At 39.7% G+C, this 144,179-nt stretch overlaps 3 protein-coding genes and 1 long non-coding RNA gene across 7 annotated transcripts; 1 reads left to right on the forward strand and 3 right to left on the reverse strand.

Annotated features, from left to right (window-relative positions):
* Positions 1 to 1,036: 1,036 nt before the first annotated feature.
* whrnb (whirlin b) lies at positions 1,037 to 93,052 on the reverse strand. 3 transcript variants are annotated; one of them, XM_042421335.1, is made up of 12 exons: positions 91,762 to 93,052; positions 45,542 to 45,718; positions 39,564 to 39,689; positions 27,315 to 27,589; positions 25,751 to 25,787; positions 16,067 to 16,252; positions 14,917 to 15,108; positions 11,054 to 11,128; positions 9,343 to 10,042; positions 7,603 to 7,778; positions 4,067 to 4,195; positions 1,037 to 1,438 (listed from the first exon to the last, which is right to left on the reverse strand). In XM_042421335.1, exons 1-12 carry the CDS (start codon positions 92,473 to 92,475, stop codon positions 1,262 to 1,264), a joined length of 2,964 nt encoding a protein of 987 aa, XP_042277269.1. In that variant the 5' UTR covers positions 92,476 to 93,052; the 3' UTR covers positions 1,037 to 1,261. The 3 variants fall into 3 exon arrangements, with proteins under 3 accessions (XP_042277269.1, XP_042277268.1, XP_042277270.1); XM_042421334.1 differs by having other exon boundaries at positions 4,067 to 4,198; XM_042421336.1 differs by lacking the exon at positions 91,762 to 93,052 and adding an exon at positions 49,891 to 50,480 and having other exon boundaries at positions 4,067 to 4,198.
* Positions 93,053 to 104,318: 11,266 nt separating this feature from the next.
* Positions 104,319 to 124,923, reverse strand: noxa1 (NADPH oxidase activator 1). 2 transcript variants are annotated; one of them, XM_042420190.1, is made up of 17 exons: positions 124,869 to 124,923; positions 123,640 to 123,844; positions 120,951 to 121,125; positions 120,134 to 120,216; positions 119,113 to 119,221; positions 116,803 to 116,937; positions 115,906 to 116,013; positions 114,868 to 114,927; positions 114,741 to 114,778; positions 114,478 to 114,616; positions 113,600 to 113,668; positions 113,162 to 113,249; positions 110,019 to 110,128; positions 108,178 to 108,338; positions 107,682 to 107,790; positions 106,438 to 106,561; positions 104,319 to 106,264 (listed from the first exon to the last, which is right to left on the reverse strand). In XM_042420190.1, exons 3-17 carry the CDS (start codon positions 121,122 to 121,124, stop codon positions 106,158 to 106,160), a joined length of 1,614 nt encoding a protein of 537 aa, XP_042276124.1. In that variant the 5' UTR covers position 121,125; positions 123,640 to 123,844; positions 124,869 to 124,923; the 3' UTR covers positions 104,319 to 106,157. The 2 variants fall into 2 exon arrangements, with proteins under 2 accessions (XP_042276124.1, XP_042276125.1); XM_042420191.1 differs by lacking the exon at positions 124,869 to 124,923 and having other exon boundaries at positions 110,019 to 110,125; positions 123,640 to 123,741.
* A 476-nt stretch (positions 124,924 to 125,399) lies between these two features.
* LOC121904621 lies at positions 125,400 to 126,121 on the reverse strand. Its single transcript, XR_006098263.1, has 2 exons — positions 125,848 to 126,121; positions 125,400 to 125,671 (listed from the first exon to the last, which is right to left on the reverse strand). It is a non-coding gene; the product is annotated as an uncharacterized LOC121904621 (long non-coding RNA).
* Positions 126,122 to 126,611: 490 nt separating this feature from the next.
* Positions 126,612 to 137,618, forward strand: dpp7 (dipeptidyl-peptidase 7). The gene is made up of 13 exons (XM_042422457.1): positions 126,612 to 126,782; positions 127,363 to 127,486; positions 127,581 to 127,720; positions 128,492 to 128,655; positions 129,168 to 129,303; positions 129,664 to 129,745; positions 130,008 to 130,174; positions 131,349 to 131,409; positions 131,926 to 132,044; positions 134,791 to 134,947; positions 136,539 to 136,603; positions 136,690 to 136,760; positions 136,855 to 137,618. Exons 1-13 carry the CDS (start codon positions 126,696 to 126,698, stop codon positions 136,952 to 136,954), a joined length of 1,473 nt encoding a protein of 490 aa, XP_042278391.1. The 5' UTR covers positions 126,612 to 126,695; the 3' UTR covers positions 136,955 to 137,618.
* The last annotated feature ends 6,561 nt before the right edge of the window (positions 137,619 to 144,179 follow it).

A 144,179-nucleotide genomic window follows, 5' to 3' on the forward strand; every position in this document is an offset into this window, starting at 1 on the left:
GAATCTGATGGTTTGAGTTCCAAAATGACAGAAAGGTGATTAGTGAGTTGTCGATATAAGTTTCAGAGGCTTCAATTCAGTAGAATCTATTCATAAATTCTTTGAAGGCAAATTAATGAGACATAGCCTTCTGTATTTTGTCAGCTCATTTTGCCATGATATTGTTGAGATGGGAATTATGGGTTTTAATTCATGATATATTGGTCTAATTATGCCAAACATGAGTCAAATGATATTTGCAAAAATGTCTTTGTATTTCTTTTAACTTCAATTGGTGGAGCCACCTCATCCAGTTTTCAGTCAGTCAGCTGTAGTTTGGATTTCACTCTGTTTTAATGAAACCTCACATGTGCAGACATCCACAGGTATCTTGCCTAATCAGCACTAGACCAAAGCCCAGTAAAAGATGAGCAAACTAACACTCTCACTAACACAGTCTCATACTCTCAGTAAAGACTGAAAGAAAACATACTTTTGGTAAATTTTTACCCAGGTTTGCTTGTTAGCCTGGCTAATGTTTTGAACTCAAATTAGCCATTTATCTAGCTAAGCTAGTTAGTAAGTCTGCAGAACTTTCAATGACGTCATGAATGAATTTTACAAAGTTTTTATTTTCACTTCCTTTTCTTTTCTTTCTTTCTTTTTTATTTTTTTATTTTTTTTAACTTTTGTTAGGTTAGCCAGTTTTCTCTGCTTGTTAACTCATTTAATGGAATATTGCAGTTTATTACAACTTTGGTTTTATTTTCATAGATTTCGCCATTGTTTCTGTCAGTTATGTTAACATTGTACACACCAAATTAATTGCTGAAAAGAAGTCAAGAGTGCAGCCAGATTATCTATAGCACATGTTTGGAGGTAAAAGTGAAATTAAATCACGTTTGTTAACCTGTGGGGTTGTGTTAAACCTTATGCTTGTGTTTCTTATCCTATTTGATGTGGCAAACCCTTGGATCAGTACTAACAGGTACTAATACCATGACATTCAGGTTGTGAATACTAATGAAATTGAAATTAAAGTCATTCACAAATGCTATTTGACTCAGGTATGACTTTTATGGCAAATATTAATATAAGACCCCTTTCTCAAATGACATTGTGCAAAACTCTGAAGAGTGCAATCAACAAATACCAAACACATCTTTCCACTTATCCTTTCCCTGAAATTGAAATGAGGGCCATGATTAGATGACAATATCATATGGAGTTCATTCGGTTCCCTTAGGTGTCTCCTTCAGCCAAGCTGCTTAAAGTCCTCATACTAGAGTCCCGGTTCAACCACCAGGAAGTCAATGTGGTCCTTTTCTTTGGTCTTGAAGGCCTCTGCGATGATCCGGGCTGCTTCCTTGTGCTCCCGACCTCTCAGGGAAATGCCGTTGACCTCCAAGATGACCTGACCCACCTTCAGCTGGCCACAGTTATGAGCTGAGCCTCCTTTCTGTCAACAGAGATGGTGATCTGAGTAATTTGGACAGCTGAAGCTTTATATTAGCTTTAGATAATCTTTTAAATACATTTTTCTACAGAAGGAGGACTGTGGATATTTGTTAATATTTGCTGATTAGCATTAAACACAAAATACAGCTGGGAGGAATAGTCAGGAGATTAGGATTCATCCTCTGAATGAGTGATGGTTGACTGAACATAGGCTGAGTGATTTTGATAATGTAAGACTTGGTTGTATGTTTGGGAAACTATTTCTGCCATGAACTGACTAAATTACAGCAAACTCTGTAGCCTGACCTGCTAGATTCAGCTGCAATTTTTGTGTAGTGAGACCAATACTTTTGATAGTAAGAGCCTGATTTAAAGCAGCACTAATATTTCTATATTATCAGTGGATCAAATGACTGTGTAATGTGAAAGATGTCCCTTGTAGTGGTCAACCAATCACCTCTACAGAGGTTTTTAGCCTCTTTTAGCTCATTGTTTTAGTTTTACTGCCTGCAAAGTTCTGCTCTCATTAACCTAAATTTCAGTGGAAAAGCTCTGATTACCCAATATACACTGCCTGCCCAGCACCAACTGGGACAGCCAAAGTTAATGATTACCTGGTGAAGAGAGAATACCAGCTAACAGCTAAACAGGCAGATTTTTTTCTCAAGAGCTGGTGGAGAACAAAACAGAGCTAAAAGTGAATATTGGACTTAAATTGATCATCATATGGACACAAACTCAAGTCTGACCAAATGCTTATGACGTTGTCCAGCAGACAATGTTGCAAAGTATCTGCTGAATGTGTAAATAGGCAGCTGTTTGCTGTTTTAGCTTGTTCCACTGCACCCAAGTGGTGAAAAAAAAAATCCAATTGATATAGTTTTAAAATAAAAATTTTAGTAAAGTCACTGTTCTTCCTACCTCCCACTTGAATAGAACATTTTAGTTTTGCATTCATGTATTTTGGATGTGCATGCTTGTGTGTGTGTGTGTGTGTGCGCACTGTTACACGACCATTTCCTCTTCCTCCACTAGGCAGCCCAACAGAGCCACAGGGTTAATCCATCCTTCCATTCATTGATCCTTCTTCCACTCAGGACAAACAGGATGACTGCCAAAATTGCCCGATTAAATTTAATCCTAGAGCCTAAACATGTTTATTTGCTGTGACATTCAATTACAAAGTAGCAGCTGAAAACATCACTGCAGGGTATATAGGCCAATAATAATGAATTTTGATTCTGCAGACTGGCCAAGAAACTCTCAGTGGGGTAATGAATCAGACACACTCTCCGCTGCATCCACAACCATCACTGATATGCCTGTTAGCAAGCATTAACATCCAGCTGCTCAAATACAGCAGCTCCTGGTGGTCCACAGTAAAAGACTGAGATCATAATATGTGGCTCCCTGCTTTAAAGCATGAAACACATTCAAGGGTTTCAGGCACCTCAATCAGAGACATCAGTGTTTTCAGTTCAGTTACAAATGTTCAGTTACGGTAACACATTTCTGACATATTTCAGGAAAAGGAATTAAAGCTGCAAGCAGTGTTGAATGGGTCGTTGGGGCGTGGTGCAGTCCACGGGCTTCTGTCACGGGCATGTAGATGTCTCCAGACCTGGACTGACAGGTCTGACTTTACAAGCATGTAAAGTTTGGTGTAGACCGGAGCATGTACAATAAAGTTATAGCAATTTCCTCTGTTATGGCGAAACATCAAATCTCAACGGTGTGAGGATGAGAATTTTCTGCAGGGTGAGACATGTCTGTCTTGCTCACATCTGTGTCATCAAAATTATGCAAGTTTTGGGCCCTTTCACTTTAATTTCAATAAATAAATTGAAAACTTTTGATGAGTTTGTGTGTAAAAGAAATTAATTTCCTAATTTTCATCAAGTTTATTTTTAGAATAGCAGATTAGCAAATGAGCATTATTAGATTACAGCTTGTTTACAGGAATGTAATTGGCTAAATGTGTATGTACAAACATGCAATGTCACACTGATTATAGAGGAAGTTGGGTTTGTCAAGCTGCTAAATGACTGTGAGGGTCATCAGCAAACTGACTGACATTCAATGTCATCCACTGTCCTGAGAACCATGGAGACAGGTGAAAGGAGTCATTGTTATGGAAATCACTGCACAGTCACGAAAACTCCTCAAGGATGGCCTGCTCGTGACAGAGGCTGAGAGGAGGGTGGGGGGTGGGGGGTCTGCTGGGGGGACTGAGGCTTTATGTCATTCAGTGATTAGCTGATGTTATCTCCTCTCACCCTCAGCCTGTATAAAACACTATGGAAATGTGCCGCTTTGCTGTCTTCATACTTTGTTGGACTTAACACAACAGAGGGATATATCACCAGGAGGATTGGTACTTGCAGATGGTTTTAGAATGCTGTCTGGGCAAAACAAATGCATGTTCATAATCAGATGCTGAGGGAAGACAGAGTTTCTATTTAAGCAGGAAAGGGAAATGTTAATATACTGGAGTTCTATTTTCTCTGCAAAATATTTTATTCCAGTCACGTACAGTATATTCTCAAAGAATAGACACTGAACATTGGCACAAAATGTAGGCTCCTGACGATCCAAGACCCACTTAAACCCTATTGTATCCCTGTCTCACCTGGATGGTTACTATGCGTGGCAGAGGTTGGCGTGTGTTGGCTCCTCCCTCTATAGCGATACCTAGGGTGTTGGCGTTTTTCATCACTCGCACCAGTGTAGCAGTGGGTGCAGGGACCGGTGAGCCAGTCTGCTAGACAACAGATAGTGACACAAAGTGAAGAAATGTCAGGAGATTGAAAGTTCAGATTGAATTTTATATTGACAGTAGTGCAACCTTTTGTAGATCTAGACCAGACCTGCAAACTTGACATGAAATGATTTGATCCAAATAAATAAATAAAGGGACAATGGTGAAACCCTCTGCAAGGGTTCAGATATAAATATTTAAACAGACTGCCCATGCCTGCCATAGCTATACAGTCTGTGGAAACGTTGGATCAAACGCTTTTTCGAAAGGTTTTTATCATTCAGACAAACTGCAGACATCTGTGAGATCACAAAAAATATCTTTGAAGATACAACCCTCTGCTGGATAACTGGTAAAAATAAAGTTTAGATTTTTCCCTCGAAGATTTGCATCCTGAATGCTATGTTACCAGTTAACATAGGTCACAAATGAGGCTAGGAATTACCACTGCAAGTGTATATTTGGCCATCTCTGTCTGGGCTCTACCTGAGCAAATCACAGTCACATCTGCCCTAAATGCAGGAGCCTGCTTGACATTGTGTTTGGATAAGCAGCTGGTAATGCAATCTGAGGTAAGCCCTTTTGTTTGGCAGCTAAAACTGGCCCAGTATCAGCAGTATTTGAATGTGGTGTGAAGTGAAGTTTGCCACTTTTGTTTTTTGTAAAAAGTAACAGGACAGAGGACCCAAACGCAAATACTAGGTAGAATATTGGGCACTTTGTTTAATTGTTGGTCAGATGAACAGACTTACAGCTGGACAAACAAGCAAACAAACTGAAAGGGTTACAGCAGGAAGGCAGGTCACAGACAGGCATAACCTAGATAGCATATGGAAGTAACTAACTAACTAACTAATTAACTAACTTTTGGTGAGTACATGTTCTAATATCTTGCGCTGACACTAAAATGCACAACTCTTGTCTTATTAATCATAATATATCGACTGCCAAAAACAACCAGCACTTTTACGGATGAGTTCAATGACCTGTTGTCCCAAACTTCAACTTGATTTTATATTGATTTCTGGGGACTTAAATATCCATGTAGATAATAACACTGGGGACTACTGTTATAAAGAGCTAAACAACCTGCTGGAGGCCTTTGGTTTCTCTTAGCATGTAACTGGACAATTTATAACCTGGGCCATACCTTAGGATTAATTACATCTAAAGGAGTAAATGTCCTTTCCATGGCAGCATTTGATGTTGCTTCATCAGACCATTAAAAAGCTCGCCCATACTTTTATTTCCAGTCGGCCAGACTACTGTAACGCGGTGCTCATGGGAAAACCTAAAAGGCATCTCGATTGACTGCAGCCACTCCAGAATGCAGCTGCTAGAGTTTTAACAAGAAAAAGGAAATATGACCATATAACACCTGTGCTGGGCTCATTACACTGGCTTCCAGTAAGTTTTAGAATTGATTTTAAAATTTTAACACTTGTTTTTAAGGCCCTATATGGTCTGGCACCCCAATATCTCTCTGACATGCTTGTAAGCTATGAACCAGCTAGACCCCTCAGGTCATCTGGTTGTTCCCTGGGTCTCCATGAAAACCGGTGAAACTGCTTTTAGCTTTTACACTCCAAGGCGCCGGAACATCCTACTAATCATGTGATGTCATGTCATCCTTTAAAACTAAACTGAAAACATTCCTTTTTAGCTTTAGCTTTAGCTTTTGTAATGGTTTTTAACTCACTATTTATGTGTTTGTGTTAACTTATATCTAATGTTTTATCTACATTCTTGTGTTTTTGTGGCTGTAACTTAGCTCATGCTCTATGATGCACATTGTGCTTCCACCTGGAATGAAATGTGCTATATAAATAAAGTTTTGCTTGCTTGCTCGATGTAGTGACCACAACTTCAAATGCATTCGCCTTTACTTTTAATGATTTCTGGTTATTTTAAAACAGTTCTCTTTGCTTTTCACACCACTATCACACAGAAGGCATGGACTGCTGAGTGCAAATTGTCCCAGAAACAGAAAAAAACAGAAATCTGCTTCTGTGTGGGCTCATTCACTGTAAAAAAAAAAAAAAAAGAAAGAAAAAAAGAAAAAAAAGGAAAGGATGTTAAAACATTTGACTGTATCTATTCAGTCTGAAGTCACGTACCTGCTAGATAAAATGGATGCAAAGGGAGTAGGGTGTGTGTAAATGTAAGGTGGGAGGGACAACAGCAGTTAAACAGGTGGCCTAAAATATTTTCTGGATTTTATTTCAGTGTTGTTTATCATCACTAAATGACTGCATGTGTGAACGTAGAATGTGACGCACTGTGTTTTGTGTTTGAGGATTTTCACCATGATGTGATTTTGCTGATCGTATGAAGACTCTTTTAGATCTTTTAGAGCACAATTTTGTGGTTTTTCAAATGGAGCACAGTTTTGGTGTTTGAGTCATCTCTTCTCAAAACTGGGCTTTTGTTTCTAGCTCCGCATTATGCAAATGGAAAAAAAACTATTTGCCATCACAGTATTATCACTATGATGATATTTTTCCTCAAATTTGAAACATGTAAAGAGAAACAGAGAAATGATTGCGCTCACTCAAAAAAAAACAATGTTGTGGCTTCTTACTTGCTTTGAATTGATTCTGTACAATGTGTTTCTGCATTAAATGTGTCCTGAATATTCAAGCCTTGATGCTTAAACATCTGTGCTGTGCATCTCTTTTACGATGGGCTTTAATTTTTTTTGAGTTTGTACAAATTATTCCTCTTTATTTCTCATTGTATTGCCCTTGCATGCTCTAATTGGATCATGACTATGCAAACTGACCCGACCAAACTGATTTCCATTGAAAGCAAATTAAATCAGCAGCATTTTAAAAAAAATGACACTATTACATTTCATTTTCTTTTCCCACATGTAAGAAAATGAAGGTTTTAATACAGTACTCGGGGGTTAACAAGTTAATTCAGATCTTTAAATATCACACAACTTGGGTTTATTCTTATACATCAAGTGCAGCTCTAATTACAAGTTTATATCATTGTTAAAATCACATCTTCAATTATTAGTCTTCTTGTATGTAAATGAGCTGAGACAGAGTGTACTTCATCTTAATCCTGTTTCTTCATCTGTTGCTTTGATTGGACCGCTGCCAGTGACACAGTGATGCGCTAAATCGTTTGAGACACATAATCTGGCTCTGTATTATTAATTACATTGTTGTATCAGCTGTGCTTCTGTTTGTCTAGAACAAGCTGTGGTGCAAGTTATGTTTGCTGAATTCATTTTATAAAGGAAATGGAAATAATAATAAGAATAAATAGTGATCCAGAGACCTGAAATTATAATCAAATAAACTTATTGGGTTGACACAGTAAGTCACAGGGAGAACTTTGAGCTACACTGTGAATCAAATGACTTGTTAAAGGGAGTGTTTATGTGCAGCCCTCACCTGTCTGGTGGCCCCTGGAGGAGGTGCGTGGGCCCCTTGCTGCTCTGGATGGCCCTGCTGGTTCTTGTTGGGTCGAGGGCTGCCGTCTTTACTGAGGCCTCCCACCTCGGCTATATCCACCCCGCTGTCCTCACTCAGAGTCTGGCCACTGTCTGACAGCTGGGACAGCGTGGCCCCTGCACGGGACGACATATATACTGTAGTTAGTACACAAACAGGTGATACATACTGTACTGTTTAAACAGACCCACATTCCTAATTCCTCCTCTCATTATTATAAGTATATCTTATCATATGTTATTAAGAAGGCTCCCTGTTTCTGTCTCTGCTCCTGTTTGCTGCTTGTTTGTATCAAACTGTTAACCTGATAAATTCACAGTATAGTCATGAGTGTAAGTTTGGTTTCAGAAGTGGGTGGACAAATGAAGTCAGAGGTTCTTTAACTAAAAACAAAGAATGACTAAAAGTATATGAATGTTCTGTATCAAAGCTGTATTTATGCTTTTTTTTTCGTTCCAAATAAGCCTCCCGAGTCTTCATGTATGCTGCTCTTTTTGACTGGAAAAATCAAAGTATCTTTTTCAACCATTTGGTCTCACTTTGTGTTTCTAAACTGTGTCTTTGACTGGAATATTTGTATCTGTTGAGATTATCACTGTTCTCTGTTTTTTTTCCACTTTCTGGATTTACTTTGAAGACTTTTCTAATATTCTGTATCTATTTTTACATTCCCTTTTTATGGATTATCAGTTGCAGTTATTTGTCATTCCAATCTTATCTATTTAGGGATCCTTATCCAGTATCAGAAGCTGCTATCTTGACAGGACACTGATGTGAAAGAAAATCTGTTAAAGATCCCCTCCAGACATATATCAAAACATATAAAAACACTCTGCACAATAATGTGTGTCTGATATGGCTTTTCCACAAAAAAAGTAGATATAACACTTTAAAATCCTTAAAATGACATCTATGCTCTCTGTCATTAAAAATCTATGAATATGCAAATATAATTCATCTCAGAAGTTTAACTGCTCCGACCTCACTGTAGGGTCCGCTCTCAGTGGACCTTACAGAAACTTGAAGCAGTGGAGCTTTCAAGTTTCCACATCATGCTTCCAAACTAGTTGTGATATCATAACTCACGCTTACAGGCCCCTTAAAATCAGATTTTCAATGAGCACAGAGAAATTTTTCCATTTTCAGGAGATTAATGTGAAAAAAGCCTCCAGTCTCAAACTCTGCACACACATCACTGTGCACTGTGAAGCTAAAACATCTAACTGTAGGGAACTGTGGGGGCTTTAAATAAAATAATGGTAGCTTTTAATGTGAAACATCTGCAGGAAGTGTTGAGCTTAATTAACATCGACATCAGACAAAAGAACTTATAGGAATCAATCAGTCAATGAAAATTGTGTTTCTGTGAAAAAAGAGAACTGCAGTAGGAATGATGCTAAATTTACCATGTGAGCAATAGACTCAACACTCAAGAGGCAGAGGAAGGTAATTCCCCCCCGCCTCAATGTTTTTACTCAGCCAAACATACCAGCAGCAAGTCAAAGCTGCCAGAAGGCAAATTTATTTTCTACCACCAGAGAGATTTTGCATGATACAGTCACATTGTTCTGTAACAAATTCTAATCTTGTCATACATTATAATTTGATGTTATATGTTGAGGAATATGTGAAATGTATTTTTGCGAGGGACACCACACACTCATACAGAGAGCTGTGTACCTCTTTGCTGTGGTCTGGTGTCTGCAGACAGCCGGTTCATGTCTGTAATGATGACTCTCTGGATGAGGGCAGGTGAGCAAGGCCGGTCAGGACTGCAGGGTGGAGCAGCAGGTGTGATGAGAGAAGGGCACGGGGAGGGACATGGTGATGGATGAGGTGATGGATGAGGAGAGGGCATGGGTGAGGCAGCAATTGAAGAGGATGCGGATTTCGACAAGATGGAGGATTTCTCATAAGATGATGATCTAGAAGAGAGTTTGACAGACGCCTCTGGCTTAGCGGAGCCGGAGGAGTCCCGGTGGTGCGAGAAGCCTGGGCAGGTGTGGTGACCTGAACTGGGCCGGCTGTGGTGGTGGAGGTGATGAGCAACGTGGGGGTGGCTGTGGGGATCAGAGTCGGAGAGCTGGAGGGAACTGTGGCAGGTATGATGGAGTGAGTTGAGGGAAGTATGGTGGCCAGTGCAGGTGTGGTGGGCTGAGGCCTGGGATGGCTGGTGGATTGCGGGGAGGGATTTGAGTGACTTGTGGAGGCAGTCCTGAAGCAGCCGGGTGGGACCAGTGAAGAGCAGGCTGGAGCTGGGCTGCACCAGTCGGGCTGAAGGCTTCCGATTCAGCTCCTTCTCCCTGGACGGCCTGCTCTGTGCCTGGAGAGGAGTAGACCTGAAGGGTGGAGGAGATTCACCTGCAGCCTGCATTTCATCCTGTCAGTAACAAGAAGATAATCCCACATGAATCCACTTCTATTCTCTGAGCCATAAAGTAAGTGAATTGAAATGTCTGGCACCAGCTCTTGTTTCACAAGACATCTAGTATGTGTATGCATCATTTTCTGTATTCCTATTGTGTAAAGGAATAATTAGTACCAGAAATCATACAAAACATTACATGATGACAATCTTAAGGATTATAACTTTAAAGGAAGGGTTCCCCCAAATTATTAAAAGAGATGGTTTGGTTCCTCCACCAGTTTCATACTCTCGTCCAGAGCCAGTGATTATGACACCTACTGGCCCAGACAGCTATATATATATATATATATATATATATATATATATATATATATATATATATATATATATATTTATATATTTTGACTCCTGATGATTCGGAGACCTTTGACATCTTGTTGACCTCAAGGTCAAATCTTCAAAAACTGCCTGCCAGATTTCTAAGAAATTTGATGTTGTTATTCATGCTCTTCAGAGGATGAACTTTTGATTTTCCCATGAACTTTCATCCAGGGCCTCCCTCAAGCCAAGAAATTTACAATTGCAAATGAGATCTAATAAATTTATGCTTAAATTGCCATGAAATGTACTGAGCAGCGACATGCTCCCGAGGGAATTAAGTCTTGATTTTAATGACTTCATGATCTTTCTTCTTGTGTCATCCTCAGGGCAAGCTTCAGATTTTAGCCCCAGCATGTTTTTTTCATCTAACTCCACACTTACATGTTGCAGAATGTGATGAAGATTGTAGCTTCAATAGAACTCCCAGCGAGCCTTTCAGTCTTTAGTCTTGTTATGTGATCTGTCCTGTGTGTAACACTGTGGTGATTTGTATTGTATCCTGATGCCTGAGATATTGCTAAAAATGGACAAACAGGGAGATCTATCCTCAAGCATTAAAGTGATCTCTGCATATGCATTTTATATACTGTGTGTCTCCGGTTGGTGCAAATCATGCCATATAAAACAAAGAATGACACATACCAGTGCGATGTTTTGTAAGGCATTAGTGATCTCCTCCTGGTCTTTTTCTGCCCAGCTACCAACAGAGCCGTCAGCCTGAAAGAAACAGTATGAAGTATTGTAGTACTACAGGGCTAAAACTGATAAAAACTTGATGGTTTACTATAGCCTACTTAATGCAGATGCCAAATGGATGGGATTTGCCCCATAGGACAACATAATGACTTCAGAAAGTTGAGACAGTTAGAACAAAGTGAGAAACTGTTTGTTTATTGGGTTTTTTTTTGTCTTTTTATTATTTGAGACCCAAGGCTTTATTCATAGCTGCGGAGCCGTAGTTTCAAATAGGAGTTCAGGAAGCCACAGAAGTCCTTTAAGGGGAGCATAAGGAGTACCTTCATTTCATTATAATTTAATCAACAAATCCTCATAATGAACCTACACTCCAGAACAACTCATAGGATAGGATAGTGTTTCCAGAATGACCCATAGGAGCGTTTTCATATATACCGCCTCTATTGGCAGTAATTGTGAAAAATAATGATGTTTTACAGAGACAACGCTGTGGTTAAGGTCTGCTTAGGTTTAGGCACAAAAACCACTTGGTTAGGGTTAAGGAAAGATCATGGTTCGGGTTAAAATGATCACTTGAAACATGGTGTGGGTTAAAGTTACTTCCTTAAAGTTATGCAACCATCATTGTCATGGCAACAGTAAACACCGTGTCAATTGTAGTTATGGTTTTTAAAAAACTGTCGCAGTTGGAAACAGGATGCAAACAGTGGTCTCCTGCAGCAAAGTCCAAAGTCCACTTTTTTCCATCTATCTATCTATCTAGCCATAACACAATACACAATATGAGCCCCCATTACTGTCACATCACACATTTAATAATCAAACAATACTGCAACCCTGCTGATATTGATAAACATTTTAATCCAATTTAATATATGTTTATTTCTTACAATTTATTATGATATATTTAGCTCATATCTGGCTTTATTGTTTTTCTTAATGAGCTACTACAGCCAAAGAAAAATCACCTTCTCTGCTCAGAGATCTTTAGTGTTGCAGAGTGAGCTTGGACTGAGAGAAGGAAGAGACAATTCACACTACAGTGGATGATGATACAGAGTGCAAAGAATCAGACAGAATTCTTATTCTTATTCTTATTATTTATCATGCACACATAAATGGAAGCTTGATTGGCTGATTTTTATTGTAATATTTGCACCCTGAACATCCATATAAATTTGTATCCAGCAGGTTTCTTTGGCCTTCTTTTCATTCTGCTGTCCTTGACATACTACAGTTTTAAGCTTCAGTATAAATAGCTCTATCTCTCTATGCACATCTCCAAATACCCCTCCCCCACTGGCTTGGCATGCTACCACATTTTTAGCTATGTTAATTACAGCTATTGGCTATTCTAAATGACTATCTTGCAGCCAACCTGCATAGAAATATATATTTAATGAGACAATGCTGTGTCATAACATGATGTTGCTACAATGAATCTCATTGAGTAACTAAGTGCCTGTCGATTAAATGCAATTAGAGTTTCATTGGGGGAAGGAAAGGGTGGGGGGTGACACTCACAGTAATGAGAGTGTCAGCATGGGCAATTACACATGTGCATACACATATGGTGTGGTGATCTTTGTGACTGTGAAGGCCATAGTATATGATTCATGTCATTTTCATACTCATCAAACCATTCAGTGACCCCTCGTGTCCTGTGAATTGGGGCATTGTCATCCTGGAAGAGACCACTCCCATCAGGATAGAAATGTTTCATCATAGGATAAAGCTGATCACTCAGAACAACTTTGTATTGACTAGCAGTGACCCTTCCCTCTAAGGGGACAAGTGAACCCAAGCCACGCCAGCAAAATACCCCCCACAGCATAACAGAGCCACCAGATGCCCTCACTGGAGGGGTCAAGCATTCAAGCCTGTACCGCTTTTTCCTTCAATTTGTCACCCGTCTGTAGCTAACCACAACAAGACAAATGCACTGCTCCCGTGGGCACACAGAGTGAGGAGTTTGGTCGGGCAGAGGGCCAGAATGTGCAGCAGATAATCCACGCTTCGCTCAAGCTAAAAGCTAACTGTGTTATAACATTGTGTTGCTCTGTTGGGTCCTCTAGGCCAGACTGTTGGAGGAAGTGGATCAGAGGAAGACTGGAACCTGGCAGAATGAGGCCTCTGTGGATTGATGTTGGCCACAGTGAAACATCAATACTACATAGTTGACAGGCTGGTCTGTGAGAAAGACTGATGCTAGCAAGCTGGGACTGAGGGAGATGGGAACAAATGATATGTGCAGTGACACTCTAACTCACACACACATACAAACAAACACATGTTCAGTGCTCTGTGTGGAAGGCCATTACATGAGTAGAACAGAATCACCATACTCTCATGTCTACACACTCATAGGTTCCCATCATACCTATGTACAGTCCTGTATGCTTTGATCACATGCACAACTACTGAAAATTACGTAGCAGGGGTGGGACAAAAAATGATGAGGCAATATGTTACAATATTTCCTCTTGTGGCATCAAGTATTTTCTATGTTTTTACACAGACAAGCACTCACATTTAATTTCCCTACACTAGTCTGTTTACAGTTTTGGCTGACCAGAGAGTCACCACCTCCTGACTGGTGCTTAAATGTTTAATCATATATGGATTTTACACAATAATTTTCTATAGCAAATTGCTATAGAGATTATTTTTAAATTTAAGAGTTGCTCTCACGTCTCCTCGGAAATTTGAACTCTGCTCTACTCTCTGGGGAAAAGTAGTTTCATTCAGTTTGTTCGACAGCTGTGTTGTGTTGAAAAAAATTCATATTGCACTAAACTGATATCCTGTACATTACTGTCATGCACGTTAACTGACTGTTTTCCATTGAAAATGTATTTTTAACAGCATATTTTCTCTTCAGCTGCAGATCATGTGATATATCATAGATAAATGGTATAAATGTATGTATCACAGGATTGCCTTTGTTGTGATATATGTGCACAAATCAGACACTCAGTGGCATCAGGGACACAGAAAAGGCTCTGATCAGCAAAGCGATTAAAGCTTCAGCAGCATCAAGATGTTTATGCAGATTTTTCTCTAGAAATACACAAAAGGCAGGAAGTGATGTAATAAATGCTTCATATTACATATTAATATCAAATGAAGTATTAGGGACCGACCAGGTGAAAATAAACAACATAGAAAATTATATACAAATATAATACAAGTGAGATTTGTTGATTTAGATGTGTTCCTCATGCCATCAATGTGTCTGTATTTGTGTACATATTTACAATATTCAAATGTTATCACTTTTCTGTATTTGACTGCTCGTCGGAGTATTATCACTGACCTGTTCGGGAGGTTTTTTTCATTGAGTTTGTTTGGTGCTCAGTTCTGATTGTGTATTTTAATAAAGTCTGTTTCAAATGAATAACAGATTGCTTTTTCTCTTGTTTTTTCCAATCACGTCTATCCGCAATCAAAAGGTGTAGTCTGTTTTGTTAATTGCTAATGAAATTAACATTTTGTTCCAGCCAGCTGGCACAGATTGTAAATTATTTTGAGCTTGCAGTGAATCAATATTTCATGTCAGATGATTTGGTAAGCAGCCATGTGACAAGAATGATAATGCTCAGCAAGATGGTTGTTAATGCAAAATATGCAAAAATATCTTTGACAAAGTTAAAAATTCATTCGCCCTGTTGTGGCTTATCCTGTGAAAATGAACACACTGCTCTGTTATCCTTATTTAGCTGATATGAACCTTTAAATAGGGTCAGATTGGGGGATTATTGCACTCAATATTACCACATTTTCACTGTTACAGTAGATGATAGATCTACCTTGGCAGGGGTGGTGTGTCCAGTATCATGGATCACAGGGGCTGCATGAAGGCAGTGGCCCTGTGGATGAAGAACTCCCAGGCCTCCATGCCAGGTCTGGTGGGCCTCCCTTTCGCGGTGCAACACCAGTCCGTCGTACAATTCAAGGTCGTGGGGGGCCACCAGACTCCTCACCTCAGACAGCATGGACAGCTGAAGGCAAGGAGATGACAAAACAATTCTACAATTAAAAAAAGAGCAAAGAATAGCTCCGGTCAGCTGATGCTCTTTTAAAAAAAAATACTATATGTGGGATTTTTATGTGATTGCAGCATCTTTCAAATCATTCCTACACAATAGAAGCCTTCACAATGTAATTAGCAAACATAAAAATTGTGCAGGGCAAGGCAGTGTTTTGGTCTTAAAGTTTTAAAATAGAAAATGTTTTTTTATACTGTCATGAAACTCAAATTCCCAAAACAATGGAGCCTATCACTATATAATTTTCATAAAATACGTGTTTTTAAGACTGAATAGGAAACCAAATGAACACTGTTAACACAAAGAAAAAATTGTTCAAAATGGCCATATCTTTTGAAATCACACTGGCCTCTAAGTGCATTTGTACTTCTTTTCTAACTTTTTGTAGTTAATTCACCTTGATTCTGAGATTGCTCTGCTCTGAACTGAAATGTCTTCATTTTTAGCCATGCTAGTGGCCTCGTCTGTCCACCGCTTCACTCCAGACTGAAATATCTTGCCATGAGATTTTGTACAAACATTTTCAAACTTGTAGTCTTCAGCCCTAACTGACGCTGACTCAAGTGACATCATTTGAGTCGACTTTCACACAGCTCGCTCTGGAGACACAAAAGACCTTATATAACTTTTTTCACACATACGGTGGTGCTCTGCAACACCTGGAAACACGCTGGAATTCACCTTTAAGTTCAGACAAAGCCTTTGCTGTTAAAGTTAAGCTGCAAGCCTTTTTAGAATTTGCCAGGTGACTCCAGTCCATACCTCTGTTTTCTACTACATGATCGCTGAAGTTCTCTGTAAATTCACATATTTTCTGTTAAAAAACTGTGTGCACATATTCCTAGATTCGGTTACATTCAAGTATTTTCTCCTGTGTTCCTGAAAAAACCTTTAGATCTCAGATTGGTACCTTTGCGTGTGTGTTGAAGAGCTCAAACAGAGCCATGGCCAGAGGCTCCACTCCTATGTGTCCCTCCTGGTACTCCTGGAGGTAGTAGGCCATGGTCTGTCTCTCTAGCTCTGTCAGCAGCATGTAGGCCTGCTGCTCCAGAGACACCTGGGCTCCAGGCGGGCCGGCACCCCTGTAAACCGCCGGCTGGATGGTAAGATAGGTCAACGCATGAGGAAAGATGAAGAGAAAAATGAAGGGAGAAAATATGAGGGTCACGTACAGATAGAATAAGATCAGTTATCTAACTCTATGACCCCAGAGTAGCATGCAGACAGAAAGTCTTGTGACGTGTGCAGACCTCCCATTCCCCCTCTCCCATCCTGCACACACATGGCAGTGGCTGAGCTTATCACGCTCAGGGAATAGAGGAACCACTTCAAAGTCTCAGGGAGAGTCAGTCAGAACTTGTTTGCCTTTAGGACTCTATCATCGTTATCTTCATAAGCAGCTCAACTTGGAAACAGGTCCTCTCACTGTTGGTAGATTGACAGAGTTTTAGCAAGGTCCCGTGGCTTTACGCCAATCCTGAAAACCTTTCTATGGAACAAAAAGCAGCCTGCAAGAGCTGCTGGGGGAGATTTCTCCTCCCACAAAGTTTCAGCTGTGAAACAAATAAACTGTTCATTAGATAGCGGATATAAGCCTCCACATGATTCGCTGAGACTTAGCACGGCTCTGTGATGGTGAAGCTCAAGTAAAACACCATATAATAAATGAGACTGCAGAAGGCCATTAACAAGAAAGCTATTCTCTGTGCTTAAGGTTAAATAATATCCATAACTGAAGAATAAAAGGCTTAGAGATATAGCCTGAGAGGGAGAAAGGACAGAAACAGAAAGACGTGGAGACAAAACAGAGATCAAGAGAAGCTCTTACTGTAATTTGTTGGATTGAGAAATCAATACTTTCTAAGAGTTTGCCAATTGAATTTGACCTTGAGCGTCCCTCCGTCAACTTACAGGATTGACTTTAAGCGTACTGACATGATAAAGGAGGAAAGAGATCACTTTAAAGCTCAGAGTTAGAGGATATAAACACTCTCATGTCTCTGACAGAAGCTCACTCTGAGCTATGATTGTATCTGATGTGAGGGGCCCCTAGTTGGGGCCAAAATTGAATGAAGTCAAATCGATCGAGTGAAATCTGATTCCTGAGGACAATGATGAGACAGTGTATCCGAAGGCTTTTCTTTCATTATATAAAACACTAAGCAGTGTGTTGCTTTAACTTTAATGGAATTCTTTGCGGATCAACAAAAATCAAATAGCAGTTGTAGTTAATGTATAAGGGAGAAAATAATCTGTGAAAATTCTCCAATCTCTGGTCTTTTTTTTAATGTAATGTTTCTTTGATGACCTTTATGTGAGCAATCTAATCAGCTGTATCAAGTTAGCCTAACAGATGTTTCATAGCTTCCCAGTGTCTCTACTAATCAATAGAAAAAGGGACAGGCACAGAATACTGGTTGCAACAAGTCCACCTATCTAAAGGACACACTACATCATTTGCGATTGCCTTTAAAATCACAGTGAAAAGGCAGTGAGAGCATCTTTAGCTTTCTGTGATGTACTGTATTTCAGAGTGAAAAGGGATATGTGGGGGCGAGGAGGGATCTGATCAAATCTCGCAAACAAAGTTTTTGGTAACTGGTATCAAAACACATATTTCTGATCCATGATGTCACTCTGCCAGCTACCATGATCCATGAGCGGTGGGAGAACAACACTCGACCCAAACCATATTTGACTGGTTAGATTTATTAGTGCAGTGCCCGTTCAAAATTTCTCAATACCAAGAGAGAACAGTGCCTGTCTCCTAAATGCAGACTGTAGATGCTACAATTTACTGCAGTTAGCTAAAGAAGTAGAAAGCCAAACTGGAGTGACTGTTTCACGCGACACCATACGGCGCACACTGCAGAGGAATGGCATGCAGGGGTATCGTCCACGAAGGAAGCCTCTCCTAAAGCCCAAGCACAAAAAAGCACGCCTAGAATTTGCCAGGGCCCATGCTGAAATAGATGAAGACTACTGGGACTCTATACTCTGGAGTGATGAGACTAGGATCATTGTTTTTGGAACTAATGGCTTCAAAACTATATGGCGTTGCAAAGGTGAGGATTTCAAAGAAAAATGCATGGTGCCTACAGTGAAATATGGTGGTGGCAGAGTCCTTATGTGGGGCTGCATGAGTGCTGCTGCATTTCATTAATGGTATCATGAACTCACAGATGTACTGCTCTATAATGAAAGAGAAGATACTACCATCACTCCGTGCCCTTGGTCGTCGTGCACTTTTCCAACACGACAATGATCCAAAACACACATCTAAAGCTACTGCTGCATTTTTGAAGACGAACAGAGTGAAGGTGATTGAATGGCCAAGTATGTCTCCTGATCTGAACCCAGTTGAACACCTATGGGGAATTCTGAAGAGACAAGTTGAGCATCACTCTCCATCCAGCATCCAAGGGGTTGTTCTTGAAGAATGGAAAAAGATAGATGTTGCAATATGTCGCCAATTTGTTCATTCCATGCCTAGAAGACTTGGTGCTCTCCTTAAAAATCACAGCGGTCATGCAAAATACTAGATGTAGTTTTTGTTGCTGGGTGTATTCATTTTTGCTTTAACTAATTTGAGTAAAAGTGAAGATTTTGTGATCTAAGTTATATTATTAACCTTAATTTCATGTTACAGAGTTAAACAAGTGTTAAATAAAACTCAGCCATGTGAAAATTTTGGAAATTGTTCTTGTGTTCATTGAAATATTGATAAAAATCATACTTTTCAAAGGGGGTGTACTCATTTATGCTGAGCACTGTACATGATTTTCCATGTATTTCGAGGCAGTAAAGGGTTTGCATTTTGAACAGTGATAAAGCAGTGGTCTAAAGAATGAATGGATCAGTCCACTGGGACATCAAACTACATCTGCGCTGAAATAACATTTCCCTAGGTCTGTATTTTTGAGCAGATGAGCCTGCAAACTGGGTCATGGAAATCCAGTCTGAAAAGACTTTATATGAACAAACTAGAGCTTTCCCAAAAAAACAGGAATGTTGTTAAAAGAACTAATATGTACTTTTTGGTTAGTTTGGTTTATCTGTTTTTGTCAGCCCATCCTCACAAGAAAAATGACAGTATAGGTCTAAAATTCAGGTTGCCATTACGACCAACCCTTACGTTCACGCCACCTAGTGGCCGTAGTAATTATGACCCGGGGAAGTGACACAGTTCAGATGACATCAATATAAAGTGTCTTGATAAGATGACTTTGCCTTATTAGCAGGAGGCAGGTTGGGTGGATGGAGACCCATGTTCACTTCCTGTTTCTAACCATGAATGTCACGTTTCCAACCGTGAGTTGGGATGTTTTTTTAAAAAAATGTAATCATGATGACAAAAGTTGCATAACTTTAAGAAAGTATAAGCCACGTTTCAAGTTATCATTTTAACCCAAACCATGATCCTTCCCGAACCCTAACCATTTTTGTGCCTAAACCTAACCAGACCTTAACCACAGCACTGTCATATCATAAAACACGATTATTATTAAACAGTGTTTTGTAATGATTGTGGAAAGCGGCATATCTCGGTCTAGATGGTGTAAACGTAACTATTGGTCATTTTTTGCCGGCTGACTTTTAGACCTATACTGTTGTTTAATTATGAGGATGTGTTGGATTTGTTGTTTTTTGCATTGTCTCATCTGTTTTTTCTGTCCTAACAGTACAATTCTGAGATTATATTTTGCAGTTACCCACTTTTTGTGGTCTTCTTGTTCTTAGTTGAAGGATTAAACAGTCTAATCCAGAAGGTTCAGAAAGTGAGACCCTCCAAACACTCATGAGGTAATCTCTTCATCTAGGTTTTTACTTAAGGGACAAGTGAAACATTGTGAAAAGTGAAACGTTTTTCTTGCTGTAATCATTCCTCCTGTTCATACTGACCATTAGAAGATCTCTTCATAATGCACTGACAATGTAAGTGATGGGGGACAAACCTACAGTCCTCTTTCTGTGCAAAACTTAATTAAAACTTTATCTGAAGTTAATATGAAGCTTCAGCCATCCAAATGTGTCAAATCAAGTAGATATCTTTCAACGTTATAGTCTTTTTAGTGCCAAAGTCCTTCCACCTTCTACTTCCACCGCAGCTCAACAGGGAAACACTGTCCGAGGAAACAGAAAGAATTTGATGCTAAAAAGACTGTAAATGTGGCAGATATCCACTTGATATGACTAACTCAGACTGCTGAAGCCTCATATAAGATTCACATCAACTTTTATATACATTTTTGCACAAACTGATGTGTTTGGCCCCATCACTTACAATGAAAACACATTTGATGGGGATCTTTTAATAGCCAGTATCAACAGGAGGAATGACTACAGGAAAACCTGAGGAAAACCTCTTTCACTGTTCATATGGACACCTGACTGCTGTTTTAAGACACAGTTGAGAAGCTCTGAATCTATCCTTTAAGAGCAAGTATTTTTTAATGTTTTTCTTGCAGTCACAATTCAGAAAGGCTGTCATTTATCGTATTGTTATTTTAGAATATGTGGCATTTGTCACACACAATATATAACAGATGATGAAGAAAAGGGCATGAAAGTTAATTCTTGGCCATGGAAACAATGGTTTGACAAAATAATCTTATCAGATCTACTTACTAGCTTTTTCCACTGCATTTTATGGTCTTAATCAACGGATGGAATTGGCACAGTGCAAACTGAGTGCAGGATAGTAAGTGGACCTAATTAGCCCACACAGTCTAATTCTTTTGTTAAATGAAGAAATGGCTTTGCATTAAAAAGGAATGTCAGCTTCAAAAGTTATAATCAGGTGAATAGTAACAGAGGACCCTGGGACAGAGGGATTATATATCTCATCTGGCCTGGGAAGTCCTCAGGACATCCATATTATCTGAACCTGGAGACATATCATCAGGGAGTGAATACAACACATCTGCTTTCTTATAGTGCAGATGCTCTGCCGCTTGCTCTTGCCTCTGCTTGCATTTTCTGCTGATATTCTTGTTTTTCTTCTGTGATAAAACTATGAGCAGCAGCTCCTGGATACTTATAAATCACTGGGACTGTATTTTTTTTGTGGATATAGTAGGAGATTTGTGATGTGACTGGCTGGCCTGCATTATTATTATTATCCATGCATAGCACCTTTTCAAACTCTGTCCTTAGTAGGACAAAGTCATGAACTGCTGCGAAAGGGAGAGCTAGCAACAATTCTCCCCAATTCTCCAGTGTACAACTGGGGAAAAAGATTTGCTCCACTGTTGCAGGACCCTGGATCTCCATCTGATGATCTAGATGACGTCTCATCTTCACACAGCAGGGTAAGGAGTGAGAGTAAATCACAAAGTAAAAGGCTACAGAGAAAGCTAATGACTGGGTCTCAAACTCTGATTGTGGGTAACTTTTTTCTTCCTAAGAGGACAATAACTAGATAGACCAAGTGATGTTAATGTCCCCAATAGAAAATATTGCTCTGTTTTCATCCGACTCTCTAATGTTTCACAGATTCTTTCAAGATATAATACATTGGCATTTGGAGGCCTATTGCAGCAGCCCACTAATACAGGCTTCCCATGAGATGGGTGAAGCTGAAGCCAGATAACCTCTAGATCACCTGATATTAAATCAGGGCGCAGTTTATTTGCAATATCGTCATCAACATATAAGGCTACACCTGCTCTGATTGGTGATTTACCAATGCAGATTAGGTTGGTTTTGTGTGTGTGTGTGTGTAGGTGTGTGTGTGTGTGTCACTGGCTGTATAAAAATATGGATGACGTGTCACCACTTCCTACTGCAGAGTCTGGAGTTGGGAGTTGGGCGCCGGGACCTCAGCCTTCCCGCTGTCTGACGGAGGTTTTAATCATGACGACATATCCCCTTTTTATATTGTCAAATAACAAATTAAAAACAAACTTCTCCGAAAAATGAGCACTTAGACAACCATCAGGGTGATGAGAACTACCTAAAATGACAGCACCCATCTTTGGGAAAAATGTATTTGATGTGAACTTTGATATTTTAGTTTGGCTCATGTCCCATTAGCTAACATGGAGGGGGTGGGACTTATGACCTATAATGCAGCCAGCCACCAGAGGGCAATCGCGATGAATGGCTTCACTTTTGGGGAGCTGTCATGTCGTCCATCTTTATATACAGTCAATGGTGTGTGTGTGTCTGTGTGTGTGAGGGAGAGAGAGAGAGATAGAAATTGTATAACTAGGAGAAAGTCTCTCAGATGTCCTCTAAATTATGGTGTGTCAGCATACATGTTCTTCTCTTGTACTTCTAACCAATCACATCCCCGGAGCTAAGGCCCTAATTAATATACAGCACACTGCCTTCACTAACAAGCTGCTTTATGATAACCATCCTCATTTGAGTCACTATGATACAAGCACTGAAAACTCCCTCAGCATAAAGCAGCATCCTTTATGCTCTGTCTTTAATTCATTCATGGTTACCCAGCGGCTGTTGAAATGCTTGTTGGACATGCATTAAATCAACATGGCCGCCCATCCGATCTTAAATTACAAAGCTCATTAGTCCTTGGCTGCCTGGAGCACAGAAATTGGACCCATTTCTGAAGGATAGCTGCTTAATTATAGCAGAGCCTTTGATGCAGAGTGTATCAGTTTTCTGCACATAATAGCATGTAGCTCAGCTGTTTACAGTGTCAACTGAAACTGTTTAATAAAAGAAGCAATAGGTTGGGAGGTTGGAGAGTGAGCAATACAGGATAATAATAGTCTTGATTAGTACCATCACTGTTACATCAGTGTTATATATTCACTGACAACATTACAACAAGTCTATCCACTTTGATCTCTGATACACTGCAGCAATCTTATCTATAGATAGATAGATAGATAGATAGATAGATAGATAGATAGATAGATAGATAGATAGGACTTGTTTCCATACAGCCAATCAAATCTTTGCATGTAACATAGTGTTAATCATGGCAGAGCAGACGGTCACACTGAGCCTGATAGCATCCTGCTTAACGACACAAGAGCCACAGACTGAACAACCCACTTTAGCTGCTGAAGTCTAATTCTTACAGGTAAAACAGGAGCTCAGCTGATTAGGTCTAGTTCTAGTTAAAGGACTAATTAATTGAATGAAGAATAGTAAATATGTTGCACAGTATTTTGAGTTAATTCTACAGTATTTTTCCAACACTGAGTTGAATAAGAAGTGAGCGGAGAAATGTTGACTATGACAACAGCATGTTGTGTTTCTCTTGAAGCAAATATATCAAGGAAGTATTGTCAATGGATGCAGTTTGCATCCCTTAAGCCACTATACAAATATTACCCATCATTAGAGAGCGGTGTCGTGAACAAACAGAACCCCCTCCAGAAAGCCAACCAATAGTAAAAGCATGAACCAAACAACAAACAGCCAAAGAAGATTGAGCTCAATCAACCACATGAAATTAATTCACAACAAATAATGCAAATATCTGCACATGGGTAGACTGCAAGCAGCATGGTAACAGTAAAACCTGGCAGCAGTGCCACCAGCAGATCTGTGTCAGCAATAAAACCCTGCAAAAACAAACGACCGATAAATTATATCTGTGGTCAAACAAGTAGCAGCAAAGCTCCTACTTAACGGTTAGCAAGGTCAATAGCCTCATATTGTAGCTTAATAGTGTGCTTAACTGAGCCAATAGACATAAGCAGGCAATATAGCAGCAGCAAATATTTCCCTTGGTGAAGTCAACCAGTTAGTTTCTGGCCCTTCTGGTGGTGAAAGCCTTTTGTAAAGCTACTTAGAAGATCACCCACATGCTGGGTGAGTGAGTTTATCACTGAACTCTCAATTTCTCCTTCCATTTCCACAATTATTATCCACCTTCTATTTGGTGAAATATACTGTTTGCATACTATCTGTGAGTTTCGGGGGAGGATTGATATGCTCCCAATTGCGACTTGAGCAATGCCAATGTCAGATTACCTTTCTAATAACTCTCCTATTTCATTGTAATTTCATTTTCAACATTGAAAAGGTTCAACAGGATATATTTTACAACAGGAAAATTCTGAAAATAACATAAATCATTAACTTTAAAGTTTAAAGTTCAGGACAGGTTAGGGTTAGGCAAGTAGTGGTTATGGTTAGGATAAGTCTCCAGAAAATGTAAGTCAATGTAACGTCCTCTGAAGTGATGGAAATATGACTGTGTGTGTGTGTGTGTGTGTGTGTGTGTGTACTGTAGCTGTGTGTAAGGCTGATGCAATACGCATCTCGACACATTGCCAACAATCTGATACATTAAAGATACATATGAAGCAACTACCAATGTGATACAATTCACCCTATTGCGACGCATTGTAATTCGACACAATTTGATTCAACACAATGCAATTCGACATGATGCAAAAGAATGATGCTATGCAATTCAATATGGTACAGGGAGTTTGATTTTATTTTTACCAATGCAAAGATGTTAGAAATGATGCATCGAGTTCATCCAAAATAGTTCTGTATCCGGTGCACACTTTCTTAATCAGGGCGGGGATTTTTAGTGGCAGATTAATCTACATTAGGTGCTCTAGTGGATATTTCTGGCAGCAGGACAGTGTGCGTGGGAGTAAGTCAAAATAAACTATAGCATGTGTGTTCAAGGTTATGAAGGAAAATGTCACCCAGTGCAACCGTGTGGCTCACTGATGTGTTTTTAAGAGTTTTTGGACAACAACGGAGGTCTATGACAGAGGAATAAAGTACAACAGGCTTTGATACACACACAATTCATTGCTGTTTTGAGCCTGTACATGAGATTTGAATATCACTAGCATCATCCTTTAAATATGCATATTACATTCACATCTTCATTGCCTTATTAACAGCACTAATAAATGTATGACTTAACTGTCATCTCGATTGTGCAAAGAAAATGAAGCCTATCGTTAGTTAGGGCAGAGCACTGAGGTCAAACTTCAATATTAGCTGATTGGTATCAGCTGTTTCATTCATGCTTCACAGTCACTGGCTCATTCAGAGCTAAGTCCAGTCATTTTCACGCAGGTGTACGGAGCGGTCATTATAACCTGACACTTCTTACTATTACTCTGCTGATAATCTCATATGGTTGTTGGCAGCTGACTTCACCATCCCGTTTTCCTCCTTATGTGCTATGTTTCTGACATTATCGATTTAACAAAGATCTAATGTTTGTGTTTTTTAAGGGTTGATACTGTAGTTCTCTCAGCAGAATCCTCATTGAGCCTCAAGAGCAGAGCCTTTTCAACTAAATCTGACTATTTGTGATGAATGCTCAAATCTTGATTTATGTGCCTCTGACTGAAATCAAATCACAAAGAAAATGATCAGTCCATCTTAAGTTTTAACAATTTTAATTTAAATGTAAGTCTCAGCTTAATGTCTTATCATTCTATGCTTGGACACTGTCAGGCATAAAATAGTCAGACTTCTCTGATAAATTATGATTCATATTGTTGTGACGTCATGTAAAATGATGATAAATGATGATAAATGAACCCAGCAGTGTTGTGTATTCCAAATCTTAAAAGGGCTTTACAGTGTGTTATCACATACACAGTGAGCAGTAATACCAAGCTGCCTCTCTTACCTTTCCTAGTACAGGTGTGGCTCTTGCAGAAGATGGTCTGCAACAAATAAAACAAGGCACAGTGTATTTAAGACACACATAATATCTTAATTTGTAATTATTCTACAAACAAGTTGAATTAAGAGCAACATATGAAAGTAAGTATTAGTAGAAATACCCCTACACCTCACTGATTCATATGTATGTAGAACATTAAAAACACAACAACAACATCACAGATGGCGGGGTGGCCGAGCCAAGCCTTAGGCAAGACAGAGGCAACGTGACTTTAATGAAGTGTGGACCTAAGAGCCACCTTGTATGATTTCCAAGGCAGCAGCAGGCAGGGAAATTTATACCTCCACAAATTCTCAATCAGGGCCAGCTCCATTAGAGCTGGGGGACAGATGGATGTGGATGAGAGAGAGAGGGAGAGAGAGGGGGGTGTGGGGGGTGGGGGGGATGTCAATAATATACACTGCTTTGCTGTCAAACACAACCCTCCACTCTGGGGAAAGGTTTTTGCCCTGTACCCCCCAAACAGACCCACAGATAAGATGAGATTTTGCACACTGGGCTACCATGTTTTTTGTTGCTGATTTAGTCCTAAATTAACTAAATAAATAAAAGAATTGGTCACAGTGATTTTTTTCTCACTTTTACATACTAAATTAGGTATTATATCTGATTGTCATGCCAAAGATTTGAATTGGATCCATTTGAGAACCAGAGCAACAAATACTAAAATGACCCTTGCACTGTCTTGTATTCATTTTTGTCTTGTCTTGTTTTATTTTTATGTATGGAAGTGCATAAAAATGACTATTAAAGGAAATCTGAATCTGAATCTGAAAATGATTCAACTAACCTTCAGAAATGGTCGGATTAAAATGAAAGGTCATTCCCACCAGTCTTACGGCTTGATTACACTGGGCATGTCTGCATCCGATGCAGCCACTCTAGTGAATGCATGTGATCCTACCAGAGGCGTTGGGATTCCAGCGAGCACATTAAATTAAATTGCACTGCTAGGCTTCCATAATTACTGCAGTAGCAGTGCAATTAAACTAATTTGTTAACTTGCTCAGATTTCGTTGATTTGGTCATTTTACTACTATGGTTAAGTCAGCTACGTAGATAAATGGTTTCTTTATTTGTCATTTAATTGTGTTTGTTGTTGATATACGATTTGGAATCTGCACAGGATGTTTTATTTTGAAAATTGACTGGATGCTCTATGCTGTTTCTGTGTCGGACTTCCTGCCCAGCTTGATCTGCTCTGTACAGCTTGATGCAGCTTCTGTAAAATTGGATGGGGTGTGTAAGTTTAGCACAGCAGAGCATAGGGCTGCTTCTGGGCCGCACTCACTTTTTACATTTAGATAGTGTGAAATATAAGTTGTTAGGTACAGGGTGTTAAATGGTGGTTTTACCCTATAAAAATAGCTGATACTCTCTAAATACAAAATTTTTAATCAACAACAACAAAAAAAAGTACTTAATGTGGAAACAAAGAGGCACAGGTCAGTTATCAGTTAAAATGATGTGCCTGATTCAATGCTGTTGACAGTTATAATGCACTCACCTTGAATTGCAGGCACTGGCACTGATACTAGGGAGGATGCCGGCATTGACAGCAGGGTTGGTGACTGAACTTGGGTTGACTGTAGCGTTGGTCTCGGCTATGGCCTGACTGCTGATCCATTTGGTCTCATCCACCACTGTGCGTGCATGAGGGAGACGACCCACATCCCTCACCTTCATCAGCAGGTGGTGCCCTGTTTTGAGGATGTGAACCGCCTCATCGTGGGAGATGGTGACAAAGCTCTGCCCATTCACTTCCAGGATCTGGTCACCCACCTGTCAAGGCAATTGAAGGACCAGTTTAAGTAAACAGAATCACTACATTCTCATTATCGCCATGCAGACCAACTGCAGACATAATTTCTTAGAATTCTGGATGACAAACAGAAGCAGGCTAAATATCATCCAAAGTCATGTGCAGCCTACAGTAGGATGACATATGGAGTTATTATTATAACAAAGTTCAGGAACAAGACCACACCGTCCCAGGTCCTTTCTGTGTGGAGTTTGCATGTTCTCCCCGTGTTCGCGTGGGTTTCCGCCGGGTACTCCGGTTTCCTCCCACCATCAAAGACATGCTCGTTAGGGTTAATACTTCCACATAAGTGATTCTTCTCATCCTATTCTAGGAACCACGGGGGGATGACGAAGCAGAAAGCTCATCGAGACATGTCCCCCACCCTGAGTCTCGACCCCCGGGTTCCTAGATGCTCCAGTCTCTTTGTGATTCCATTTGGTCCCCGGTCATCCCAACACCATCACCCCATCATCCCACCATACACGACCCGGACCAACCTTCAGCACCCATTCATCCCCCGGCAATTGACCCCTTGATCCCTCTCCTTTATCCGCATCCAGCCAATCATACTCCTCATCAATCCTGAACCCTCTCGACAATCCAAATAAATCTACTTTTATACTCTTTGTTAGTGAAATGGTGCTAACAGCTAATTTGTGTAAATGGCCCTGACTCGCTGTTTGCTAAGTGTGATGTAGGGTACCCTCTTGCTGGCTGGAAGACCTAGCAAGCCTTAGTGATGGGCTCTAAAACCATGCTCCCCTGGTGGTTTACTGTACCTTCCTTTAAGAAATTGCAGGACATGTCTCACCACCATAACACTGGATCACACCCAAACGATTGTGAATCCCAGACTTTGCACCATTGCACCAGTGCTTAGGATCCATACTAAAAGTGTACGTGCGCAAGAAAGCTGAAAATGGTGTGCACAAAAAAAATATTTAGATTTATAAAACCATGTGTACGCACAAATGCACGTATGTTTCCCCTTTATAAATCACAGTCCACCTGGAAATGTGCGCATGTGGATCAGCCTCATATCCTGAACCTCCACATGCCCACATTCAAACATAAATGGTCGATGCAAATGTATTCATGAATATTGATGTACATGTGTTTCTTTCACTGCACCAATCAGTCTCTCTGTCTTGAGATGCCTGACCAATCAGTGTCGAGAGTCTGCGTTTCGGACCCTCTCGCTCATCCCTTGTACTTAAGCAGCTGCAGATGAAGGACAGTGACAGCCAGGCAGTGAGGTGACTGGAGAAGGCAGAGTGTGTGTGGCAGCTACCGCAGCGTCTCCAGTGACAGCACAATCATGTGTTCACTGCAGCAATTTTACACATATAAACTATATGGAAACTAAAATCATACCTGTTGTTATATGCACAGTATTAGAAGATATTAAAACACTGCTGGTTTGAAGGTTTATGATAATGTCGATCTATAAGTGAAATTTGATACTAAGTGAAATAAAATGTGTTAGAGGATTAGTATACAATCTGGCTTCAATTCACCACCTCACGATCTGTGTTACCAATTTCCCCTGTCTTCTAACAACAGTGCAACGGTGCAACGGTTAAAAATGAGACCCCAGAGATGTATAACCCTGCCATGAGGGAGGACAAAGATGTTACTAGGACAAGGGGAGGACATTTCTCTTTGTTCCGTAATGTTAGAGGTTAAGTTAGGTTTTGCTGACGGCTTCCTGACTCATTTTTAAAAAGACAAGAGAAAAAGAGGGAGCGAGAGAGCGCAAGCGAGCTGATAGCACAAAGCAGAAAGTAAATGAAGAGAGCTAGCGGTAGTAATGAGAAAGCAGGTAAATGAGAGAAATAAAATGTTATTCTCTGATTGTTTCACAGCTGTTACAAATAAACATGCCCACACCCCTACACTCCTCCACATAACCCTACAGAGGTACACCGCAACGCCTGATTTGGTCTGAATATGGCCTTAAGTGCTAAACTAAGAAAACCACATTGTGTCTAAGTGTAAAGTTGACAAGTTGACCAGTCTGAGAAACATGGGTAAGGATAGCTGCTGTGTCTTGTGCTGCAGGACCCAGAGTTAAGGCACAGAGAAGCCAGGTCCAAGTCCTGGCTTTGGCTGCTAAATGTTCCACTATTGAATGACAGTTTTCACTGAAAACAGTTGCCTGCTGTTGCTGGAAACACTTTTGATAAGAACAGTGAGACTGAGACAAAACAGTAAAGTTGTGTGCCAGAAAAGTAAAACGATGAGCTGAAACAGACAAACAAGCTTAGTAGAGCTGAGAGGAACCTCAGTGATAATTCTTTGTGGGTTTGACGCTATGAGCAATTCCTTTCACATTACACAAAGTCATTTGTTTGTTGTTAACCTAAAAATGAAGTAATACTAATTAGTGCTTTAAACTTAGGACTTTAAACAAAACATACTTGTAAATATGCGTGAGTCCCTGGGAAAAGGAGCGGTAGATTTTGCAGACATGTTCCTGGAAATTCCAAAATCCCCAAAGTGAGGCAAAAGTATAAATATAAATCTACCACTACCAGTAAACATGTACAAACACTCAATATCTCTGAGGCTATGTATGCACCTCTATGTGTGCAATGCATCCCAATCCTGATTCCATTTTTTTTTCATTGTTACAACCTTAGGCCAGAGATTTTATACCAAACAAGCAGTGTGAAATCCAAGGTCATCCTTACTTTCCCAACTCGTTGAGTTGTCTGCAGGGTGCCACAGACACAGACACACTCATAAACACTAATGCTGCACTGCAGCTAATTATCCTCCTGTAGACAGCTCGACAATAGGTGAGGTCCTGGCCCTTCTCAACACAGTGTGTCAGAGGAGAGTATCACAGATAAGACAATGTGATCAACAGTATTCATCAGACCACACGAGAGGAAAACCAAAACCAATCAGTGGTCACTGCTGTGTGGTCTTTGTTGTTCAAATGAAGAGGCAAAACACTCATGGCTCTTTCATAATCAGTGTCCCTCTTCCATTTCATTATCCGTAGTATTTAGGTCTTGCTGTTAGAGATTGTGCAACAGTGCTGCTGTTATGAAACCCTGTACTGTGAATGCAATTTTGATTATTCAAGTTTAAGAAAAGGATATTTTAAAGCTATACAGTTTTTGAAAATGTATGGAGGCTAAAACCACTAAAATGAACGATAAAATGAGTCAATCGATCTGATCATCTGTCAGTCTCAGATATCTACTACTATCAACTACTGGCTACATTGTACATGCTACAACATGCCATGTGTTTATATGCACATGAGTGTCCAGGTTATGATTAGAATCTTTAATTATCTAGGTTATGTGTTGCACATGTAAACACCACCAGCTGGTTTCAGAAACCTAGATAAGGCCTTATTCTAGTTTTGAGACTGTAGCTGGAGTACTCCCATAGAAAACAGGATACCGTGGCATGGAAACACCTGATCCAGGTTTCTGAACATTCCCTGCCATATTTGTAGGTGTGTCATCAACTGAAGCACTCACTGAGCACTTTATTAGGAACACTTTTCAATGTAATGCACTCCAGTTCACCACCACCACCCACTACGACCTCAATAACAAAGTTTGTAATGCAGACTTTCTTCTAAGCTTTGCCAGAGCCACAGAAAACATTATATATCTGATTTCACAGGCTGAGAATTACTCTGAATGATGAGTACACTGACCTTTATATGAGAAAGTGGTAGAATGCCCCTTTAATGAGGATGAGAAGCCTCAAGGGGATGGTGCAAGAAAATAATGTTTTTCTGCAAACACACAGTAACAGACTTTTGTTTATAACGGTGGTAAGCTATTACTCTTACGTGAATAGAGGTCACAGCTTACCTAATTTTTATTCATGCATGCATCACTAATGGTCACCTTCATGTTCATCTGATATATAATACTGCGTTAAAGTGAATAATCCTGCCTGCCTGCAGCAATTTAGCCAAATGAGATTCAATCAATATAAAGACGAGAGATAGAGAAGGACACAAGATGATGCAGAAAAACACAAGGGAGTGCTGAAAGCAGCAGAAAAACAGCTTCCACTGTATTACAGCAGGACAAGTAAAGCCAGAAATTACTTATTGACTTCTCTCCTTCACACCTCACCGCACCAACATGATTATGTGAAGCAGATTCAGCCTAAATGAAACTCCACAACTGAACCCTGCGAAGATAAAAGGGCTCTTGATTTACATATTTTGTCCATGATTATTCACACAGTAACAAATAGTAACATGAATACAATTCATTGGCTATAAGGGCTCAATCTACTTCCCCATTGCAGAAATTACCATTTTCTTCTTCTTCTTATTGTTACCAAATATCATCCTGAATGCTCGATTAGATATTATGGCTTTCCAGTAGATTTCTTAAGATATATCTTTGTTCTATTTTTTAATTATAAACTACTAGTTGGACTTCAGCGCTACACCTCGCTATTCCCAGCTCACATCCTGACCAGCGCAAGACGTTATCCTCTCCAAGTCTTCCCACTCTCACCCACTTTCCTGCTGTCATGATTTACAAGTTGTGTTTCATTGATCATTCATGATGAAGTGTGAAATAAAGTGTGTGCGTATGTGTGTGTGTGCAGGGTGCTGGGGGTGCAATGTATTTGTCCTTTTCACAGGGAGAGGGCAAATGGCTATTTTCAGCAGCAGGAGCAGTTTGCCGGGCTGCAGTGGACTCACTGAGTGGCTGTTAATGACAAAGGGACTGTCCAACATGAGCTTTAAAAGCTCAATGGTTTTTAGATAATATATTTTAATGAGTAGGTGATCTCCTAACCTTTCCTCTAGTGCCACCATGAGGTTGACAATTGCTGTTTTGAGTGAAAAGTCTAAACATGACAACATCTAAACATCAGCACGTTACTGTTGTCACATATTAGTAGGGGTGCAACTAACAATTTTTATCATTATGGAATAATCTGTTGATTATTTTCTCGATTAATTAGTCCTTTGGTCTATAAAATGTCAAAAAATGGTGATCGACCACTGTTTCCCAAAGCCCAAGATACAACAGTCAATATAACAGACAAAGATATTCAGTTTACTCTCATAGAGAACTAAAGAAACTGGGAAATATTGACATTTAAAGGGCCAGTGTGTAGAATTTAGTGGCATCTAGCAGAATGGACTCGGAAAGACCAGAAATGGAATATAGTATTCATAAGTATGTTTTAATGAGTGTATAAGAAGTGTTTTTGTTACCTTAGAATGAGCCCTTTATATCTACATAGGGAGCAGGTCCTCTTCCATGGAGCCCACCATGTTGCACTGCCATGTTTCTACTAGGGATGTGCAGAGAGCCCAGTATTTGTATCTGTATTTGTTGAGGCAGAAAAAATTATTTGTATTTGTATTTGAATAAAAGTGGAGAGAGGCTTAAAAATCCTGTTTTTGTTTTTATTACGCTTTTAATTTTAGAAAATCAAAGTGTTACAATAAGCGTTCATGAATAAACGACCTTATGAAGGAGGTCCCCACACTGGCTCTCAAACTGGAGTCTCCCAGATCATTGCGGACTGCACTGACTACTGAGCTAAAACTTCGCCTCATTGCAGACAGACCTCTACCTATTTATACACCCATAAACACAGAGACAGCATGCCATGTAATGTGTAGGGAAGAACTTCAAAGGTGATTCTTGCTTTGCACTTTTCATTCATTGCCTCTTTTTTACAATTGAACTTTGTGGGAAGGGGAACAACAGGTTATGGAGAGTCCCTTGGGAGCTCAGCTTTATCTCTGGGGAACACCCCCAACTCCAGGAGTGATGTCCAAATTAGGAAATGTGCGTCATGTAGCAGGTGGATGTGACTCCCTTTGTTGAGACCTGCTGATAGACGTAACAGCGGAGCAGAGGAGAGAGACTGAGATAGCGATGTAACCGACCTGCATGCTGGTATTTGACATGTTTTTTTTCTTCCCAAAACCCCACTATTTGTGCTTAGCCGAATAACTTATTTGTATTCGGGCACACACTTATTTTCTACAGTAGCCCAGAACAGACAGAACAGGGGGTGAGGGGAGGGGTATTCAGTTGTTTGCAATCTGTAATCTCACTGCTAAATGTCACTAAATCCTTCACACTGGTCTTTTATGAAGCTGGAACCAGAGGATTTGGGCATTTTTTCTATTTTTTTTTTTTTTACTGAAAATCATTAATTGATTACCAAAATAGCTGGAAATTAATTTTAATCTCACATCAGCCTGCCAAAGACACATTCCAATGCATTGGATGTGACAGGCAAATCTGCGGCTTGACCTCTGGCAAGAGAGGAGCTGATACTAATTAAACATCAAGCCACAGCAGAGATGGAGTACACACAAACGGCAGGCAGAACTCACACAATATTGACATAATATTCAGGAGTGTGACGTCAAAAGGCAGCATAAGAGACCAACCGTCAGACAGAGAAACAAGCTGAGTGCACACTACAAGATCATAGCTTGGATTCTTTCTTGAAGAACGTCCCCCTTCCTGTATTAAATATAATATATAGAGTCTAGAGCTATAAAATCTCTTTCATTGAGTAAGACCCCTGGAGGTGATGGTTTCACTATTGAATTTTATAAATGCTTTCTGTCTTGTCTCCATTGTAAGTTAAGTTGTACAATGTCATGATAGAAAATCAGTCAATGTCTTTGACAATGTGTAGCACCACAACATGCCTTCTTCCAAAGCCTGGGAGAGACCACCAGTTAATGAGCAATTTCTGACCTTTAAGTCTCCTAAACAACAATTAAGTGTTTTGCAAAAGTACTTGCCCTCCATCTGGAGAAAGTTTTACACCTCTAGTGAAGCTGGACCAGGTGGGATTTGTGGCTGGGTGTCAGTCAGCTGATAACATGAGGAGGCTGCTTCAGGTGATGTTTGGATGTTTGCAATCGCTGGACACTGAGAGAGCCTTTGACAGGACTGAATGGCCATATTTATTTAATATTTTATCAAAATTCAGATTTGGTCCTGTCTGTATGAAATGGTTTAGAGCACTCTATCATGAACAACATTCTTTCTGACCCTTTCCATCTATATCAAGGGACATGGCAGGGGTGCCCAATATCTCCTTCAATATTTATTTTAGCCCTTGAGCCCTTAACCTGTGCTATTAATGAAAATCCAGACATAGTATCTCAATGGGCAGACTTTATCTGATCCACTTACCTCTATACCCAAGGTGTTAGATATAATCAAATAATAATATTAAAAGTGAAGCCATCCTGCTAATGTTTTTATGCGTTCTGTTCATTTAGGTTCTGCCCCTTTCATCTGGAAACCTGAGGGAATGAAATACAGGAACTCAGTATCACTGTCCAAATGTGTACAATTTAGGGTAATAAAATTGAAAATAGTGCACTGAGCATACATCACCCCCTCTAGACTTAAAAAGATGGATCAAACCCTATGCTGGCATGGTTATGGGAAGGTGGACACCCTTGTGCACTCTTAGGATTTTGTCCAGCTGTGAAGGCCCTCTAACATGTAGTTAGAATCACTCTTTCAAAGTGCTTGAACATGGACTTAGCTCTATGTCCAGCTACATGCTTGATGGGCATCCAGCCCGATGGCATACATTCTACATTTGTACAAAAAATTGTTGCGTTAGCATGCCTTGCAACAAAACGCATAATTCTTATGAACTGGAAAGTTAGAAAGGTCAATGTTTTAACTTAATGAATGGTTGGAGGACTTTCTGAACCTTATAGGCATGGAAGAAGCTGCATCACTCATGTTATATCTGGATAGGGGATGGAATGGCATATGAGACACAATAAGGTCATTTTTGGACTCATAATATCTTGCTTTCTTCTCTTTGTAATTTAACAAGGTCATTGTTGGACTCATAATATTCACTCCTGGTCTCAACCAACTTGTCTGTCCCTGTAAAGCGATTTTTGTTTTTTATTGGAGCAAGCATATGTTGATGTAAAATCATTTGCATGCATGTGTTCCTATGGTCACACTATGTGTTAAATAGAATAATTTAACATCGTCAGCATCCCCCTCCCTGCTTCCACTGGCTTGTCTTGTCTGTGCAATAGCCATGTCCTTGTATTGTCATACTGTCTTTCTCGTATGTTTGGCAGTCATGGAAAATCTATAATCAAATCTAAATGGAAAAAGACAGAGAAACAAAAGATTTCATTTCTCATCCATACCAGCTTGTGAAATAGTATTTAACAATACAAACGAACAGAGAATTTAAATTGTTCATCTTTATATTTCTAATCTAGTGTCAAAGCAACCTCTCCAAGGTTCAGAAACAGCCTCTAATTAAATGGATTTAGAGCAGATTTATATCACTTTCTAATGGATATGGCTGAGCGTTTCACTCTCTTAAAGTAATGAATGGGCAAAAGCAACTGTTACTGAGTTGCACAAATATAAATGAGTAATATGACTTTCAGTCTGGCCTCTTCACATAGGGCTGAGGTGATGGATCTTCTAGTTTTCTACTGACATTTTTCACCATTTTCTGACATTTCATAGCCCGAACAACTAATTGATTAATTGAGAAAATAATCAACAGATTGATTGATAATTAAAATAATGGTTAATTGCAGTGCCTTATTATTTTTTCTTGGGTTATTATTAGTCATTATAAACAACCATATAGATACAATGGCTTGAATTTAAGGAATGTGATGTAATAACGCGAACTACATGTTTGCTGTTTGTTTTGGCCTTAATCAGCTGCAAGAAAGCTAAAACTAGTATAGTATTTAGCCAGTGTAGCTGAAGACCTCCGTTGTTGTTCAGAAACTCTTAAAAACACGTTAATGAGCACTGAGTGACATGTTTCATCATTATGAAGATAACAGTAGTTTGTTTAGAAACAGCTCTAAAGACTGATGACAGCAATCATTTACATCTTCTGAAGGTAGTTCAGTTCAGCTACATTTAGAGTCCATTGCTAGCTTGTTGTGATACATGTCACAACCTCGTGACTTCGTACTACATTGTAAATTTCTCAAAGAACTTCAATAGTTAGCAAAGTTGACATTTTTGCCAAAGTGTGCTGCTAAAGTAAAATTCAACTCATCATCATGTGGGAAGCTTGACTTTGCTTAGTGAAGTTCATGGTAATCTGTTCATTAGCTTTTGATACAGTTATTGTGGTGTGCAAGCAACAATTTCAGCCTGATAGTGGCACTATAAAAAAATGACACCGAACTAGTCGTGTGAAGAATGAAAAGGGAGACGCTGATAAAGAAGTTCACACCCTGCCTTCTCTCTCACCTCTGCACACCTGGCCAGGTTGGTTGAGTTGGTATTATATGTTTGGGAAGTTACTGATTCTACAGACACTGTTAGATGATCCAAAACGCTCTTAGTTAAAAGCATATTGAGAACTTAAGGCCTTGCCTGACAAAAGCTTCATTTTTATTAAAATGAAACCATTCATGAATTAATTGTGTTAGTGGGAAAGAGCAGTATCAAAACTAGTTCAAAATAAATGTGTAATCTATGAAAATAATAATATGGTCTAAAAAAAAATTACACATCCTGTAATTAAATGATAGAAAATGACATGAACTGATATATTCTTAACATTAAATTTGCTGGTATGTAGACTTTTTGAATAAAAAAGCATTATTTAACTTTTTCTGAAAATAATTTGTCTTCACACTTATGCATGTTTGACTTATGATGTGATGATCATGTGCTGCAGTGTCTGGTATACAAGGAGAGAGGGACAGGGAAAGGATACACAACCTCTTTCTCCACCTGCAACGGCAGGATCACTCCTTCTTCTACATCCAGACCACCACATGCACGCACACATGCACGCACACACACACACACACACACACACTGTAATGTGTCTACAAACAATGAATGGACTCAGACTAGGAGTGGATAAAAGCACATACTTGAGCTGAAGAAAAAACATCCACTACATCTCTTTGTATATTCACTTCCTCTCTTTCACTTTCCCTGTTTTCTCCCTTTACCTGCTGTCAGCATGTGAAAAGCTGTAGTTTTGCTGCATTACCAGCCAGTCCTCAATGATAAAAAAAAAAAAAACTTCATCTCCCTCTGTCAACAAAACTGAGAAATGTCAGGCTGCATCTTTCAAAGGATGACATTTGAATTTTTAGAATGCCTTTCACACTTAGCTTTTATTTTAACCTCTTTTCTCTCATAGTAGGATTATTTTTTCCAGGTGTCCCAATTAGTTTGGACTAGTAAAGAATCAAACCATAAATTTGAGGTTTTATTTTTATCCTCAAGTAGGACACAGTTTGATATTATCATGAAAGCCATATTGAGGTTTCAGCCACATTGTTTACAGGTAGGAAACACTGGCTTATGTTTTCCTCGCCTCAGGCTGGTTAAAAAATAGCACAGAGTGAGAGTGGCCTGCTTGTTGAGGCAGAAAGCTGACCTGAAAGCACACAGCTGAGATTTAGCATGGCTAATAAAGCAGGCCTGTCATGGAAGTGAAACCAGCTGCCTGACTGAGGCTGTAAGGCAGGTAGCAGATGTTAGCAACGCTAACAGGTTTAGCAGCCTAATAGGGAGCAGGTGGCAGGAATGCTAACAGGTTCATCTGAATCAGGTGTTAGGGATGACAGCTGACACTGTCGGAAATCTTCACATCAACAACACATTGACTAAAACTGAAAGGAACATCCCAAAATTTGTTCTTCCACAAATCAAGTGTGGATTTATCAAAAGTGTTTTCTACATTTCCACTTGGTATGAAAATTAATTCAAAGCTCACCTTATATAGGTAATCTATCACTATCATGTCTGCTTCTGTTTTTGTCAAATCTATGTGATCGTAGTGATGCAGTGCAGAGTTTCCAAATCAGTCTGCGCTGAGAATTGAATTACTACACAGCAGTAATCTAACTTTGACAACAATGAAAGCAGACGCAATGTTCATTGTGATGGATTACTCATTTCAAGTTTCAGTCTCTGTTTCCATATTGTACAGGAATGAATAAAAAAAACAATGTTTGCTTAGAAGGAATGGAAACGATTAAAAACACACTACAGCATGCATGGAAAATAGGTGATATTACTGCATTCAAATGCAAAATGGCAGTATGGCCCTTTAAGCAGTTTCCTTGAAAAGTGAAAAACACCTCAGTTTTTAGCCATGCCATATGGCACTGGCATTGGAAATGTTGGCCCTCCAGTCTGCTAGTTGGCCTCCTTTGGTTCTGGCTGAAATATTTAACTATTGGAAACATAGTGACTAAAAACTAAACAACAAAACTAAAACTAAACTTATACATTCTCCTGAGGATGAATCCTAATACTGTTGGTGATCCTTTGACTTTTTCTTTATTATTATTCTTTATTATTCTTATTCTTTATTTCTTTCATTCTCCTTTATCTCAGCAACTATTGGATGGATTGTCATGAGATTTGGAACAAATATTCATGGTTCAGAGAAAATAAATCCTAATGACTTTGGTGATCCTGGATTTTTCATCTGGCACCACCAGCAGGTCAAAGTTTTCTGCCTTTCCTCTGGTCCCAGCAGGTTGACAGACTGATGTCAGACTGACAGTCACGTTCCTCACAGGATGAAGTGTTATAACTTGATCGTGAATGTGATCACCTGACTTTCCAATTAGTCTGTACGTTGTCTTCAGTGCTAATTAGAAAAAGATAGCATGCCACCACACTAAACAAAGAAACATTATACCTGCCAAACATCAGCATATCAACATTGTCATTGGGAGCAGGTTACCATGCTGCATTAGTATTTCGATTAAAGCACTGCTGTGCCTTAGTACAGCCTCACAGAGCAGCTAGCATGAGACAACAGTGGCAAGAGTGAAACCTAGAATTTTTATAGATAACTTCAGGTAATGAAGCTGGAGCCCTCTGAAAGATCTTAATCTGTATTGAACTGGACAAATTGGACAGATTTTGCAGTGTTACATTAGCAGTACTATCAAGATACATTGAGTCAGGGTACCTTAAGTGCACCGGCATCTGCTGCAGATCCAGGGTCCACTCCAGTGATGTAGATCCCCAGTCCATACTCAGCACCACCCCTGATCATTAGGCCCAGAGAGCGACCATCGTCCATATTCAGGTTGACCTGTAAGAGAGACACACCATTGAGATCCTTCAGTGTTGTTAATTAACCAAAAACATGTTCTTTCTTGCAAGCACCCTTTTGGTTTTTTGATGTCTCAATGTGGACTTGAGTTAAATGGAAGGATGTAGTACAGGATGTGTCACTAACAAGCAATGCTACTGTGGCCATTATTACTATGTTTTGCACTTGGAATATTTAACTTTCATATAAAGTTTGCAGACTTGGGAGTCTGTATTCTGTACTAGAAAACTATGGATTGCTCACTAAAGGATTGGAGTGAATTGCTTGAAAGAGTAAGTATCTTGGGGTCTTTATCACAAGTGAAGGTAAGATGGAACATGAGGTCAAGAGGTGGCGTCAGTAAAAAGGCAGAGATCTCCATTTATCAGTCGAACTATGTTCTAACCTTCAACTATGGTCATGACCTTTGTGTAAAGACTTAAAAAATGAGACTGTGGATTCTATAGGAAAAAATGAGTTTCCTTCACAGGGTGACTGGGTTCATCCTGCAGGATGAGTAGACGTAGATTACAGCTGCTGCTCCTTCACATCAAAATGTTGAGGTGGTTTCAGTATGTGATCAGGTTGCTGTGTGGACATCTCCCTTTAGAGGCTAGTCTAGGCTGCCTTGTTTAGCATGCACAATGCTGCAACTCTGATGAGCAGTGGCAAATGTATGGATAGATGGATATGTTGGGCCTCAAACCATGCGGTCACACAAAGAAGGCCTGGCCACGAGATGCTTTTCCGGCTGAGGACCGAGCCGGACAGAAAGACTTAACACACACCCTGCTCGCTTTCTGAAGCAACCAAGTAAGAGGCTTAAGTCTGGGCAGAGGCAGTGTTATTGTGTGTTAGTTTCAGCATCAGTGCTGTTGTTTAGCTTTTAGCTTTTTAGCTTTATTGCTATTGTTTTGTTGTGTGGATTGACAGACCGCCGAGTCCATTTGCTCTGCTGTACTCTGAGGAGTATTTTAAGTTTGCTGCCTGTTTAGTTGTGTTCACCACGCTAGACTGTTTTGTGTTTGTCCTGCTGTTTGTGTTTGTAACTGTTTGTTTCAGACTGTCGTCCGTATGTGCTCTCTCTGTGGACAAAGGAACCACTTCTCTCACGATCGCTTTCCCTCCTCTTTCCTCCCTCTCTTTCGACACGCACACACACATACACGCACCGACATCTTTTTGCACATCTGATAGTCAGATAACGTGGGACTCTGCCCTCGCTATCCGCCATCAGACACGTGTGTTTTCACGGAATTGGGTGACTGCAAGACGCCATGGTCGGCGTTCGGTTCTTGCCGTGTGGTTCTCACGTGACATGACTTCCTCCCGTAGTCACGGCCGCGTCCCCGACCCATGACGTCATCACGTCACACACACACACACAGACACATGCATTCACCTGCATGTGTTCATCCTGTACATAGCTGTTTGTGTTTGCTTAGGTAGACTTAGATTTTAGAATAGCAGTTTATTGAATGAAGCATTTGTTAAATTTGTTAATTTTGCTAAGTTTAATAAATACTGTTATATCTTAAAGAGAAGTCTTTTGTCATTATTGTGTTTATCATATGGTGAAAAGTGGCTGATTGGAGGAGTCAGAGCTCGAATTCAACCCTTCTTTGTTCACCTTTGAATGTTGATATCTCTCAGATATTAACATTCTAGGTGAACTCTTTTATGAAACTACTTTGTTTTGGTTACTGGTCCCTATTTCCGGGTGGTGCCCCGTAATTGTTAATTCATATTAATAATTCTATTAATTTTTATAATCAATTAATCATCTCTGATAATTATTAATTATTGTTAATAACCAACTGTGCTTCTCACAGATCTGACAGTTTTGTCTCCCCATGTGAGGTTCTTTAACAGTTGCTGCCCGAATTATTGATTGATATTAATAGTCTTTTGATTTAATAATTCATAATAACCAAACGCACTGCTACCCGTCCCAACAGATATGTAGTACCAGTCATGTACTGTGTTATTATAGAACTCTCTAGGAGAATAAATACACAGTGAGAAACTCAGAACGAGCCAGTTTTCACCCAGTAGTCTTGTTTTCCTACAACTGTGATATCAATTGAATGTGCTGATGATACTTTGAGACAAAAATGATACACATTGTCTAGTTGTAGTTACTTGTGGAGATTCTGCACTTCATGCAGACGAATATTTCTCTCAGGAGAAGCTTTGATAGCAGAGCCGCTCTGGAGTGTTGTCTGCCACCAGCAAATTATCAGAGTGCTGCAGCACAGAGTGCACTGACTTTAATGGGAAGGAGAATAAGTGATGTAAATTGGTTATGATTGAAGCCATGGCCATCACACCTCCTACTGCAACACTGTTTTCAAACTGCATTACAGGAGCACAGCTCTGGCCTCAGTTACCAAAACCATGTGCTCCATACATTCACACAGTGCACATTTGACCATGTACCCCTGATTACTACTCACTGAATGAAAGAGTTTAGGAAAATTCTCCTTGTAGTATGTAATGTAAAATTAGTAGACACTAATACAGTGTGTTATTTGGATCTGCATACTGTGTCATTATGTGAATAGATTGTACAATATTTTTCTCATATCATAATCTACATATAATCCTAACTCAATACCCTGCTTCCTGTTTCTGTCCCATCCACCCCAGTAAAACATAACAAAACAATACAAACAAAAACAAACGAATAAACAATATGAAGACCATGAATCGATTAAAAAAAAAAGACCAAATGAATGGAATACTCTCCATGCAGGATCAAACTCTGGCCCCTATACTAAGAAATGATTGCTGTATTATTGTATGTAACTGAGTAATACTTCACTGGAATCATGTTTTATTTGCAGAATTGGAGCTGGATTTAAAACAAGTGCTGGTCCAGTCTTCTGAAACATATACATAGTATAATAAAACTTTGTAAACCTAAAGGTACAATCCAAAAATACGCAAAAAAGTAGAAAACAATGCCCCTGCAAAGCCATTTGTACAAAAGACTACATTTTTTCATAAAGCTGAGGGAAACTGTGGTGTTGGTGATAATGAGCAAAGCCCCTCACATCACACACTGACATTTGATCCACTGATAATAGGCCTATAGAAAATACTGATCATTGCAGCTTTAAGTAAAAGCTAGTCCTAAAGCATTTGTGGCATATTTGTTTCATTTAAACCATGTTTTCACAAGATAAGGTTTAAATCAACTTCTGCCACTTAAGTTACATTAAACTATCATAAAGGGATATCAGTGGGAAGCTGTAAAATTGTGAAATACTACAAAAAGCCTTCTTAGAGATGAGAGGACTGGGATGGTTACCTCTATAATTCTCACCCAAAAGAACTGTTCCAGTAGACATGATTCATAAAACAACGAGCTGGCCTATTGTAGATCAACTGGAATATACCTGGCACCATCACTGACAAAGATATATATGTTCTCCAAATAAGGAGCCAACAAATCATGCCTCCGTACTGTAGTAGTAAAAGCATCTCAGGCCTCTGTCCAGAAACTCCACCACTCTCCTCACCCCTTTAATTAGCTCTCCGACAGGTCATCCAGGCTCATCTAAATATAATCAAATATAAGCAGTTTTCTGAACTCCTTTGCTATAATACAGTAGAGTGTAAATCAGCCGCTGACAAGCTTTTGGAAGGATCACACATCAACTAAGCCACATTCAAATCTGCAGAGCTGCATTCAGAGGCATCTGCATTGGCTGCATGGAGCTGCTTATGCAGCAAGTTTAGTCAGGGAGTTAGCTGCTGTAGGATATTTAGATTCATCCTACAGCGGTTGGAGGACATCGATTTCCAGTCTCCTCTACACCTTTCTCCAAAAAACTGTCTGGCAATTTGGCAATTCAACCCTTGTTTCAGCTGATTATAGCACCACTAGCCTCAGTTGTGGCAGAGGCAGTTGTAGTCTAGCCTCAGTGGAACATTGATTCCATGAGAAGAGTGGACTCAAGAATAGTGTCTAATTGTCTATTTAATTACAGTGAAATCCAGAGTAAACTGAAATCAATCTCTGCTAGACTGATGCAGTCTTCCTGATCCATTTTATGGGTAAAGCTCTGCATGAGCAATGCTGACCCTTATTTATATTAACTAACTTTAAGGTCCAAAAGTTCTTAAACTTCTTAAACTGACTTCAATACTTTCACCGTCACCCTGTAGAAACCAAGTTCATTAAAACACACTAGGAGAAGTGAGAGTCATCTGACATAGACTCCTGATTAATGCTTTTTGTGGTGTTTCTTGGTACCATTTTTGTTCAGTGCAGACCTGGCTGCCAGCAGTGTACAGGCTCCCTGATGTTTCTCTGCTGTATCGTGACAGCCTTGTCAGCTTATGATGTCTATGATTACTTTGTAACTAACATGACACTGTAGTCAAACAACATACAGTATATTCAACTCACCCTTTTATCATGCTGCTCATTCTTTCTGTATTTCAAAGTCCCACCTCTACCCAAGCATCCACCTGTTGGTCCCAGTTGGAATTTTTATTGGCGTTCTCCACTCCCAGCTGTGCTGAGCCTAAAGCATCCTTGTGGGGAGTGAGCCTAAACGGCAAATATCAACACTGTACATATTCTACATTGACATAATAATCCATTCTTAGTGAGTTGGCTGACTGCAACCCTGTCACCTAGAAGTGACTTTGTATACAGTATTATAAATAGTAAATATGTTTTTTAATTAACATAACTAGGAAACACTTTTAACATATCTGGCAAATCACATAATTTTAATACTAAACAAATTACATATTTTGTTTGTTTACCTACAATATCCACTGTTGAAGTACAAAAATAAAGGTTAAGGAAAGACCTGGATCTTAGTTTTGAAGACAGATTGTTTTTGTTAAGAATGTAACTTACAGGCTGCTGACAAATGATTGTTTGCGATGATCATTAAGGTTATAACTACTGTATGCTTGACATCTGACCTGATTTTTTACTCATAAAACTCAACTGTGAACTATGTTGAGTTTCAAAACATCAAAGATCGATGATATTGACGAGTGAACAGGTTAATCTACTGCATTTCTATTACATTTGCATCATAGATAGGAGATTGAATATAAAGATATTTTACATTTACATTGTGTAGGAAGATGGCTTATTTTTGACAAACAATTTATTTCTAACAAATATATCAGTATGTAAAGTTGAATGGTGTTCCGTCAAATCAGAAAACATGAGAACAGATGTATTTTTCATACGATTCAATCTTCTCTGGGCCACAGTCACAGGCCTGTGGTGGATGACTTTGTTGTAAGATGAGTGCATCTTCCAAAATGTCACACCACCAAAGGTCATGATAACCTCCTCAGAGAGCCATATTCCAATCCTAAACTGACTGCTATTAGCCTTGATGCCACTGAGCTAGAGGACAACAACAAAACCCTCACCATCATCCTGGATAATAAATTGTTTTGAGCCTGACAGATGTACGGTGGCCGGCAAGGGCAAACACACTGCAATAACACTGTTGTACAGCCAGCTGTGAGGCAAGTGTGCAGGGATAGTCTAAATGCTAAATGCTGCACATGTGTTGTCAAACTGATGATGTTTTCTTAATCTGCTTTTGTTTTGTCTCCTTGCATGTGTTTTCTTAAGTTGCAGTGCGTTTGCCCTTGTCGGCCACTGTACAGATGCCATCTGAAAAACCTCCAACAGTGTCTTTGCTTTCAGAGAAACTACTTTCTTTTAAAGTCTGCGCTACACTTTTGTCTCTATTCTACAGATGTTTTATTGAGTTTGCATTGTAGAGTTTATTACATCTGCTACACTTGCCTTATTTTTTGGAGTTTTTCCTGTCCTACCACAACCACACACGCACTGTTCTCACCGTCCTCTCCTCCATGCCGTGCCCTTGCCTCTGATTGGCCTCCTGGTTGTCGGGTGGTGGGGAGACGCTCCGGCCCTGAGGGTCCACCCAGCTGTACACGTGATTGGTGATGTATCCTCCAGGGATCCGGCCCATAGAGCACACTGACATGGCCAGCTTCTTGCATCCCTTCAGCACCTACATCAGGACAGGAGGATGAGGATGTGAGTGCTGTGAAAGGGTTGCTTCATACAGTAGACCTCATGACCTCAAACAGCAATGCTTTCGTTATCATATGAAGGAACCAAGCAAAACCAATAAATACATTCTTTAAAAGCATAAAATATGGCTTTGTATATAAAAATCTAAATGATGGCTCTGTGTGCTGCTTTACTTTTTTTTTTTTGTTCTGTGGATGTGCAGAGAACATTTGCCAGATAGATTTGTGCAATACATCTCTTCCTTTTGAAAACATTCTTAGCTTCTTCTTAGCTACACTCTAGCTGATTTAGACAGTAAAATGAGTGTTTATCTTTCACCTATTTGTTTCATGTATATGCTCACTGTGGAGGTCATTGAATTAGACTCTGTGTCTGTTCCTTTTACATTTTTGAATGGGTCATGTTCACACAATAGATGGTTCAAAACTGAAGGACTAGGGCTTTAATATCTCCTCAGTGGAGCAAAGATTCCTAAAATACCACCAAAGATGCATACATGTAAAAGAAGAAGTGAAAGTACACCCTAATTTCTTGTAAGAAAAAATGCATTGCCCTTACTACTAGGACATTTTTAATAGGCTATAATACAGACTTCATGAACCAGCATCTAGTGTAAATTCATTGCACAGAATCTAAAGGTACTTCTGTGCTGGCCTCAGCTATTTGATTCAGACTCGAGATGGTAGTATATATTTCTAGTATGTACAGTATATACATGGAATTTTGATACCATCCAGTTAATCCTATCATCAGACAGACAAGAACATTGATATTGTAGGATTCTGCAAAATCCTGCATTTTTAACATTCAGTCACTATATACTTTAAAATTCTTTCTTCAATATCTGTACATAGCAACAATGGAATAGTTAGAGTTAGGGAAAAAGCATGGTTACGGAAAATAAACTACAATCATATGGCTGGGAAACCCTGGTAGCCCGATGATTAAGGCACATACCACATTACCGCAACATCCGGTTGAATCCGGTCTTGGAGCTTTGTTGCATGTCATAACCCTCTCTCCATACAATGTTAACTGTCAAATACAGGTAAAATTCCCCCAAAAAATCATGAAAAAGGATATGGTAAGGTTAGGTTAGGTTTGGAAAAAATATGACAAGCCATGGACTTTGATCTTCTGCATGAAGATGTGCGACACACCATTCACCACCCAGATTTCCACAGCTTTACTTTCCACCTCACTGTATAAAGGACAGACTTCCTATAGTGGCACTATATATTGCAACCCTATCAGCAGACAAGAACGTTGATATTGGATGACTTTGGATAATGCCCAATACCAACATTATAAGATTCTGCCTTTACACAATATCTGTGCATGACAACTACAGTCTGGTTAAGATTAAGGAAAGATCTTGGTGAAAGCTAATAAACTACGGGTAAGTTGCAATACACGACATTCAGCCACTAGATGTCACACTATAGCACCAACATCTAAGTCAAGTCAAGTATCATATAAGACAGTATAAAAAAAAAAAAAAAGGTTTCACCCATTAACCTAACTAAAAGCTTGTGAAAAAAGATATGTTTTTAGTCTGCTTTTAAAGGAAGACACTGTTGTAACAGACCTGAGTTCATGTGGTAGAGAATTCCAAAGAGTAGGACCATAATGGCTGAAGGCACCATGAGCTGATTTAGTATTTATTCTAGGTATAGTGAGGAGACCTTCATTTGATGATCTCAAGGGTCTATCTGGCGTGTATTCAGAGAGCATGTCAACAACGCAGGTGGGAGCTAGGCCATTCATAGCTTTAAAAACCATAAGAAGTATTTTAAAATCAATTCTTTGCTTTACTGGGAGCCAGTTAAGAGAGATTAAAACAGGAGTGATGTGTCCACACCTTCTGGTTTTGGTTAATACTCTGGCTGCAGCATTCTGGATAAGCTTGAGTTTATTAAGTGTTTGCTTTGGCAGTCCAGCAAAGAGTCCATTACAATAGTCTAGTTGACTGGAAATGAACGCGTGAACCAATTTTTCAGAATCAGACTGTGAAAGGAAAGATCTAACTTTGGATATATTTCTAAGATGATAAAGAGCAGTCTTAGAGGCTGGAAATGTGCCTCTGAGAGTTAAGATCAGCATCCAAGATCACACCCAAGTTTTTGACATGATCACAGGGTTTTACTGATAGGGGAGTTAAAGTTAATCTGGTGCCTCAAAACCTTCAGACCTGCTAAAAGAATCTCTCTTGACTTCAGTTATGGACTGGATGAGATCATTCACTGGGTTAAGGTGGTTGGCAGAAACGGATATGTATAACAGTGTGTCGTCAGCATAGGACTGATATGATATGTTGTATTGTTGAATGATGGACCCCAGTGGGAGCATATACAAATTAAACAGTAGAGGGCCAAGAATTGACCCTTGAGGGACTCCATATGGAACGCTGACTACATCTGATTCAGAGTTACCAACAGCAACAGAAAAAGACCTACCAGTAACGTAAGAGGAAAGCCAGTTCAGAACAGTGCCTCTAAGGCCTAAACAGTGTTCAAGGTGCTTCAGAAGTATCACATGGTCAACCGTATCAAAGGCTGCACTGAGGTCGAGAAGTGCTAAGACAGTAACTTTGTAGTTGTCAGAGCTAATTTTAAGATCATTCACAACTCTGACCAGGGCAGTTTCTGTACTGTGGTTAACTCTAAAACCAGACTGGTAAACGTCAAAGAAATTGTTTTATGACAGATACATGTGTAATTGTTGATATACAACCTTTTCAAGAATTTTCCCCAGGAATGGTAGGTTTGAGGTTGGTCTATAATTCTCTAGGCCAAATGGATCAAGATTGCTCTTCTTTAACAGTGGTGTAACAATAGCATGTTTGAGAGCTGTGGGGAAGATTCCAGAGAGTAGAGAGGTATTAACAATTTCAAGGACATTATTTACCAAACAGCTGAGAACACTTTTAAACAACTTGGTGGGCATTGGGTCAAGAGCACATGTAGCAGAGCTTAACTGTTGTACTTCTTCTTGCAGCTCATAACTTTGAATGGAAGCGAAGTTGGAGAGGGTGATGGCAGAATGGCACTGAGTAGAAGAAGAGAAGTCACTCGCACCAGCAGAGGCCATGATTTTGTTTCGAAGGTTAATAATCTTGGATTTAAAATATGAGGCAAATTCGTTGCATTTTTGTGAAGAGTGGAGTTCAGCAGGTATTGGTCTGAAGGGATTGACCAGTTTATCAATTGTGCTGAACAGAAACTTAGAGTTATTGAGATTTTCACTAATAATTTGAGAAAAGTAATGCTGTCTAGATGTTTTTATTTCTTTCTTTGTTATATTTACTGAGCAGGTCTTTATAGAGAATATAATCAGCCTGTAATTTGGTTTTATGCCATTTGTGCTCAAATTTACAGCAGGTTCTTTTTAGTGCCTACACTCTTTCCACATTCCTCCAAGGTGCTTTAGATTTACCAGAAATTATCTTGGTTTTTACAAGTGCAATATAAAATGTGTGTCACTGAAAGATTAAAATTGTCACACAAAGACAATGAGGACAAATTAAAAACAGAAGTAAAATAAGAATTAAAACCAGAATGTGACCAGGTACTCCTAGCAGAGTTAGTATATCTAGTGATAAACTTATCAGATGTATCTGCACAGATGGAGCGCCTTTTAACTGATTTTAGACCAGGTTCATGTTTGGCTACCCAAGCAACACTGAAAAAAATACAAAAATGATCTGAAATCCCAACATCTAGAGTGCAGTTTAGGGTTATATCAAGGCCTTTGGAAATGACCAGGTCAAGTGTGTGACCCTGATTATGAGTAGGGTCTGGCAGTGTGCTGTGTGAAATCAAACGTTGATAACATGTCAGTAAACTGGTTGGCGAAATGGTCTGTGGTGTTATCAATATGAATGTTGAAATCGCCAGAAATAAGGATTGAGTCAAACTCAATAGTTATTTTGGATAAAAGCTCACCAAATTCAGATATGAAGCCTTATCTATAATCTATAAGGCTTTTTTAAGCCTTGGAGGGCGGTAAACTGTGAGTACTAGACAGGGATTTGCAGATTTCATTACCAGGGCTAAATACTCAAAAGTAGAGTAAGAATGAAATAAGAAACTTTTACATGATAAAATATCTGAAAAAATGGCTGCAACACCACCACCCTTTTTATTTGACCTGGCTAGCTGGGTTAGCATCAGCATTGGTCAAGCTCTGTGGGTCCAGCAGAGAAGCACCCTGGCCGGAGGGACCAAAGCCAGGCGGAGACTGGAGGACCGCCGGAGCTACTGGGGCTCTGGGTGTTGCAGCAGGAGCTCTATCACCGTCCTCCGGTGATGAAGTAGACAGGCAAGGGCGTTTGTCAGAAGGAGAGTCAGCTCTAGAGCTGGAGTTGCTGCACGGAGATCTGCGCCTTTTGGAAATAACGCTAGGTGTAACTTTGCGTTTTCCATCAGCACAGTCCACATTCAGCAGCAGCGAAGGCCAAAGGAGTAAAGAAGTTACACAGCTCCAAATCTGTGGAATCATCCTGGGAGTCATAGAGAGGAAGGGACAGTCTTTTCTTGCCCTTAATTACTGAGGCCCAAGTGGAACAGCCAGGAGATGGGTCAACTGTGTCAGGGCGATTTACATTCACCGGTAAACTGGCGGACTCGGGAAGCTCCAGCGAGACTAGCCGGGAGCCGAGGTCAGTCTGCCACTGGAGAAGGACAGAGATGAGCTGTTCGATGGAGGCCAGTTCACCCTTGATCTCGGAGATAAACGAGGAGGTGACCATGCTTGGAAATACGGTATGTCCTCGGTTTCACCAGAAACCACGCCAGCCAGGAGGTATCCGGTATACAAACCCAGCTAAGCTAGCAGCAGTCGAGGCAGTCCAGTCAACAACATCCAGCTGATAACTTAAAATCCAAGTGTCCGCTGACTAAAAACGTTTACCTCGTTAAAAAATAGTAAAAACACCAGGATCTAAAAGTGTAGCAAATAATTGTGGCTTTAAACACCGGATAAAAAACGTCAATTTATGATGGACCAACACAACACAACACAATGATTGATCAATGAAGCTGAAAAAAAAAGAGAGCCGACAACTCACAAAACTTGTCAAACTGGGCGGAACTGATCAAATATGTAATTGGGACTCACATGCACTTACATGCACATGCAGCTGGCACGGCTACCAAAATAAAGAACAGAGAAGCTCGGATAACAGCATACACAGAAAGGGTGTGACTTCATTCATTGGTAAGGATGCCATTACTCCGTGATATCTCTACATAGCAAATAGTAATATCATTTATTGCAACTTTAAGGTTAGGCAACTAAAACCCTCGGGTATAAGGTCAGGGAAAGATCATGGTTAGAGCTAATGGTAATTTTGTGCAGGGATGCAAACTCTAATCCCCAGCATGACAATTAGATGCACTCCATCCATCACCCCAACCTTACTTTCCACCTCACTACATAAACGCCAATCTACGTCCTGCATGGGAACTGAACATTGGATGTAAATCATTAGCCACAGAATTGACTGATATGAACATATTTCATATACTGGCTGGTCCAGCACCCGCAGTCCACTGCCAGCAGCCTTTTTTCCGGGGGGTTTGACTATTATTTTGTCTTACCTTAATCTAGACCAAACCAAACAGTGACTCTGAGTCGCAATGCCCTCCTCTCTGTTGCATAGATACATTGTGTCTGGTGTTGAATTACTGCACCCTTTCATCATTTCACCTTGAGTGATTTCATACTACTTTCAGCTCTGCTATTTAAACAGCTGAAGCTCCCTTGCCTTGTGCATCTGCTGTCACATCATTTAGATGTTGTATGAGAGAGGGGCAGAATTAGCGGAGGCTTTGAGGCCACTGCACTGACTGTCTCTGTGACTCACACAGGCGCTGGCAGAGACACGGCAAAGACACCAGGAAACAGAGAGACAGAGGGTCAGAGTCAGGCCTTATATGGACGAGATTCATCTCCACTGTACAAATATTCTTTGGTGACCTTTTCCCCATGACATAACATGACTAACACTAAATAAATAGGGAGGGAAAATAAAAACTATGACAACATTTTTTAAATTTCCATCAACCTGTAAAAACTAAATAATAATGTGAAGATGGACAAATGGACATATGAATTCATTACTGTTTTAATGTAGTCTTAATCAATGACCTGCTTCCATCTGTGGAATCATTGCCTGCTCCTAATTATTAAAATAATGTCCTCTGCTACCCAAAAATATCTCTCAGAACTAGCTGCTTGACCTTCACTAATGCTGTTTCAAGCTAATATCTTGTATTTAAGTAATTTTGTATCTCCGCCTGTAATGTCTTGTAGGGAAAAAGTAGCTGATTTATGGACTATATTCATCTACAATCTCATTGAAAATTAGACAGCAAAATACAGCAACTAGCTGGAACAAAGCATGAGAACATGTAGGCCAGAACTCCAACATTTTTCAAATTAGTTCATTTAGTATAGGGACTGTGTTTGTCTGTCTAATTAGAGGCACATCAGACACATTTCAGAACAGTGAGGCTCACAAACAAAGGGTCTGGAGGATGCATCTTTGCACTATTTTTAGTCGGTGTGATGTGCTGAGATTTCCGTTTATCTACATCAACATGAACATGTGGCACTTTTTGAGATGTGAAAAGTGATTACTTTTTGGCTTTTTTCTCACCCTGTTTCTTTCACTGTCCCTTTGTTTCTGTTCTGTCTGTCTGCTCCTTTGTTTCGTTCCTGTTTTGGCTGGTATAATGTGCAATGAGTGATCATGTTAGGGCACACTGTCTCACTGAAGGACACTTCAACAAGAAACATGGCTGGATAGGCTGCTGTAGCAGGGGTCAGAGTTAAGATGGTTCTGCAGCACAATGGTCCCTGTAGTCATCAGGGAAATATGCCCTAATGTGTAGATTTTCTTTCTCATTCTCTGCAACTGTTTGCCTTTGGGGTTTCATTGTCCCAGAAACCAAGAAAATAATCTTGGATAACTCATGCAGCCCAGACAGATTTAAAAGGTGTCTGGAGTCTGCAACTGTCATTTACTGTTTTATGTGATTTATGAAGTCTATCTAATCACTGTTTTTTTTCTGTCTCTCTCTAGTTTTCTCTCTCAGCCATGAAAAACAGATCAAGGTCTAATCTCTGTCAGAATGCCTCTGTCTCCCTGCCCTGATGACAGATCCTGAAACCTGGGACAAGACTTAACACACATCACATCAGATGTCTCAAACATGTTTTCCCAGCAACTTTCTTAAAATTGTGTTCATATAGAGAAACCAAGTGAAACTGAAACTTGTGGGTTCTGTTCTAGAAGTAAGAAAAGCTAAAAAATTACACTGACAATTGCAATAAAATAAATTACTAAAAATCCAGCCCTACAACAAAACCATGCTCAAGGAGTGGGTAGTTCACTCCTTTATGTGGACAGGGATGGTAAATTCTTTAATAACAGTATAATATTGTTGTATATGTAATATTGCCATTGTGGGTTAAACGTCACTAGTTTGACAGACTGAGGCCAGTTAAGTGGCTGTCAACTGCAACATAAGGTTGAGGTTGTCAACAAAGTCAAACAGGACTGCAAGGGCAGTCAAAAATGTCAACAGTGTTGACGTTTCTCAGACAGAAAAGATTAAAAATTTGGAAAGATAACAGTAGAAGAGAGCATGATTCGACATGGATAATGCAGAGATTGGTAACATGACTTAGTTATGCATGTATTACCATGTTTTTTGATGTTAAAAGAATTATTCTCATTGTTAAAATCAAGCAAGGGTCAAATTCAGTGCTGTAGAATACTCGTTTTCAACAATATAGAGATTGTATTCATTGAAACAAACCCTCAGTGAAAGTTAGCATGAAGTTACACATGCTAATGAAACAGCAGCTTGTCCAGATGTGAAGTCAGAACTTCAGCTTTTTGTCAAAAAAGGAAAAATGTTTATATATACACAAACCTTTGGTGTCAAAATCCTGTGCTCTGTACATCCAACCATCCACCACAACCTCCTCCCTACAATTTTTTGTGCAGTATGAGAACATCATACTTCCTGCACTGGAAAAAATGTTGGCAGTGAGTGCAATCTAGGCAATATTATGTTGTTACCTCTAAAATGTATTTGGCAAACAAATTGAGCTCACCCTCCAACTAGAGGACTCAGATTTAACCCCAATCTTGGAGTGCATGTTCCCTGCTCAAGTGTCCTTGAGCAAAACAGTCCCCACTGGCTCAGAGTTGCTGTTCTTTAGATGACCATAACCTGTGACCTGCACGGGAAGATCGAGAGAATGCATTTCCCTCCAGGGATCTGCCTGTCCAACACAAATTATCTAATTACTAAGGCAGAGTATTTTCTGTTTGAAACCCGTCCTCCACTTTCCCCCTTCCACCCAAAGATTCGGTGATGTGAGGATTATGGATGACTGTCCCTGCAGTGTTGATGGATGTTCAGTGTGTGTCTCAGCACTGCGACTGCAATGTGTCATTCCGGCGGTGCTGTGGCCATAAATCAGTGCCTACTGAGCTTCTTTATCACCACCAAAAGTAGCAGACGCACCCAAGGACTGTGTGTGCTGAGTCGATGGGCTGAGATACACACATGTGGACCCACTTGTGAAGACCATCACATATAGATACTTTAAATACTGTGTACTGTGCTCAGAGGTTGCACAGCATGTGTGTCCTGTGTCAGTCATTGCAGGATCTGCAGAGACTTACAGTAACTGAGCACCAGAGCCCCCAGAGTTGTGTTTAATGTTTGATGGATGAGTGAGGTGAGATTTCCACCCAAATTCAATTAGACAGCCTCACCTCCTGTCACCAGCAAACAAGTAAGGAGCAGACTGATGACAGACAGGAGGTCTTCACCTGCGCTGCTGTGATTTATATTTAGCAAAATCAGCAGAGCCTCCTCTTTGGTCTCCTCCAAACTTTTCTGTGGAGCCATTTTCATGGACTGTGTTGAACAAAACTAGAATAAACTTTTATTTGATCCAAGGACTCAGCTAATCCCACTCTCCCTCATGACTGAATGTGTTAGCTGAAATGTCAGTTCAAACATGGCCCAAAATATTTTTCTTTAAATCGAAACTAAATTTTTAAAAATTCAAAAATCTTTCTCATTAGAAATAAAAATGTGATTAATAAGCAATAAAAATAATGTTCCCCAACCACCCTAACATACGTTATTGACCACTACAGCCTGTTTTTCTAAATTAGTCGGGCCTCCTCTCTTCGCCCTCTCATGGCTGGAAAGTAGCATCATCTTGCTACATATCTGTGAACCCGAGCAACAAACTGTAAACAAGTTGTTTACAAGTTGTAAAGATGTGAAATCATCTAGCGCTCAAGGAAATACTTTTTCCACACAAAAATAAACACTTAAAGCTGCACTCATCAATACCTTGTATATACAATAACTCAAGTGATGAAAGATTTGGCTCATAGTGATGGAGCTCCAGAGAATTATCCCCCAGGCCATGTTCCTCTCAGCTCTACTGAGTGTTTTATCCTCTTTTAGCTCTCATCAACCCTGTTTCCATCTACAGCATGCAGCTGATAAACCCACTGTACATTACCTGCCCTGCAACAAATGGAAAACAGTTAGCGACTAGCTGGTGAACATAGTAGAGCATTTAGCAGCTTACCAGTCAGATGTTTTTCTCAGGAGTTGGTGGAGACCAAACAGAGCTAAAAGGAGAGTGATTAGACTTATGTCCATCAGGTGGACAGAAGACTACAGATGAATAATAATGTTGCAGCTAACAAAGTTGTTGTGGTGAATGTGCGACTTGGTGCACATCAGAGCAAGGTGGTAATGTCAGTGTCGTATTTACAGCTTGTAAACTGCCCCCATGTGGCTATACAATTATAGCCTATAGATGCTTTAATTAAGCACCTAAACCCTAGCTAAGCTACACTAGTTAGTTAGCTGCTCTGCTGATGTTGAATTTCATGAATATAGTCATTACTTTTACTATAATTTTTCAGTTTCTGTTAAGCTTGTGTGGCAAAGAATTAACTCAAAATCTAAATGTTCAAAATATAAAATCTGATCAAAATATGAAAAGTGCAATGACTTATTTGTCCTTCAGTTTATCAGTTAGCTAATGTGCATTTGTTTGTTTATGAAATGTTTATGAAACTAAACCAGATGAATAAATGAAGCTGCCATGCTAATGGTGCAATAATGTGACAGGAGCTGATGCACAGCGGAAATATGCATGAGCATGAGCACCTAAACACAGCATTTGTGTCCTCGTCAGGTCTGAGGCTGCACACTGTTCATTAACCCCACTCTAGCTACAATAACCTGCCCTGTGCTGTCTCCTACCCAGACATGATGAATTGGCTCGCTACATTGCTGGCTGAGCCCAAGGCTGAACTTTGTGCAGGCTTTGAGAGGGTAAAATTCACCCTGCCAGCCTTTTTCGAATAACACTAGCTGTCAACGCACTCTCCCAGAAAACAGGTTTCACTTCAGTTTGTCTGAACAGTCTGGCTCAGTCTTGTAAAACAATACTGAAGGAGGTGCAGTCTAATAAACGGAAAAGGATTTGCTCTAAATTGAAATATCCATCTTGTGAAAATGTGACACCTACCATACAAAATAATTAAAAAGGCAACATTTAAATTGAATGTCCTTTTTAAGTGAGCGCTGGAAAGTTCATTGTATGTGTGAAAAGAAACAGCTGGGAAGTGAAATAATTTCCAGCTCCCTTAACAGCCACTGCTGAGGGTCCCTTGAGTTCTGTGTAGCTGCTCAGTGAACAACAGCATGCATAGAGGCTCCTCGTCCCTAACAGGAGTTAGTGGATGTTGCTCAAGTACCAGGGGAGATTATATTGGCTGAATAAATTTGTTTTTTTTTTAAATTTTTATTTTAATTTAGCCATGTTTTCTCAAATTAAAAGACACTGCAGAAAGTAGGGCTTGTGTCCATATAGCGTTTTTTTTCATTTGTCCCCAGTGAGGGGGGAGCGTATGCAGCCGCCTGGAGACGAGCGCTGCACCCGGTGTCTTTTGTCAGAGTGCTCTGAGTTTTTTGTGCGGCTGCTCTGAGCGCTTCTGTTAGAAAATCTCTGAACTTTTCAGGAAGACACTGGCGTTGTCACTGTCCCTCCTTTTCAGGCAACCAATCATATGTTAATTAGATGGGGTGGGACACGTCACCCTGGTAACCAAGACAATGGAGGAGAAGCTTGTTCTGGTTTTGTCTGTGTATCCTGAGCTGAGATATGTCAGACAGAAACTATCATAACAAAGACAGAAAATAGAAAATAAAAAGCAAAGGGATAATGCTAGTCTATCACACAACAGCGGTTAGAGTGGTGTTATGTTGTCATAGAAATTGTCAAGATATTGTTGTCATAGAAACAAAACCCATGTGCAGTATTATTTTTTTCTCACCGCACAGGCGCTTCATCCCAGTGCTCTCCAGCACCCTGCCAGCGCTTTTCTGAGAAAACCACTATATGGATACACGCCCTTAGATTGTTCCTGACTCTCTGTGACACAGAGAGATTCATACTTGCTTTTATTTTCTCTCATCTTGATTATTGCAATGCCTTATTTACTCCTCTTAACTATCAGACAGTGGCTCAGCTCCAGGCTGTGCAAAATGCTGCAGCAAGGCTTGTGAGTGAAGAGAAAGAACCACGCTCTCCTCCTGGCATTCATACGTATGTGTTTTTCAGTATTTCATAATAACTAAGTCTTTTTAACCTCCAACATGGCACACGCATATGTAGACTTCTAATGTGTTACGTGGGCTGTGGCATTAAGTTGACATATTAAGTATGGCATTTTGAAAATTAATTGCTCCAAATGAAAGATGGCAGGTGGGCTGGTGAGTGAATGAATCTTGCAGTGTGTCTGACCTCGAACGTTATCTGACTCAGCTGAAGAGCTGCTGGCACTGACTCTCCCAGGCCTCTTACTGCAATCCCTGTGCTCGGTCCTCAGTGTCTCCCATCCACAGGGAGAAACATTGCAATTCCAGCAGATGGTTCCAGTACACTAAGTAGACTGTTGGCACGCTCCGAGCCTCCAGCCTAAAGACACTGCAGGCCCAGAAACACCATTTCAACAGAGAGTAAAGGACACATTTTTGTTTGAGTTTGTGTGGAGTTTCATGGGAATAAGAGGCATATATTGCACATATATGGGCGATATGTGTTCCCATTATCTTAATTAGTGCTCTACATTTGCAGATTTGCTCATTATAGCACAGTAGGACACTTAGTCCGTCCATACTGTAGGTCTGTCCAACAAATTCCATGAGATTTGCTGTGGAAATTCTTTGCACACAAAGGACAAATCATGTTCATGTTTTCAGTGACCCGGTGACCTTTCCTCTAGTGGCACCAGCAGGCCAAAACGTCCCCTTGTACACAAGAAATACTGTAGAAAAATCAAATGGGTCTGTTGCCATGAAATCTACTGAGCACATTTATGCTCTGCAGAGAATGAAGCCTTTCAAATTTAGACACTACACAAGCTTTCCTCTCCCACCGACTCCCAGCCAAAATGTCAACTTAGCACACAAGTTATCTCGTACAAAGAGACCATAAGCTTGAGTATATTCACGCTGCCAAGGAGATAAATTCTCTTGATTTTAATGACCCAATGATCTTTACTCTAGTACCTACCTCAGAACAAACTACATTTTTAGCCACTGGGATACAACTAGTGAAAGTTGTACTGAGTACAACTATACATAGCAACTTTGTTTTGTTTTTTTTGTCTAAAACTTTCATATTGCAGGATGTAATTGAAATTGTAGCCCCTGAGACAGTGATTCCCAACCAGCTGGCAATGCATCAGTACCAGGCCACATAACTGTTGCCACCAGGCTGTGAGAAAATGATGTGATTCTGCAAAAATGAATAATAACTGAATAATAACTGGACCACTCATATGAACACACTCGTTCTTAAACCGCACATACAGTGAGAACGGTTTAAAAGAATACGAGTCATGAACAGGGCAAAAAAGAACAAAATTTGACCTGAAATCATAACACCTTAATCTGAATGAATTTGGACTTTACATGTATATGACGTCAAATTAACTAGTAAAAAACATATATAAAATATATACTGTATATATTATATATAAAAAGACAATCTTATTAATTTAACTTAATTATCCATCTCAGTTTCATCTTGCACTCTCCAACAAAGTCATGGACATATTCTCTTCTTTTCCATCACTGTACAGTCCTGCTCTGATGACATGTTATCAATATTTTCTAATTGTTTCTGGTCCATATCATTACTGGCACTGCCAAATTTGTTTTTTACTGATTTCTGAAAGCAGGACTTGATGTTCCACGGTGTGAAATTCTTCTTTTTACTCTTTGGTAACATTTTGTGAATGAAACTTGCCCATGACTGGTGGGCCTGGTCGGGGTGTTGATTATGCAAATGATGAAATGTCAAACACACACACCTCCTCATCAACTGGTGACATTCATCAGGCTGAAACAAGCAATTTACAATAAGTTTATGCAGATAAGTTTGTTGTTTCTGACTTCTGACAAAACACAATGCAGAAAGGTTGGGAACCCCTGCTCTAGCGCACACCAGCAAGACCTTTTCTCTTACAGTTTTATTTATTTTCTCTTTGTCTCACTATTGTTGGTGTCCAATTTTTAAATATAATTTGATTCATACATTTCTACATAACCTGTCATTTGTGTAGTTGGGGATCCATAGGAATTTGCTCTTATTGGACATGTCTGCAACAAATATACATCCACTACCTTAACCACAGTGTTGTCAGATATTGTACTGTAGAAATAAGTTATCTGGGTTCTGTTCAGGATATTTTAGTACACCTTCCGCTCTGGAAACTGGGTCTGGTCGGCGCCTTTGCCCTGACTATATCTGTGATGGATGATGCTCGTTCCGCTGCTCTCCCAGATATGTCACCATTACGGTGGCACAACAGCTTTTTGATGGGACATGAAAAGTTCTCCATTCTGTGTGACAGCTCAGTTGGTTCTGTTTGAAGAGGTATGAGGAGGGATGATTGAAAGCTGCTGTGGCAGGTGATCAGTCTCTGAGAGGAAGTAAGTATAGATAGTTTAACTGTTGGCTTTATCGTCTCAGAGCAGGTTGGAAATATAGAAGAATTTGCAGGGATCACATGTACTTCTGTGACTGTTCACAGGTCTGTCTAAGCAGCCCAACATAAGGCTGCTTATCAATAGAAATGGGCTCAGTAGCAGAGACTGAGAGGTTTTAGGTTTGAAAACCACAAAACCAGCTGAGATAATTAAGGTATTGAGTATGAATAACGCTTCCCACTGCATCATACAGTGCTCAGAAGGTAACTTCATGAAATGAGCAAGAACTCTCAAATTACTCCTTAATTAATACAAATCATGTGAACCTTACATTCCATGACTGCTAATAAAATGGTTCATTAGCTGTTTGTCAAGTGTAACTAACCACTGGCTTTAAGTAAAACAAGCATGGTTAAGATTTTGGTTGTAGTTATATGAAAAAAAACTGTCACTAGAAATGAAAACATCTTGGATTTTGTCCAAATTGTAACCTGAATCATGAGATGATTCAGTACATTTACAACCACTAAAGCAATAAGGAAAGTGAAAATGGGTGGAAGTGTTGAAAAATCTCTAACAGTATTATGTTTGTGTAAGTATATGCTGTTAGAGTCTCAATTTTCCAAGAGGTAAAGGTAACCTACATAAGTGAACACAAAATGTTACGAGGAGCGGAGCAGGTGGACCCAAAATATTAATAATTATTCGGGAACAGGACTCAGGAGTGCAGGCAAAGCAAGACAGAACAGAACAAAACAGATGATCCAAAAAAAAGACTGAACTCAACAAAAGGACTTAAATATAAACTGAATTAACAAGGGAATAGGGAACAGGTGACAAGATAGGAGAACAGACAAGGAGCTGATTGGCTGTGGGAAACACTGTGAGCAGGGCAGGACTGACAAGTCTGATGAAGGGCAGGTGTGGAAGGAAAAGCTGGCTGGGTAGGAGTACAGGAACACAGAGCACAAAGACATCTAGGGCTATTGCAATAACCGCAATATTACAATACCGGGCTGTAGACAAGCCACCACAGTGGATGGCATGCAACTGCCACAACCATGCTATGTTCACGTTTTTGCTCTTTTTTTTTATGATGCTAGGCCCCTCTTGTTTTTTCATGCAAGTTGCAACATGAGACAATTTTCTCGCATGTTAACTTGTTTAACATATGAAAACAAACTCCATACTTGTGACTCATGACAATCACCGTTATCAATGCGCAGGCAACACAAAGTGTTTACTTTAGCTTTTTCTGAAGCCATATGACCTCCAAGACTGGGACCTTAAACCACCAATTAAATTCTGTTTCCCATCCATTACCTCTGACAGCACATAGTAAAGACAAACACGCCATTAAGGGTGTACCAGCCATTAAAATGTCTCATCTGCCCAATTGCAGCCCTGATAAAATTTTAAGGTATCAGGCTACTCAACAGACTCTGATACAAAGAGACCCAGATAAACTGTATGGAGCAATGGTCTGCAACTAGAGCTTCACTAACAAATGAAAGACAGAAAATGCTGGATGACAAAGAATGACTCCGCAGGCGGGTCCATTCACTTTGTTCACTGTTGTATCACAACAGTGAATTAGAGGTTGAGGCAGAAGTAGCTGCCTTCTATTCTGGGCCCAACGTTTCTGCGGGCTCAGAGCCATCCGCAGCTACGGAGTGGCAAAGATCAGCGCCATAACCGGCAGAGACGAGTGACACTCAAGTGCGATTTGGGCTATATATGCATCCCCACGGTGCTCGAGCTGGGATGGAGTGGGTGGAAGAGGAGCTCTCAGCAGGTCTTGTGTGGGGCAGGGTGGGTGGGTGGATGGAGAGACTGAGGGAGGGAGGGAATTGTTGCTGTGATAAAGGTGGTGGATGGGTTTATTTTTACGCTGCAGAAGAGGTGATGCGCGGGACAAGAGGCCAATGCAGACGTCAATGCTGGTCACTGGGGCTACAGGGCCTCTCTGAGGGCCCCTCATTGTGACTGAATCGCCACTTCAGCCCCTAATCGTTGCATGTACTGCCAGTTTATTCTTTGTCCTGTCTTGAGATGAACGTATGGTCCAAAATAGTCCAAATCATCTTAGTGTCACTTGTATCTCCAGGTTACAATACTTATCTTTGCCTCATGCTAGCTGTGAGAAAAAAGAACAGTCCATAAGTTAAACCAGCGTCTTCTGACTAATGCATTGCATTGCATTCATGTCAGATCAGATTTACTTGAAATATGTTGTCTTTAAATGGTGATTATAAGTAGGACAAGCTTAACTTTCTCTAGGACTGGATTGCCTTCTTACCATCATGAGTTGTGGAACTATGACAGCACAGTCAAAGTCAAGGCTCGATCATTACAGTTTTGCTCGATCGCTTACACACTGTAACTGGGCTTATTAACTAAACATCCCGAACTATGACACCATCTACCAAAAGATAGACCTTTTTCCCAAAACTATAAACACTGTTACCCTGTTTTCACTCGTGCTCATTTAGAAAACACTGGCATTCAACATCTTTAACTCAAGTCATCACAGCTGGAACCCAATTAACACACAATTCCCCGGGTGGAAACACTAAAGGCCAAATTCACAAAAGGATTGCACAGCTTTTGCGACCACTAAACCTGTGCAAATGAGACAAAAAGATCCTGCAAAGGGTGAAATGCACCACAAACTGTGCTGCCAAGTTAATAGTGTCATGGTGAGCCTGTTCCACTTGCATGTATGTAAATAAGGTAATATTCATACATTCGGCGCAAAATTGGCCCCTTTCTGTGCAAATAAGCCTTGTTGCAAAAACCCTCTAATTCACAAAGACCTGTGGTCTGTAGAGTTATTAGCATCTTCAGATAGTTGGTGTTAACTGTGCGCACACTCACTCCTCACTCTCTCTATCTGTCTCTCTCTCTCTTTTCAAATCTTCAAGCTTGTGAGGCTTGAATGATATTGAATGGGTATGAGCTGGTAGGCTTATCTTGGACTTTCAGCTACTTAAAAATAAAAATGACAGCTCTGATGGAGCTCAGGATTCATCCATAAGGGCTGCTTTATTACAAACAATTTCACTGTATAAACCTGGAATCTGTGTAGCTGATCTATCAGCTGATCTGTGCAGATATGTAGCAGAACACAGAACATTAATTACTGTCAGATCCGGTGACACACAGCCAGCTGTGGGCACCAAACAGAACATCAGTACTGATGTTTCTGCAAAATACATTCAGTGACACCTGAACAACATTATTGTAAGATTCAGACATGAATCTAACATGTTTCAGACCTGCCTGAGTCACATGACTGTAACTGGGCAAAGCAGATAACTGTTGTTTTGACGGGCATCCAGGAGAAATCTAGGTTTACTGCATGTCAGTTGTTTTTTTTTTAATTTTATTAATTACTTATTTGTTAGGGAATTTGCACAGGTAAAGTACAATATGAACTAATGTGGGTCCAGCATTATTAGCTAAAGTTGTGGCACTGTGTAGGAGAGGGTCCTACGTAACCTAAAGTTTTACCAAGAGTTGGATTGGAGGATCATGTCATTGCATCTCTGTTCTCTTCAGTGCATAGACTGGTTCAGGACATGATAGCTTGAGGTGGGGGATGGCAGCTAAACTCTGGTAAACAAGAGGAATGCTTCCAAGAGACTGACAGGAGAGAGAGTGTGAGTATGTGACTGATAAGTGACAGTGACTGACAAGCTACACTATGCTATAAGGATAAGAGCTCTCTTCTCCTCTTGGCCAATACGGCACTTCCAAACCGTTGGCTGACTGCCAGTTGTGCTGTGATTTTTACATGCACAATCAAATGAGCTGGATTCTCCAAAAACCTGATCATAATCAGAGTACTAGGTGTATGTAAACACATCTGTGTTGACTGAAAGTGACATCAGTGTAGATGGACACTACAAACTGATTTGTACAAAATTGAATCCTCCCCCCACAATATTCTCTATTTCAGCATGTGTTAAAGTGGAAGATGTGACGTGTGGAAGTGGAGATTTGGAATTTGGAACTTTGATGGAGCTGAGCTGTGTGATAAAAATAATGTAACAAGTAATGTCACTAATTACTTATTACTACATTTTTCAAATTGAACCAACACTGATGGTCAATAGGGGCCCAACCAGATTTTTCACCAAAGCCCCCCAGCAGGTGAATCCAGCCGTGGTCAAAGTTAAAAGAAAATGATCTTAACTTGCAGCAAAGTGATCCAGCCCTCCACTTCTTCAGGTAGACCTAGTGTACAGGCATGAACCACAAACTCACTGCTGTAGTGCAACAATACACAAAGTAAATCAACCTTGACATCATGTTCTCATTTCTTTCTCAAATCTGTCAGCTCAACCCATCTGTTATTGTTTCAGTCAGACCAAAGGCTTTAATCTAATTTAGCTGCTTTTAGTTCTGGTTCAAGTCAAATGTGTTGTATTTATTTGTTAACTGAGGTAAATATACCGTAGTAGATTCATACACAATTACAGTATGCCAGTATAATTGTAAGCTGCTAGTAATCACACGGATGTATTGTGTGCTGTGTTGTTGTGTTTCCAGCACTGCCCTCACTTGTTCTCTCTCTCTCCTCCTCACTCTCTCAGCATCATGAAAGCACTTGTGACTCACGCAATGATGTATCCCATGGTACATTAGCTTCACATAATAAGTTGGTATGTGTGTGTGTGTGTGTGTGTGTGTGCTTGTGTGTGTGTGTACCTATAGCAATATATAGCACTTTAGCAGTATACATGCATGCAGGAAGTGTGTAACTTCCTATTGGCAGATCCAAAGCATGCTTTTCTTTGGTTTTTTGCATCTGCTGAGTTTGTGTGTGTGTGTGTGTGTGTGTGTGTATGTGTGTGTGCAGTTACTGCACCTGATTCCTCTCTCTCTCTCTCTCTCTCTCTCTCTCTCTCTCTCTCTCTCCCTCCCTCTCTCTGTCTCTCAAAAACAAACACACTAATATACAGACATTCCTGTATACATACATGTCAGATGTACTGTACACAAACAAGGATGCATCCAAGTAACTGTATCCACTATCTGCATATAATCTGTGCACATATTGGTTAGTTACATACAGTACAGTGCTATAAAAAATACCAAAGATATGAAGGTTTTCAGGGGCTTTAGAGGATTGTGTTACTTCTGTTTTTCTATTTATCTATCTATTTGTGATGAACATGTTCTACATCATGCTTTGGGCAGTGCAAAGCATAATATGTGATTATGTGGTAGGTGAGTTTCCATCCAACTGTTTTTATGTGCATTTTGAATTTGCGCATTAAAAAAGACCTGAGTGGTAATGGTAAATGGACTGTACTTGTATAGCGCCTTTCTAGTCTTCCGACCACTCAAAGCGCTTTTACACTACGAATCACGTTCACCCATTCACACACATTCATGCATATATCATGCATGGATACCCATCAGAGGAGGTCTAGTCATTCATACACATTCACACACTGATGGCACAGCCATCAGGAGCAATTCGGGGTTAAGTATCTTGCCCAAGGACATATCGCCATGCAGACTAGAGGAGCCAGGAATCAAACCGCCAATCTTCCGATTAGTGGACAACCCGCTCTACCTCCTGAGCCACAGCCGCCCAATGGTGAGCATTTAAAAAAAAATCTCAAAATATTGCAAAGAGTTTTGTGCTTGGCTGAGGTAGCAAAGTTGATGGATGGATAAAAGCAAAATGTAACAAAGTGCAATGGAAACAGACTTAAATTGACAGATATGGCCGATGATTTTTTATACTTTTCTTATTGTCAACAAATCGCATGTGCAGAGCCAAACCAACACTGAATCAATCCTACTAACAAGTATTGTAAGTGCATCAAAAGCCTGATATATCACATTATTCTGTGCTGTTGAACTCTGTTGTAATTAAAAACACATCAATGAGCCACACTGCTGCACTGGGTGACATGTTCCTTTTGGTCACGTTAGGTTGTTTAGAAACGGCTCCAAAGACTAATAACGGTGATCACATTTGCAGTCTCTGGAGAGCACTTCTGTGAAAGTGCAAGTGGCAGTGCAAGTCCTGGTCCATGGCACATAGCACACACACTTACATATACAAATACTATTTATAAAATTAAACAATCACTGGACATGGACACTGGACTGGACAAACGTGCACATTTACTAAATACTCGCATGCACATTTCCTTTTTCTCTCACACATACATACAATATTGTGACAGTTGTTCTGCTCTCTTATCTACTGTAGCTACAGTATGTGTCAGCCTGCTCCTCCACATCAGGGAGCTCATTCCCATTGGCTTCTCCCACACACTGATGCCTGTTATCTACAATATGCGCTTTGAAAAATGGAGAGCAGTATTCAAGGACACTTGACAACAGCAGCATCCAGCAGTGGAGTTTTGATAGGGAAAGCAGCCGAGGGAACTGAGCAGTCAACGAGCTTTGCTCTAATAACAAGCGGTCACATCATGTTGGCCTTATCAAACTGACAGCAAAGGATAACTTCACCTACTGAAATACTTCCACCTCCTCCTAGATCCAGCATTGAGCAATCTGAGGGAGAGTTGCTGTTTTTGGAACTTGTTCAGGGCTTGTAGTGCTAGTGGAGTCATTCGGTTGTGATTACGTAATGTTTTTTCCCCCACACACAAGTAGAATGACGCCATTGTTTAAAAATAAAATCAAACAGTGGCCAAAGTTTGACTTAAAGCATACTGCTCTGACATATCTTATTCAAATCTGCTTGATGCTACAAGCTGGAAACAAAATATGGTATCAGTATAGGCGCAGAATATGCTGTTTCACAAAAGTATAACCTGACTAGGATTTGACACACAAGGCTTGAAGGTTTATAACAATATTGTTAACAAAACATTTTTTTAACCAGGTAAGTCCACAGAGGTTGGAAACCTCTTTTGCAAGGGAGACATGGTCAAGATGGCAGCATGTTGCAGATAAAACAATTCAACAATACTAAAAACAGATAATAACAATAAAGTATAGCTAAGAGCAGGCAAAGAACAGAAGCGATTTTTAATAGCAGTCATCTGTCATTAACATCCCATAAATGAATGCATAAATGTGTTTTAGGATTTTTGCCTGAATTTTATTCCTTTCTTGTAACGAGACTGGCCATGCTAGCAACTCTGTGAGGCCATACATAGACAAAGCAGTGCTCTGAGCTAAATGCTAATGCTACCATGGTTAACATGCTGATTTTTAGTAGGTAGCCTACGTTTACTATGGGTGGAGCAGAATCAGAATATGGTATTTGGAAAAGCACAAATAGTGGGTTTTTATGAATATTTATTTCTTACAAATAGTTTAAGTATTATATGTTTTGGGGAAGAAAAAATAACAACATGTCAAATAAAAGTGTGCAGGTCGGGACTCGTAGCTTAGCGAGGTTACATTGCTGTCTCCACCTCTCTCCTCTGCTCCACTCTATCTATCTCTGTGTCATGTGGGGCTGGGCGATATGACCAAAATCTCATATCCTGATATAGGTCATTTAATATCCTGATAACGATACCTATCCTGATATAGCACACTTTCATGTACCCTGCCCGACCCCTGGTTTTCTGTTCAGTTTTGGTTGAATCCTCTGTTCAGTTCAGTTTGTTCTGTTCTATTCTGTTCAGTCAGCTCAGTTCAGTATTGTTCAGTTTAGCTCTGCCTGCACAGGAGCCTTAATAAAGATATTTTTCTTCAGCCTTGCTTTGCCTGCAGTCCCTGCGTTTGGGTCCATTCCTGCTACTCCCCATGACTGAAGGATCCAACTAGCTATGGACCCAGCAGAGACAGACCTGCCTCCTGTTTTCTGGCCTTTAATCCATCCTAAAGATTCTGGTGGTGAGCTTGGTCTCCTCAAGCTCAGTTCCAGTCCAGATTACTTTTTTGTTATCAGGCATCAAAGACTGCTAGCAATTCAGCTAGCCACAAGTAAGCTAGCCGCAAACTAGTTAACCACCAGCAGGCTAGCCATTTCCTCAGCCCCTGGTTCCCAGTTACCAGACCAAGCCTGCACCCAGGACTGATCATAACCCACTAGCCACCCAGTCAGTACGGCTCAGGTTTGAAAGCCTCCAACCTGCTGGTCCTAAACCGGCTCCAGCCCTTAACCATACCTGGGCAAACACCTGGCTCTGGGAGGTCCTTGTAGTGTCATCCAGATTTCCAGTCTTCATGGCAGACGATGAAACCTCTCCTTGGGTCGCCTTGCCACCATGCTTGTCTTGTCCAGGGCTACTCCTCCACTCCTCAGTGCTGCAGAGCCTTCATTCCCCAGTGCCACTAAAACTCAGTCCCTAGTTCCCAGCTTTCAGCTCAAGCACTAGCCCAAGCAGCCACCCCAGCCTCCTGAGCCCATGCTTATGCAACCCACTGTTCCGGCTGGTATGCAGCAACCTCCTGTCCCAGCTGACCTGCAGCAACCCCCTGTCCCTGCTGGGCTGCAGCAATCATCTGTTCCTGCTGGGCTGAAACAATCTCCTGTTTCTGAGCTGCACCAGCCCCTTGTTTCTGAGTTGCACCAGTCTCCTGTTTCTGAGCTGCAATGGTCCTCTCCCTGCCTGAAGTCATGGAATCCCTGGTGCTTGGGTTTCTGTTTAGCTGTTTCATTTGGCTGCCAAGTTCACCAGATTCCAGCTTTCACAAGGAGGCCAATGCTCCACTTCCTGAATCCCCTGTGGCTCTGTCCTCAGAGTCTTCAGCATCCCCTGTGGCTCTGCCTTCAGAGTCTGTAGCATCCCATGTGGTCCCACCTCCAGAGTCTGCTACACTCTCAGTGGCACAGCTCCCCAGGTCTCCACTGCCCAGTATACCAGCCAACAACCTGCCAGACCTTCAGCAGTCGGCTGTCTTCGTCGACCACCTTCCAGACTTTCCAGACCTTCTAGACCTTCCAGACCTTCTAGACCTTCCAGACCCTCTAGACCTTCCAGATGTTCAGTTGGAAGATCTTCGGTCCACTGACCCACAGCCAGACCTCCTAGACCATCAGTCTGCTGTCTTCACTGACACTCAATCAGACCTCCAGTTGGCTGTATCCACATACCCACAGTCAGACCTCCCAGATCACTAGTAACTATAGTTTGTATGTAGTTGTGTAAAAAATACAATATTTGTTCATGAAATGAACAAATGTACTCTACTACATGTTCATGTAGTAGAGTACATGTATGTAAAATACTCATAGAAAGTAGCATAAAATGGAAATATTCAAGTAAATTACAAGTACTGCAAAATTGTACTTGTGTAAGTTAGCTTCCAGTACTTAACTAAATGTACAATGTTAATTTCCACCACTAGAACCATGAATGAACTGTATGTCAATCTGTCCAACTTAATGGTGGCACCAGAGGAAAATAGAGTGGATTACCAAAGCCAGTAAGGGATTCATTTTATGAGAAACATGAGCGTCTGTACAAAATTCAATCAAAACTAGCAATCCATCACATTTTTATTGAGATATTTCAACCTGGACCAAAGAGGTGGACCGACCACTCGACCAACCTACAGATATTGTCATTCCTTAAACCAAGCATTTAGACTATCCTCTGACACTGAAATATTTGAAAACCAGGGAAATGCAACTGTTTTGGTATTAGCAGGTCTTGATAAGGCAGGAAGACTCTCCACACCTGTTTAACAGTCAGAAAAATCAATGACTGAATTTACAGAGTTAGTTTAACAACACAGAATAATTCATTAATTAAGTAATAATTAACAATCAAATAAGTGATTTAAGTCCTTAAAGGTTGTCCTGGACTTTCCAGGAAATTTCATAATAGACTTGGGTCATACTGACTGCATTACATTAAAAGCCGTAACTTCTACCTTTCCCCCTCCAACCAGTATTTGTTACAAAACGTCCCCACTTCTCTATGTCTCAAGCCCAGCATCCAGGAGATGCCCGCCTATTCGTCAAAGCTGTAGGGAGATATTTAATGAGGATGAAATTCCAGAAACATCTATACCACTATACTGTAATGAGTCAGCAAAGTACAGGTTGAGCGGTATAATCGCCCAGAGCACTTTAGGTGCCCCGATGGCTGGCAAGGGGAGGCTTTGCCAGCCATTGGGGCGCCTAGAATGACGTCTCACTGTGCCATAAGTGTGCACGCCTTTCTTGTAAACATGAGTTGGAGGACACAGATGTGCCGGCAAAATAGCTAGAAAAAGTCAAGGTAGTTTAGTCCCTTATTCAGCTCAATTCAACACAAGCCAAGCACACCACAGTGGAAGTGATCAGTGATCAGAGCGGGCTGTTGCTGCTGGTCCGACTGACTGATATTACTGACTGTTTTTCCTGTTAACGCTTGTTAACGTGAGTTAACATTAACATCTTTTCCCCTCAAACCTTGAGAGACTGTTCTGGTTTCGTTTTGTTGGAGTGATATACATCTGCTTTTGTTTTTTCAAAGAGGACTGGGTATTTTTGTTTTTTATGGACTTTGAAATGAACTCTTAATCACACAGAAACTCACAATTGTATTTTGTTTGGTTTATTGAAAAAAGAAGGTTATGTTATTTTTTTAATGATAACATTTTCTAATAATTGAAAAGCAAAGTTGTGTGTATTTTTTTCAGTATCTATTTTATTTTAAAGTTGTATGAGCCATTTAATTTACATTTAAGGTGTACGTCCTGTGTTGGCTGATTTTCTCTGTTGTGTGACTAAAAGACTTTTGTAAGGATATCTCCTGCCCGGTACCCCATAAAATAAAAATAAAATAATAGTAACACACAAAAGCCATCACGGTACGCCTGCAAGACAACCTGATTACCACAACAAGATTAACATGAAACAACAACAGTCATTAAGCACGGTTACTCTGCTGCATTGTACCTGTGCCAGAGCAGTGCTGCTCTGACAAGCTTTTATTCAAAATGATGACAGCAAATCCCACAAGACCTTGCATGTGCTGCTGGGATGGAGTGATGCAGTCAACATAGCATTAAAGGACAAATTCCCTGTACACTGCATAGGAGAATGTGCATGTTCTCAATTCAATCAATCAATCAATTTTTATTTATATAGCACCAAATCACAACAAAAGTCATCTCAAGGCACTTTTCACATAGAGCAGGTCAAGACCGTACTCTCCTGATGCAAATATGGTGTTTCAAGCTAAATGCATGGCTGCAGTGGGGTGTAAATGCACATAAACAAGAAGAGTTCAACAGAAGAGTATTTTCTTTTGAAAACAAGAAGAAAACTTAAAGGATCCTTGCTGGTAATGTAATCTATGCATGCTGGAGCCTTTCTATGCACCCTGGACTCAAGAAGTGATGGCATATGACTGGGGGTCACTCATTGGGATGGGGAGATGATCAGCTAACCCCCCTGCCGACTCTGCTACCAGGCCAGTCCAGGTTTTCAAATGTAAACATCAGATTAAACATCAAGTAAGACCATCTGTACATCCATCTCAACATCAAAGGAAACAGACCTGGCCACATGGATCTTCTGGGGTTCCTACCCACCCGAATGGCAGCCTTTTCTCCCCGCTGAAGTCGAGAGGAGGTTCCAGGTGCACCGAGCTGGCCAGGCCAGAGCTTAAGAGGAGCTTCTCCTCTTAAGCTCTGGCCAGAGCAATCAACACTGATGGAAAACAATTGGGACACCAAGTGATTGAGCTTGGGACAAATGCTGGCTCATGGCCAGTTGACGCTCCTACAGTGGGTTTTCATCATAACTTACTGGGATATTTTGCAATCTATTCCTCTGTCCTGCGGCACAGGCAAGCCCAGGTACCAGAGCAAATCACTGATCCAGTGGACCGGTCATCTGCCACCCCATTTCGGAGAATAGCAGGTCTCCTCTTCATGCTGATCCTGCTCTCTGGAGATGTTCAGCTAAATCCTGGACCAGTGATTCCTGGAGAGCTGCAGAACTTCAATGCTGATTTGTGCCCGAGTGTGTCTGGGACTCCTCTGGTGCCAGTGATGAATGAGCAGCAACTTTCTGAGTCGGGCTTCTCCCTTAACAGACTAAACTTTGTTAACAGGAGGCATGGTGTCTCAATGAAAAACTTTACGCTACCAGGCTGTGGAAACCTTGATAGGTCCAGTGTCTCTCTTATAAAACCTGCTGTGACACCACTGTGTGTCGAAACCCTGCAGTGAGGAGGCAGAGGTTATTCAAAACCTTCCAAACTGTCAATCATGCAAAAGTCTTATGGGACCCGAAGCTGAAACCGAGGGGGCTATTCGGTGGACATTTTAACATCAGAAGCGTTACTGCAAAGAGCAATTAGCTGACTCATCTTGTGTCTGACTCAAATCTGGACTTTCTCTGTCTGACTGAAACATGGTTGAAACAAACAACTCCTGCGAGTGTGTTCATGGTGCCCGGATTCCAATGTTTCAGAAGAGACAGACGTGATGGAGAGACAACATCAAATGTAAACGTGTGGTTTATAATGCGGGTAACACATTAGAATATGTTGGGATAAAAATAATGTGATCCCAGCAAATGTCTTTTAACATCATAGGTATCTATAGGCCCCCTTCTGCAGATGACACTTTCTATGATCAACTCACAGAAGTCTTGAAAGAGTGCAGTCTCAACAAAGAATTATTACTTATGGGTGATTTTAAGGTGAACTGGGAGGATAAAACTAAGAGGAAAAAACTAAAAATGATCACAGAGAAATTCCAACTAGAACAACTAGTAAAAGGCCTAACTAGGATTGCAAAATGCTCCAGTACACAAATTGATCTGATATTTACTAACAAACCAGAAAGAATAACTAAAAGTTATAATTTAATCACTGGCTCATCAGATCATAACCTAACCCTATGTGCGAGAAAACTGACTAAAAGTAGATTTAAGACCACAGCAACTAAGACAATGGTCCTTCAATGCATACCCAGAGCTAAGCAAGAAGAATTTACCAATGAAATTAAGAGCTTGAACTTGGATGATGTACTGTCCTCTGATGATCTGGACTATGGCTGTGATACTTTTACTCACAGCAACAACTCTGTGAGGGAAAGATTTAATGTGAGGATACAGATAAAATCTAAAAATAAAAACAATTTACTGTGGTTTAATGAAAATTTGTGGAAACTAATGAAATCTAGAGATGCTGCACTAAGGAAGGCAATTAAAACTAGAAGAGACACCGACATGCTGGTTTAAGGAACAAAGTTAAGAGCTAAGAGAAGCTAAATCTTATTTTTATCTCAATATTTTGAATGAGGCAAAAGGCAATAGTAAATTGATCTGGAAAAACATTGATAATCTCACAAGGAGGGACCCAAAATTTTTAGGAGATTTTAAACTCAAAGTACAGGGAAAGTTAATTGAAGATCATTTTACTGTTGCTTCTGTCTTTAATTTTTTTTTCTTGAGTCTGTAAATGAGTTAGGAAAAAAAATTACAAAAAAGAAACTGGATATTGTTCCTATAGATGCTACACGCCAGGTTTTCGAGCTGGTAGGGACTAATGAGTTACAAGTAAACAAATCATCAGCTCCTTAAAAAGCTCCAAAAGTAAAGATGCTTTCCAATTTGACATGTTTGTCAAATCACACAAAGATATTTTAACTCCCCCTATTGCTCATTTAATTAACTTGTCTTTTAATCACAGCTTCTTTCCTGATGACTGGAAATGTGCCATTGTCACGCTTATTTTTAAATCTGGAGACCGCCTTGAAGCCAGTAAACTAAAGACCAATAAGTATACTGCCAGTACTCTCAAAGGTTGCTGAGAAAGTTGTCATTAAACAACTGACAACATTTCTTAATACAAGTAATTTTGGTCTACATTGTATGCAATTTGGCTTTAGAGCAAATCATTCCACCGAAACTGCTACCTTGCACTTAATAGAGCAAATTAAATCAAGACTTGTTAAAGGAGGAGTAGTTGGTGCTGTATTTTTAGATCTGCATAAAGCATTCGATACAGTCAATCATGATGTTTTAATGTCAAAACTCTCTAAATTTAACTTCTCATCTAGAGCACTGGCATGGATGTCATCATATTAATTTAATAGGATTCAATGTGTTAAAGTTGGTGACACACTGTCCAGGTACATGAAGTGCACAATGGGTGTTCCACAAGGGTCAGTGTTAGGTCTCCTATTATTTGGCCAATATATTAATGATCTCCCTCAACAGTGTCATCATGTAGAACTACAAATGTATGCAGATGATACCGTTGTGTACACACTTCCAAAAACAGCTGAGTGAGCTGCTGCTAAGCTAACAAGTGCATTGGAAAGGATCACACACTGGCTTGATCAATCATGTCTGAGTCTAAATGTAAACAAGACAAAAGGTATGTTTTTCTCTATAAGCATGGTACAACCTCCTAACGCTGAAATTTTATCTTGGTGTGACACTGGATCCAAATTTGAACTTTAAGAAATATGTTAAAAAAAACGGTTAAAACCATAAAGTACAACTATGTGTTATGTGTATTTTTTTTGTTTGTTTGTTTGTTTTTTGCTTTGTACTGTTTGTTGTTGTGCTGTTTTGATTGTGGGGGACTACGGATGAGCTAACTCCGGTGCAGTGCATCTTTAATAATTAAAACTGCACACTGTCCCAATCAATAAATCAAATCAAATGCCCGTATCTCAAATTCTGATATAGTATTTACACAGCCCCCTGAGCGTTTATGGATACTTTCCATCACTTTACACCTGTTAGTGCACTCAGACTGGCTTCCCTTCCTCTCTTGTAGATTCTAGGAATGCTCATTTTCTTCTCTGGTGAACATTGTGAACATCAGTGTTGGGCAAGGTACTTGAAAATTGTAATTAATCATTGACTACACATTTCTCATTGTAAAAGTTATTACATTACTTATTACTTAGCGGCAAAAGCTGTCAGCTCCATCAAAGTTTCATTTAAACAGCTCATTCATCCACAGCCACATCCTGCTCTTTTTGTATGTAACACATGTAGAAATATAAAATGAGACGTTTGTAGTTTAACAAGCAGGCAGGATACAGTTTGGAAGAATTTCCTGTGGCTAACATTAGCAAGCCAGCAAAGAACACACAACATGTGAATAAGAGAAAATGGAATTACTGCCAGTCGCATCTCTCCTCCTCTGGGGCAGTCTGTCAGCTGAACAAAGGGACCACACTGATATCAACCCTCCATCAATCCCAGTAAGACAGCAAGCATGCCCACCCCCAAGTGTAAAAGTAAAGGAGCATTACTGGGATTAGTTACTGTAATATAATTACTGAATTTCAAAATGTAAACCCTTACACTACTGTTACTGAAAAAAGTAATTATACTGTATTATAATGTGTTATGAAGAAATGTATTCCTGCCCAATACTGGTGAACACCGACACAACTGCTACTGTTAACATGAAGCAACCATCAAACCACTACCCACTTAAGATATGCAGGTAGTAAAACAAACAAACCCCCCATGCTGAAGATAGCAGGCAGACTGGAGCTGCTTTCACAAGGCTGACAAGTGAATCAGAGTTCAGAGGATGGACAAATGACTGTTTATCAAATAATAATCAGTTAAATAAAAGACTATGATGTAAGTTGATAATTGTTTGTTCCCTAAAGTGACACTAAAATTGTTTTTTTTTTTTTGTTTGTTTTTTTAAACATTAAACCATCTGGTTCATCTATGTTAGTTTGTTGCTGCTGCAGCTTAAAATAACGCTAGCTTGATAGTTGCCATTAGCTTGGTTGCAAACACACTAGCTTATATATTCCCACAGTTATTTGTGAGTCCACACACACTGCCAGTCACACTATGCAAATTTTAGTACTGCTTCATCCACTGTTCATTCCTGCTATGGATGCATGTTGTTTTTGCTCAAATTGAGTCGGCTTAAAGTAGATGTAGTCTTATGCTAATGTCAGCATGTGAACATGCTGAACAAAAAATGCCATCCATAGAGCCATGCAGCTAGTGTGGCTAAAAATTGTCTCCTAGAATCCTAATTTCACACAGAAATAAGTAGACGCAGATCGATGCTCTCTCTGCAGAGCAAACATCACTGGAATGCCCAACGAATATCTATTCCCAATTTAAAATTGATGTGGCAAGGCTGATTTTGTTGAAACACATTCCTCTGCGGAGAGTGTCTGGGTTTAATATTCTGTCAGAGTTTTTTTTAAAAATACAGAACTCTCACCAGGGGGAAGAGAGAAGGCTGAGAGAGAGAGAGACAAAGAAAAAATGGAGTGAGGGAGACAAAAAAAGAGTTAGAGGTATGCAAAACAAATAAAAGGAGTTTACACAAGTGTAGCAAGACAAGTCAAGGTGACAGCTCTTGACAAAGAGAAGCAGAACGTACAGTGAGAGTGACAGATTGGTAAGCAAGCCACGGACAGATCAATGACCAGACTGTCCATAATGCGAGCAACACTGAACACAAAGCAGAAGGCTCCACACTACACTGAGGACTGAAGGTCTCAGTATGCTTCCGCCAAAAGCATACAGAAAGGGAAAAAGTCTTTATACTTGTTCCAAATAGTCTGTTTGCATCGCACTCCCCGATCCCGTCACTTGTCTTTATAGTCTTGACACAATGAATCGTACAGATGAAAGCACACTCTCGGACAAACTCTCTTTGGTTGAACAAATAAAAAGTGACAGACGAAGGTGTGTGAAGAGTTGAAAGAGAGCTTGAGAAAAGTTATGCCTGCTTTCTCATCTACACACAGCTGACTATCACTGTGTAAAGCGGGTGTCATTGCCGCCTGTTTCCGCTGTTGTTTCAGATGCTCGAGCAAGATCTGTTGTGTTATGTTCTCCAGATCATCATGCTGAGTTTTGTTTCTAGAAATTATGATTTTTATCGGCATGTGTCGGCACATTTCAGTAGTAGTTGTAAACAGCTGCCTCTGTGTCTCTCTGCAGCTCTCTGTCCAGTATCATATTGTATTGCAGCTGACAGTGTAACATCACCTAGTGTAGACTATAATATACCCTCCTCTAATATCGCTGTGACTGTCACATGACCGCCTTTCATTAGTCACAGAGCGCTTTGATTTAGAAAGACATTTTTAGCATCTAACTTCATTCCCTTTTTATTTTTGTCACAGTACAGCGCTGCTCTGATGGATCCATATTTTCTAACTGTTTTGGGTCCAGTGCTATTACTAGCACTGCTGAAGTTGTTTGCTGATTTCTGGAAGCAGGACATGAAGTCCTGTGTGTGAAATTCTTTTTTACTCTTTGGGAACGTTTTTTTTGTGAATATAAGTTGAAGAACAGGTCCCTAACATGAAAATTTTAGGTCTGTCAAACATGCTACTGATGAAATCTCACAAACACACACGTCTTCATGAACAGGTCACATTCATCAGGCTGAAACAAGTGATTTACGACAAGTTTGCTCAGTTAAGAGAGTTTGATGAATCCAACTCGGAACATTCCTATGAACAGACCTCAGAAAAAAGTAAGAAAGGTTTAGGATAAATATTAAAATGTCCTGGCATGAGGCTCACTGTGTAAGGACACTGTAGCCTAGAGCAAACATATAACATTATGGATCTAGACGTGTGGTGGAATGTTGGTATGTATAATTGCTATGGGCTGCTTTTATATCGTTTTGTGTATCTATGCGTAATTATTGTGTGCGTGGATTCAGTGTCAGGTTAGATCAGTGCCTTTTGATGTCCGGGCTACAGCTCTGTACCAGTCTGTTCTGTGCTTGCTCCTGCAGACGTTATCTGACAAGACTTCTCCTTCCCTCCTGCCTTCCCCTCACAAAAGTCCAGATGACTCGACATGTACTGTATGATGTCTAAATGGACATCCTCTTTCTCATCAGCAACAGAGCCCCATATCCCACCAACGAAGACCTGACTACACCTCCTGCCAGCCCACATAGAATAATTCTCTGAGAATATATATGCTCTTTATGTTTAAATGTATCTATCAAACTTAACGAAATATACAATGTATGAAAAATCTCTTTGGCTGATCTAATCCAGCGAGTATTATATATCCACCCCACGCCTCCAATCCCAGTCAGGCTCTGAACACTGCTTGAGTTGTTCCAGTTCCCCTGAGTAAAATTTTACATGTAGTTTTGAATCTGAACAAAAGCATATTTATAATAACAAGTATCCACTTGAAAAATTGCAATAGATGTGAATGTGAGTATGACAAGTCTGTCTGTAGCCAATAGCCTTTTTTTGCCTAAAACATCACTGTGACCCTTCTGATGCTGCATAGCGGCACATGAATATAACTGATAGAAGAGGGATTTCATATTTCTGTTTAAACAACCTTGAAGAAATGATAGCAAGAGGAATACTGTATGTTGTGTGGATCATTGTCCTGATCACAGTGAGTTAGGGCTGTAGTCTCCTGGTTGACTGGTCAATTAGTTGGTCTATATGCTCTTGTCCAACCAAATTCTCATTGGTCGAATAATCGTCGTGTTACTTTCATAAGGAGAAAAGTGCTAGCTTAGCTAGCAATAGCTTTCCAGGAGTAATCCATTATTTCCTGCGGGAGGGACAGACAAACAAATTACCTGTGAAAACAGGGGTGAATTCAAAACACCCCTGTTGGGTTAGCCTAATCTGAAGAGAAACAGAGAAATAGAGAATGGAGAAATGCGTGGCATCCAATTTTTAATCCCCCCGCCTTTGCGACTAATCGATTAATTGAAAGTTATGTACGATTTCAGTCGACCATGATTTTATTTGGTTGACTACAGCCCTACGGTGATGAGCAAGCCCAGGTGCCCAGTATGGAAATGGAAAACAGCATACTCAATATGTGAGTTTAGCTCTGTAGTCAGAACAGAAATGGTTCTCGTTTTGGTGCACATTAAAGTAATGCCTCTATTAATACAAGCAGGTCATAGGTCAAACAGCTCCACAAACACTATGTAGATAAAAATGTTTCTCACTTTCAGAAATTTTGCTTTTATCCTTCTTATGTCACTTTGTTACTGTGTTTTCTCTCAGGCATTTATATTAACTTTTTACTCTGTGAGGGTTCTAGATAAAGGTCTTTGCCCTTGTGCCTGCTGGTGTATAAATAGCATCAAGTTTGGAGGTCTGTTTGCTCCTGAGCTGTGGGATTTCAGCACAGGAAGTTTCTTGAATGGGCAGAGGAGGAGGAGGATAAAGAATTATAGCTTTTAGAAAATAGCTTTTCACCAGACCAGGCTTATTTTGCCTATAGTAAAATATTTTCTGTGTGCGTATGTGTGTGCAAATCCACAAAAGAAACACCAACTTCCATAAGAGTTTTGCATATGTGCATGTGCACATTATTTGGGATTAGGAAAAAGCACAAACTCTGATCACATGACAGCTTAGCTTCATTTCTTATCAGTTTGTAAAGAGGAGCTTACAACAGCATTAATCCACTACAGTATAACAGTGAGTGACCTCTGATATAATGAACATTCAAGAGTTTGTGTGATTTGACACTTTGGTCAGATCCACAAGTATCCAGTGTTAATAACTATTATAGTTTTTACCTGTCAGAGGAAATAAAACTTCTCAGCATGTGAAAACAGTTGTATAATGTCTTCTGTGGCTCTGAAGGAGCTTTGGTAAGCCTGAGAAAATATTCTCTGATGATGTCATCAGGGTTATCTCAGCTTGGACTTGGAGACCACAAATTTGAAAGATGTGGGTCTTAATCAGGCAGGGAGGGTCTAATGAAAAGATGCCATCAAGTTGCATTATGGGAAGTGTAGGATCCAGGATTTTCCTAATTCTAACATGCTGATGTTTAGCCAGGTTTACTACATCCACCATCCTGCCGTGATAGCTTGCTAAATGACATTTGCTAATTATTACTAAACACAAAGTAGAGCTGAGGCTGATGAGAATGTCTAAAGTATTGTACAAATTTAAAAAATGACTTGATGATGGAGCTACATGAAAACTTAAAGGTGCTATATGCAACATTTAGTCCCACTAGATGTTGCACTAGAGCACTGCCATCTCAGACCAAAACAAATGGGCGTGTGGGCCAAACCTTCCCCCTCCCGCTTCCCTTCATGTTCCCTTCACGTGTTGTGAAACAGAGAAAGCAGCCCCTGAACACACGAAACTCAGATCAAACTGTCAACTAGGCAGTGCTGATCAAATATGGATCAAGATTCTGTAACTGCAAACATATTTTAATGTACAATTTAGCTGTAATGTGAGAAAGTTTGTGACCTGGCCATCATGTTGAAAATGGATGGGCCAAAACCAAGCCCCACCCAGCTCGCAGTACATCATCCACCACGTCACAACCAGCCAAACAGGACGGGAGGGGGGAAGCGGTCTGTCGGTATCATAAGTCTCTTTATAAACAGCCAACAGCTTCATAGGGAGGGATTCACATGCACTAACATGCATGTGCAGCTGGACCAGCTACCAAAACAAAGAACACACACAGAGGAGTGTGACTTCATTCTCTGCTCAGAATGCCATTACTCCACTATATCTTGACATAGCAAATAGTTGTTTGCTGCTATATTAATGTTCTAAATCTCATATATGGCACCTTTAAGGGATCAGTTAAGGGATAAGTTGTTACAATTCATCCTGTGTTATTGAGACATTTCATCAAAACCACATATGTCAGCGTCCTGGTGGCACTAGTGGAAAAGTCAGATGATAACCAGAGTCGATAAGACTCATCTTCTAGAGAGCATGAATGTCTGTGTAACAATTGTTGGCAATCCATCCAATAGTTGTTGAGATATTTCAGTCTGGACCACAGTTATTACCCACACTCTCACTTGTAAATGTCTATTAGATTTTACAGTTTAACTATGACCTGCAGTAGCCACTGTGGTTTGGTAAGGACAATGTTTTACAATGCACTGGGTGACTGTAATGGACACTTCACTTTATCTTCCAAACAAGTGATTAACTTACTAAAGTTCAAGCGGGTATTTGTTTGCAACCTGTCTAACTGTCTGCTGTTTGTGTTTTTCTAGTGGACTGCATTGTTATCACACCCAAACCAACAAAAAAAACCCAGGTTATAAAAAACTGAATTTCCCTTTCTGTATAATACATTTCTAATCTTATTTGATGAATAACTTTTAACAAAACGTTATCTGTTACTAGCTAAGTAAACTCATTACTTTCCAAAGTATTTCTTCACAACACCATTCTTACAGAATTGCCAGACTAAGTCTACATTAAATACACTTATCTTCACAAATGAGGTCCTTTGTGTATGCAGCTAGCTTGCTGGCCTTTACCACCCTGCTGGTAAACAGCTTTGAAGTCACACTTCAGACGATAGGAAGTGTCTTGGTGCAGCAGGCCTTAAACATTAGCAGCTTCATTAAAAGTTGTAATGAATTACTCAGCTTGTGATGAGAGTGAAGATGTGGACCTAAAGCAAGGGGAGAACTACGGCCTTTAGCAGGAACTGGAAATATTAGCCGTATTCACATGCCTCTGAATATTAATAGAGTCTTCAATGAAAAGTAAATAAGTAAAGTTCATTTATATAGCACGTTTCACTGACACCAGTTGCAAAGTCCTTCATAGTCAAATAAATAAAACAAAGATAAACAATAGACAAAACACACAAGGGGAAACAGACATAAAACACAAGTTAACACATAAAATACCACATGCTACCTAAATGCCTGTCTGATGGGTTTCTAACTGCTTTTTAAGAGTCCACAGAGTCCAGAGACCTCAGACTTACTGGGAGACTATTCCAAAGCTTAGATGTTGCCGACTGGAATGCACAATCTCCACAAGTCTTAAAACATGTCCAAGGGACACTTAGAAGACCCTCGTTAGAGGACCTAAGAGCTCGGCATATGATGTGGGGGTGTAGAAGGTCCATGACATAATGTGGAGCCTGGCCATGTACAGCTCTCTTCTAAAATGAACAGGAGCAGCAATGGTTAAAATAGTTGTAATGTGTGACCACCTGTTAGATTGTGTTAAAAGCCTAGCAGCAGCAGATGTGATTCAGCGTCAAGTCAGCGTCCTAATATAAGCATCAAAACTCATGGATTGGTCAAAAAACGCCACAAGATTATGCAGACTAGACCAAGACGAGGATAAGGCACCATGGTTCTTACTGATCACTGAGTGAAGGTTATCAGGAGCAATAATAACGACTTTTATCTGCATTTAACTGCAGGAAATTATTTGCCGTCCAGTTCTTACTTGAATATAAACAGTTGTTCAATACAGACAGTCTAGCAAGCTCATCAGGTGTAAAGGAAGAGTATAACTGGATGTCATCAGCATACAAATGATTGGAACAGTACACTCATCCTAGTTTACTGCTTATGTCCCAGTTTACTGCTTATGGTTAAGCAGTAGCCTAAACATAAATTCTTTTGGTTGAAACAAAGCTGGACAACATTGTCTTCCTTTGTCAAGGAAGAAGAAAGAGACGGTATTATTGAATGTTGCAAATGGAATTGTGGGCTTCACTGTCTTTCTGAGGCAATTTCAGATACACAACTACGCAATACAATCCTTTACCTTAAAGGAATAGTTTGACATTTAGTGAAATAAGCTTATTTGCTGTCTGTCTGAGTGTGAGTTGTGTGTTAGTACAGAACTATAATCAGGATGTGGTTAGCCTAGCTTAGCATAAAGGCTAGAAGCAGAGGTAACACTTTAGAATACAGCCCGCAATGTACAGTGTAATTACTTCGCAGTTACAGTGTAATCTTTTGTACTAATGGTGTACCGGTACAGTACACACCACTACATATATGTGGGTACAGGGGAACAAGATGTGAAGTGTTGTGGCAGAAAGAGGCAGTCAACAGAGGAATCAGATGGTCGAGGCACAGGTGTCAGATGGGGAATCTCTTTTATTTCACAACGGCTCACCAACAACGTAGACAGAGAAAATTGCAACATTACAGAACGTGACATGCCTTTTGTACTGAAGACAGGCTATGTGTGTGTATGTGTTCATGTTGCATGACAAGTCTTGTCCTGTTTTTGCCAGACTTTTTGGCACCCTCAAATTCTAAAGAAGAATGGTGGGACATTTCTCAATTTACTTAACTTTGGACTTTAACCAAATTTGAGTGGGCGTCTCTATACTATGTGTGTGTGTGTGGTATTCTGCCTCTTTCCCAGTATCTCCAGATGTCTCCTGTTTCGGTTCGGTGGACTGACATGTTTGGCATCGGTACAGGTCACCGCGACCTGGCACTCATTCCAGGTCGCAGTTGCCTGACCCTCATTCCCCTACAGAAGTTATGGAATAAGGGGGGTAACAATATAGGAACTTACAAATTACTTATACTGTAGTTATTTTTTAACTACGAGGTACCTATTCTATTATTACAGTGTATGTACGACCTGCAGAGCAAAATCTGGAAGCTTCAGGGAAGATGTGATGACTTCTGCAGCACATAATAAATGTGATGTGATTTTATTTCAAAATGAACTTATTACCAACAAACAGGCAAAATACAAAGTGTAAATCAAATAAGTGACAAAGATTTGGATAGGAAGAACAATAAAAGCAATGCCATAAAGACCATAATAATGCAAAAGTACTATGTTATTTTTTTATTACAGTTGTGACTTATAACCTTTCATATCAGCATCATCAAAGTTGAATGGGTACACTTCATTCATATCAGATCACAGCAGGGGGCGACAGAGTGTTTTCTATAAAGTAATGGAGAAGACTCTCCGCCCGCCCACCCTACAGGTGTACGCTGATGAGATGAGGGAACACACCCAATCTGTTCCCTGCTAACCTACTTTACAGCAAACATATGGTTAGTAATAATCTGAATATATTTATTGGCACAGAATTGTCTGGTTTGTGGCTCATGTCAAATGTAGCGATAACTGAACAAAAGAAAGATGCTGTTGGACTGTTAGCTTGATAATCATTTGTTAGCTACTGGACTTCACGTCCAAGCTAACGCTGTGCGCCCAGCTGAAAGAGCAAAGTGTTAGCCTGCAGTTTTTACAAGCTAATACTAATGATTGCTCTAATAGCAATGTCATTCAATTCAATGTAATACAGTATAACGCTTGTGGGTTTGTGTCTTACAGAAGCTGAAACATGTTCAGGTGATTTTATTCACATAGCAATCTACACTAAGCTAATTAATTGATTTGATTCATTGATTGGGACAGTGTGCAGTTTTAAACATTAAAGATACACTGCACCAGAGTTAGCTCGAAGCTAATTTGCATCCGTAGTCCCCTACAATCAAAACATACAACAGCACAATAACAAACAAACAAAAAAACAAAAAAAAAAAAAAAAAAAAAAAAAAACACACAGAACACACCATAATTTGCATCCGCAGTCCCCCACAATCAAAACATACAACAGCACAACAACAAACAGTACAAAGCAAAAAACACACAGAACACACCATACAAAATACAAAATATAAAGCTACACACAACAACACATCACATACACCCACAATGTCAATCAGAAACTAACAATGCAAACTAGACTCAGTGGTCACAGAGCTGATTGGTCTTTAGTAATGTTTTTAGTTTGGCCTTGAATGTATTGATTGAACTGCAGTTCTTCATATCATCAGGTAGGACATTCCACTGAGTTGTGGCTTTCACACAGAAAGCTGACTGCCCACATGCAGTGCGACAAAATGGTACAATCTTGTATAGAGGATATTCTGGAGGATCTAATAGAACTTACTGAGCGAGTGTACACAAAGTAACATAGTGGAGGAGACGCCAAACCACTTAACATTTTATAAACTAGGAACAAATTTGAGAATAATCTAAAATTCACAAAGCTCAGTAAATTGTATTTCTCCAGTACCCTATAGTGATGGAAATGCATTGGCTTTTTGTTGAGTTTGTTTGTATAAGGATTCAAGAGGTTTTATGGCTGTTTCTCCAGCCTGCCCCCAACATGTGATGCAATAAGACATGTGGGAAAGAATCATAGCATGCATAAATATCTTGGTTGTGTCCAAAGAGAGACAGTTTCTAATATGTCTAAAATTTGCTAAGTTGTACATATGTACTTACGTATGGTTTTAACTGTTTTTTTAACATGTTTCAATTCAGTTCAAATTTGGATCCAGTGTCACACCAAGATATTTAAAATCAGTAACTATGTCAATTTTTTCACCTTGATGAAAATATCAGCGTTAGGAGGTTGTACCATAGTTTTAGAGAAAAACATACCTTTTGTCTTGTTTACATTTAGACTCAGACATGATTGATCAAGCCAATGGGTGATCCTCTCCAATGCAATTGTTAGCTTAGCAGCAGCTAATTTGCTTCTGCACTGGCTAAACTTTCAACACACTCATTGGAGCTGACATTAATTTGTGATGACTTTGCTGGCAACTAGCAATTACTGGAAATTATATTTCCTGTATAGCCTTATGTTACCCATTAATATTGTATTTATTCACATCTAGAATGGTAGCCATGATGGCTTTGCAGTTGTGTGGCCAACAGTTTGATTCTTATGGCTTCTCACCAAGTGGGAGACATCATAACTGTCAGAAATCCAGATATCTCACACTATAATAACGGTCAAGAGACTGAAACTAACAGTTTTTCTCTATAGGGTCAACATATGGCCACGGTGCACCGGCTTCTTTCCCCTCATCTCAACCTCAATCCTGTCATCTTCATCAGGAGTGGAAAGGAAGATGAAAAAGAAGAATAAAATGAAGAAGCAATGCAAGAAAAACAAAGAAATAAAGAATTTAATGCTATTTGTTCCTCAAAGTTTTTTAAATGTATTTTAAATAATACATGTGTTAAATTAAGCATTAAGTTAAGGATGTAAGGTTTTGGTTACACTTTAGATGACAGCCTGCATCTCCTGTACTTATCCTGTAACTAAACATAACAAGAGGGGAACTAACAGTGCTTTAGATTACAGTCTGCATACCCTGTAATTACACTGTAACTAGATGTAACAATGGGGGAACAACCATCATAACAGTTGGTTTAAATTTTACATGCCTCAAAACAAGGAAGAACAAACTAAATTAACTACACAGTTTGCGATCAGAAGAGTATATGAACTATATATATGCATTCTGATTCATACCTCATGTTTTATCTTTAGCTATATTTATATTAACTATAGCTATATATTTATTTCTTGGGATGAAAGGAGGTCGTGCACAGAGCTGAAAAAAGGACCTTGAGGAGCCTTAATGTTGAACAAAAACAAAGACCAGGGAGAAGACTTTCAACACTTTAATGACTTCACAATTGTCAACATGTGTTTACACACAAGTGAGTGACATCTTTGGTGGGTGAATTCTGTCCACCGATGGCAGGCGGAGCCAAGGTGCCATAAACGAGCATCAAGTGATGCAGTTTGCTAGTGAGGAGAATGACAGCTGAGACAGTCCTTAGAGGCCGACAGTATCCATGACAACACACTGTCCCCTGGACCTTTGTTCCGAAGTAAACGCACAGATGTACCCCGTAGTTATTTTAAGTATCCCCAAATGAAAAAGGAGCAATGTATTTTGCCTGTTTGTTGGTAATAAGGTCATTTTGAAATAAAATCACGTCAGATTTATTAAGTGCTACAGAAGTCATTACTCCATCTTCCCTGAAACGTCCAGATCTTTGCTCAGTTTTATGGTCATACTGTACCTTGTAATAACATAACAGGTACCTAGTAGTTAAATAATAACTAAAGTATTAATTATCTCTAAATTCTTCCCAAATTTCCAGATTATTGCTCAGTAGGTCGTACATACTAATAATAGAATAGGTACCTGGTAGTTAAAAAATAACTACAGTATAAGTAATTTGTAATTTCCTAAATTGTTACCCCCTTATTCCATAATTTATATCTTGTTCCCCTGTACCTGCTAGGTATGTGCAGAGATCCCAGTATTTGTATTTGTATCTGTATTTGTTGAGGCAGCCAAATTATTTGTATCCGTATTTGTATTCGAATAAAAGTGGAAAGAGGCTTACAAATTCTGTTTTTGTTTTTATGACACTTTTAATTTTAGAAAATTAAAGTGTTACAATAAGTGTTCATGAATAAACGACCTTACAAAGGAGGTCCCAACATCGGATCTTGAACTGGAGTCTCCCAGATCATAGACGACTGCGCTGACTACTGAGCTAAAACTTTACTCATTGCCCCATTGCAGACAGACCTCTATCTATTTATACACCCATAACACAGAGACAGCACACCATGTAATGTGTAGAGAGGAACTTCAAAGGCGATTATTGCTTTGCACTTTTAATTTATTGCTTATTTTTTACAATCTAACTTTGTGGAAAGGAGAAGGGGAACAACAGGTTATGGAGAGTCCCGTGGGAGCACTTTGCTTGTGTCAGTAACTCAGCTTTATCTCTGGCGAATACCCCCCACAAATAATTTTTAAAATATTTGTATGAAACAAATATTTGTATAAAACCCACTATTTGTGCTTTGCTGATGATGTATTTGTATTCGGGCACACCCCTAGTACCTACATATATGTATTGGTATGTATTGTACCATATATGTATTGGTACATACTGTACTATTTTGTACTACACCATTAGTACAAAAGATTACACCATAACTATGGAGTAATTACACTGTAAATTGCGAGCTGTATTCTAAAGCGTTATCGAAGTAGGGAGAAAACCAGCTGTATTTGTTGTAATGTCTCACCGTACTGCCATTACTTTGATAGCATGTTGTACTGAACACAGGTTCACACTGATCTGTGACAGCACTGATCCATCACGTTTGCAGTCACCCCCTCTGACAGATGAAGGTGTGGACATGGAAGTTACTCAAAAACACTAGTATGAAATGATAAAGGCTTGGAAAAATAACATTATTTTGACACATTATATCTGATTTCCACAATATGGATGTGAAAATGCTGTGTAGTAATTAAACCCACATTACTTCTCTTTCTGGCTTCTGATGATAAATCAACCAAATTTCAGTCAGTTATTTCTTGTATTGCAATCTGATTGAATACATATAATAAAAATCTGGAAAATATGTAATATACAGTATGTATGTCTTTGCACCAGGAAACATTAAACATACAGAGTGTGTGGCAGATTGCCAGGCTGGCTATTTCTTCTGGCTTCCAGTGTTTATGATAAGCTAAACTAACTATGTCCTGATGACAGCTCTGTCTTCAGACATCATGTTAATATCAATCTGCCAACCTCACTCTCTTAAGAAAGCTAATTCCTAAAATCTCAAACTGTTCCATCAACAGAAAGATCTTTGCGGTGTCTGCCCTTAAAATAAAGCCACAAATATCCAGGATTGCCAGTTTGTCTGCGAGAGTGAACAAAATAAGCTGCAACACATCTTCAGCACTGTCAGGGAAAAAGGAGTTGTTGCTCTTGTTTTTCCCCTGGTTCTAGACTGATTCAATAAAGCCTTGTATAGGCAGGTAAAAAAGCCTTTTTATTAGCTCTTAAATAAGATGTCGCCCAAGGCCTGTGCCATCCAGCCTCCAGGAGAAGTGTTGTTTCTGATTGGAAATTGCCGTAGGTAGAGTGTATTAGACTCTGACTTAGTGAGAAAAGCTTGCAAGGTCATAAAAAAGATTCCACAGACAGACAATCCAAATACATGTGTCAAATAAAACATTAGCATCCAGGACAATAAAACAGTACATCATCGGTACATCATTAAACTTAATTAAAGGAACATATTTATATTGCTGCCAGAAGACCTTTGCCTGATCTTTTCTGTTAAGTATCTTTGCCTCCCACATGCCTGCTCCTCTCTCACATCATCGTTTCTGTTGCATCAAACAGAAGAATCAAAGTTGTATCCATGTGGACATTCAGGAACACAGAAAAGCCAGTGCCATCTCATCTTGTCATGTTGACTCATGTGTTTCCTTTAGAACAACAGATCTGTCAGTTACAGCCATGCCAACAGATGAACCAAAACACAATTCATTATAGCTGCAGTCCATAAAATCAAACTGAGAACACTGTTTTTACATCATTTTGCCCTAAAATTGGGGAAAGAAGCTGGTGCACCTCTGGCTGGGTGGTGTTTGTAAGCTTTGTGCCTCTTTTCCACTGCCCTGTAGCACCCTGAAGCTGTAGCAATGACTGCATACATTTATTTCCTCCAGGGCTTATAGCACTGACCTGGAATATAGTGTGCTCTTTGGAAGCAGGACCAAGCAGTCTCCTCAACTCAGCCATGTTGTCAAAGTAAACTGCTTGACCCAAAATGTGTCATGGAAGTCAGCCTACTAGAGAGAGCACAAGTGCTTTCAGTACGTGTATCACAGATAGTAGCTGGACAGTATTCTGCCCAGAGCACCAGAAACCAATCAGTACATATTTTCTGGAATCCTATCCAAAATAGGAGTTTGTGGTAATTTAATATATTTAATGTAACACCAATATATTTAGAAATGTGCACTACATAAGCATAATATCAACTGAAATAATAAAAAGTATTAAAACCAGATTTTGAGGCAAGGATCCTCCACGGACTGGACCTGAAGATGAGGTAAATAAGCAGGAGCTGACTTAAGGCCCTTATAATTTTAGTTGATTTTTTTTTCCTTAGTTGTACATATGCACAAACAAATTTAGAATAATTACCAAGTTACCAAAAATAATTGGCCACTCAAACTGTGAGGGTGAGCAGTCGTTTTCAAGTTGGGATGTATGAATTTAGCCTAATGAACCGAAAACCAAAATAACCAAGAAAGTGCTCGGGTCTGTCATATGGTGCAGCTGCAGCACAGTTCTGGCTTTGGATGGAAAATATTTAATTATCTGATGAGTATCACTGTTTTTTGTTGTTGTTGTTGAGTCTGATTTGGTTTTATGTGTACGGTCAGTCCTGCAATGACACATACATACAGGTCCTTATCAATAAAACTTAATCAATACATTGTAGTAAAATATCTGAGGAACAGCTGTGGTCATGGTTAAATGTTGACTGTAAGAATGAAACGGAAAGTGAACAATGATCTCTTGTCTTGTTGTCCGAAGTTTTCTTGTCTCACCCATCAACCTCAACCTCCTCCTCCTCCTCCTCCTCCTCCTCCTCCTCCTCCCTCTGAGGTCCCTGCGGTTCTATAATAATGTCACCTAATGTTGTTTTCTGGGGATTTTCCGAAAGGTTTGACTCATTTTTGTTAGGAGGACAATCAGTCTGCCTACACAAGGCCAATAGTGAGCCACTGACCTTCCACTTTTACAGTATCACATGTTTAAGTTTTGATTAATTAAAGATCCCTTCAGACATATTTTAAGATATATAAAAAATACTATGCTTTGAATAAAAATACAACTCTAATGTTGTTTTTCCACAAAAAAAGTGAAATTACCTCATTAAAATCCTTAGAATTCACATCTACTCCTTATCCCACTATATATGAATCTATCTATCTATCTTCCATGAATATGCAAATATTTTTCATTCCAAAAGCTTAAGTGATGGACACAATATGTCTCCTACTTCACTTTCTTGGTGTATGTGCACTGGAGGCTTCAGGCTTCCTCATCACACTTCTGTCAGTTGCATACTGGACCATGATTGGCTCCAAACTAGTTGTGATGTCACAAATCACTCTCATACAGATTTAATGTGAGCACAGAGAAACTTTCCTCCTTCAGCAGATGAATGTGAAAACAAACTACAAAACTACAAACAAACAAAACACAGTTTTTGACTGCAGCTGGACTTTAATTATATATTTCTTCTGATTCTAATGCAAGTAATCATGGTTTGCAAGTCTGATCAATTATAATCATAAGCTAGCATGTAATGCAAGCTGGTTTCATTCACATCCACATGATGGAGGTTGTACAGAAGCGGTATGTATCGTTATTTTGTCCTAAATCCTGTGTCTTTCAACCAGTTTCACACTTTTTTCAGACTGAATAACTTCAGCATTCGCACAGACTACCTTCATCTGTTGGAAGGGGACTGCTGACTGTGATTAATCCAAACATCTCTACTTTCACTGTCTGTAAATGTGTTCAGTTTGACTCTGCCACTGATGTAATGGTGGCGCTGCTTTAAAGAACAACACATGAATCACCCACCACATTCATCCAGTCTGTGGATTAAGTCACCAGGATGTTGTTTCTGGAAAAATGTGTTGCTTTTGAATTAAGTAAATGCCATTTTTCTATGCTGTGAGCACCACAAAGGAAATTCAATTCACCTCCATTGTATCGGGGTGGAGACAGAAACCTTAGAGACAGATTTCTCCTAACCTGCACAAATAAAACCAACAGTATGACCACATGTGTGGTAAGTGAGAAAATACTGTTATTTGCAATCTGGGTAAAAAAAACCAATGTAATCGCCCCTCATACATGCACTGTGCCTTTTGAGTGTGTGGTTTCCAAATGTGGTCCATTTACTAAAGTTTCACTATTCTGTAATTCACTTCAGTCTTTGTGACAAACATATATAATAACTGTTGCAACCTCTTATTAGCTGCACACACTCAGTGCAAGTAGCTATTAAATTAATCAGCTGATACCTCTCCATGTTGTTCCCTCGAATAATCATGCACCAGCCCTGGCTGAAGAAAACAGCAAGAAAACCTGCTTTATCCATTTGCTGTTGTTTTCCTCTGTTTTTTCTTTAAAGAGAACAGGGCATTTACTCTGTCAGCTTCTGAACATGTTGGTTCACTGTGCCAGAGGCCAGGAGCATTAAGCCACAGTCAAGTGGTGTAGAAGAATTAATAAAGAGGAAGTTGCTGGACTGGAGGCGCAGCACTGTCACAAACTACTGTTGTTTTCTAGGACAGCACTGCATGGCCCACTGCTTCCGTTCTCCATGCCTGAAGCATACAGTGTTTACATCTAGAGCACGCAAACATAATGTGCAAACATATAGTCTACATATTAACAGGCTCTCTCTCTCTCTCTCTCTCTCTCTCTCTCTCTCTCTCTCACACACACACACACACACACACACACACACACACACACTCTGTCTCTCTGTGTGATTGGATCCTACTTCTCATAGACATTATCCTGAGGTTTTTTTTAGAAATGATCAGTAATCATCCATTTATAACTCATGCACGTGCTCACATGTGTCCAGTCCTACCTTCACCGCCTCTATGTGAGTGACATTGTCAAATATCAGGTCGTTCACGGTCACTATCTGGTCCCCGACCCTCAGTCCTTCTCTCTCGGCCGATGAGCCGGGCTCCACCAGGGACACGTAAATCCCCACGCCGTGCTCCGACCCTCCGCGGATGCTGAAGCCCAGACCCTCGTGGCTCCTGGAACGCGTCAGGGTGACTTTACGCACCTCTCCGAAAGGGCTCTCGAAGAACTGAGGCGCCACCGGAGCCGACTGTTCCGCGGCGGCGCTGAAACCGTCCGGACAGCCCGAGGAGGTGAGGGGCTGGTCGTGGATGGAGCTGACATATTTTTGCAGAGTTGAATCGGCCTCGTCTCCAAACCCCTCCGCACTGCCGTTACTGGGGAGCAGCTCTGTCTTCAGGTAGAGTCCTTCGGACGTGTACTGGTCGAACAGCAGCTGGTCGGAGCGCGGGATGACCAGGCGCAGCATGGGAAGCAGCTGTCGTTTGCCGGGTGTGTTGAGAATCACTTTGAGAGTTTGGACCAGGTCGAAGACGTTGCGCTTGGCGTGGTACACATTGAGGCAGTGGATGAACTGCTCTCTCTCCAGGTCGCTGAGCAGCAGGTTGAGAGCGTTGTGGAGCCTCCGGACGTTTGCCGAGAGCGCACGGCCGCTCGAGCCGGCCGGGTTCAGTGATGTGTTGAGCGAAACGCGCTCCAGATCAGCGCTCATCCTACAACATAACGGAGAATCAGTGCATCATACAGACCGGAGGACGGATCATTTGGTAGAAAGCGGTGTTCAAGTCGATCCTCCCGTTTGAAAGCAAAAAGTGAAGCAGCTCACCGCGCATCGGGCAACTTCAACAGGTGACCGGTGATCTACGCGCGTAAAGGCATTGATGTACGCCGCACAAGATGTGTCAGCCCGAAATAAACCATCTTCCCACTCAATGTTTCTTTTCTTGTGGCAGTGAACAAAGTAAATGACCTTTTTTTCTTTGCGGTTTCCTTTTAATCCGTGCAATCTTTATCGCAGCCTTCACCGGGACGAGCTGTAGCGACTCAGATAGTGTCCAGTGTAATATCCGACAGCAGATTACAATCCTTAGAAGGCTTTCTTTGTTATTAAATCATCAATCGGTACATCTTAATAACATGTGACCTTCCCCGTGTTTATTTTGTCCACTGGATGAACTCTGAGTCTGTTGCGTCTCTACGACGGAGCTTCTCTGTGCGCAACTGGCAGGGAGCGCTGAATTGGATGCTGTCAGACCCTCTGAGTGTAGGAAATGACGCAGGTGTTTGTGTGTGTGTATGTGTGTGTGTGTGTGTGTGTGTGTTTGCGTGTGTGTGTGTGTGTGTTGCTTAGGAACTGACAACACTACTCTTAAATGATTATTTTTGGCACGCTATTTGCTGATGTCACATATTGTTGAGTGAAAGCAGGAATAAAACACGACTTCAGACTCCAGAAAACCAGTGAAAAGTCAGCGTCCACATATTTTATTCCACATTGTCTTGGATAAAAGCAGGTGAATCCCTGCTTCATGGGGCAACTGTAATTGATCTGGACAACTTATTATACATTTGTTTAGGGTTCATCTTCAAGATGTGTTGGTTGGTTCATCTGGACCCAGTAGGTGTCTGCCTGTCAGCCTTTAAGCTGATCAAGCTGCATTATGGCAAATACCTCCCTGAGACTCCTTGTCATAACTAGAGCCTAAGGCTATTTTTAAACAGCTATTTATAGGAGCCTAGAGTTGTCTTCTTGCTCATGAGAGTAACGAGCTCCCTCTGTCTGGCCCATTGGCATAATGAGAGTCCCTGGAAACATTCCTGCTACACCAGGGTACTGCTGAGGAGACAGGCCTCCTGACAGGGTGCAGCACAGCTGTGTCCACCCTGAGGAAGTGTTCAGTCAATGACATTAAACACAAAGATCACATAAATGACTGTGTTTCTCATCACGTCAAAGTGGTCCCCTTGAGGCTCTCTTAAAATATGCACACTGCTACCCAATGTCTTCCATTTGTTGTTGTTTTTTAGACAAATGCAAAATAGAAAACAAAAAATTTGCATTTTAACACGACCCCGTCACCCACCCCTTCCTCATCCCTTACCCTCCACCCCTGGTGAACAACACACAGTATTCAGACCAGTGGTGTAATAGTGAGAAGGAAAGTATACAGTAAGTCCCCAACACAGGGAGGGCCCTCCAAAACCCTGGGGTTCAAAGTTTTCACTGTAATTTTGAAATGTGACCTATTAGCATTATACAGTGAACTATTACTGTTGGCTGAATAAATAGTTTGATATAATCTTTCTTGCATCTAAAACAATATTAGTGTTACACAAATTATACAATCTAAGATGCTTGTAATGTAAATGTTTCTCAAGTAACAACTTTTGAAATATGATCATGTGTTCAATTATTCAATTATTTGTACAGGTGTGTCAACTGATGTACAAATGCTTTAAAACATGAAGAAGGAAAGCAATCAATAAGAGAAAAAAAGAGAAATACAGTAAATACTGGTTAGGTACAGATGTAGGTTATGTGCAGTGTAAATAAAGAGTGTTTAAAGGACGGGTTCACAATTTTTCAAGTCTGTCTTAAAACAACAGTCAGAAGCCCAAATGAACATTGAAACATGCTTTCCTTGCTGTAATCATTCCTCCTGTCAACCCAATCTCCAATAAAATGTTGGCATTATACGTTTTACCACAGATATGTTGAATGTCGACGTTTCAATGTTATCAGTTGAATAATGATGTTTTATGATGTGACAACGCTGTGGTCAACGTCGTAACGTGGTTAGAGTTAGGGAAAGATCATGGTTTGGGTTAAAATAAAAAAATAAAATAAAAAAAAATAAAAATGGCTGCAAATGTCTCGACATCTCGCTAAAAACACACAGTTTTGTCAGTTGAAACAGGAAGCGGGTATTGGTTTTGAGGTGGTCTCAAACCGTGCTCTCTGCTGGTTTCCAATTTTATTCCATCTAACCAACTTCCTAACCATCCACCGACCCCTCCTCCTCCTAATAAGAAAGTCAGCTCACATAGATCATGTGAACTACGTTACTTTAGAAATGTTGACAGGATACGTATTGTTGAAATGGTGATATGCTATGTATTACACGTGTTGAAATGTAGAGATTCAACGTATCTGTGGTTTGCAGAAACGTACAATGCCAACCTTTTATTCTGGCGACCAGGCTGCTCCTGTTCATATGGACCATTAGAAGTGCTAAGAGTGAACCAAAACAATGATGAAAGGTGCTAGCTCGGTAGAGCTGAAGGGAACTGAGTTGGTGATAACGTTCTGTGGATTTGTCAATGGGAGCGACACTTTTCACATTACACAAAATAATTTTTCCATTAAGTAATATAAAAATATTGATTTGTCAGCTTTAAGATTCATTCAAATGCAGTGGAGAACATAAAGGGTTTAAGTGTAGTCAAAGTCAACGCAGGTCTTATATCATGTGGAAGTTTATTCCAACTTTGTGGTGCCAGCAATTAAATGCTGCTTCACCATGTTTACTTTGGACTCTTTGTATTTTGGTCCCATATGTAACTGAGAGATTTATAGACAAATAGCAGGAATTTAAACCCTATTCTATAACACAGCAGTGCCAGTGGACAGACTTTAAGTTCAGTTTTCTCTGACTTTGTTAGGAATCTGGCTGCAGTATTCTGAATGAGACTTTTCACACAGAGACTTGAGAGGAGACCAAATGACAAGTTTCTCCAAGTCATGCCTAAATAAGAATTCTAGTGATGTTTTTAAAATTATAGTATGTAGATTTTGTTATTGATTTGATGTGACTGTTAAAGTTTAACTTTGAGTCCATGATTACACCAAGATTTCTGACTTGGTTTTTGGTTTTCAAAGACAAGGAGTCATAATCTTTTATTGTGCCAAAAACAATTGAAGTAAATATCATATAAATTAATAGATTTAATAAAAGACAAATGTCTCTTAAATTTTCAATGAATATATAATATGTAATTTAAAATAAGCCTTGTACAATCCAAATAATCCAAATCCATAATCCAAAAACATTCTAGAAATGAAGTGATCACACAGCCAGGCAATTAAAGATGCTAACATTACAACACTGAGCTGAGTAGATGTCCATCTGCTGTTTACATGTGGCTTATCAAAGAATTACATTTCAGGCACTTGAACAAAAGAACCATGTGGTGAAGAGGCAGTACACATTCTAAATATCTCAACTGATAACAAATTTGATTAACTAAACTTTTTTAAAATTATTCCTCTTTTAAGGAAAGGAAAACAAGAATTAGAGTCTACAGCCATTAAAGCAGCTCTGTGAGGCTGTACTCAGGCACAGCGCTGCTTTTAGCTAAATGCTAACGTTCACTCATTCACTTCCTCCTATGTCGCAGACATTCAGTACGCTAGTTTACTCTATAGTGAGCAGTAAATTGAGATTTCGGACACTTACTAATCATCATCGGTTTGTGTAATCACTGTCATTTACATATCAATGAAATACCACGGACATGACTGTTTTTGTTCCATTGTAGAATTTTTGAGGGCACTATATGGTGGATACATTTTAGGCAATCAGAATTTGGACACTGAAATAAAAGGGCAAATGACAATGCCCTCCATGCTGATGCTAAGCAGGTATTATGTTTACCATGTTCCCCATCTTAGTTTAGCATCATAGCATAAGTATAGTAAAATACAACAGAAGGAATGTTATTAGTTTTGAGTTTTCATAAACCAAAGTATTGGACAAATTGAAATTCTGATCCACAGTAGGATTGCCAAAGTTATTCAGTTCATCCTCAGGGTGAAATGAATGTCTAAACCAAATTTCATGGCAAACCATCCCGTAGTTTTCAAGACATTTCAGTAAAAACCATGAATGTGAGCCTCATAGTGGCGCTAGAGTAGAGGCAAGAGGATCATCAAAGTAATGAGGATATATCATCTGAGAACCATGAATGTCTGTACAAAATGTTTTGCCAATCCATCAGGTAGATTTCACGTTATTTCACTGTATAAGTCAAACCTTAGACAGGGGTTCACCAAAGTCAGAACAAATCATCGTCTGAGGACCATGAATGTCTGTACAACATTTCATACCAATGCATCCACTGGTGGCCGAAGTGGTGGACTGACAAAACTGGTTTTAGCATGGGATGTCTTCTCTCAAAGTGATATGTGCTGTCCTGTTTTTGGATATTAAAGCAGCAGTGGGAGTGTATTATTATTGTCAGGTGTTACACAAAGTACGCAGGCATTACATTATAAATTGTAATACTGTCAGTAGTGAGGGAATGCATATTAAAGACTATTAAATTACAGGGTGGTCACAGTTGTAGGATTACATTCACCCCCACACACACAGCCAGACTCATACACAAACTTTGCAGAGGGATTATTTTATAAAACAGGCTCTGTATGTCCCAGATTATTTGTCATATACTAATAGATTTTGTTATATGCTAATAGAATTACTGTAGGTACAGTATATAGCAATACAAAACTGACACCAGACTGCTGGACACATAACACACTGTACTTACAAATATTGCATAAACCTCCCAAACATTACATGTGATAGTTGGACATGTCTTAAATAAATATGTCCATGAATCTGCTGCTATAACAATCTGCACTTTTCTTCAGGCCATTCAGTGGATGTTGGAACCTGGATTTACTCCAATTCAAACACAAGAGCATTAGTGAGGTCCAACACTGATGAAATAAATAATCACATGAATAAATACAGACAAAATATTTAATACAACATATATTATTATACATAACATGTATTTATTTCTAGAGCATTTACTCTCTCACATTATATACTGCATGATATTGCAATATAAAATGACATATACTGGGACAGAAGATTTTGCTTGTATGTATATATGTGGTTGTGAAAGTCAGTTTGGTGTGGGCTGGCTTGCTCTGTATTCTTGTGATTTAAGCCATTCAGATTCGATGCCCCTTCTTGCATCACTTGGTACTTCATTGAAATTGTACCACCCCCCATCTATGTGTCTATCTGAGTCTCCACCCATATTATTTCTTGAGGTCCACCATGGTTTTCTCACAAGCGCCAGCAGGGTCCAGACTAAACTAAGCTAAGCTAAGCTAAGCTAAGGGCGAAAAATCTGCACACATGGCGTGACTGGACCGGGGAACAGAGCAGCTAATGAGTGCAGCCAGCTGTGGAGGAGAGAGCCGGGGAGCAGAGCTGGAGAGTCCTGCATCGCTGCTGCTGCTGTCTCACCTCCTGGACGAATAAACACCTGATTCTGCTCTGATCCGGAGCAGTTTACCAGCAGGAAGAGTTCATTTTTTAAACTTCTGGGATTAAGTGGATTTATCTTCAAACTCAGAGTTACACACCACCTCAGCTGCTGTCATCAATGATAAACATCTTAAATGCTGGTGAGTTTATAGAATTTTAAAGTTACACAGCATGTGGATATCTATGAGTATAAACAATAACATCGCTGCTGTTTTCATGCCTTTAGATGACGTTATTTTGAATGTGGATGGAGCAGCTATAATATTAGCATAGCTCTGATCAATCTGAACTCCATTCAGGAGACAAGAATTTTAACAGTTGTTTGCTTGTCGTCATGTGGACAGACCTGACAAAGCATGAATTCAGACTTTTTACAAATCGGCATCATGATGTAGTGATTTCAACATCCATTTGATCCGTTTATTGCAATTAAATTCAAGAAAAATCTAAGTTTATTTTGGTTTCATTCAGGCTGAGCTTCAGTAACATCACTGCGCTGGTTGGGAACTAGATGGTGCCTGCTGTTGCTCGCTGGCTGTGTGGGGCGAATAAACACAAATGATCTGTGGTCAAACTCACACAAGTAACATGAGGTGTTTGGTGTGTTTGCTGCACTGCTGTGTTTTCTCTGGCAGCCATGTTTCTGCAGGGTTCACGCTCAACAGTAACCATGGTCACCGGCACATCCCGTGGAAAAGGGGGGTGAGGTGGGCGGGACAGGCTGTTCTGAACTGTTTAGACAGGATGAGAGGGCTGTTGTGGTGCTTCATGACCAAAGACTTTTATTAAGACCCCAGGGAACTGTATAAACTTGTGGAAAAGTGTATAATATGGCCCCTTTAAGTTAAATGACATCTTTTACATCTTCGAGAGGGAGAGCTTTAATAATAGTAACATGTTGGGATGTTTGATTTGAAATTAAATTAGGGGAAAATTCCCATGTGTATTTAATGTCTCAGTATACTTCCAGCACAGTATCTGATACCCCTCTCCTATGACAATAGGTGGGCTGCATCTGATTTTTTGACAATTTTTATATCTTTACGAAACAGACAATCCAACAACAGCACTCATCTTACGCAGCACTTGGCCAGGTGTGCCCCAAATCAAATGACAAAAAAATGCCCTCATCAAGTTGACATCATTTGTCAGTGCCTCCAAAAGCCATTACAAATTACTGTTGAAAATAAATCTCTCTTAAGGTAGTTTAGGGTTGGGGTTTGGGTTCAAATTACTACTTCATTAAGGTTGGGGGACCTTCGTTGTCATGGTTACAATAACAACCAAATGGTTAAGGTCAGAGAATGAATGTGGTCAAGGTTGAAAGAAACCAACGTTGACTGCTGTTAGGAAACAGGAAACAAACAGTTTCCAATGTTAAAGGATAGATACTGGCCATTAGAAGAACCCTATCCTAATGTGCTTTCAGTGTGATTTCAGTGTGATGGGAGACAAAATCCACAATCCTTGTTTTGCGCACAAATGTATTCAAAAGTTTATCTGAAGCTAATATAAAGTTTCAGCAGTCTGGGTTAATCCAATCCAAAGTTAGTGTGTTTTTAGTACAACATTACCTCCCTGGACACTGTTACCTGGTTGAGCTGCAGTGAATGAATAGTAACAGAAAGAAGGAAATTTACTAAAAAGTCATTAACTTTATATTAGTTTCAGATAAACTTTTAAATACATTTTTGCACAGAAGGAGGACTGTGGAGTTTGTCCCCCATCACTTCCATTGTAAGTGCATTATGAAGGGATCCTCTAATGGTCAGTATGAACAGGAGGAATGATTACAGCAAACAAAACATCTCTCAATGTTCATGTTGTTTTAAGACAGACCCCTCCTTTATAGTCCAGCATTTTGTTGACCCTGACCTTCTGCCTCAGTTGATTCTGTAATGTCACCTGACTCACTCCTTTTCTCCTTCACTCCCGATGGACAAGAGTCATAATTCCTGTGTTCAAGTTTAGTTACTTACTGTCATTTTTCTTGGGAGGGCACACTTATTTTTGTCACTTTTCTTGTGTAAAAACTGAGCACTACACTATGAATATCTTTGATGAGAGACTGATTGAAAGTGTACGCACTTTTATCTTTAGATGTGGTCAGACAAACATATGGTAAAACCTGTTTTATTTGAAGCATATATTTTGGAATGAAGCAGAAGTTGTATTTGCATCCATGACTCACTATGACTTGAGATATACATTTTGCTCGTTTCCAGCTCCCTCTGTGAACTATAGATTCTAATTCTAAAGGTGGATAAAAAAGTAAACATTCATCACCTTGAACTTCATGTAACCCCAAATGCCCACATTTATGAACAGACCTCCCAAAGACAGATGAATCCCTTCCTCTTAAAAAGAGAGTTGGATCAAACTGAGCCATGTTAAAGTAAAGGGTGAGAGTGAGGTTTTATCTTGAGACAACATTAATCCACTCCCTCTCTGAATTTAAACCTTCCTGACTCACCACAGAGCTGTTTGTTGGTCTTGGTATCCAACAGTACGCATGACTCGATGCAAAGATACAAGGATTGAGAAAGCAATTCTCAGGAATACGGCACCGTCTCCAGGAAGAGAGATAGACAGTTCAGTGAAAATTGTTTTAGAAGGGAGAGCAATTACTGCTGAGCACAAATCAATAGTGTGTTGTTTGCAAAGTACTGTAGTTCAGCATGGTAGTAATGTACTGACACTGTGTATAGATAATAACCGTACAAGCTGCAAACTCATTGGAAGTACACCTGCATTGTAGACCTTAATTAAAGAAAAGAAAGAGCAAGTGGAGTCACACACTGCAGCAAAAGAGAACAACACACAAGCCCCTTTGTGGTAAAAAAAAATGGTCTCATATTACTTTTTACTCACTAATCAATATTTTTGTATACATTTTTTATTTTTTTGTATGAAATACTATGCATAGTGACAAACCCAAATAATTAACACTAACTCTGCAGTTTCCCTCAGCCATACTCAATATTTTAGCCATTTAACACAGACAGTTAGAGACTAGCTGGTAATCATAGTGGAGCATTTAGCAGCTAAAGAGACAGATATTTTGCTCAGGAGTTGGTGGAGACCAAACCTGAGTGAAAAGGAGAGTGAATATTGGAAATTCCTCAGGTGAACACATTCAAATAACTCTAATTAGCAATTACTAGCATGCTAAGATGCTAAACCAAGATGGTGAACATGGTGAACATTATACCCACTAAACACCATCACCATCATGTTAGCTTTGTCATTGTAAGTATGTTAGCTTGGGGACATTAGCATTTAACTCATACAGCCTCACGGAGCTGCTAACATGGCTGTAGAATCTTAGTCTTCTTTATTGACATATTGCATTTGTTGGGGTAAATTCAACTAAACCAAATTGTTATACAAAGTTTTTCCATTTCATCTACATTTCAGTTGACATTTTAGTGAGGATGTATGGAAATAACAATACATCTTACATCCTCACACTGCTGTATTATCCAAGCAAACCTCTGAACAGAGAACAGTCATTTCTTGACTGACTGTTTTCACTCTGTATGTAAAGCTAACAGAACTCTCACTATTCATCCTCGCTGCCAGCAGCTGTGGCGGGGGAAGGTGGGCGTTGATTCTGTGTGTTGGGAAAGCAGTGTGGTAATTACAGGCCTCTGTTTCATAAGAATGGAGCTCTCAGCAGCTTCTGTGCCCCCCCCCCCCCCGTTTTTTACATCTACCATTTGTGACGATAGCTAAAAGCACCTAACATTTCCCTCACTGGCAATTAATGCCCAAGCCAGTGAACTTCCCACAGTTCTGAGGAGTCAATGTCCATCTATGCTACAGAGACTATGGCTACATTCACACCGCAAGCATTAGTGCTCAATTCAGATTTATTGCTCAGATCCAGATTTTTGTTTGGCTGTTCACATTATATTTTAAATGTGGCAAATATCAGATTCCAGTGTGAACTGGTCATGGTCCTGAACTGATTTGCATGTGCAAAAGAACAATAACAAAGACATCACACACAGCATGTATGACACCTAAACATATGAATAACACTGGTTTGTACAAAATCGTAGTGAGATATCAATATGTGAAAATGATGTTTACACTGTTAAAAAAGTGGAATGGATGTGGAAATATAAACGAGACAGTCACATCATCAGGGACATTCTGCTGACATTATTCTTTGTCTAATTCATAGTACTGAATAAATTGGTTATTGCTCCACTTTGTTTTCAGAAATGTAATGGATAAAACAGGTTTGGAGGTTTTTCCACTTTTCCACAACATAATTTAGACTCACGCAGATCATAACTGCAGGTTAATGATACAGCTGCCTGATCCTGCTTTATTAATGTCTCATGCACTTTAATTTTAGGGAGTGCTGCATTTTGCTGTGCTTTGCTTCATTCATTTTCCATTTGATCTTCCAAAGCCTTCCAGGCTGCAGAGACACATCCTGCTGCATGATGCCACCATCAACATGAAGCCATTGCAGGAAAGCTGTGTCCATCGTTGTGATGATGGCATAAACTTTAGAAAAACACAGACATGGCATCAGTAGCCACCCACAGGATACCAAAGGGACATTTTAAAGCCTGGAGTGATTGCTTCTACAAAATATGTTTGTTTCTGGACATCGTCCTTCCCCAAATGAAAGATGGTGAAATTCAAATGCCAAACAATGCCTCCTTTCCAGCAACAGCATAAAATACATGCTTCCTACCTACACTGGTCTACCTGCCACATGAGCACATTTACAATTTACAGTTTCAATTTACAATTTTATTTAGCAGAGGTGTTTGTGAAAGAGCTGGGTCTTGAGTCTTTTCTTAAAGACTGAGAGAGACTCTGTGGATCAAACAGAGTTTGGTAACTCGTTCAACCACCAGAGAACTACAAAAGAGAAGAGTCTGACTAGCAACTTAGGGCCCTGTTGTGGTGGTGGTACCAGGTGCCTTTCATTGGCAGAGCGTAGTGAGCGAGTGGCAGCGTACACCTGAATGAGGGAGTTCAGGTAGGTGGTAGGTGGGAGCCATTTTAGTTGCTGTTTTGTAAGTAAGTGTCAGTGTTTGAATATGATGCAGGCAGCAACTGGGAGCCAGCAGGGTGACATTTGCTGTTTTGGGCTGTTGAAGACCAGCCATGCCACCGCGTTCTGGATCTTCTGCAAAAGTACCTGCAGGGAGGCCTGCCAGTAAGGAATTGCAGTAGTCAGTGTGTGACATTACGAGAGGCTGTACCAGGAGTTGTGCTGCATGCTCAGACAGGTAGGGTCTGATCTTCCTGATGTTGTACTGGGCGGATCGACACGACTGAGTGATTGAGGTCATGTGAACCTTAAAGGTTAGTCGGTGATCGATCATGACACCCAAGTTTCAGGCAGACTTTGTGGGCATGAGATGGGTTGATTCGAGCTGGATGCTGATGTTTTGTTGTATAGAGGGACTGGCCAGACCTTCAGCTGAAGGCAATGGCACAACCCGCCCAAAAAAGAAAGCTCAGATTTGGTCTCATGAGACCATAAAGCCACTCTCCACTCAGACATCTCAGAGCCTCCTTCATGCCTTCTGGCAAACTCTAGCAAAGCCTTAGTGAGAGTCTTTGAATAGCTTTGTTTTTTTACTCTCTTTTATGAAGCTATGAGGTAGTGAAGTTCCTGGCCTGCTGTTCCTGTGTGCACAGTTTGTCCCAGCTCAATCTCAAAAGACTGTAGCTTCAGAGCTGCTGTGGGTGTCTCAGTGGCCTCCCTCACCGCTGCCCACCTCACCACGAGGACCGCCTGCTCTGTGCAGATTCTCTATATTCTCTATAGCTCTTTCATAAGTCTTTACTCATGAAAATATTTGCTTCATCTGATTTATCATTAACACTTTGACTGTACACAGCCGATCAGCATTTGAGTAATTACATGAGTATTAACAATGCTTCAAATATCGGGTTACTCTTGAAAATGTTCTTATCTATGTTCTTAATTCTTTCAGTGAGAGCCGTAGCTACCACTGAGCATGCTGAGGTCATGTCCTCAGTAATTCTTCTGGGAATTTGGAAGCTTTTGCACCCTGGGGGGAGTTTATATTCTAAAATTAACAACTTATGGTGGGTATTTTATAGGCTGATTCCAGTATTTTTTTACCCCATGTGCTTAAAATTGACAACCTTTAGGCCAACAAATATATAAAGGATTTGGTATTTCTCCAACAGTTTATTCCTGTTAGTATTTACAGCTTCATTTGGGGAATTAAAATGTGCAGAAACATATTTTTGAGTGGAGGGGGACTTTAATTATTTGAGGATATAGAGCTTCAATACACAGCTTCGGTAATCCTTTAAGAAAATATATCTGAATAGCCTTTTTTTTTTTTAGCATTTATAAACAGTATACAAATATTTAATAAATAATACACAATGATTTGATTATAAGCAGACACAAGGACAATTTAAATGTTGAATAATGTACAGTATTTGTCAACAATTATAACTTCCTTGTCTATGTCTTGTTGATATATGTCTTCTAATATGAAGACATATATCATTCATTATCTGTTTATAAGCTCCACTTATGGCTGCCCACAGGAGGAGTTATAGTTGTTGAGAGATACATTAATCAAAACTTACCGTATATCTGCTGACAAGTACATTAAAGTGTGTTATAAACCATTATAACTGTTTATATACTGATTGTAAATGCTAAGTATTGGGACTCAACCCTTACATATTCTGACCCCTCACAGTATGGAGTGGGTCATTTTTGACCCACCTCAAATATCTCTTTATAAACCCTTTATAAATCCCTGATATCCAAATTTTGAAACACAAATGTATTTTTCATCCATATATGATCATATATTAGTCAGTAGTCATTAATAAATGGGTGATTGATCCTTCATTAATGTTTCAGGATGTTAGGTTTGACACTATTTGTTAATGGAGAAAATACATTCACAATCACACTACATTATGATCTCATGTTATCTAAAACAAGAGAACAAGACAGCCATAGTTATTTCTTTGAATTTTGTTGACAGTGAAGAATGCAACAATATTTTTGAATGGTAGTTTTCATTATAACCATTAAAACCATCAATCAACACTGCCTGTAAACCACATGCTCTGTCAATTGTACACAATCAACCCCACATTGAGTGTATTAGTCATAAAAGAAAACTAGTTTGTAAATTTCTGATCAGGGCAAGATTCAGATACTGTGCTGATGTGGCTGGTGTGTGGGAAAGGTGGTGACAAGTTACAAGGGCCTTTCTTCCATATTGTCCTCCTCTTCTACTATTTCCTCTTCAGCTCATTGTCTCCTTTTTCATCTTGGATCAACAGATCCACCAAATCAGTCCTTCCACCCCACCAACAGTGTCAAGGCACTGTGACCCTATGTGCCTACTGTGTGTACACCATATATGCAATATATGCAATCCAATGCACAGTTTTTTTTCTTCCACTATTTCAAGATTCCCCCGTAACACCTCAAAGGGCTACGGGAGTCCACCTGGGTGGGAACCCTGACAAATGTGGCGATGTGTTGGGAACACAGCCAGTTCTCGTGACAGAGTCAAGGTCCCCCTTGAACTCTGTCCCCACAGCCCCAATGACAGAAATACATAGACATGCCAATCTATAGTTGGACTTTTTCAAGATTCCCCATAACCACCCTTTACCTTGATTTGACCCCCTCTGGTGACTTTAAAATCCATTTGAAAAAATATGGGTCAAATTTGACCCAGAAAACACTTAATATACAGAAAAAAACACACTTTAAAGTTGTTGTAGCAGGATCATTAAAATACTTTAAAACATGACGGTAATATAATTTTGATACCACAGGCGAAACGTATTACTAGTGTTATATAATACAACAGGAATATTACAGTGTTAACATAGAAAATCAGCAGTTAGAGCAGGTTTCAGTACCATAGACATACTCTGAGTCACTATAGCAATGTTATAGTGATACATTATAAGACACATGTTAGAAGGATGATAAAGTCAACAGATGCACTGTAAGTCCCTACAAGAGTGTTGGTACACTACAGTGGTTCTTTGGAGGGTCTACATAGCCGGCATTTACAGGTAAAGGTGTTTATTACAAATAACCGCACATGGTCTACTTTTATAACTCGGAGCTCTGAGTGATGCTGGCATTCTCCCTGTAGGCAAAGCAGCTGGGGAAGATGCCTATATTGCCTGCACAGTGTCCCTCCAGCCACTCCTCATTAACTACAAGAGAATGTGAGAGGGAAACATAAAGAGGCAGTGAGACACACATCTGAACACAGGATGAGGCAGTGAGAGTATTTCAGATGACAGTATTGGCTGCTGACGAGACAAATGACTTTTTTATGATTCCAGTGAGGAGTCATTCAATATGATGTTGACCTGCAAGGCCTCACCTTCACCCAGGATGTCGATAGTGTCCCCTTCGCTGAACTCCAGGTCCTCTGGGCCCTGAGCAGCATAGTCATACAGCGCCACCATCTGGTAGAGGATGGTACGGTTCGCCAGGGGGTCTTCTGACTGAGGTAAGACAGCACATGAGGGGAAGGTATTAGTATAGCTGTAAAGTAGATGTTTTCCTGGCGGCATAATTCATCAATCTGTTAACATTATATTTCACTTTTTAAAATAGCAAGGCCCTCTATGAGTATTTTCTTTGAACCATCCGCTTGAAAAAACTGCAACATCCTCACCCAAAATGTCAAAATAATATCAGTGTTACTACAGCTTGTTTCATCATTAATGCCTAAAAGACACTAAGCATAAAGAATTGAAGAGGGTATATTCACTTTGTATTAAATTGAATTGAAACCCTAATATCCAAATGGAACAATAGCTTTTCGCAAAAACCATCAGTGTGCACATTAGAAGTGGAAATTATTGCCAGATTTATGGCAAATATGATAAAATTGTGAATATTCCAGCTGCTCTATATTTTCTAAATGAATAAATAGTTATTACTGCCAGTGAATGAGTGATTCAGGCTCAGGCGCCAGCTCAACATGAGCACTGTCATTTTTTTGCCCCACCCTAGGAATCCAAATAATTTTCAGTGTTGAACACTGTCTCAGTCGGTTATCTGTGTGCTACAATGTGAGCCCAGTTTTTTTTGCCTACGTTTGTTTACATTGTGGCAAATTGGCACCATTGTAAGTATGTTGAATTAGCTATTAGCGACTCCTGTTGCTGTGCAATGTACCCATGGATGTACAGACAACTATTACTGGATCACTGAAATCCTGAGGAAAATGTGATGACTCTCAGGTAAGTTCTAAGGAGCGTCTTTTTTCTATGGTATCCAAGCTGACCTCAGGATGTTTATGCATGATGGACACTGGTAATAATATCCTTGGAAACTGTAAGATGCACTGAATCTAAAAACATGTTTATAATGTCTGTCTTATGACCCATAGAAGGAATATCTCCTGCACCTCACAGTTTGAAAAACTCTGCTCTGGACTGAAGAACTTGTTTGTGCATTAATAAACTGATATTAATAACCCACCGTTAATATATATTGATTAGTGCAGTTTTATAATGTTAGGTTTGCAACTGCAAGCCCTGGTGATGACCCTGCTTTGGTACACTGGATGATGTAAGTTTCAAGCCTGGATGTGTAGTTGTGAGTTTAAATCCTCACCTGGCACCACAGAGTGGCTCTGCCAGCCTCGGCCACCTCTTGCATAGTGTGGCCCGGCTCCACCTCCCCACTCAGAGGAATCAGCACCTGGGAGCCATGCTGCTTATGTCTGATGAGAGAGAGAGGGAATGGAGGTTGAGGGGGAGGGGAGTAAAGAGGGAGAAACAGATGATGTTGTTGTCAAGATCTTATTTATGTTTGACAACTGCACAAATCATCAGCCTGGTGGCCCCATGGGATGTAATGTCATGTTTTCATAATCTGTTTTATCTCATGATAATAGTGCACCACTGCTATGCTGCTGTTCTTGGACTCTACTCTCATGTCCATCTAGCCACAGCTTCAGTGTCCAATGTGTCTCATGCTAACATCTCTTAACCAGAACACATATTGGACCCACAGGGTGGAGTGGACAAAGAAAAGCATATTTTTAGAAATGAGGTATCACTTGTTGAAATTCAAGGAGACAGAAGTGGGTTGGCAGGCCTGTGGTTACCTGAGGCGCAGATGAGACGCTGGCTGGCCCAATTTTTGTGCGATTCGTTCCTTCAGTTCATGGTACGGTGTGTCCAGAGGGACAGACAGAGCCACGGTGTATGTGTAGTGGACCTTCACCACCAGAGAGTCCGCCTTTGCCCCCTGAGATGAGCTGGCATACTGGGAGCGCAGAGCAGAACACATTTAAAGATACTGAAAGTACAGCCAAAGGGTTATATTAGTTTAATATCAAAGATTCACTGGTGAGTATGATATGTTAGGTAACTATATTAACATCAGCACTAACAGGAATACTAGCGGCAGTAGTAGTAATACTTTTATTATTAGAATTTTGAGTGTCCCATAATGGTCTATTTGTGGCTTTTACATAGATAGAACCTGCCTAATTGTTTTGGGGCCCTAATGAGAAAGCAGTTTTCCTACCAACCCTATTATAAACCAGCATACAACACATTTAGGCAAGAAAACCACATTAATATTTTCCTCACTTCTAAAAAAATGATTGGGAAGGTTTGCAAATGAATATACAAGCACAAATAAATACTGTATCTGATTATTACAGTTCTGTACAGTCTTTCTCATGTAAAGTGCAAATGAACGAGAGAGTCTACAGCCTGGCTCTGTTTTTTGGACTTAAAACTTTGACCTGATGGTGGCTGGCGCTGGATGAAGAGTCAGGGATTCATCATAGTCAATAGGATACGTCCCTTGGGACACATGAACGTCTATACAAAATATCATGGCAATCCATCCTTGGATGTTGAGATATTTCAATCTACAGAACCGAACGATGGACTGAGCAGATTTTAGAAGCAAGATTTCTAGAATATGATTTAGCATTCAAAATAACCTGTAACTACTGTTCACTGTTTATTAATCTACACACAGGTTACAAATGAACACATGCTTTATTAATCTGCTTGCTCAAATTATCATTCATTGTATCAATGCTATCATATGATCCACAGCACATTTGTACTTTGCTGCTACAGGGGCCCCTGGTGGCCAGAGGGACCCAAAACAAACCACTTTCTATGCTTGCACTTTGGGACATTTCTAGATTATTATTGAACAAATTCAGGGGGACAACTCAAAAAAAATCATTTGTAAATTTAAATTTAATGAATGTCTATTCTAAACATCTGCTTTCCACCTGTATATATTTTGCCAAAGACTTTGGTGCAGTAACCAAAAAGTTTGACAGTGACCATAGATCAACTTCAAGCCTCAGATCTACTGGATGTATCTTTCCCGTAAGATCGGAATAAATTAAATACAACCAGACTGCTGAATGCATTTGCGTCATACATACATTGTACATGGTGATTCAACTAATTGGTTAGAGTTATCAAATAACACGTCTCTAGCTGAGGCAGGTTGCCATGGTTCACTCATCAAGGGCTGACTCATCACTTAAAACTGAAATCTTCCTGGGTAACATTAACGGAGAGGAACTGTTATTTAATGGTAAATTTGGAACAGGAAGTCCATTAGTTATTTCAGGTAAGAACGAATCTTTTCAGGTCACTGTTCCATGCAGAGACACAAAAACTCTCAAATAGTGCAGAATATTTATATCCAAACACTGACTACCTCTGCCTCCCCTGAGCGTCACAGTGACTTAATCAGGACACATCAGCATTCCCCCTGCTAAGTTCAACCTGACAAAGCAGTTTATTCAAAAGTCCACACCAACCCTCTATATTTAGATGAGGTAGAAAGAGAATGAGTTTAGGTGTAGGCTATGTGTGTCATAAGCTGGGTGTGCGAGGAAAAGAACTTCGATTTGATTCCACCTCTCAGCACAGACGAATCTGGCTTTCAGAGGGGCGTTATTACCTGGTCGCTTGCCGCGTTGGCTGTGTACTTAGGAGGCTCTGAGGCTGGCAGCGGCGCGTGGGTGGCAGTGGTGTAGGATGGTGGTGGAGTGTCTGAGGCAAAACGCACTGCTGAGAAAATACAGTACAGGTGTAGTCTGAGCACACACACATGCGCACACAATAGAAACCTGATGGATGATTAGACAGATACATGTGGCATTCTCCACTATTCCGGAGAATTACTCCGACATCTAAGAATCAACTTGTTTCTTTGGGTTCTACAGTGAAGAGTTCTTGAACAAATGATTTGGCTTTAAATATTGAGACTGAACATTTATATTTTCATTATTTTTATTTTTAAAACTTTTAATCCAACATGAACAAGTCCTTTAAAATACTTTCAAAAATATTGCACCTACAATGCATACTGCAGCTTCTGTGGTCAAATCAATCAAATTTGTCCTGAGTGTGGTGCTGGGGGAAAGGTCATGGGGCCATTAAAGGGACAGGTTGTATGAGGTAGTTATCTATAGTCAGTGTATCACCTGCAGTAGATTTGGGTCAGTACATTCCCAGCAGAAGCACTTTGTGACCCAAACAGTTGATATGCAGTGTAATGTTGTGTTCACACCAAACACAAAGCAAATTTTTCACACAATGAGATTACATATGAAGTCAATGTAAAGACACGAATAGATGTAAATTAGCGCCGGACGACGCAAATGACGCAAATAACGTGACACGAATGGTGCGAATTCACGAAACTCATGGCGCGCATGACACGAAATTGAAAATATTCAACTTGAGCAAATATTTTGCACGTATCACGGGGCCAGACCGGGGGATTCAGCCGTGGCTTGCCGACAGACAGCTGCTGAGAGGTGGCCAGCTCTGGAGGGGAGAGCCGGGGAGCACGTTGTTGCTGCACACCGGTCACACCGGATTACCAAACCAGTCGCACCGGATTCTGCTGTTATCCGTAGCCGTTTACTGGCTGGAAGAGTTTGTTTTTTTTTAACTAACACCGGAGTCACACACCCCCCTCGGCTGCTGTCATCAATAACAAGCTAAATGCCTGTGACTTTATAAAATTTTAAATTTAAACTAGTAGACATCTAGGTGTTTAAATGGGTCATTGCCATATATATGGCATTATCTTTATCTATGGCAGTGTCGATGGAGCAGCTACAATGTTTAGCTCTTATTGATCCGAAAATAAGCATTTTAAAAGTTGTTTGCTTGTAGTCTTGTGGAAAGATCTGACAAAGGAATTCAGACTTTTCACAAATCGGCATCATGATGTAGTTATTTCGGCATCCTTTTGATTCGTTTATTGCAATTAAATCACAGCAAAATCTAAGTTTATTTTGAGTTCATACTGCTTTAAGGTCCGTAGTTGTCGTCTGGGAATGGTTAGTAAATAAACAGATTTTTGGGGGGAGTTTTGTGTGACAGGTTAATGCAGTTTATCACAGCAGAGCCAACAGAGAAGAGTTGATAATGTATCTGTTACAGATAAGTGTTGGTGTGACTGTTGTTAGTAGGAGAACTGAGCCAATATATTGGCAGGCAGGCTGAGCTTCAGTAACATCACTGGCTGGCTCTCATTGTCCTGGTGGAGACTAGTCTGTGCCTGTCGATACTCGCTGGCTGTTTGAGGCAAATAAACATAAATAATCCCGCGGCCAAACTTGCGCAAATTACACTTGTATAAACAGGAATATAGAAGTTCTATGATTGAGAAAATGTAGTGCCAAAGGAAAGAGCTGTCTGACGGCAAGATAGAGCGGTGAAAATATTTTAAATATAGCATATACTTAAACTGATGTCGATTTTTTTTGGATGGGCCTTTATTTAGGTGGCTAAAATATGTTTTGCTGTTGGTTCCATTCACAGCAGTACATTGCTTAGCTTCTGCACCAGTACTCCTGTCTGCTTCTCCAAACTGCAGGTAATACACTGACTCTGGAGAACTACCTCATACAACCCCACTTCAAAAAATGCAAACTATCCCTTTAAAACCAAAAGTGTTTATCCCTTTAGGAACAAGAATGCATTCAGGAAACAATAAGAAAACAGGGGATCACCAAAATAATCAGGAATCATCCTCTGGAGATTATGAATTCTGGTAACACTTTAAGTTATGGATCCATAATTTCATCATAATTTCCTAAAAATTTTCCATGAAAGACCTCTGTAATTTGTAGTCAATCGATACTCTCTGAACTAGTTAGCAGTAAATTACAAGTGTAACCTAGAGCATGTTTAATGTTTTATTTATTGTTTATTTCAATATAATAATATAATAAATAACATAAAATGTACTGTAGTTAATTCATATGTCACGTTGCTCTTTTGTGAAACTTTATTAAGTATATACAGTGAAAAAAAGGAAATTAAAAAATCTTGTGGCATACACCTTTGCCCCACATAACACGCACTTTTGGAATGATGCACTGATCTTTTGAGTCTTTTACTTGCAGTGAGCTGAACATGTAAAAATGTAATATGAGTCTATATGCAAGAATAGGATTCAAAATATATGGAGAATAAAGTTTACAATACTCAATGAATAATGAACTTAGATTTCACATTTAAAACAGTTTAAATTTTAACTTAGGTTCCTTCCTCTGCACATCAATAACTCAACAAACTGAACTCTGTAACTGTCTCAGAACTTTTGTTTTTGCTGTAATTAGTCCCAAATTGCAAGGTTCTTTCTAGGAAACTTCCTAAGAAATGATTGGAGAAAAATAAAGCGTTACCATACCAAATATACTGACATTCTGGCCAGTAGGAAGTAGATGTCTTGCCCCAAAATAAAATATTGGGTGGACACACTTACAGACCTACAATGTGACTTTTCTGTCCTTGCACCCTGCTGCAGAAGCAAGCATCAGCACTGGCCTTCATCTTTTAAAAGTAAATTCAGTGCAACAGTAAACTCAGATTCCATGAACATGGAAATCACAGGCAACCATGTAGTGAAGATGGAGCCACAGTGCCAGACTGCACAGATGAAAAATATAAATAAAATAATAAAATATCTGTCATAATTGAGAAGTGCTTCCTATTGCAGATCTGAGGAAAGAAGGAGGAGAGGTCTTCCTCTCCTGTGACAGGAGAAGTCAGAGTAAGAGTCAGAGTAGGATTGGTTTTTACCCTGAGGAGGAGCTGCAGGGCTGGGCCGGGCCTGTGGGCGAGTGGGTGGCTTGAGCTCTGGTGGGAGGGGGATCCCACTGGGGACTCTCTGTGGAAGAAGACAAGACAGCAAATTTATTTTTTCAACTGTGAAAAAAAACATTGAATTTTTCTCCCAGCAGGAGCGCAGTATTTTTGTTGAAATGAGCAGAGTATTCTTGTGACTGTTCTGGCTGAAGGGCTGTTAACTGTGGCAGGAATTTTTAGGGCATTTTAATGTATTTTCCCTGACACAACAGTTTTGCCCGCAGAGATAAAGCTCTGCACAGCATCAATCTCATTTTGAGCAATCTGTGAAGTGCCTTTATTAAAGCCCAGGCTGTGTTCCTCTCAGGACGAGCCTGAAATATGATGGCTAAAGCATCACAAAGTATATCATTACATGAACAAATACATTACATTCTCCTTTTTGCCTTTGGTCGTCTTGACTTCTGCAGGCTCGAGAAGGGACATTGGCAGAAGTCCTCTCTGAAAAATACAAATAAAAATCAAAAAATGAAATATAAAGTTTCTGACCTACAAAAAATGCTGTTTTGTCAAAAGCCACCAGGACCACAGCCATCAAATACTCAGTACTGTGAGAATCAGGTGGTTTTAACAACCTGAAGAGGATTTCTGCTCTGCAATTGCGTGCAAATTATACATGGTGGGTTTTGAAGATTAAATACAATTAACTTTGATTGTTTTTATATATTTTTCTCCCCATAATTATAGCATTATCCTAAAGGTTTTGTAGGGAGATAAAATGTAAAGAAATAGAAAATATTACTCATAAAAAATATGTTACAGATTACAGTTTTTAATTTTGCTGACTAGTAGTATATTTCTTTAGGGAGTGGGCGCTCCGGGGGCATTTATGACCTCAATATCTCAAAAATCTGGACTACGTCCCTGCCAGCCATTTCTGTAATAATAGCACTCCTGTAAGCACACACACTGATAAATAACTATATATCAATTTGAGTCAATTTGCATTTATACCAACACAGTTTTAAACTGAATTTAAAGCTGCAACAAATTATACTTGCTATATTAATGATGGATCAAATTACAATGCGAAATCTAAAAGGAGTTGCTCGTAGTGACAAATCCACTGAATATTATCACCAACTCTGCAGCTCCTCTTAGCGTCTTTTAGCCAATTGTTTTAAAACTCAAGTAGGGAAACACAATTTTTCACAACACACCTTGTTGTCTTAAATGAAATTTAACCTATAAGATTAAACCTGTATCTTTGGCTGACTATACTAGATTCAGCTGCTTCTCTTTTTCCTCACCTGTCCATCATATATGACAGTTGCCATCCCATCCCTGTCCTCCTCACCAAATAAAAATACCATGGCCCCTCCCGGCACTGTCAACTGGCCCGGGCCCCGAGCCATGTAAGGAACCTGCATACGCATGTATCGAGAATCCCTGACAGAGAGTGAAAAAACAAAATCAGTCGCATCTTTTTACTTGAATGTGTTGAATAATAGTAATATTGCTTTGTCACAGTAATATTAAAGGCTCAGATCAGTATGTGACTGGTGATACTCACTGAGCTCCATCCACTTTGGGCTCATAGAAACCAGGCTTCTGTTGAGAGGACAGAGTGACAGTTAGCAAGGCAGTGACTGACATTAATATCAGGAATGTATCCACACTGACACTGTGGTCAGTCTTACCTGCAGCCTCAGAGGTTCGAAGCCTCCAAAATCATCATTGGGAATCATGGAGGAAATCACCTGCAAGTAGAGCATCATACATGATTGAATCCTGAGCAGCTGACTTCGGATGTAGAGTTTTTACTTCAAATCTGTAAGCATATATCTCAAGGGCTGCATATTTTGTTGAAATAACCAGTTTGAATGTCCCATTTATCATTCTGGATGTAACCAGACAATTTGTTTCTGAAAAGATTGTACTTTCTGAAATTAAAGAGATCAACACCTACAAACAGTTGAAAGCAATACATTGTTTTAACCAACCAACTGATTGTTAATTGCCACATGTCCAAAACTGTTTGAGTTTACATCTACTTCCATGACTAGTCCAGTCTGAAAATAACAATATTTCTAGGTTTTCTTTGATAATACAACATAGTGGTCTCATGTAAGGCTGACCACATTTGTTGTTGGGCCCCCATTGACACCATTGACACAGACAAATAAGTTGTCTCTGCAATAGAGCACTCTACTACGTGATGGTTGGTGGTTGGTCACTTCTAAAAGACAGAGGTTGTCAGTGCAAGGATTTATGAGTGATTGTGGTTTCTCTTCGTGGTTCAGATTAAGATTCTTGCAGCAGTGGTTTGTATTGGTTGTAAATGTGCAATAGTGCTCCTGCGTAGAGTGCACAAGTTATCCAGTTATCCAGTCTAGTTGATACAACAGCATGTATGAGTTTCTTGTTGCCAGCAAAGGAGAGCATTTATGAGATGTTTACATAAGTGATAAAAAGATGATTTTCAGATATTGCCCTATTGTTATGATTCTTGAAATTGAGCATTCTCAAAAACAACCCCAAGATTCCTGACATGGTCCTTTGCTTTCAAGATAGAGAGTTATATCTCTTTCAGACATTAATATCATCTTGTGAAGCAAGGATTTAACAGACTTCTGGGTATCCAGCGCTAAGGACAGATACAGGTATTCTTACTTACGATGTGTTGTGGACAAAGATATCTTTCAATACACCCAACATTCACCATGGAGGCACTTTACCTTTGCTTTGCCCAGAAAGTCTCTCTGCTGGAGCTGCTCCACATCCTGTTTCCTGGGACGAAACACCAAACCCTCAGGCACCAGGAGAGGAGCCAGGACCTCCTTCCTCTGTTTAGTCAAACATTTGTTTAAGAGTTTCATTAGGATAATCAATGAATCCCCTGATATACTGAAGATCTACATTACATACGGTATCAGTGGGCTTTTTACTTCCTTAATGTGATGTTATTCTGATTGAAACTAGATGTTGGGATGCCACTCACAGTTTCCAGATATATTTGCAACTCCAAAATTCTGTGGCAATCCATCCGATAGCTGTTGAAATGTTTGAGTCTCAACCAAAGTGCTGGGCTGACTGACAGACTGACATTGCCATCCATAGACCCCTGCTGCCAATTTAACTCAAGGTCCACATACTAGATTTCTACCGAGGCTTTCAGTCACATCTTGTGATCTTTATCAGAGGACAGAGTTTACTCAGTTGTCAGTTGAACTTAAAGTTTGGCAGACATGACAATTGCATAGAGTGTTTTATTAGCTCAGTACATGTATGACTCATTCTCAACAAGATAACTACAGAATCTTGCTGCTGATTGATTATCAGCTGATAGGGGTTTAGCATCATACCTGCCTCCTTATACCAACCACACCTGCATTCAAGCTACGTGAAAAGCAGCACACCAGCATGGCCATGGAGCACTGCCAATGACTGACTTCCAGGAAGTTTAACTTTAAAACCTAATCTTTATTTCCTTGTTGAGACATTCTTGGAAATGTAACAGAAAACATACTAAAATTACGTAAATAAAATTAACAGTGCAAGGGTAATTGTGTTTGGAAATTTGTCTAAATTCAGTCTCATGCCCTTTCAGAGTTGTGGAAGTTCATGACACTCACCGCAACGCTGTCCAAAGCCACCTCTACGTTTCCCCCTCGACCTCCTCCTCTCTCCTGAGAGGCTGACAGCAGGACCTCCTTGGCCTGCTCCCACTGGCCCATCCGACAGTACACAGCTGCTGCATTATATAACACCTAGGGACATCACAAGCGTACATCTCTGAACCCTCTCAATAATATTCATATAATCGTTACTGTTGTGTGAAAAACATTTTACATGGACATTTATAAATGTGAGGATTAGAGAGACTTTCACAGTCATATCAGTACCAGTGATTCAATGATTACCTAACTGATATTTCTGTTTTTCACAACTTACTTTCTATTTTTGGAACAAAACTCCCCATGCACTGGAGTTTTAAGACACTGGAGGACGGAGCTATCAGCAAGCACATTTCAGCTACGTCGGCTAAAAAGCTGCAGTATTATTCAGGTATTCATCAGAGTGACATGTCTGTGCATTATATGCTTCTGTTGGAGCTGTGCTTTAACTAGCCAGAGACCTGTGCCAATTTCACAAGTTTTTCTATCTTCAGGAATTATATTTGTCAAAGAAATGTTGCAGGATGCATTGTTCATTCTTTTTTTTTATTGTGTCATAGAAATTGTCAAACTACCTTGGTGATATTTGGATCCTTTATGTGTATATTTAAGTGTGCAGTTCACTGTCTTCAATTGTTCATTTTTTGATTTCAATTGTTCTAATGCTCGTCATAATTCCTAAAATACAGTTCTGTGGAAACGCCTTCCTGTGATGGCAGCTAAACAATAGTTACTTCTGTCACTCTAGGAATCTGTAATGGAGACATTCCAACAACTAAGAGCTGAAGACAAGGGAACATTTGTCTGTTATTCCATTGTGAAAAAAACTGTCAGCTACGAAACTGCTTTCTTCTCTCTTCTTTTTTATGAAGCGCCTGGCTTTTATTTGATAATTCAAATAATGATTATTTAATTGGGTTCGTAAGGATGTTGGAGTGGGACGTTAGACAGTGAGACTTCAATGATTTCAGTGACCAACACTCTTTTTATTGACACTAAGTATTGTATTTAGATAGATTTAGACATCCTTTATACAGGATTATAAGTTTTAAAGCCACATTGATTTTTTGAACACTTGGGAGCAGAGGAGCAAGCTGAAGACATGGACATGTTATCTCCTTATAAAGGTGTTAGCAAACTGTTGCCTTTTTACACATTTGTCTGTCCACCATTTGGTGCTGGAAAAGAAGTATGTTGTCGGTTTATCAGAGCTTATTTTTGGTGAAAAATTGCTCTTTGTTGCAACAAATAAGAATGAAAGTGAAATTTATTGGCCTTAAAACCAAAAACAATAACCTAAAAGAGGCTAAAAAAGTTGGGTGATAAGTCTCTGTGGGTTCATCATCTAGTGACACTTTTTACATCATCACAGTCATTCAATCCATTGGTCATGAACAAAATATGGATATAATGCAGCTTTAAGGATAAAGCAATGAACTCAGTTACATAGTGAAAGGCAGTGAAAGGATTTTTAAAAATAGATTGTGATGAGTTTTTTGGTTGTACCTTTTATTTACACCCACTGATTACCACCCAGCACAAGGTCACCACTGAAAATGCCCAGTTTTCAAGGATGTTCAAGTGCCCATTTAGCATGATCTTTATGCTATCTGTGTATAAATGTATGCAAGGCAATGTCCAAACAAATACCTCTCTTTATCACCAACCACAAGTTAACCTTGGTTCTGCAATCTACCAACTATTGTTTCACCCTCAAGTCCATTTAATAAGGCTACAATCATCATTATCCTGCATGCTTGTGTGAATCAAAATGTTGCTTTAGAATGAGTCAGCTCATTGGAGTGTGCTGGTCAAGGACTTTTCATCGGATCAGAAGGCAGCTGATGCTGACTGTATCTGTTGTGATATTTCCATTGAGTTTTAATGTCACGAGTTAAACCCCAGTTGTAAACATGGTAGCTGCACTAAGCTGCCACAGTTCAGCTGTTTCTGACTGGCTGAGGGCACAGGTGCATCATCTGTAGGAAGCTACAAGATGTCTTATCTGTGCTCTGAGAAATATGTGATGTTGTGTAACCTCTTGTTTAACCTCCATCAATGAGGCTTTGTTAGCTAGAGGTGTATCTTTGGAGGTGATGGCAGTTCTCTCTGTTTTCATTCCTCAGCACTGATAGACCTCATGGATTGGGTTTCCATATTTTTCATTGTAATGTGTCAAGAGAGGCCTGCTGGGTGACTGGTGCTTCTCTATGCGAGTGTAGGTGTATGGTGCAGTGTGTGTGTATGTGTGCAAGGCCAGTGTCAGACCTGCCAGCTGTAGAGTTTGAATCGCAGTCCCAGCTGCTTGTAGTCAATGACGATGTTTCCTCTCATGTGCTTCTGTGCCCAGATACAGTCTGACAGAGCCTCCTCCAACCTGTAGAGACAATGATGCAGCAACCTGGACTCAAACCCTTCATAAATGATCCATAATCCAAATATGATGTTGTTTTTACAGCCATATGATGTCTCATTTGAATCCTTTAAAAGTTGTTACAAAAGCTCCATACAAAAACCAAAGTGTAAAAAACAGCACATTATGATTTAAGTGGGGGTTGTATGCCAAACTATTTCTTGTCCGGGCACGGTGACCTCCACTTTGTCTTTTGTATAGATTCAACAAACGAGGTGTAATGTGTTCTTTAGTGAAGTTAAGAGGTGCTGGTGGATTTCGTTACCTTTGGACAGAGCAGGTTAACTATTTCCCCATTTACATTTTGTATGCTAAGCTAATGGGCTGTTGGTGTTAGCTATATATTTACTACATCCATGGTCTAACTACAAAGTCCAACAGATAAAGTCACCAGAAATTTTCAGAAATGCTTTTTTTCTGTCGTCCTATACTATCAAACTGCCTTTCTCTCTAAAACTGATAGCCCATTGGTTTAAACACAAGATTGACTTGTCACTTACCTGTTTAGAAAGGTATGTAATGTAGTACATTATATTAAAGAAGCAACAATACTATTAGCACCTCTAACAGAACTGTGGTCAAAGGTGGCAGTTACAGGACAATAGACACTGATTTTTCCTTCATTTCCAAAAATTCTCCATTATCTGTGACATGCTAAAGCATAGTATAACAGTAGCACACATACAGAAGAGTAATTAAATCAGTAATGTCAGTTACACCAGACCAAGTAAGATTGTAGCAGCAAAACCTTTGAGTGTATTGAATTGAACAAGGGCATGTTTTGACTCTTCATTTGCAAGAGAGAGACTGTGCTGTTTCTTGTCTTGCTGTAATGTGGTGTAGACTGTAAGTTTGGGATGCAGGGCTGCCTTCTACCTGTCAAGCTGCATCATCACTGCTGCTCTCTGGAAGAAGCCAACAGCGAGACGTTCATCCTTGGCAATGGTGAGGTCCAAAGCCTGGACACGGAAAGAAAAAGACAAGTTCAGGTGGGACACAGACAGATGGAAGTGCATGTGTTACATTTTGTTTCCTTTTTTTCACACTGTTGGTATTTAGCAAGCTGTGTAGCCCAGACTGATGTACCTAGCAAGCAGGTTTGAAGACTATCTTTTAACAACTGCACTAACCATTGACAGGTACGTCACAGACAAACATGGCTGTAAAGTGTCCTAAACATTGTGAAGGGGAAGTATAAAGCTTGGATTTGGGTTTACCACTCCCTGCCATCTTTGTCAGCCAAAAAAATCCGATTTTGGGTTTAAGGAGAAGAAGCCTGGGTGGAACTGAGAGGGGGAACGCTTTTGTCAACCCTTATGACATTCTTCCAGACAGCAATTCATATAAAACACTTAGACTGGTTGGAGATGTGCAATATCAGAAAATCTTACAGGATTTTCATGCATTTCTCAAAAGGCATTTAATTAGCTTCATTCCTACCTGATGAAAAAGGCAAGGGTAAACAGGTGTCACAAGTATGAAAACAGCCTCTTAGGACAAAGATGATATAAAGCTAAAAGAGATCTGCTACATTATTTAAGTAATGATGATGGATGATGAAAAGAAAAGAGAATTTTTTTTGATTTCAGATTAACTAACATGTTCATATCTAGACATCTGGTTTCAGTGGCCCAAAGAGTGGCCAGTCATCAAGCCCCCAGGAGCAACTATGGTTAAATAAGGATCAAGAAACCTTCAGGGCCAGATCCAGCTGTCCAAGAGACAGGTGCGCAGAGGCAGCGGTGAACAGAGTGCGAGACGTGGGTTCAGTGATCTCCTTGAGTTTAGCCAGAGCTCCTTGCCAGTCTTTGGCATCCACAGCCTGCACCGCCTCATCCCACAACCGCAGTAACTCAGTGTAAAGCATTCTGGATGTTGGAGAAAAGAGGAGAGCAAAATCAAGAACAACAGACATAAAAATCAACCATAAACATGGTTGTTGCATTTTTGTTTTCAGCAAAGGTCAGTTTTTTTTACTCTTGACCATTGACTGCATTTACAATGTACAGTAATTTCTACCTTGAAATTAGATTTTACTGAATTGTATTTATAATTTGTTTATATTAATAATACTTTATTGATAAAATTGATATTTGTACACACTTTGCAAGACAAAGGCTTGAGAAAGCCCATCAAGACCAAATTGTATTTTATACAGTTTACACTTGAGTAAAAAGAGAGAAATTGCTGTTTCTCAAACAACAATAACTGTGGTGGTGAGACAATAAAAGAAATTTAAAAAAGGGGCTTGAAGACATCTTACTGAGAAAGGAATAAGAAAATGACAACTAAAATTAGATTTGATCAATGGAGAAAAAATCTAATAACTATGAAACACATTAGCTTAACAAAGGGAGGAAAGTAAAAAAAACATATTGTACATACATACTGTATGGGAATTACTGCTAGTAGGCATGACATAAAAATGTTAGAAAAGGCAAGGCCCCGATATATCAAGTAGTTTGGTTCATCAAACCTGAGCTTAAAATTTGTGAGAGAATAATCAATTCAGTTCAATTTTATTTATATAGTGCCAAATCACAACAAAAGTAATCTCAAGGCACTTTTCACATAGAGCATCTTCTTCAATACAACATGATGTTCATTTTGTAAATTATGGTTCCGTTTAATTTAAATTTGAATACAGCAGGGAATGCTTTAGGGCATAGCTATGTTGTGATTGACAAGTAGCTACCACGGCGACAACATTGGTAAGGTAACGTGAACATGGCGTAACCCTAGATTAGTATAGACATAACCGTAGCTGTTGCTATTTCAGTGTGTTTTCAGTTCATGAAAGTTAATTGTAACATTTTGGTCACCTAAAAAGTCTTGTTCAGTGTTTGGTTGTGCTAAAAGACCCTCTAAGGAGTCAGATGTTTTTTTCCAGTAAGTACATTTTTGTTATAACAGTTTTAAGCCCATTTTTCACTTGCAAATATTAGCATTAGCATTGACATTATCACAGTTAATCATAGACTAACCACGCTAACCAAGCTAGCACTTCTGGCTTCAAAAAATCCAAGATGGCGACGGTCAAATTGCCATACTTAAGGCTTCAAAACATGAGTCCACCAACCAATGGATGATGTCACAATTGCTACATCCATTATTTTTATACAGTCTATGGTCTAGACAACTGTAATTCTCTTTTTACCTGCCTTAATAAATCTTCCTTGGACTGTTTACAAACCGTACAAAATGCTGCTGCTAGGCTTTTAACATGATCCAACAGGTGGTCACACAATACACCTATTTTAACTGCTCCTGTTCCTGTTAATTTTAGAATTAATTTTGAAATTCTGGTGCTTACTTATAGAGCCCTACATGGCCAGGCTCTACATCATATCATGGACCTTCTACACCCCCACACCATGAGCCGAGCTCTTAGGTCCTCTAACCAGGGTCTTCCCTAGAACACGTTTCAACACTCAGGAAGATCGTGCATTCTAGTCGGCAACATCTAAGCTCTGGAATAGTCTCCAAATAAGTCTGAGGTCTCTGCACTGTGTGGACTCCTTTAAAAGGCAGTTAAAAACCCATCGAACAGACATTTAGGTAGCATGTGGTATTTTATGTGTTAACTGTTTTATGCCTGTTTTTCGCCTATGTGTTTTATCTGTTGTTTATCTTCGTTTTATTTATTTTGACTGTGAAGCACTTTGTGACTGGTGTCTGTGAAATGTGCTATAAACTTTACTTACTTATATATTTTAGTATTACTGGATTACTATTACTGATGCATCAGCATGGAAGCAGCATTCGTATGTTTCTGCCGGTCTAAATGAGGCTAATTTAAAGTTTATATCCTGTTGTAGTTCAATCTATAATCATATTCTAACAGTTGATTATATTGAAGCTTTTGAAAACTTTAATCTGAAAACTAAGTAAACTCACTATAGCTATCACATGTAGAGTAGAAAGTGCAAAATTTCTGTCTGAAATATGGTAGCAGAAGTATAAACTTAAGTAAATGTAATCACTTTCCACTGCAGAAAATAAATAGACTGATAAGGTTAAACTCAGTATTCTGCTGTAGTGAGACAATTTGCACATCTATCAATATTCAGCAAAATAAAGCAAATAAAAGTAGCAAATATAGTAAGGCAAATATAATGCAGGGTCAAATTATACTAAATGTTATCTGTTAACGATTAAAAATCAATAAAAAATCAACACACAAATATACAACAAAACCTGTAAAATAAGGAGAAACCTGCAGAGAAACTGCACTGTTTTTAATGTTTGTCACTCTGCATAATTTTCCTGGAACACTTCCTTGTACTCAATTCCTACCAGCACATGTTGTCCATTTCAGAGCGTACAAACTGAAAAGTTCAATAGAGACATTTTAAATCAGCTACATTCAGACTGCTGCTTACCTTCTGCTCCTGAACGAGAGTCCAGTGCGTGTTCAGTCAGTGTCCAGCTCTGCCTCACTGCCTGCTGCTCTCCTCATGTGTGCCAAAAGGAAAGTGAGGGAAATAGGCCTCCTCAGGAGTCTCCACCCTGCTGTTGCTACCAGGAAGTTCTGCAACCACATTCCCCAGATAGGACCCAGTGAGGCACACAGGCTCTGGAATTCACCTGTCAGTGTGGCAATTACAACACACATGAGTCACACAGGGTTGAACATCAGCTGAATCGTAATTAAAAGAAAAAAATAGCAAACCTACTGTCAATGATATTCTGTAAATGCCCCAAATTTCTGGAACTCTATTGTCTTGTGTGGTAAAATCCCCACTGTATGACTGTATGGACAGGTGGAAATAAATGTGAACTCCTGTAACAATACAGGTTATGGTTTCTATGGCAGGTCTCAGTATGGTGAGTCATCATGTTATGCTAACACAGTGTGGGACTGTTACTCTTTTGTGTTTACGTCATAGATTTACTGAGAAGTTTTGAATGAGATCTATTCAGAGTGACCTTTGACCTCTTGTTACAAGGAATGTTTAAGACAAGGAAGTCAGGGGGAAAATTGACCTTGCTTTCCAGAAGACACAGCCCTTCAAACATCAAGTGACTCAGAGGGGATCGTAAAACATTTGGTAATGTAAAATACAGCAACAGATGGATTTTATGTTAAGTTCCCAGGGCATACTGGGTCAACCTGCTGTTCATGTTGTGTTTTGTTGTTGATGTGCAGAACAGTCACAGTGTGGCCCCACCCACCACACACACTCCACAGATAAATGCAGCACAGCCTGATTTCCACTGGTGGAGCAAGCTGTATCAGGTCAAGGTGAAACTAACTTCACATGTTTTATATACAGTTTCATAGTTGAATCTATTGTATAATATTGTTTTCAGTTAACCAATTGTATTTTATAATGATATCACATATCTTATTTAATAAGATATGTAAGATTTTTATGTAAAATATGAATCTGTAAAGAGAATTATTATTATGCACTACTATCAAGTTCTACTGTTTCTATTTTTATCCCTTCTTTTATATGCAGCATGGACATACAGTTCATTCACTGTTTCCTTTTTCCTTTTTTATTAATACTACATATTTCTATGCTTGTAACATTTCTTAACACAGTAACACAGATGCACCTTTCAAAACAGGTTTTAACATGTCAATATAGAAACATAGACGCACCTTTTAGTTTATTCATAGTCCTGTTTCACAGCAGACATTATTGACTTGTCATAGCAGGAAAAGCACAGGTGTTACTAATAACAGTGGGCCTCATTCACCAACCGTTCACCAATGTTTTCTTATTTGGGATTTGTTCTTAGGTAAGAACTGAATCTACACACAGTCAAGAGCACACTTATGCACGTTTGAGTGCTGACATGTTGCATGTGAAAAATAATTGGTTATTGCATTTTCTTCAATTCTACAGTTGTATAATATTATGGGATTTAAATTACATTTGTATAATTTATAATATTTGTAATAATTATTGTCATTATTTTACAAAGCATTATGGTCTTTTAAAACAAATAAACACAAACAACAAGAGGATGTGCGTCCTTGCCCACTCCTCCAACAACAGACTTGCTGTCCAAGTTTGACAGCAATTAATTGTTTGTAAATAAAGACTTTAAAATTAATTTAACTTTTACAGTGTGATTATTTATAGCCTACAATTAATATCAAGAAAGAAACACATCACTTAAAAGTCAATTAGGTTTGAGCGCATATCTTTATTTGTATTATTATATTATTATTTGAATTAAACATTAAATTCTTCAAGTGTCTTGGAGATTGTGGTCAGTGTTGAGGCTATCTGTGAAAGTGTTTGGGCCATTCTCTCTTGGTTGTCCAGGATTCTGAGATCAGACATGGGACAGTTTAATGGGACCTGAGTGGACGCATGGAGGTACTGCTGCATGAAGGTGCTGGCTGCGAGGTGCCAGGTTCCAACTCAGAGGACGGCTGCCTCAACAGGAGATCATCTGTAAATAAATGATAAAAATCAAACCATTGTAGTGAACTTTTATATCGAGGGGTTTCAGTTATGCAATTTTTGCAACAGCAAATGTTTAAATTTTGAAAACAAACTAAGCACTTAGGTAACACTTTTTAAACACATGTTGAAGAAGATAACACTTATTCACAAGAGTAATAGTACCCCATGCATATTTTTTCTGTTATTTTGTATCCACTACTGATGCCACCACATATGACAGCTTGTTTGGTGTTCACTTCCTGCAGCAGTACCTCCACCTCAGAACTGTTGAGGGGTTTTTACGTTTGGAGTCTGGTGCTCCACCCTCTTTAGACTTTCATTTAGGCATTCTCGACTTCTCAACTTTCTTCTCAATTTCTGTGTGTGGTTTCTGTGTGTGCACATGGCCCTGCAGTGGAGATTGATGGGGCGTTTACCTATGCTAATTGGGATCACCTGGCTTACCTTGATTACTTAGAACTGTGCTTTATGTCGTCCAGTTGGCCAGCAATAAATGACCGACTAGATATTTCCAAAAAAGAATTTAAAAAAAAGAAATAACTGTAAAATACATAAATAAGTAATCAGATATATTTTCTGTATTTCTTCTTTTATTTATATATTCATGTATTTCCACTTTTTGAAACTGTTTTTAAAAGGTAAATGTATTTGTGTGGCATTCCCTGGAAATTATATTTTAGTAATTTGGTATCTCCACCTTTTTTTTTTCTGCTATGAAACAAATATGCAACTTTTCTCACAAGTTGATCAACACATCAGTTCTATTTACATACTCTGGCGGTAACACAGAATTCATTGAACCGCAGTTATATTCGTGCTTTTTTTCTTTCCCTTCTTTCCACTGCGAGTTTTCTGAAAAGGAACATCAAGTGTTACGAGGTGCACCTGAACGTAGCATAGGCTATAAACAAGTCATGTGACACGTAGAAGTGACGCATGCGCAGTGTAGGTTTATACTTGTCAACATTGCAACATTACTGTGTTGTTGTTCGTAGCACTGCAGCTCGAACATGAGTAAGATATTATCGTTATTCCCGCTAACACTGACCCTGTTGTGTGCTGAGCTGCTGCAGGGCCTCCCGCACACTTATCTCCAGGTAACCTTTTAATATTCACTGTCCTTGTACTTTTCTGAAACCTCAGTTCCGCTTTTAAGAAACTCCATTCAAAAGTCTTCTGCTCTGCTTTGTCAATGTCGGTAAATGTTCACTCCTGACAGAATATGACTTAAAGTTTTATCAAAACTTATTGTGTAGTACGGCATACAAGTGACCCACAAGCAGTTATTTTAGCTTATTCAGTTTAATTAAACCTGTTAATGTGTCTTCTATTTGAGGGGGGACAATAAAAGGCATATGAAAGTTTATGTATTATTAATGTAAGTATTGTTGAATGGTGTATCAGATGTAAGCCGTAATAAAAAATGGAGACTTAATATTAGGGATAGATATTAAGATACATTCTGTCAGTGTATTTATAGTTTTCTATTAACTTGGGAATATTAAATCTCCAGTTTCTTGAACAGAGTTTGGTTTGACAGGACTTCCAGTGAGAATTTCAAGTAAGACAAGTTACAACAAGAATGTCAAACTAAATTTCCGTTTTATCCCCAGAGTTTTATGAATATCAAGAGTAATCCAATATAATATATGGTGTACATTTCATTCATTTTTACAGTCAAAGAAACATGGATTCAAGACAGAACCCCAGTTCACAGAGAAGTATTTCAGTCAGATTCTGGATCACTTCAACTTTAACAGCATGGGGAACGGGACATTCAGTCAGCGTTACCTGATCACAGGTGAATCCACTTAACAATCACACAGTTTAAATATCACAACTTCCGTGTATGAGCTCGTGTTACTCATTGTGTTCTGCCTTTCTTCCCTCTTTAGATAAGTACTGGAAGACGGGCTACGGTCCCATTTTCTTCTACACGGGGAATGAGGGAGACATCTGGGAATTTGCCCTCAACTCTGGATTCATCACAGAGTTGGCTGCTCAGCAGAGAGCCTTGGTCATATTTGCTGAACATGTAAGATAACGTTGGTACACGTCATGAAGCAGTGCAGTGAAATGTAGACAGCATTTTAAATTTTTTACTTTTTTGGCTGAGTAGCACTCTCAGATCACATGACAAAGGAAAATGGGAAATGGATGGTTAAAGTTTGACTCATACTATCAGCTGATTTTCCACAACTCTCCAACCATATGTTTTTTACAAGGCAGTTTAAATTTCAGCACCAACCACTTGAAGTATAAAACGCTGCCCTGACTGTGAAAATGAAGAGTTAATTTTGTGGCTGTGGTGGAATCTCCCTGTCCTTGTTCTAAACTTATAATTATGGCTTCAAAATGTACTGAGATGTGTCAGTCTCTCTCTCAATACTATCAATACTTTATGACTTTCTTACTACCCATGTACCAACCCTATTGGTTCCTACTGAAGACATGCAGTAAATCTTTTAAAACGTCTCACAAATACACAGTATGGTTTCACTTTTAAAAATGAACACAACTGTAGTTTTTAACAACCGTTACTCAAACAGGAGGAAATTTGTTGGGGACTATTTTCAGCAGCGGATTAATCCACTTTTGGCATTCCAGTGAGTATTTCTAGCAGCAGGACGGTTTGTGTGGGATTGAGTTAAAATAAACTTTGGGGAAAGGGTCACATAGGAGTGATGATCATGGCGTATGATGTCTGTCACTGGAGCAGCTGTGTACTGCAGCTTTGACAGTGTCTGCATATGTTTTGAATCTCTAATCAAGCTTGAACACCTCCGTCCTTTTGTCCCGCTCACAGAGGTACTACGGCAAATCTCTCCCGTTCAGCAAGGACTCCTTTAACATCCCTCAGATCGGCCTGCTGACAGTGGAGCAAGCCCTCGCCGACTACGCTGTCATGATCACTGAGCTGAAACAGCAGCTGGCAGCCACAGACTGTCCTGTCATCGTGTTTGGTGGCAGGTAGGATCTCAGTGTTGTTCACCTGTGACTTGTTGTGGAGCTCCACGGAAGTTATTTTTATTTTTAACTGATCAGTCTGACTGCAGTTGTTTATTTGAAGCATTAACATGTGTATATGTGTTGCTAACCTTGTGTCATTGCTTCATGCAAACTTAATTATTACCAGATTTTATGCACATCATGTTTTCCTTTTCAATTCAGTGTTTATCTGTTGTCTTCATGTATTCAGGAAGTCAGAATCTTGTTGCAAAGCCGAACCTGAAACTGCAGCTATTCGTATCATTTCAGAATACTGTAAAACTTCAAAGCCCATTAAGGTTGAACTATAGTAAGAACTCAGAATATGATCCCAAATGTATCTGCAATGTTTGCTTTCAGAAAGTGATTTGAGCCTTCATGTACTTTCACTTTGACTCTTATGAAGTCAAGAATGAACCAGTGACAAGTTTCTCTTTGCTTTCTGATGGTGTGATTCTTTCTACTGTTTCTTCATTTGTCTCGTCTTCTTTCAGTTATGGTGGAATGCTGTCAGTCTATATGAGACTCAAGTATCCAAATGTTGTGGCAGGAGCTCTGGCTGCCAGCGCCCCCATACTGTCAACTGCTGGACTGGGAGACTCCAGGCAGTTTTTCAGAGATGTTACTGCTGTAAGTGGACGGATGCTCTTCTTTTTGTTGTCACCCAACTTGTGATCATCTGCTGAAGGAGGAAAGTTTCTCTGAGTGCACCTTAAATCTCAGTTTAAGCATGATTTGTGACATCACAACAACTGTGGAACCAATCATGGTCCAGTATACAACTTACACAAGTATGATGTGGAAACTTGAAGCCTCCAGTGCACAAACACTGAGAATGGACTTTACAGTGAGGGAGGAGACGTCTCGTGTCCAGGAGGACAATATTTACATATTCAGAGATTCTGGATTTTTCAATGAGCCGATTATTTTTCTATGTCTTAAAAAACGTCTGGAGGGGATGTTTAATGATCTTTTGTTTCTTTTTCAAAGGATTTTGAGAGCATTTCACCAGAATGCAGAGATGCTGTGAGAGGAGCTTTCTATCAGCTGAAAGAATTAGCTGAACAGCAAGGTAAATCTGTCATAATGTTCTTTCTCAACAGAGGATGGCCTTACTTCTATATACAGAGATAACAAACAATGGACTGTATTGTGTTGTTACGGCAGAAATATCACTTGGATTTGTTTTTTTTTAAGTTGACCTGTAAAGCAAATATATTTCAGTTATATTTGATGATGAGACCGTCTACCTCTGATGTGCAGTTCTGTTCAAATCTGGAGGGAAAATAACGGGACGTTGTAATTAAGATGTTTGTCTCCTGTGAATTTACCAGATTACAGTCGCATCCAATCAGAGTTCACCCTGTGTAAGCCTCCATCGTCTGCTCAGGACATCCACCAGCTGAACGGCCTGCTGAGGAACGCCTTCACTCTGATGGCTATGCTGGATTACCCCTACAGCACTCACTTCATGGGCAACATGCCTGCCAACCCTGTCAAGGTACACGCAGGTTTGTTCATGAGTGAGCAACACCATAATCTACTACTCTGAAAAAACGGAACTGAAACTTATCAAGTCTATACTTAGAAAATAGTATAAAAAAAAAAGTATAATATTAAATTCGACATTCATAGAAAAAAGGACGCTATGTGAGTCCAGTATTTTCAAGCAGTTTGACAGAAATGAGGAGGGAATATGTTGCTGCTAAAAAATGGGGAATATTCGGTCCACCTTTTCAGTACTCTGCTTGCGCGCTCTTAACTATTTAATATTTGATAATGAAAATAAGAGAAAATGTCTCTGAGGCTAAAGGAGTGTGTGGGGTTGACTTTGGGGAAACAAATAAAAGACTAAAATCTCAAAGTTTTCTCGCAGGTAAAGAAAAGATGAACAGGGTTCCTTCACATTTTCCACACAAAGTACAAGAGCTGAATAGAGGGATAGATCTTGTGTAAAAGTTTAAAGTGTGTTTCCTTTTTTTACACACCTACTAAACGGAAATGATGTAAAACCACCCATGACTCACATCATATCATCTGCAACCTCAAACAAAAGAAAACCTAAAGATATTCACTTTACTTTCATATATTACAAAGAGAAGCATCAAATCCTCACATTGAAGAATCTTGAACCAGTGAATATTTGGCATTTTTACATGAAAAATCGCTAAAATGAATCAATTATCAAAACAGTTAGCGATTCATTTTCTGTTGATTGACTAATAGTTGTAGCTGTAGTTATGTAACACATTGTGTGTATGGTTGAATGGGTTAGTGTTTCCTTCCTCATAAAATATTAGCAAAACTGATTTTTTTTTTTTGTTGTTGTTAAATTGAAAAGAAACAGGGGCCCACTGGTTAAAAACATGACTCCATAGTGGTCAGAAACTCCACGGGGTACCTTAAGTTTTACACATGGAAAGGAAATGTATGACTGACAACATGTCTGCTGGGTGTACTGAGAAAAAGGAATATATAATACACCTTGAAGGCATAAAATATTAATATATTTAACATAAAAGCAAGGTAGATATGGTGGATATTTTAGGATGAATATATATATATATAAATATATATATATATATATATATATATATATATATATATATATATATATATATATATATATATATATATATATATATGAAAAAAAAAAATATGACTTCCTTTTTCAGGTGGCTTGTGAAACCATGCTGAGTGGATCTGACCTGCTCACCAACCTCAGGAACACTGCAGGTAAAACAAATGAACTTACAAGAACCGACCTGCTCATATCTCATAAAAAGAAGCTTCCTGTGTTGCAGAATAATCATGAGCACAAAGATTACTGAGCACAGACGAGTGTGTAGAGTTAAGTTTGTGTTCAGATGTATTTCATGTCAGCAGACACTAGAGGGCAGCAGCCAGCTGACATTTACTTGACTAACAGATGCTCATGTTTGTGGTTCTGCTCTTTTTTCTGTCGGATGCTGTTGTTCTCCTGGTTTCTTCCAGGTGGACTGGACTGTCAAGTGTTGATAATTATGAGTGTGTGTGTGTGTGTGTGTTGTAACTGTGGTGGACTGCTGTGTGTTCCCCTTAGATAATTCATTACATGCTGAGATGGAATCCACACCCCCATGACTCTAAAAACAAATAAGCATGTACTGTAATGGAACTGAATGAATACTGTGTCTGTATTTGTGTTCCAGCTGATAGAAGCGTTACTGCTACATCCAGACTGAAATAATCCCCATGCGTTCCATCCTGCAGGGATTGTGTACAACTCTACAGGAGCGCTGACCTGTTTTGATCTGTACAGTCTGTATTTGGAGTGTGCTGATCCCACCGGCTGTGGACTGGGCTCTGACAGCTTGGCCTGGGACTACCAGGTACTCCAACATCCACCAACACACAGCACAGCATATCATGATACACAACATTAGTGAGGAGTCTGTTTAAAACGTTACTACAGGATCACTTCAAGATAATATTAGTCAAAAGAAATGTATTGAAGGGGAACTCCAGCAATTTTCCACATGTTTCTCCTCCAGAGGGAGCTGTGTGAAATCTGATAAATCGCCTCAAGTGGTGTCACTTGAGTCAGTTGGGGCTGAAGACTACAAGTTTGAAAATGGAAAAAAATCTGGGGCTGCTTGAGGCTAGCAGCTCCAGGCTGCATTAGCCTCTACTAGCATAATACAGTTGAATCTCTGGTCATTAGCATACAGCTCTGACCTGTTGCCATGGCTCCAGACTTGCACAGATGAGTTCAGATGGAGGTTCGTTCATGTTCAGCACTTCTTTTCTACTATGGAAACATTTAAATCTTCCAAAGACTGAGATTGAAAGTACATTAAAAGTACATTGAAGTTACCATCTTTTTCCTTAAATGTAGAATTGTGAAGTAATTTACATGTTTTCATGTTTTTTATTGCCAGTGAAGAGTGAAGGGGTAGTAATGTCATGTAAAAAATGAAACCTTCCCCGACTTTCTTAGTTGTCTGTAACAGCCTGTGGACTGATTTCTATGTGAAGGACCAGGGCTGGATTTCCCACGAAAATCCAGTGGAAGTGATGTTTTTTGCACACTCTGCCTCTCTCCCGCTAACGTCAACAAACAACCGGCATAACGACAAAACAACACAACAAAAACTGTACTATCTGACTAGAAACACCCTGCAGATATTAGCTCTCCAGCTAATGAGACAGCTAGCTGCTTCTGTCAACCACAATACATTTCACAACAAATCACCCCTGCAATGACAAGTCGCCCACTCCTGAGCACACAAAGCTAAAGAAACATTATTTCCTCAACAAAGGAGCAGAAAACAAGCTCCAGAGTCCATGGCTTACCCCTTTTGTTTTTCCTGTTGGTAGTCCAAAGGTCGTAATAAGCACACATTTCACAACAAAACCGCAGTGCATTATTCCCCGGATATAGCCTGTCATGACTGGTTGGGAGTAAGAGATGCTCTGCTGAAACATGGTGCAAAACATAATGATAGAGATCTTTTATTTAATTATGAGTGTAAGAGAGGAAAAAGACATCACCTGCAATAGTCTCATGCCGCGAGCAACAGGATGTTGACTGTACTTCATTTAATGGCCACAGATGTCACTACTGAGAAGATATCTGTATGATTCCTACATACAGAACCTTTAAAGGGGACATAATATGCACATTTCCACATCTGTATTTTTAATCTGGGGTTCTACTGGAATATTTTATGCCTCTGTCTGAAACAAGCCATTTTAGCTCCTGTCTTTTTAAAGCCCCCCACCTGATGAGCCACTATGCCTTGGGTGAATTGGACAGCTAGCCCCCTTTCATTAAGAAAGAAAGAGTGGATGGCATGCACAAAATCAGAATGGGTGTTAAAAATGATAGACAGGCGTTACAGACAGCAATTTGCTATCGTTCCTCCTCAGTTCAAGGGAATAATTTATTCTTAGGCTCGGGGGGAGTTGGCTCATATTTTACAGGAAGAAATCAATTCTCTGATGGAGAAAGGAGCCATAAGAATATTTCCCCCTGGTCAGAACCAGAGCAGATTTTATTCAAGATACTTCCTAATCCTGAAGACGGGGGCGTGAGGCATCAGAGCTGTTTTAGACCAGTTAGACCTGTTTTAGTGGGCCAACATCCACTGGTGTGTTGGTTCACTAAGGGTGCACATAGAAAATTGCTTTCGGTGAGATCAATGGCACAGTCATGGTATCTGCCTACTGTCCTGGAAACTGTCTCACAGACACCTTTTGGACCCCTAGAGCAGGTGGACATGAAAATAGTGTCTTAAAGACTGTAGTGCTGAGAGCCCTAACCTCTGCTATTGTTGCTGCTTATATTAGTAGAAGCTTACAACCTCCAGCAGGTCTACAGGCTCACTCTATTAGAGGTTTGGCATCATCATGGGCACTTTTCAGGGGTGTCTCTATTCAAGATCCTCTTCACCTCTTACTTTTGCCAGGTTCCACAGCCTAGATGTTACAGCACCCTCGTTGGCTCACTCAGTACTGAGTGTGGGGGTGACGGATGGTGAGGACTTTGCATGAGAATAGGCCTGATGTTAGGGATGTTTCCTATAATGGATTCCACAGTGAGACATGAAACAAATGCTATGAAAGTTAACGTTTATTTAGCTTGATTCTCTGATAACTTAAGATCCAGATGTCCAATGAATACAGTCCTTCATCCAGTTAAAAGATACAGTTAAAAACGACCCAGATCTAAAAAGGTTATCATTAAAGTGTGGCTTAAAACTGAATAAAAGTCAATTTATCTTTCTGGTGGACAACTACAACGCCGATGTATTATCTTGTATGCCTATACTCATTGGTAGACGCCATTGTGACAGACAACCACAATGCCACCGATGTATTATCTTGTAGATGTATATTCTTTAGTAGAGGGGTCGACCAAATGAAATGGACCGTTACCTTGATTAAAATTACTGATTTCTCTGGGTTTGAAAGTTGTTGGAAACATTTGGGATAATATAAGTACACAACTCAACAAATATATAGCATAGATCTAGTTGTTTTTAGATATTTTAATATAGGATAGTTACATATTATAGCTTCATCTTAAAACAGTCTATTTCACTAACATTTTCCCTGCCTCTGGTCTGGTTGCAGGCGTGCACTGAGATAGATCTCTGCTATGAGAGCAACAATGTGACGGACATGTTTCCTCCCATGGCTTTCACCGAGAGAGACCGCGAGCTTTACTGCTTCAAACGCTGGGGTGTGACCCCGCGACCAGACTGGCTCAAAACCCAGTTCTGGGGTGACGGTGAGTACTGTATACTACCAGACACACCACACTATAGTGTAATCTGACATCTAGAGGTGTAGTCCAGAAGTTAAAGGATGAGGATGGTGTTTTTCTATATTTCAATAATCCAGCGTAGAAGTAACAAAGGTGTGGACTAGTTTTTCTGCATCTGTTTGGGACAGGATGTGCCTGATTTTTGCAATATTATGTAAGTGAAAAAAAGGCAGTCCTTGAAATTTGTTTTATGTGGGAGTTAAAGGACATATCCTGATCAAAGATAACTCCCAGATTTCTTAAGGTGGAGCTAGAGGCCAGGGTAATGCCATCCAGAGTGCTATAATGTGTTTCTAATGTGTTTAGGGCCAAGCACAATAACTTCAGTTTTGTCTGAGTTTAGTAGCAGAAAACTGCAGGTCATCCAGGTCTTTATGTCCTTAAGGCATGCTTGGAGTTTGTTTAACTGATTGGTTTCATCTGGCTTCATTGATAAATATAATTGGGTATCATCTGCATAACAATGAAAATTTATGGAGTGTTTCCAAATAATATTACCTAAAGGAAGCATATATAAGGTGAATAGTATTGGTCCAAGCACAGAACCTTGTGGAACTCCGTGTCTAACTTTTGTGTGCATGGAGGATTTATCATTAACGTGCACTATCGGTCTGATAAACAGGATTTAAACCAGCTTAATGCAGTTCCTTTAATGCCAATTAAATGTTCCAGTCTCTGTAATTGGATGTGATGGTCAATTGTGTCGAATGCGGCACTAAGATCTAACAAGATATCTATGTAGAGAAGTCCTTTGTCCGATGCAGTTAGGTCGTTTTTGACTTTCACCAGTGCTGTCTCTGTGCTATGATGCGCTCTAAATAATACTGACTGAAAATCCTCAAATAAACTACTGTTATGTAGAAAGTCACATAACTGATTAGAGACTGCTTTCTCAAGGATCTTAGAGAGAAAGGGAAGATGAGATATGTGTGGCCCTCAGCCTCAAGTCAGTTGGTTCCTACTGAAGACATAAACTTTTAAAAACACCTCACAAATAAACAGTTTCATAACAGCTGGTCACTGTAGTTTTTAACAAACATTACTCAAACAGGAGGAAATGGTGCATTTGTTGGGAACTATTTTCATGGGCGGATTAATTCACATTTGTTCTAGTGAGTATTTCTGGCAGCAGGATGTTGTGTGTGGGATTGAGTCAAAATAAACTACAGTGTATGTGTTCATGGTAATGAAGGAACATGTCACCCAGTGCAGCACTGTGACTCACTGATGTGTTTTTAAAAGTTATTTCACAATAGAGCTCTATGATGCAGAAGAATAAGATATATCAGGCTTTGATACACACACAGTACTTGTTAGTACACCCATTCATTGTTGATTAACAATAGGAAAAATCTGAGATTTGTTTTTCCAAAATAAGTGTTCTATATCAAAACAAATATAAATGTTTTGATGTTAATTCTGTAGGCAAATGCATGGTTTTTTTTGGTATGTCACATTTTTGAATAAAACTTTGTATGTTCATATTCTAATATCCACTAGTGTTTTACATCATAGAAATGATATTGTTCATAATGAGGTCTCCTTTTCTGTTCAGCTCTCTCTACAGCCAGCAACATTATTTTCTCCAATGGAGATCTGGACCCGTGGGCAAACGGAGGGGTAAGAGATTAAAGCCAGTGAGTGCACTTGAGTGAACTGTGAAGTCACTGAAGTAGATCAGAGTTAATCAGCTCTCTGCTGTTTAGGTGAGGAAGGCCTTGAGCTCATCACTGATAGCTGTCAACATTTCTGGAGGAGCACATCACCTGGATTTAAGGTACAGCAATCTACTGGCCCCTAAACAGCCATTCTTTCCTTTTTAGAGTCACAGAAAAATCTAATGTGACATTTTACTGTCATTGCTCATGCAGAGGATCTAATGATGCTGATCCAGTGTCAGTGATCACAGCCAGGAAGATTGAAGCAGACCTCATCGCACAGTGGGTGAAGATGGAGAGGACCAGATTATGATGGTCGGCTTGACGCACAGGTCCAGGACTTGTTTCAGGGCTGGAGTGGAGAGCACTTTTGTGAAATCAGTTATTTCCTGTCAAATTATAAGTAATTTCCACAATCACTGTTACGGATTTCAGATTCATTTCAAACCCAGGTCCAGAGTTTCAGCTGTGCAGATGTTGGAGTCAGTGTTCCACACTGCATACTAACTCTAAGTGGGTTTACAATATGTAGTGTGTTCACTCTGGAAAAGATCACTTTGTTTCTAAATCTGCTTCTTTGAGTGTGCTGTCACACACTACTCTCCCACAATGCAATGCAATGCTCAACAGAAATGGAGGAGCTGCTCACAGCTGCAGAACTTTTATAAAGTTTGCAAATGCTTCATGATCAGTAGCTTTCCAAAGCTGCAGTTAAGCTGATGTCAGTTTGCACATGTCTTGTACTGTTTCCTAATATTACAAAGCCATAAAATGTGTTAAAGGAATATTGCTGTGTTTTTTTTTAATACAAATGTTATAGACTTTACACCCAGCTAACCAGTGGGCAGACCATGCTACTGTGTGTCAGAAACACAGGGTGTATTTTGTCTTCTGTTCAAAACATCCTGTTCTGTATGACACAGACATACATTAGTCAAAGTTACATTGTTGCTATGAGATAATGTGGTGCAGATCTTTCAAACCAATTTGTGAAATTGCATTACGACACATAACAGAAAAAAAAAGTTCATGCAGACTTGTTATGTTACATTTGAAAACTGTCGTTAAAAATGTATTTTAAAAGTATTATGATTTGTAATAAAGGAGTAAACAAGTATTTATGATTTGTTAAGGAGCAAACACATGGAACCTTAAGTTCCCTATATCCCGGCTCCCAAAAAACTGTGCACTGAGGATTAGCACAGAGTGTAATTAATAGTTCAGTATCGTGTGGATTTGGGTCAGAGGCAAGTCTAAGACAGGATGGACACAAGGTCATGTCAAATCAAAGGGTAGAAACACACTGAACACACTGAACCACTGTTATACAGATTCTCCCAGCTAACAGTCCAAACACTTGATTGCTGCTGCACTCATGTTTCAGCTCACAGTAATGCAGACTGGTGCAGGAGCTGCATCTGACTGGATTGTCAACTAGGAAATGCAATTTCTGTAGAAATTGCGTGTGATTGCTGAAAGCTGACTTAGATTGCATCACTGGAAGCTGAACACTATTGAAAAATCTGCCATGATTAAAATCAGCAAGGGGTGGAATTGAACTTATATCCTCATGTTTGTAAGACAGACATGCTATGCACTGAGCTAATTTGTCACATAACTTGCCTGGTCAGATTTTTTTCCTTAGACTTTCAATTATATGAAATATATGGGTTGTAATTTTAAGACAAAGTTTTCTTGACTATTATGTGTGCACGCCAATATCTGATGATGTTTTTGTGTGTATTGTTTGTGTGTGTGTGTGTGTGTGTGTGTGTTTCTGAGATGAAGGTAATTTTGAATTGTAAATGAAACCTGAAGGTTCAAGGTGACTAACAGTTTAAAACAGAGAAAGAGAGAGGTTTTATCACAAGGACTGTGTTTTGCAGTCTTAATCAGCAGATTGACAACAGCTGTGTAGACCTGCATTTTTCCACCTTCAACACTACTGAGTTCTGCCCAAAGCAGGGTTTAAACTCAAAATCTTTAGATCTAAAAGGAACTGTAATGTGACACGATCTTAAACCACTGGACTACACAGACATGCTTTAAGCAACAGGAAAAGATGTATTTAACAAGCATATCAATGTACATTATAGGTAATAATATTAAGGAGAGCTGGAGTCGAATTGAATTATGGTACATTATGAAGATGTAAAGCAACTTTGTGCATGAGAGCAATATTATGTGGAGCATTGCAGTGAGCGGGTAATGAACACACAACCTTGTCATCTCAGGTGAAGCTGATCATGAGAACAGTGTTCTAAACCACTGAGCCAACAGACATTCCCAATAATTAGAGGAAAAAATCTCCATTTTGATGATGAAAATGTATTTGTCTCAAACTAGAGCTTGGAGCAAAGCAAGACTAATTTACCATGAGAATGAATAATATGTGTAAAAAGTGTTTGAGGGAAGAGAGAATCCGTAAGTTTAAGAAACTGGAGTGAGAGAAGACACACATCCTGCAGAGCTGTTTAAAAAATCTTTTCTGGTCTAATAATATCTGTGACCTCCACTGTGCCTGATCACATGACACACTGGTGAGACCTGACAACGTCTGTAAAAACCCCTGATTTTTGGCTTAAATCAACTAATTAAGTAACAATCTGATAACTTTGAAAATTTAAAGTTTTGTGAACATTTTATAGTTCGAATGGTGTCTGTAGGATAAAAGACGTCCGAGCAGTTGAGAGTCAACGTGACAAAGGTTCCAACTCAGTTGGATGGTTCGTCCCATACACCCATTATGAATTTTAGTGTTTTAAAAAATTATGTAAAATCGCTGAAACATGTTACATTCCAGAAAAATACAAGCACACATTTGCTGAATGAGCTGCACAGATTGATAGTTGAATGGTTTTAATAGTACAAAGTATGCAGCAGTTGAGAAGGGCCAAAAAAACATACAGGAGACAGAATAAGAATAAAGAGTGAGAAGAACAAAGTAATATAGAGAGAGAGTGACTACTGTTAACTAATTAACAGTAGCATAAAAAGGAACATTTAAAAAAAACAGACTACAGATTAAATTAAAATATGTGTGTGTGTGTCTCGGAACCTATTCTTTTTTTCATTTTATCCTGGTTGTTTCTTCCCTCTTTCATGTTTGCCATATTATATTTTCAGTAAAAGCACAGGCTCTGCCGCCTTTACCGGCTTGTCTTGGACTTGCCTATTAGTGCCCATTGTGTTTTCTACGCCAGAGAAAAGAGAAGGAGCCTTCTGGAAGAAAATGGTCAGTAATCATTGATATTATTACTGTCTGTGAAAAATCCTGTTAATGCTTTGTCTGCCTTCATCAATTAGGTGGAGGTTCAGAGCCTCCTTGTGGCTGAGGTGGTGGGTGGAGCCAAATCTATGGCTCGGAAATCAAGCCTCAAGAATCTCAGTCACCTCTGGGAGAAGGTGAGTATAGAACACACCAGCACTAAAAGACACAGGTTGACGTAAAAGGAGGATCCAGCCCAGAGCCCTATTACTCTGGCCATGCTGGGGGTGTGTGCTCCCTGTTGCATCATGTCTCCCACTCCGAATTCAAGGAGCTGCTGCTGCCTACTCTTTAATCATTATAGAACTTGATAGGTTATTTACACAGTAATGACTTTTTAAACTTGCAAAACTGTCCGTGCATTGTCATTCTCATCTTCATCACTTCCTGTTATGCCCACAACAACAGGATGCTGGTTTTGAACTAAAAAGCAAAATCTCTGAGTTTGGGAAATAAAAAACCACTAAGAGCTGTAACTTTGTTTTGCTTTACTGATCAACCACTGATAAGAACATATAAATCATAAGCCAGAAATTTAAAGCCAAAATTCAAATAATGACCAACTCACATGACTAATATAGTTCCAATTTGTTTTGTGTTTTACGGCCGATTAAAAACACGTCTGCAGCTCATTCAGATGTGGTAACAACATTTTCTGTTATTATTTTAAATGTCAATAGAGCCGATCAACCAGTGGAGCTGCTGTCATTAACCTGGATTTTTATTTCTGTCACTGTAACTCCACACTTCCTGCAGATGTTTCACATTAAAAGCCTTTGAACTGCTTGAAACTTTAACAGAAAAGTAGAGATGACTGGGGGGGGGGGGGGGATTGTTTGTGTTTGTCCTCTCTCAGCTGGTGACCAGCATCCCCAACAGCTGGCTGAAGTTCCTGACAACAGCAGGTCATGGCACTCAGCAGGATGAAGGACCTGGATGAGATTGATCATGCTGAGATGGAGCTGAAGAAGGGACAGCTGCTCTGGTGCCGCGGCTTCAACCGCGTCCAGACTCAGCTTTCACCTTCTGACTGTGAGTTTTTATAAATCCACCTCTCCTGTGGACATTCAGGAACTCTGACAAAACAAAGTTTGTAGAGATGAGCAGCGCGAGCCTCCTAAAGCTTTTCACATAAACTCCAGATACAACCTCTAAGTGCAAACCAAAGTTAACACAGGAAGTAACGCCCTGGATTAGCTGGTAACTAACAGCAGAAGGATCTACCTCTGACATGAACAGCTGTTTGTTTCCATATGTGAGGCTGAGAGTCCCAGAAGATTCAGCATGTGGTCATGCTTCAGAAGTAGAGACATTTGTTTACGTTATTGTCCTATTGGGAAACTGAAGAAAACTACCTGCAGTGGGCTGGTTATCCAGAGTCCAGACCGTTGGGACTGTTTGTCACTGAATCAGAACCAGAGTTCACAAAGGAAGAGCTGAATTGATGGAAGAAGGAAGACAAAGAATAGTGCAGAAAGTCAGCAGAGGATCGGCCTGCAACACAACTGATTCCAGCTGTTTGACTCCAATAAATCCACAGCTCTGGTTTCACCTCCCCAAAGTCCAAACAGCTCACTCTCCACATGTTAAACAACAGTGATAAAAACCCTGCAGAGCAACGGAAGCCTATCAGGACATTATTGTGGTGTGTTTGTTGGAAGAGGATCATATGTTCTCTGAAGTAGATCCACTGCTGTGCAGTTAGCAGCAGTAGCTAATCCAGGAGACACTTCTGTTTCCTTCAATTTGGATTTAGAAAGTGTTTTTGTGGAAGCTTTCAGAAGGTTGCGCTGCTCGCAGATCCATCCACAACTTCATGACCCACCCCGAGTTACGCATCAAGGACTTGGAGCCTCAAATCCCTGTCATCAATGAGGCCGAGGGAGAAGACAACGCCCCCACCAAACGAAGCCTGCTGCCACTGACCCCCCTGCCATCTCTCCCATCCTTGCCCAACCAGACCGACACCACCATGTAACGCTTCGTCCCGCTGCACAAGGACAGCTCCAGGTCCGGTCTGATTCTGTCCAACTCAGCAAGGCTGCCGCAGTGTCTGGGGAGCCCCCCCCTGCACAGCCTGGACACCTCGTCATGCGCCCCGCCCCCAGGTCCGACCACTTCCTGTTAACTGTGGTCTGTTTGTTTGAGTCCATTCTGACAAGGGTTTTACTTCTTCTGAGAGAAGAATGAAAAAACATTTTCAACACAGACTTGTCTGATTGGTTCTCATCAGTTCACCTGCTGATTTTTAATGTTTCTGTGGTCCGTTCTGACACAGACGGATGTTTCCTTCTTTACTTTAAGACATGAACTCTGCAGTTGTTGTTCAAGAGAAAAGTGTTTGTGAGGTGATTAATAATCATTTTACATTGATGTGTGGATGCATAAAAAATCACATCAGTTGGTTATCAACCTGAACAATGTTTATTAGATTTAGATTCCGTCTCTCACCTTATATTTCCATCTCCAGCAGATCATATAATCTGCGTCTGGCGTACACTGGTCTGAAGTCTGTGTCTCACCACACATCCTGTTTGTATAAATACTAGTTTATGTGTGAAGAAAGGGTGTATGCATGTTTTTGTGCATACACGTGGTTTATACATCTGGCGTCAGGATGTATAAACTGCAGAGCTGATTTGTTTAATGATTCAATGATCTACACAAATATTCTGTTTCTGTTCAATAAAATCTCTTTAATTTCTATATTTTTACAAAATTAAAGCCGATCCAGCATTTATTGTACACCAGGTGACATCAACAATACATTTTGTATATTTAAGAAAGATTTAAATAAATTAAAAAAAAAAAAAAATACATTGAACCAACAGACCCCCGCTCACCTCCCCCATCAGAGCCCTTCAAATGTTTTCCACGTTTAGAGACTGATGTAGGCTGTTAGGTTTGACACACAGGACAAAAACTTGTGTTTGATACAAAGGTTATTTGCTGAAGATGCTCCACCAAAAATCTAGTTTGTAGCCACCAAACACCACCTGTGGGCACACGGCAGGTCAAGTTTGGACTTTCAGCCTCCTTCTTGGATTACAAAAACGATGATTTTGCTGCATGCGTTGGGTTTGTGTTTGTTTTTTCCCCACTGCAGAAGCTGATCTTTGTTGGAATCTGTTGAAAGTGACTGAATTCAAGATGAGGGAGAAAACTTCCAGTTTGGGAGGATTTTAATGCTGGAGTTAAATTTTGATCCAGGGCAGCTAAGAGAAGATGCTTAAATGATCACTAGCTGAAACTGGCTTTTATGGTAAATCTGACAGAACGGAAACGCAGCCACATTAAATGTGTGAAACTGGTTTTACCTGCTGAAGCGCTTTCTTAAAACATGTTTCTCTTCATAATGATGTTTACACTAAGTGATGAGAATACAGTATATGACAAATATGCCTTATTACTAAAAAGCCAAAGATTATTTTAACAAAGAAATGCTATAAAATGGCAGTGTGTAAGCACACGTTAACAAATATTTCAAGATAAAAAACCAATTTAGTCCCCATTTTCCTTTGGATTCCAACAAACCTTAAACTGTCTCAAAATAAATGCCACACTTTTAATTCTACAAATCAGTCATCAGTTAAGTTTGTGGCAAAATACACTAAAATGTGCCTTCTGGTCGTGCAACTGAATTTATGTTGTTGGGTACTGATCTGTATATAATGAAATGCCTGTCTATGTCTATGTTTTACATCTGTAGGTGTCTGATTGGTGGGTGCAGCTAAAATAGAAGTGAATCAGTCATCAGTGTTTAAGTATCAATCTTCACAACCCACACGAGTGAGACTATAATAAAAAGCACTGAAAATATCTCCTTTGTTTGTTTTTCCTGAAAGAAGTGGCTTTGGAGAGATGGCTTTTCATCGTTAAAAAATGCCCCCAAATAAAATCAAACATCAAGTGATTATATTTTCAGCATCTTTGGCTCAGTCATTATGCTGAAATACATCCAGGGAGGGATCACAAAGAGCCCTTGTAGGCAGGATTTATGCACACACACACTCACTGGTAGAGATCAGTATTATGTAAACCCGATGATTGCTTTGAGGGACTGCAGGAAAAAACAGTAATCCTTATTCCATTCTACTGTAAAAATATTCATATCTGCAGAGATCACAATGACTGTATAGCACATGTGGAAAAATAGCTTGAAATGGACATGAAACAGTTGAATGTTGTCTGAAGCAACATTAAAGGCACACGTGAGACAACACTAAGAGGAAAAATTACACAGAATGTACAAGAGAAGTTTGGTCTCAAT

The sequence above is a fragment of the Thunnus maccoyii genome, chromosome 9, assembly GCF_910596095.1.
Source record: "Thunnus maccoyii chromosome 9, fThuMac1.1, whole genome shotgun sequence".
Classification (NCBI taxonomy): domain Eukaryota; kingdom Metazoa; phylum Chordata; class Actinopteri; order Scombriformes; family Scombridae; genus Thunnus; species Thunnus maccoyii.

What these genes read in the sequence shown, in the direction of transcription:
- whrnb (XM_042421334.1), bottom strand. Translation starts at nt 92,475, where the DNA reads ATGAGCGCTGATCTGGAGCGCGTTTCGCTCAACACATCACTGAACCCG. An exon ending in CCTTACAAAACATCGCACTG is followed by an intron (nt 10,043 to 11,053) that starts GTATGTGTCATT and finishes TGTTACTGACAG; the next exon opens with GATGAAATGCAGGCTGCAGG. An exon ending in CACCAGACCACAGCAAAGAG is followed by an intron (nt 7,779 to 9,342) that starts GTACACAGCTCT and finishes CGTCCCGTGCAG; the next exon opens with GGGCCACGCTGTCCCAGCTG.
- noxa1 (XM_042420190.1), bottom strand. Translation starts at nt 121,124, where the DNA reads ATGCTTTACACTGAGTTACTGCGGTTGTGGGATGAGGCGGTGCAGGCT. An exon ending in AGCTGGATCTGGCCCTGAAG is followed by an intron (nt 120,217 to 120,950) that starts GTTTCTTGATCC and finishes TTCCGTGTCCAG; the next exon opens with GCTTTGGACCTCACCATTGC. An exon ending in TGGCTTTGGACAGCGTTGCG is followed by an intron (nt 116,014 to 116,802) that starts GTGAGTGTCATG and finishes TTGACTAAACAG; the next exon opens with AGGAAGGAGGTCCTGGCTCC.
- dpp7 (XM_042422457.1), top strand. Translation starts at nt 126,696, where the DNA reads ATGAGTAAGATATTATCGTTATTCCCGCTAACACTGACCCTGTTGTGT. An exon ending in AGAATTAGCTGAACAGCAAG is followed by an intron (nt 129,746 to 130,007) that starts GTAAATCTGTCA and finishes TGAATTTACCAG; the next exon opens with ATTACAGTCGCATCCAATCA. An exon ending in ACCCGTGGGCAAACGGAGGG is followed by an intron (nt 136,604 to 136,689) that starts GTAAGAGATTAA and finishes TCTGCTGTTTAG; the next exon opens with GTGAGGAAGGCCTTGAGCTC.